A 144,179-nucleotide genomic window follows, 5' to 3' on the forward strand; every position below is an offset into this window, starting at 1 on the left:
TGGTAGAAGGTAAATTGTTGATTATTGTTTTATATGTTAATGACTTGATCCTAACTAGTGATGAGAAGCTAATCAGATCTTATAAAGAGGACCTTGCAAGAGAGTTCAAGATGAAGGACATGGGTCTCATGCATGACTTCCTTGGATTGGAAGTATGGCAGGGTGATGGGGAACTATTTGTCTCTCAGGGAAAGTATGCCAATGAGATACTTCATAGGTTCCACATGGATAGGTGAAAACCCAAGTAGACTCCTCTAGCGACCAATTGGAGGAAGGAGGATGCCTCTTCAAGTGAGGAAGTGGATGTGACTATTTACTAGTAGTTGGTGGGTTCACTCATGTATCTTGTGAACACATGACCAAACATGTGTTATGCAATCAACCAACTTAGCCAAGCTATGGTTAGGCCAACCAAACTAATTTGGAGGGAAACTAAGCATGTTCTATGGTACCTAAGAGGCACTACCCAGTTTGGATTTTTGTACAGACAGATAGAGGGAGTGAATTTGTGTGGCTTCATAGATGTAGATTGGGTTGGTAGTCCATCCTACTAGAATAACACATCAACTAGAATTTCCAATGTTGAGTCTGCAACAATTTCTTGGTACAACAGGAAGTAGATATACATGGCTACAAGTCAAGCAACATGTGAGGCGATATGTATAAGAAATATATTTGTTGGCTTATTTGGTTAGACGATGGGTTTTACTATTATTTACTATGATAATAAAAGTTGTATCAAACTCTCTGAAAATCCTGTTTTGCACAATCAATCCAAGAATATTGGTATCCAGTATCACCATCTATGGGATTATGTGCAAAGGCAGATTATGATGTTGCAGTACATTCCAATAGAGGAAAAAGATGCAGATATTTTGAAAAAGGCCTTGTCAAGAGGGAATTTCAAGTTCCACAATTGCAAGATATGGGTGGCTGATAATCCCTTTCTTGCTAAGAGGGAGCATTGAAAATGCAGCAAGAAAATCTAGTTTTGACTTTGCCTTGGTCAAACTAGACTAAAATTCAAATTTCTATTTTAACAGAAATATTGGAGGTAGTTAAATCAAGTGACATGGCTCTTGTCACTTAGTTAAACCAGTTAATTCAAGTTTGGGAAGCTTGAGCTCAGTTCAGTGTGTTTGATTGCTAATTTGTAGCAATATATTTCATTTAATTTGAGTTATTGTTAGTTTAACTAGTTCTAACTGTTAGAAGAACTAGTGGAGGTCAAGTTGTGAAGTGGAAATTCAACCACACTAAGTGATCCACCAGCTAACTGATCAATCAAACCAAAATAATTGTTGCATGCAAATAATTCGAGTTACCCAGTTGATCATGAATGATCTAAAATGATCAAGAAATGATTAAGATTGAACCAAAAGGGATTAATGGCAAAAAATTAAAATTCATTGGATTTGAGTGAAATAAGCATCATCACGTACAACTTGGAAAAAGGATTCCAACACAACTTGAATGGGAAAAATCCGACTTCATATGAAGAATTTATGCAAAGTTAAATTTTTCATGGAAAACTCCAAAAAGTAAAAGTCAACTAGTCAAAATCAATGGTAAACTCATGGTTCCGGGAAGTCAAGGGTCACGGTTATGACTGTGATGTGGCATCAGGAGAGAGTGACAAGTGGCAGTTTTTTATTGGAGTAAGTGAACCAATGAAATGTTGAAAAGTGGCAGTTTCTGGTTGGTGGCATATGGACCAATTGGACAGTGACACATGTCCCTATATTAGGGAAACACATGGGCTCCACCATATCCATCGACACTCCAAATATAATATCCAAACTCTGCTCCAACTCCTCCAATGAATTATTCTATGGTCAACACATTATGATATGGGTGACATATTTTATGCCATGGAATATGGTTAATTAAAAGCCATATTTTAATTATAATATGGGATTTAGATTTAATGGAGTTACATGGAGTGATTTTTAATGAAGGGATAAGGTTGTTATTATATGGTGGATTTTCCACGGGCCATGTGATTTATACATTTTATATTATGGAGGGAGTGGGCGGTGGGTATGGCTAGACCCCCGCCACCACATATTAACTTTTATATTTGTATATTGTATCACACCACCATGATGGGGAGGTCAGGATTTGACTCCCTCGACCTCTCATATTTTGTTATAAAAATTATGCCAATGGACCACAAGAGGTACAAGTGTTATACACAAAATGAACTCCTCATCAGTGATGAGCCCCAGAAAAGGGTAATTATATGGGCTCATTCAACCTCCTAATTCGACTTAATCCACCATTCTCATTAGTTTATTTCATGTTTTTTATTATATTTATGCTAATAGAGTGAATTGGGTTAGTCATTATGCCAAAAAGCCTAATGTGTGCTTTATGCATATTTTTGGTCAATTTTGAGACAAAATCAAAGGTTTAATGAGCACTTGGCAGCCAAATTCATGGAAGAAAAAGGGAGAGGATTTGTAGGAAGGTGTCCCCTTCATTTATGAGCCCTTACCTCAAATTCTCCATCAAAAACTCGGAGCACAAGGGGCAGCCAAGCAAGTCAAGTAGGACTGTTGTTAACTGCAAGTTTTGGCAGCCGAGTTCCTAAAGTTTAGGAGGGTTGTTGGGGTCCTCAATTTGTATAAATAAGAAGGCTTAGGGCCTCATTTCAGTTAGTCATTTTTTAGGCAGATGTTAGTCAGTTTTTAGTCAGATTGTAGTCAAATGTTAGTTTGATTTTAGTCAGAAGGTTAGCTTTGCATTTTAGCACATTTTCGAGCTTTTTCTTGTAGACAGTTTTTGGGATGTAACTATTATTTCTTGATCAATAAAGATGAATCCAGCTTTGCACCAGCTCTAATATTTCTTAGGAGGCTGTAGATCTTGGGTTTGGGCCCAACCCAAGTGCCTAGTACCTCCTTTGTGTACTTTTATGTGTCTTTGTTGCATTCCTAGAATAATTTATGTTACTTAGATTAACATATTGCTTTGTTATTTAGGTTGCTTTTGATGATTGAAATAGATTTTCATGTTTAGGTTGATTTGCTAGGTTGGTAATAGAAAATATATTCAAAAAATGCCATCAAGCGACCCTTGATCTCACCTCTCCCTCCTCAGGACCATGAGCTGAGACCAAGGTGTCCTTGCTGCCATAAAAACGATGTTCTTGCTTCTCCATGCTATTGATAGTGTTAGATTCTCAATTGTAAAAGTTGATACCAGTTGTGATTACATGCGTAGATCTGTTCTTGCTTAGTTTTCATAGTTATCTTAGATGATTTCCTACCAATAAAGTTCTGTTCATCATAATTTTTGGGTTTCTAGGTCAAATTAGGTCAAGACAGCTAGATCTTTGGTTTGCATAGTCTTTGTTTGATTAGTTTTGAGAAATAGTGTGTAGAGCATCTGTGATACCTCCTTGCCTACCCTTCCTCCATCAACACAACCTGCTCCATCCCCTAACTCAGATTCTTTCCCTTCATTCGCCACATTTTCTCACTTTGCCCTAATTCCCATACCTGTGTGCAACCTTGCTCTCTCGCCATCCTCGAACAAATCCAATCACCTTCATCACTCCTCAACCTCATTCACCAAGTCCTATACCCCTGCACATCATCATCCATCCCCCATTTCCACTTTCCCACCGTTTTTCCACCATCAGCCCTTCAAAATTCCCTTTTGGAACATCCTGTAGAAACATCCTGTAGAAGCTACAAAACATCTTGTAGAACCCATGCAGACTTCCTGTAGAAGCTCACGAAAGTAGTTTCTTGAGATCCAAACACTATGAAACTCTCTATAAGGGTGCTAGGGACCCCTTAGGCCCTCTTCTCACCTTCCCAACCTCTTGCAAGTGCCTATCCCATTTCCTTTCGCCAATCAACCTCTGCACAGTCAAAAACAGTTAAAACACATGCATAATAATTCTACAAGATTACTCAAAAGTACAAAAAGATGTTCCTTTTCAGATTTCACTTTAGAAGTAGCTTAGTCACATGCATTTTACCTTTCTAAAATTCAATGGCATCCATTTCCACTGCTTTCATCTCTTTTCTTGCACTAGTAGGGTTAGTCGGTAAAACTAGGGTTTGCTAGGGTTTGCATTTCCTTCCAGCTTTCAGCTTCTTTCTATAAGTAGACTAGCCTCTTTTGAGTTAGCTTTTGTCCATCATAGTTAAAATATTCTTCTAAGAGCTCATAGAAGTTGGCTTAAGCTCCTAGCGGACTTGTGCCAGCTGATCAAGTGACAGCCGCGGCAAGAGCTAGTACTTGTGCGTATAGCACCGTCGCTTCCAAGTTTGTTACATACTACCGGGTTGATAAAAGTAAAGAAGGGAGCCCTAGGAGTTGTAGCATTATTGCTGCAATAATGGAGCCCACCAATCAGCTCAGAGGAGAAGTCATTTTGACTGGAAGAAAAACACTAAGTTGTAGGCCCATTTTCTAGGGTAACGCATCCCAGAAACAGACAAAGGGAGTTATAATGCTACCCATGACTCAAAAAAAAGCATTACTCCATATTTTAATGCTTTGTTTTGCCTAAATGGAAGCGTTACTGGATATTTTTGGTATTCTAGAGGTCAAATCATGAGTTGACTATCCAAAACTTCGCTTTTCACTCAAATGTCAGCTTGAAAAGAAGGAAACATCCTCCTCAGTTCTAACTAAGGACATTGCTAATCCTAACAAGCTTCAAGGGAAGGGAAAGAGAAATAAATCAAAGTAACATCCAAAATTTTTCCTCATTGGAGCTCATGAATAAATTTGAAAGAAGAGAGCCTCTCCTGATCTATAAGTCAAAGGCTCGACCATTGTAACAAGGATCTGAATATTAAGACTAGTATTGTTATGTTGTCAAAGAGTTGAGAGAGAGAGAGGGAAAGAAGCCAACAAGATAAGGGAATACTTGATTCAGAAACCATGGTTGTAATCATTATTCTCTCATATGATAATATATATCTTCTCCTATTATGTCTACTTGATGATTTTGAGACCTCTTTTCTATATATGTTGATACCATTTCGAGATTGATAGTCCTCTTAGACGCATGTTAGTTTTACATATTCTTGTATGTTAATGTTTTTAATCATCAATGTCTATATTCTATGAAGGTTATTTCTCATCTTTTCTATGTGCATGTTCGGTTCTAGGAGTGGGAAAAACGGTTCTCCCTTTGTCACACTGAGATATCCAGTGGAACTACACTAGAGATTGAGAGGTAATTATTCTCTTTTACTTTGTCGACTCTATATTAACATGAATATGTGCATGTGTCTTTGAGTAGTTGCAGGCCATCTAATTTCATCTTCCTTGGGTCACAGAAGACTTGAGAGAGTTATTCTATCCACAACCACCTGTGCATTAATCCCTATAGCAGAATTGGTGACTCCATTTGGGAGTGCTCTTAGTCCCCAGCTTTGTTCTTCTTGTTCTTAGATATCTGTTTCTCTCCCAACCTTCTGCTCTTCTGGATTCCTATTTTGATCACCTTGTGTGCTTCCCAACCTCTTCTGCTACTCACATCTTTTGCTCAGACCTTGACTAGACCCTTTTTACACCATGATTCTATGTAATGTGCTTCCCTATGTAATCCAAAGCACTATATTGCTTCCCAGTCTCTGGCGTAGTGCATTAGTCCTACTGCTAACGCTTTTATTTTCCTTCTATGATGCGTTACTAAACCACTATATTGACATCCACCTTTTTCTATGGATTCTTGGGTTGATAGGTTGCTTGTGGTGTGGCCTTGGGATCTGCAACTGTGAATTTTGCTTGGTTGGTTTCTTGAATTGTCATTTTTATTTTTAGAGAACAACTTAATTGCATTTGATTTTCAAAAAAGGAAAAAGAAAAAATTACTTTATCTTTATGTTTTAGCTGGTTTTCTTCTATTTATATTTGGTTAGTTGTTAAAGCATTGTATATCTGCATTTTGTGCATGTGTTTTTTACTGCATTTGGATGTGTATTGTTGAAATGATGTATAATATCTCCTTGTAAGAAGCTCTCTCATCGAATGAAAAACTTAAAGCATTTTTCTTGCATGGTTTGAGTCAGAGTCTCATTGAACTCCATACGTCAACACCCCCTCCAGAGACACTAATACAAGTTCACATAAAATCAATCGCTTAATAAAAGTAATCAGCAACTCTCTTTTTGAGCTTACACATAGATTAGTTTAAGCTAGGGTCTTGGGCTAGGCAGTGGTGAGTAAACTGCCTAAGATCACAAAACTGAGACTAGTGTCATTAATGAGAGTAAAATACTGTTGCACTCATATCATCTAGGACTGCTCCCCTCACAAAGGAGTTAAGCGTGAGACAACATCAGAGTGTGAGAGAAGGTATCCCGGTTTCAATTACATTTCCAGTGGGAATTTTGTGTATTGGGTATCCCCTGAAGGATATTAGATCTAAGTCAGGGACTTAGGTGTCCTACCCATAGAGTGTACTATATAAGACCATGAGCCCCCCGGTGGTGTCTGTCATTTGAGGTTAATGGCCATACTTTTTAGGGATGAACACAAGGTGACTAGGGCAGGTTACCCTGGTACCTAAACAAACAAACCTGCTCTGTCTTTGGTTTTTTGGGAGGCTGCTCATCTTCACGAGAGTGTTTGGCCCCTTCTTACTGAAGTTCATGTGAAGCTCAGGAGTAGTCCTAACTATACATTTTGTCGACTCTCTCTTTTATCCAATGTGATATTGGTTTTCATCTCCACCTAGTGGTGGTTATCAGAAAGAGTTATGTTCCCTAGTTGCTTGCTAATTTCCTTTAGAGTATTTCTTGATTTTTAGGTGTTAGATTGTTGACATTAAGACTATAACAAATATCACTTAAAATATTTTTTGATAAAATATATCTGCACCGTGGCTACATTCGGCCCTTTTCATTTATCTAGATGACAATGAGATATTCCTCCACTAAACTTGGAGGACCTGTCGAGCCTTGGTGAGTCGAATTCTCCCTCTTCAGGAAATTAGTCTCGAGTTTCCAACACTGAATCACATATAATTTCCCAAGAAGCCATACTTCCTCAGGACTTTTTTCACAAAGGAGTTGTACCTCCTTACAATTGTCCCCTCACCAATCCTCTTAGTCTAGTGTTTGTTCAAGTAGCACTTGTACATTCAAGTATTCATCAGTTCCCACATCCAATATTCCTGTGGTGAAAAATGGGTCATGGTCCTTTGTGGACAATTTCACTCCACCATCACTTCCCCTGCCTATGGCCACTACTACATAGTTGATTGGTCACCCTACTATTTAGACTATGGCCAGTCCAAGCAACCTTGTTACACTAGTTATGAGTGGATTCCAGCACATCCTGGTCTCCACCCCTTTTGTGTCAACTCCTAGACCATTAGCTATCACTCCTAGTAGTGCTGTTAGCATGACTACCTTCAATAACCCTTTTGGTTGGAACCCATGGCTAAGTTCTAACCCCGAGGTTCAAATGCCTAGGGGAAATTTTCCCAACATGCATATGCCAGTCAGGGGAATTTTTGTTCCCCTTCCGCCTATAAGACAACCTGGTTCTTCGTTGATCAACTTACCTCCTCCAAGTGGACATTATTCTAGTGTCATCCATGTGCCAGCCTCCCTCAACCCATTCTTGCTACATCCATTTGGGCACCCCCTCCTTAACCACAATTGATTCATGGGGTCACTTTCTATCCAAGGGGAAATCGGTCTTTTTCCACCCAACCTAATGTCCAGTATGGACATCCACTTTATATGACTGTATCACCATAACCAAGATGTTATTATCTGATGAATTACATGTATCATGTTGGAAACAACTTGATGGGGAGACATCCTGGTCCTTCAAGTCATCGTGCACCACCTTGGTTAGATTCGGGGGCACCTACACCTTTGCCCTTTCTGGAAACACTTTATATCCCCGATCTATATAAGTTGACTAATGATCCCATCAATCACAACTTGTATTTTCCTTCAAATCCACACACGATATGTGTAGACATTCTGAAATTCAAAGGGAAACAAGGGGGTGATCAAGCCACACATGTCACCACCTACAATTTATGGTGTGTATCGAACTCCATGGTTGATGACAGTATCTAGATCAGACTCTTCCCCCACACCCTTACTAGTGATGCTTCCAAGTGGTACATTGTGATACAATGTGCATTAGTCAATACCTTTGGTGCCCTGGCAATGGAATTCTTAAAGCGCTTCTAGCTTCCTATTCGCTATGAAACCAGAAAAAAACTCCTCACTACTCTACGTCAAGACACATCTACCCACATCTCTAATCATATCCATGAATGGAGACACAAGCGAAGGATTTTCAAAGCCCCCATTTTGGATCACTTGTTAGCATATTGGTTCTGTAAGTCACTTCTTCCCACCATTTCCAAGGATGTTTCCATAGCTGGTGCAATCACAGAAGACCAATCCATTCGTCATGCCCAACATTTAGATTTTATCTACTCTCAGTTTGGACCACTCTACAATATACTACCCCATGCCCCTCAAACTTCCAATTCTCCCACTACTCAGCAACTCAGTTCACAAGCTGAAAGTCTCGTCGGTGCTACCTTTGGGGCTGTTGTAAAAAAACTCAGTGGACAAGCTACCAAGTTATCTGTCGATATTGCTCCTACTTCCCAATCGACTTCTCTTCCAACCACTACAATAAAATTTGTATAGTCTACACAAAAACATAGCAGTAAGAAAAAGAAGAATAAGAAAAATACCTCTCCTTCTGAGGAGAAGCCTACAACATAGAACAACCCCAACAGAAAGTTATTGCTAAATATGATACCAAGAAGGAAACAATTGTCAAGTTCCCTTGCAAAATCTATGCAGAGGACCACATGACTTACAAATATCCTCGCCTTCAAGAATGCATAGACCTTCTTGCACAAAAGGAAACTCGTCGGACCCCTGTGGTCCTCAACAATCCTTTCCCTACTCAGTAACAACAACACCTCATATCGAACCCACTGCAACCCCTGCACGGGGGAATGACGATTCACATCCTCCTTCCTCTGGTGAACAATCATCAACTTTTTACACCTTTGAAATGGTTGATCTACAAATGCGAGCCAATAATTATGGAACTCCAGTCACTAATGCTCTAGAAACTGCCTCGAGTTCAAATCCACCACTGCCTAATGATATTCATATCAAAAGGCTTGTTGCTGACCTTGTGATCCATCCCCTAAAAGGGAAACTTCATCACATGACACACAATACCTCTGCATGTTCTGCCCAAAACTACATTATTGTAGAAGATTTGGAGAAAGCACCATCTTCCATGTCTGCCCTCAAACTATTACAAACTTTTCCAGCATAAAGGAAAGATTTGCTTTTGGAAATTGGTGGAATTGACCCTTAGGATTCCACTCTAGCAATTTTTGACATGGAAAAAAGTAGGCCTTGCCTTTCCCACCATCTTGCATTTTAGGTGCAGGTTATATCAAAAGGCAGAGCTATCCATCGAATTGTCATCGACGAAGGTCCTTCGATTCGTGTAATGTCCACTTTATGTTGTCTCACCCTGGGTTCTCCCACTCTTACATTGTCGTCGAATTCCCTTAAATAATTTGATGGCCACACTTTCATCTCGAAAGGATACCTTTCCAGCTACCCCATCACTCTGAGTGGGAAAATGGTAAAAGTGGATATTGAAGTCGTAGATCTTCATCTCGACTATAATCTATTTTTTGGCTACATTTGGACTTACGCCATGACTGTCGTTATTTCTTTGGTCTTCTGACTCATCCTATTCCCTTTGGATAGGAAAATAGTCACGGTGGATCAGCTATCCTTCTGTACCTAAAATTACTCCTCGTTACCTAGCAACACCATGCCCTTAGTGGGTGGTATAACTGACTCCTACGTTAGTGTTAGTACCGGTATTCTGAAGGGTACCTACATTTTGGATCATTTTCCTCTTCTACCTCCTAAGGTTCCACAAACAATTTCAATGGTCTCTACCATTCCTAATGGCCCTACCAATCGCTGGATCCTCTCGGCCCCTTCATACATTGATTCCTATAGAGAACAAATGCTATTTTCACTAGCCGAATTGACTTATCAAGCCATTCAATCTATGTCTGATTCTTCCGCTACTTTGGATATGACCGATGCTACCACTTCCTCTCCCATAACTACTCCTTCTAACTATCTCCTCAATGAAGTCCTAGCTTCAGATGAAGCTATTCCATGGATCATGTCTTTATAAGAGTGTCCATGGGACAATCCTCATCACCGTGCAACACCTCTAAAAATCTTGCCTTTTGACCCACCTGAGATTGTTCCTTCAACTTATACGACTATCCAAACTATGGATTCAGAAGGTAACTTGGGAAATATTTCAAAGACTATGCTCATTGATATCTTGGTCAAAACAGGTATCATGGAAAACATTTAGATTGGAGCTAACTGCAGTCCTGAGGAAATTGTGAGCTTCACCTGCCTTTTTAAGGAATTTTGCGATGTTTTCACTTGGTCTTACAAGGAAATTCTCGGCATAGGTCCTTCTATTGTCAAGCATGAGATCAATATTTATGACAATGCTAAGCCTGGCTAGCAAAGACTTCGACCTGTAAACAATTGCAAAAACAACAAATATCAAGATTGAAGTTGAAAAATTATTAAGTGTTGGTTTTATCTACCCCATTCTGTTGACTTAATGGGTTTCTAATATAGTTCCTGTAGACAAAAAACAAGGTACCATCCATTTTTGTGTCAACTACCGTGATTTGAACATCGTATGTCCAAAAGAAACCTATCCAACTCCGTTCATTGACCAATAATCAATGATTGCACCGGTTGTGAATCCTTCTTCTTCATGGATGGCTTCTCGGGGTATAGCTATATTTCTATAAAACCTAATTATCATAAAAAAATCACCTTCATCTATCCTTGGGGCATATTTTTGTATCAGAAGTTCCCATTCGGTCTCAAGAATGCGGGTGCAACATTTCAGAGGGCTATAGACTATTCCTTTCACAATATCAGACATATTGTTCAAGCTTACTTGGATGATCTTCCAGCTCACTCCAGGAAACGAGCCCAACACCTAGCTCATCTTCAAGCAATCTTTCTTAGGTGTAAGTTCTATAACATCCATCTGAATCCACATAAGTGCATATTTTTTGTCGAATCTGGACGTATTCTTGGGTTCATTGTCTCTAAACATGGGATATGGGTTGATCTCGATAAGGTAAAGGTGATTACTCAATTTCCTGCACCACAATCCATCCTACAACTCCAAAGTTTGCAAGGGAAGGAAAAATTCTTACATCATTTCATTGTGAATTATCCTGAATTAACGAAAGGTTTTATGCACCTACTCAAGAAATGAGTACCTTACTTGTGGGATGATCAAGCTCAACGATCATTTGATGCCTTGAAATAGGCACTCATATTAGCCCCACTACTCAGTCCTCCTGACTATGCGTGTGACTTTATTTTATACTTGGAAGCCTCACCATCCTCCATTGGCATGGTTCTAGTTCAAACTCACAATGATCACAGTGAGCATGTGGTTTACTATCTCTTGAAAGGCCTTATCGGGCCTGAATTGCGGTATTCCCATGTGGAGAAACTGTCCTTGGAAATTGTTTTCTTTGTCAATTGCTTCCGACACTACATCCTGCTATGACAGAATACTGTCATTGCCCCTGAGAATCCTATGAGACACATTCTGTCTTATCAAGTCATTGGAGGAAAATATTTCAAGTGGATTATCATCCTCCAACAATTTGATTTGGTTTTCGCCACTGCCAAAGCTAAAAAATCTCTAGTCTACGCCGAATTATTGTTGGACCTTCCCAGGTTTGACCCAGATGAAGTAACCCATGATCTTATGCTTAATGAATTTATCTATCTGGTTGACTCTATTTATCCTTGGTACAGTGACATTCTTGTCTAACTCAAAACACAAATTTTTCACCTATATCTATTATCAGACGGTCGTCGTCACATCCACCACCAAGCTAAGAAATACTTAGTGCTAGAGGATACTCTATATGGCATTGATTCGGTTCTTCAACATTGTCTTACACATGCCAAGGTGGAACAAATTCTTAATGACTGCCATGCTAGGGCATGTGGTGGTCATCTTTCTAGCATGGATACTACCCATAAAATTTTGCGTGTAGGATACTACTTGCCAACCTTGTTCAAAGACTATATTACTACAGTCCAGCAATGTCATCCTTGTCAAATCTACACAAAGAAAATGCATGTGCCCCTTGCCCCTCTTCACATGGTTATTTCTGTCGGCCCATTTTCTAAATGGGGCATTGACTTCATCACTTGTAATCCCACTTCCTCTAATGAACACAACTACATTTTTGTCATTGTTAACTACTTCATGAAATGGGCTGAAGCCATTCCCACTTTTTGGGCTGATGGAGAAACTGCTGCTCTATTCATGTCTAATTATGTCATTTTTCATTTCAGTGTACCCCACATGATCGTTACATACCATGGTTCCCACTTTCAGAACCATATGATGTTTGAATTAACATATTTTCTCAGTTTTCGTAAAGAGAATTCTTCCTCCTACTACCCATAGGCCAATGGCTAGGTGGAATCCATCAATGGCATCCTCAAGACCATGATCTGTCAATTAGTGGGCAATCATAAAACCTGCTAGCATTGAATGTTATATCCTTCTCTTTGGGCATACCAAATGTCAGTAAAAACTACTATAGGCTTCACACTATTTCAACTTGCCTTTGGCCTAGAAGTAGTTCTTCCTATCAAGTGTCTAATTCCCTCCCTCAAACTAGTTGTTGAACTCCTTCCCAGCACTACTATCGAAGAAGAGCACTTGATGTCACTGAATCAGCTAGATGAGACTCATTGAGATGTTGCACTGGCTCTCAAATCACATATCTGACATGTCGAAACTCAATACGATGAACATGTGAAGCCTTGATCTTACCAAGAGGGTGACCTCATCTTAATTTATGATCAAAAGCATGATCTCTTTGGGGAAGGAACACTTAAACCGTGATGGGTTAGTCCATATGTCACTACTAAGTTTCTTTCTAAAGGAACCTATGAACTTCAAGACTAGAATGGAATCCCACTCACTGAGCCCCATAACGGGATCTATCTAAAAATGTATTTCATCTAGTGTTCTACTGGGCATCTTCTTTGTAATATTATGTATATAACTTTTTATTCTTTTGGTGTGTATAGATAATTTTGGCTTCTAAATGGTTATTTGTCTCATACACATCTCTATTGATCCCCTATTTTTTCCATATTACTTGTTAGCACTAAAATCCGCCTCAGGCTGAGGAAGGCAAAACTCAAGGCAACATCATACCATGCTCAGCCTCGTAGCTAGCCCTACGAGGACAGGAGAGGGCTCTCTCCGGATCTATCTCGGCAAAATGTTTTCAAAGGGGCTGAGATGGCCAATAAGGAATACTGATCTTAGGCTAGATATTAAGTGCAGAGGTTTAAAGGTGATTTTTTGGGATTTTTGTCGAATCAAAGGAAAAGGCAATTTTGGGTGCGGGGATAAGACACAGTTTCTGCAGAGGTCTGATTGGATCAAGGTAGGAAATTGTTTTGATGCTTTTAAAGTGATGGGGTGAATAGATCAGACAGGTGAGGAGCTAAGGAGAGCAAGAAAGTGCAAGGGTTCTCCTTAAACTGAAGAAAACTGGAAAATTAAACAAATTTAAAGGCAGAGCATAGCAAATTTATGGATTCTACCTTAACACTTCATTTGTTCAATTGCAGAAGACGAGAGATGGAAAAATGATACACATAACAAACTTACAAGTACTAAAAGAAGCACACCATCAAGACATAGAGCCACAAGAATTCCAAATAGTACTGCAAATCCCTAGTCTTCCCTTTGCCAAAATGCTGAAGTAAAATGTACAATAAAGTCTCAAAGCCTCTTCCCAAAGAATCCCACCATGAAAATGACTAAGAAAATACATAATATAGGCAATCTAACACATTCCCTTGCCTCTAGGGGTCGAGCTCATCATCCTAGGAGCTGTTTCAACCAATTCTAAACAAAGCACTATAATCTAGGCAGTCAAAACAACTTGCCTCTATAAGCTAGGAAACCAATTCATTCATTAAATGTTTTCTATTTTATGAATGAATCATCTAGAATAGGTAAATAAGTGTCAATTCAACATAAAATTACATTAATTACATCAAGGAGGGTGAAAAATCCCATCACAAGTCAAAACTGGGCGAATTCCTGAGCTGGAAGGTGCAAAATGTGCAAAAAATCCTGATGTGTAGCGCGCCTGAGCCCTACGTTTAGCGCGCCTTTCCACCTACTTTTGGGGCACTTCCTTGCATCCAAATTGAGCTCATGTTGGCTTGTTGGAAATCCCTGGTTGTCTACTTTCCAACCCAAGTGGAATTTTCCAATTTTATGTCCATTTGCCCCTCCAAAAGTGCATTCTCCCAAGGCTGCTACCCGTGTGTCCAAAAAGGGGCAGTGAGGTCATTTTTTGCATGTTTTTTGACCTTTTGGGGACCCAAACCTTGATGAAATGCCTTGGAAGTGGCTGAGCAGATGTATTTCATCATGAAAAATCCAAAAATGCAAACCTTTCATGATTTGGACCTCCCAATCTTCAGGGTAGCACGCGGCGCGCTACGCGTTGAGCCCAAAAACCTGTTTTTTACATAAAAAATTTAAAATTGACAAACTTTTCCCCAAATTTCTTGAAATTTGGGCTGGTGGTCCTCAATCAAGTACTATGCTCAGTCAAAGAGGCTTCAGCGAAAATTTGGAGTGGATCGGGCCTTTTCCGCCGTTTTAGTGCCTTGCTCAATCGCCTCTTAAGGATCTTAATTTTTGCTTTACAAACATGCATGTGGGCCCAGTAATGATTCTTCATGTGACGAAGCAAGTCTTTGTCTCTATTGGATTTCGCCAACAACCCCTCCAACTGTTGGTTGACCTTCTCAAGCACAAATTTCCACGCCACAGGTGTCAAGTCACCCAGTATTTTACGGGCCAACCTACGGTCTTCACGGATTCGTTGCAGCTCTATAAGTGTGTGCTCGTCCTCTAATTGTTTATTGCACTGCTCTAGATACTTGATATATGAAGCTGTCTCATCATGACTAGTAACAAAACCTGATGGCTCACCTGAAGGTCTCTCCTCATGCTTGGGCTTCTTGCCCTTATCCTGTACCTGCGGTGCTGCTGTCGAAAGCGAGGCCCCTTCCACACGAGGTGGAGATAACACTCGCTGTGCTGATGAAGTCAACGAGACCCCTTCCACCCCGGGTGGAGATAGTACTCATCGTGTAGATGTAAATAAGACCCTATGTCCTCACTGATATGTCACACATGCTGGAGTGTTGACATGCTCTATCTCAGGAATATCAAACTGATGTGAAGGCCCTCCCTCGTCATGAACAATCTCAGGAGGTGGCTGTGGCGCTGCGAAAAGGTCACGAGAAATAAAATCCTCCCAAGTAATGCCCGTGCCAACTGATGCATCACTATGATTTTGATCAATGCATAATGATAGATGCTTTTATGTTGATGTGCTGGGCTCTTCCTTTGTACTAAAGGCACCATCCTCTCTATGTTGCGACACATGAAAAATGGAATGTTCATCATACGTACCCTTGTAAAATGCATCAACAAACGGACATGGTACGCATAGAGACGTGAGAATCTGCCCTCGCAACTGAAATATCAAATGATGAGTTTCATCAATGGTGCATACTCATCCCTTAGGAATCTGAAAGGAAAAACTGCAGTCAAGTGTCTTACACATCCGGGCTTAATATATGGCTCATAGTGAAATCTGTCTAACTGCTGGCGTTTACTCCATTCCTCCCCTACATTTGGTATCCCAGTGGCCTGAGCAATAGTCTCGAGTGACAAGGTGAAATTCACTCCAGCAAGGTTTACATGACCATCCTACAAATGTAGAACAAATAAACGGACTAGTTCCCGATGATGCTAGATTTGTGAGATCCACTCAGAGTATTCAAAACATGATAGATACCGAAAACAGTCCATTGCAAGTGGGCAAGCTTGCAATTGAGCCAAAGAGGTAGGCTCCTCCCTGACATGCCAACCACCTTTACCACCTTTGTGATACCTCCTTGGCACACTTACCTCTGGTGTAGAATCATTATCATAATCCTGCTCATAAGCTGACTCAGTCTCTGACATGTTATATATGCTGATATACAACTGTGTGCAAAATTTGACTGTAGAATTTTTCTTTCTCTCAAAATGCTGTGATTTGATGCTTGAGAAGAGGCGTTTTAGTGATTTCTGGCCAAGTTCTGGGCATACACTTCAATGCGTAGCGCGCCTCACCCAACACGCCGCGCGCCCCTGATGCGTAGCGCCCGTGCAAAATTACACTGAAAATTTCGGCCTGATGCGTAGCGCGCCCAACCTGATGCGTAGCGCGCCTTGGAAACAGCCCGATTTGCCCTCAAATTCACAAAATCGCCTTAACACAATGCTCTTTGCTTTTGGAATGTAGAATGGGTTGCAAATGAGGAGAAATATCTTCATATAGACTCCTTGTTGATTTTTTCTTAACCCAAAACCCATTTTCTTATGTTTGGCTGTTGACACTTTTTCAAAATTAATAGGCTTTGACCTTTTTGGTTTCCCCTTTAAAATTGGTTGAAATAATGATTTTCTCTGGTAATTTTTTGCAAGGATAGCTCTGATATGCTCTGGCAAAGGAGACCAAGGTTGCACTTGAACGATTGAAGAACTGAAAATTTTGACAATTTTTTCAAAAATGAGATGGCGACTTATCTTCAAAACAGAGTTTTGAAGAGAAGTCCTAATTCAGCTGTACAATGATGAAAATTATTGAAGTGATGATCTATCAAAGACATCCCTCTGGCCTGCTGGTCTTCTAAGACTTTTTCAAGACAAAATTGACTCAACCCTAGACCTAAGACCTAAAAATTTAAAACATGATTGTAAATGATCTTTGAAGACTTATTTTAATAAACAGGCTTGAACCAGCAATGCCAAGCACGAGGGGAATGAATGACACAACCCACTCCATCAGAGTTATGGCATGCCTAATGAAATGCAACTGATCAAAACTGGTGGGACACCTAATCATGAAATGCAAAAGATCTTTGATCTCTGGTGGAGGGATAACTAGACCGACTCTAACATTACTATCAGTTTAATCCCCATTTTTGACCTCTTTTTGGCACTATGGAACCTACCTTTTGCTAAGTTTACTATCCTAATCTAGTCCCAATCCCCATTTGAGGTAAATCTTCTTTTGATTGCATTTGGCTATTTGTTGGTAGATTTAAGTGGATATAAGTAGCATATTCTTAAACTAACTCATTCTTGGAATCGAGTGTAGACTTCTCAGCCAAGTGTGCAGGACTATACCAGAAGAAGTGGTTGAGGGACCATGACTCTCTATTTCAGTACTCAAAGTCCACATGCGGATTGGTACTCAAACAACGTAGTGGGCATAGAATCACGCGCTGCTGGATGGGGAGATCGAGTCAACCATGAGAAGAGCGCATCTGATCTCAAAATCTTCGCTCTCCTTCCTGAAGATACAACAGACACTAAGTTGGGGTTTGGTTACGAGGTTGTTCATCAATTCGAGCCAGCAACTCAAACCAACTTGTTTTGAAGGAATAATATTGTTCAACTGTTATGGATTTTTATTTTTAAGTGTGAAGTCTAACTGTAATCAAATGTCTATAAAAGGTGGGGATGTAATATGTCAAGGGGCATGATGAACTATTGAAATATTTTGTTGTGCAACTGTGACTCAAGTTCTAATAGAAGTTTGTTATGACACTTTTGCTCTGAATTCCAGTGGAATGTGTTGAATGGAAAGTTGATGCTCATGTTTTAACTTTGATTACAACCATTTTGTTACTATAAGTTAAAAGCCCCCAGGTGTGGCTGGGCCCACCCATCTAGGTTAGCTCTGGATTTTTCATTAACAATGTCACTATGAAACTAGTGCAATTAATTTCCTTTTCCATTGTCAGTCAGGGTAATTGCATTACTTTGTTTGATTGATTAGTGTATGTAGATGTGTGAATGATTTCAAGGTTCTTATTATTGACATAGTGGCAATTAGATTTTGGTGTGAACTTTGTGTGCCTCCCAAACTAGAGTTGTACTGTTACCTTGACTTACTCTCATATTAGACATATTGCATGATCACTTGCTGAGTAGAGGGAACCAGTACCTGTAGACAATGCCGGCATAAGTATTTAAACTCTTTAACCCAATCTTAATTGATTAAAGACAGATTGGTTTATTCGCCAAACCTACCTTTGTTTCTCTGGGAAGACCGACTCAAATCAATTCCTTGTCTGAGCTGTAGCACAGAGTAGGCAACCCAAAATAGGCGGATGTTGCATTGACTGTTCAAGATGTTATGAATAGAATTAATGACCAAGGTAGGAAGTCATATTACTTGCACAAATGATTGATTGAAACTCGCTTCATGTCAGCTTATTCTTCAAACCTTCAGGTCCATGTGTTGTAGGTTGGAGAAAAGAATTGTGGGAACAATTTGCATGTGAATAGCTACTAAATACCAATTCTTTAGTTTACCTCCCCTTTTCATGTAATTTCCAATTTCATTAGCTAGCTGAAATGAGTGATCTGCTCTATTCTGTGCAATAATTAGTCTCCTTGGATGATTGATCTTTTCTTGGTTCATAAGGTTTCGGTTACCCACTATGTAGTTAAATCATTGCTTCAAAGTTGCATCAGCATATTGGTTGTGAGTAAGGATATCCATAAGTCAGGATTGGTGTAATTATATAGCTAGGATTAGCGTTAAGATTTCTTCCATTAATCAGATCCTGTAAGTAGCTGATTTGAAGTTGGGATAATAAGTAAGTAAGTGATAATGTGAGACAGAGTAAATCCTCCAAGTTAGTACTTAACCCCTGAGTCTTGCTAAGGGAACATTAAGTACAGAATGATTGTTGGTCAAAGAACTGCTAGGATAAACTAATCATTTGCTTACAAGTTGGATGGTTATAAATTTCTTCAGGAATGAATTATTATTTGCAATCAAGAGCTTAATCAGTTGGGTAGTCACTAGTATAGATTGTTTGATTATTTCAAGTAAAAACAACCATTATCATAGGATGCTTGTTGAGGAGTGATTGATTGGTTTTCACATAGGGAGTCTGGTACCAGCATTCAGAGATTTGATTGATGCTGTTTGGTGTGGATACAAGTCTGCTTTCTAGAGATACATAGTTTAGTACAGATTTGAATATTGAAATTTGTAAAGGTTTTAGATTGAATTTGATTGTTGGGTTTGCTCTTGACAAATTAGATGATTTGATTTACAAATAGTTATCATTCCATAAATTGTAAAAAAGGAAATCATCAAACTCTGACCTGACCCTGAACAAAGAGAGTGCAAGGAAATTCGTGCTTACGAACCCCGGGTTGACAATTAATATTAAGGGATTCAATTTGATCATTTAAATTTCTCAACATTTTGGTGTCATTTCCGGGGAAGTTTTCATTTCTTATTCAGGTAACCATTATTATTAGAGTTTCAAGATCTTGCAGGATTGTCAGAGGGCATAGAGAGTACAGTAAGACGTGAGTGAAGATCCACGCATCTACTTTTGTTGGGGTTTCTCCAAATTCTGATCGATCACTGTTTGTTCTTGATTTCTATTTTCCTTTATCTTTATGCATAGAAGTACAGGTAGACCTAGGGACAGTAAAGGTAGATTTATTTCAAACTCTAAATTTCCTACAACTTTTGGATCAATTAATATACCTGTTTTAACCACCGCTAATTGATATGCAGGTTTAAGACACGAGGGAGTAAGTGTTGATGCCAACGTGATTTCAGATCAGGAATTCTTTGATCGAGAAGGAAGGATCATACAACAGGTTGTCTTTGACAACCCTGTAGAAGAACCAGTGGAACAGTCAGACCCCTTGGACGAGCAGTCCACCAACATCTACCGTGTTCCAATACCCCCGGTCCACACCATAATTAGCAAGCCCCAATAGGTACCTGTTGCAAATATGGAACATGCAGATGGTGAGGACAGAAACCATGATGAACACCATGGAGAAGGGGAAGGCCCTAGATGGAATGTTAACCTATTTGGAGGAAACCAAGAAGAAGAAGAAGTCACTTTCGAATTCCCTATCTTGGATGTGACTCGTGACATCAACATGAAGAACATTTTGATGGCATCTCTACCACTATTCTATGGTAAATCATCTGAAGATCCCGATGCATTTCTCTTTGAATTCAATATTTTATGTCGTAGTTATAATTACTATGAGGATGCACATAAACTCAAATTGTTTCCCGCCACATTAAAAGACGCAACCCTTAGGTGGTTCATGAGTCTAGGGCAGCATACCATATACACATGGGATGATATGAGGTCAATTTTTCTTAAAAAATATCAAGATTTCTGCAAGAGTAGGGACATTAGTGATATCCTTAGGATGCAGCAAACTAAAGACGAAAACCTAGAAGAGTATCTTGAGAGATTCTTGTACAACTTTCATAAATCCCGTGGAAGCACCCTAGACCAAAAAATCATCAGAACTGTGTTCCTAAAAGGGCTAAGAGATGATTGCATAGAAACATTGAACTTTCTTAGTGGTGGGGACATTTACAAGAAATCCTTTGCTAAAATCATTGACCTTTGTCACACCTACTCTAGAAGCCAAGCTAAAGTAGGTAAAAAGCTTTGTGAACTTCAAGACAATTCTTGAGACTATGTGCAAAAGAAGACTGTAGCTAATGCTGTCACTAGAGTTGAGCTGGGGAACCTATTAGAGAATTTCAAAACTGACATCTTAAATACAATCAGTGACCAGCTTGACACCATGAAAGTCAATCAAAAGCATGAGGCTGAAAAGGCAGCCATGGTGATCTTTTGTCCCAAGTGTAGGCGTAAACATGCAGAGAGGGAATGTCCTCTGAATTCCATAGAAGTTTGTGGGATCTACACTCTAGAGCACCCAACCAAGAAGTGCCCATCACTTCTCGGTCTACAGGCCATTTACAAAGGCAATACCAAAACCCTTGACCAAGCTCAAACAACCAAAAGACCCACCTAGAAAGGTCAGAGTCAAAGTTCGTTCCCAGACTCGAATTTTCAAGGATATAGCCAAACCCAGCCTTGGACCTTTCTTGCATCCTACCCCCCTTGGGTTGCTCAACAACCACAAGGTACTGCTTGGAACCAGAATTGGAGAACGAGTCCTTATGTTACCAACTATCAACCCCAATTCTACATGCCTTATCCAAATATGCTGAGCACTTCATATAATCCATCCATGCAAACTTATCAGCAGGCATATAACCCTAACATGTATCAACAACCTACATAGCTGCCACCTCCTCTGCATCAATTATTACCAGTGCCTGCCAACACAACACCTCCTATACATCAATTATTACTTGCACCTACTAACACACCCCCCCCCCCACAGGCACCAGCTAATATAAACCCACCACGACCTACATTGTTGCCTGCACAACCCGTACCTAACCCAAATCACAATAGGACACCTCAACCTGTGCAAAACATAGACATCCAACCCTTTCCTACATACATGATCATGACCATTCCTATGAACGAAATCCAGTTGCAGTCAGGAAAAATAGTGAATAAAGGGAAATCAACTGTGGTTATTCAAGAAGAGGTGCCCTCCTCGTCATCTGAAAAACATTCACAAAATGAAAACCAGCAAACAACGGAAAAAGAGTTAACTGAACCACCATACCCGGAGAGACTAATAGTAAAGAAACAAGAGGTCTCACTTGAATATGACCTGGAAAATGAGCTTAGGAATGTTTGTATTAAAATACCACTTTTACAAGCAATCTGAGACATCCCTATATACACTAAAATTGTCAAGGATCTTTGCATCAAGAAACCAGGGAGAAAAGGGCATAAAAACCAGAATGTCAAAATTATGAGTCAAATGTCCACGATGATTTCAGACATGCCTACCAAATACAGTGACCCTGGAAACCCCATCGTCACTATCGAAATAAATGGAGTGCTTCTTCCAAATACTCTTGTAGATTTAGGGGCTGCAATAAATGCAATGACTTATGAAACAATGACATCACTACAGCTGCCTAGATTGAAAACCACCCCTATCCTTTTAGAGATGGTAGATAAATCCGTTGTCAAACCAATAGGATCCTTGGAAGATATAATAGTCACTATTTCCTCCTAGAAATATCCTATAGACTCTGTAGTCATTTCTCCAATAAACTCTAGACTTGGACACTCTATGGTCCTGGGAAGGCCATGGTTGGCAACTGCAGACGCCGCCATTGGATGTAGAAATGGGGAAATGACCATTTCAAATGGATCTCACAATCAAATGTTGTCCATCTTTCCACCTGCTCAAACAGCTGCCAAAGTACCAGTATGGCTCGAAAATCCTTATGGAGATGAAGACTGCATGTTTCCATTATTAACATTAGAACAATCTAGAGGTCTCCAGGAACACTCTGATGAGCATGTTTTGCAGCAGTTTCTAGCTGATAGTTCTTGCATCAATTATCCCATCTCGTTTAATGGTTATCAGCATGTGTTTAGTGATGAGTTTTAGGAAACCTACCATCCAGCTATCTTTGCCTCATTTGCAGCCATGGAAGGAAGCCAGGAGCTCACCATGGAACCTCTGGAAATATTTGAAGGGAAAATTCTACATATTGGCACAGGATTGACTGCAGAACAAAGCAGCAGTTGATGAGTATGTTTCGAGAACAAACTGGAGCATTCGCATGGGATTACTTGGATACGAGAGGTATACATCCAGGCACTTGCATCCATCATATTTACACAAACGAAGAAATGAGACTTGTTTGGTAGCCGCAAAGGCAAATGAACCCAGCATTGAAGGATATCGTTAAAGAAGAGCTTCAAAAACTTTTGGCTGCAGATTTCATTTACCCCATTTCTGATAGCAAGTGGGTATCACCTCTAGTAGTAGTCCCAAAGAAGAACGGAAAATGGCGGATCTTAGTTTATTACAGAGAATTAAATAAAGCCACCCTATGTGATTATTTTCCATTGCCTTTTATTAACCAAGTTCTCGACATGCTTGCAGGTAAGAAATATTTTTCTTTTCTAGATGGCTATAGCGGGTACAATCAAATACAAATAGCTGAAGAAGACTAGGAAAAGACCACCTTCACATGCCCATGGGGTACTTATGCATATAAATTCCTTCTCTTTGTGTTGAGCCTTGCAATAGATATGTATTTACTCTTGATTATTGTCTTTTTCCTCCTTTCTTATCCATTTTGTGCCATGATATAATAACATATTGATAGGATTTTGATAAGGAATGAATTAAACTCCTCTTGATACAATTTGACCAACCAAACTAACTCTCATTACTTTTTATGTAGAAAAATAGCATATGGAACAGCTGCTGTCCCAAAGTCAGAACAACAAAATCTAATAGAGGGAAATGAGATGCGTCATGTGCAATACGAGTCAAGAAGATCACCGCGAGATAGAAGAATTGTCTGAAGATAGCATTTATTTGTGAATCCCTCAGGATCTCCTGATCTTGAGGGATCACATTTATCTTTTTCCTTTTGACTATAAAAGGGAAGACTGAAGAGGGATCTCTCGTCTTTTACTTGGATTGTAATTTTAATTTACAGAAGTGTGATTCTGAAGAACAAGATCGTATTGTAATGACAAGTGACTTTGATGATTAATATACAACTTGCATTGTTGTTCATTCGGATATTCTGAAATAGCTAAGCAGTGTTCGCTAGTGGCTAGGGCCCGGTCTCTGGTGGATCTTACTGTTGTTCCTTGTTTTATGCATTTTCTATTTCCTGCAAGTTTATTCTGCTTTATAGTTTTGAAGTTGATTTATTTTTGCTAATTCAGATTTCTGGTATTCATTTCATTAATGTGCAATCCTAGTTGGTTTTATTTAATTCATATCATGGATTGAATTAGTTATCATTTAAAGAATCATTTCTGGTTAATTAAATAATAAAGGGTGTTTGATTAAATGCTTTCCTTCTATCCAGTAGTTTAATTCCAACTGAAGGAGCTCAGTTAATGCTACGGTGCTCTCGGTTGATTATCATTTGAATTTGGTTGATTAATATTGAATTACGGTTTGTTTGAGATTGATTCATGATGCTTAGATGAATCATTTCCTTTAAAGTTACAAGCTTGAGATTTATGATTGCATCCGTTTACTCTTGTATTGAATTTAATAACTTATTTTAAAGCATTACTCTCTGGATTTATAGCTTGCACATATTGTGTACACTCTTGGAATAAAAATACTCACTCAGGTTGATAATTAATGTGAGGCAATTAGGAGTTTTAAAAGACACCTTTTGTCACCCAACATTTTAGCGCCATTTTCGGGGAGAGTGTTACCATTTTACAAAGAGTGATGTTTGTCTGCTGAGAGAGAATTGATTATTAAAAACGGGAGGTAAGAACCTGCGTAACGAGTGAGTAAAATGCTTGCTCCTCTGCCCGCTTTCTAGCAGAATTGCGTAGGAATTTAAGGTAGAAATGAACGTTTGTATTTTTGTATGAATGACTAAGAAGAAAAGACCAGAAAAAGATATAATTCCTCCCCCCAAGACTGAAAAATCAAAGGGACCGGTGACCCTTGGACGATCAAAATTTATTGACAAAATCATAGGAAAAGTTGAGTCTCAATCATCAATAGGACCCCAAACTATTTCTACCAGACACCCTATTGTTTCCCTTCAGGCCACAGGATCACCATCTATAGCTAACGCTGAGATTCACAGTAAGACTGAAGGGTTTGAATATAGTTTTCAAGATATTAAAAATTCACAACCACGCCCTTCACAAGAATGGAATTCTTGCAACCTCCATGAAGGAGAAGGAGAAACATGTAATCCTGAAATTAAATCATCAGAACCTAGATCTCCTGAAGTAGTGATTGAACAGAGGACACCCAGTGTTCTGGATCGAGGTAGCGTTGTTAAAATCATTCCAGCCTCTTCTGGACCTCCTAGGAACAATTCTCGGGCTCCAGAGATCCCTGAAGAATATTGGCATATTTTTAACCAAATGGCCAATCCCAGACTTCTACGTTACAATACCCTATTGTGGACACAACTGTCAATGCCCCCATGAAATCTATCCCATTACAGAATATTCCTACCTTTCATGGGCTAACTTCAAAAGACCCTGATGCATTCCTTTTTGAATTCAATGTCCTATGTAGGGGTTATGATTACACCACCGACCCCCAGAAGCTGAAACTGTTCCCCTCTACTCTAAAGGGAGTAGCCTTGCATTGGTTTATGGGACTTGGTGGAGGTACCATCAATGATTGGGAATAGATGAAAACATCCTTCCTTAAAAAATACCAAGATTATTTCCGAACTAGAGAACTAAAAGATGAAATCTTTCAAATGGTAGCTAAGCCTAACAAGACTCTGGAAGAATATGTGGAGCAATTCCAATATAATCTGCAAAGATATCCTTATGCAAATCTTCCTAATAATGTTCTAAAAGCCACAATGATTAAAGGTATGAAAGACCGATGGTTAGAAACACTGAATATAATGGGTAAGGGTGATATTTCTCAAGAAGATTATGACAATATTATAGACTTGTGCATCAGGTGCTCCAGGGTAGTACAAGGTTGAAACCAGCCGGACGCGATGCGATCACCAGAGACAGAAAAGCCTTAGGAGGAAGCATTACAAGAGTCGAAATCAACAATCTATTGGAAGATTTCAAGACTGATATCCTAGGGACCCTAACAACACAATTGGATATCATGCAAGCTAAACAAAAGCAGGCCGAAGAAGAACAGAATCTGGCTATTTTTTGTCCCCGTTGCAGAAAGAAACATAGTCATAAAGAATGCCCACTAGATATGATACAAGCATGTGCCATATGCACTAAGGAGCATGCCATGGAAAGTTGCCCATCGCTCCCAGGATTAAAAGCAGTCTTCAAGGAAGCAGAAGAAGAAGTGGAACCAGTATATCTGCTGAACTAGTGTCATCAATGGCAAGCACGTTAGACAGGTATGCCTACTGATCCATCTTCATTCTTTCCTCCCTCGCAATATAATTCTCAGCAATATTCAGGGGTAGCATGGCAGAACCAACCACCTTTTTCTACTTGGCCACCTCAAACATTTTCTATGCCACCATGGCCCAACCAGTCAAATCCAAACAATAATTAGCCAAATCCCTCTTACCCTCCACCATTCTGGTAGAGCAATCCCTATGCATCTCAATGGTCCCCTTCCACCTCACAAAATTAGAACTAGCAATCAAACTGGCAAAGATCCACAAACCAGCCTATGGGGACAGTTCCTCTGTCTCAACCAACTTTACCAGCACCTTACACATTGCAGCAAAATCCTCAATATAATATACGACCGCAACTCCCAGCCCAACCCAACCCAAATCCCAACAACAAACCAATCCAGTCAGTACAAATCATTGAGGGTCTAGACCCTGAAGCTGAGTTGAGAGAGTGTAATGAACTCAAGTTAAGATCTAGATGCATAATCGCTCCAGACAAGGATAAAAATCTGCAACCTGAAGAACCACACCCAAATAAGCCTTTGACTATAGATGATCAACAAGGGGAAGATACAGTTAGGTAGAAAACTCCCGAATAGATCATAACTACTTCCCCACCATTCCCAGAAAGACTGATGATACCGCACCCAATTGAACACCCCGACTTTGATCTTCTGGGTGAACTCAAGAATATTTGTATAAAAATACCCCTCCTCCAGGCTATTCAAGACATTCCAATATATGCCAAAACTATTAAAGAATTGTGTATAAAGAAGTCTGTGAGGAAAACAAAAATAACCCCAACTGTCCATGTTGTCGGGACTTTGTCTAATTTATTACTAGGCAAAGAGACACCTGTAAAATATGAAGACCCAGGAAACCCCATTATCACAGTACAGATAAATGGCCGCTCTTTTCCCAATGCTTTAGTTGATTTAGGGGCAGCCATTAACATTCTCACAACAAAAACTTGCGAAATTCTTGGCATCACAGCCTTGGAACCAACAACTACCTTGCTGGAACTTGCTGACCACTCAGTCATTAGGCCAGAAGGAACATTACTAGATGTGATGGTTTTTGTAGATACTTGGGAATATCCGACAGATTTTTTTTATTATTAACCCTAGGAACCAGTTAGATGGACATCCATTAATTTTAGGAAGGCCTTGGCTAGCAACCGTTGATGCTTATATTAGCTACCGGATAGGCAGTATGATCATAACCAGAGGGAATGATGTGAAGAATTTAGCCTTATACCCTCTTGCTCAGCCAATTCTAACCATTGTAAAAACTAGGAAGCAACCTGTAACATATTTAACAGAAAATATTCGGTCACCATTGACTGTGGCAAATGCCCTTGAATTTAAAAACCAAATAGAAGGACAATGTCATAATACTGTTATCAATCATCCTGCCACAGTGTCTAGTTTGAAATGTCACATGATTAAAGCAGTCCTTGACAATGAAATTGAAGAAGATCCCCTGAGAGATATCAATGACCAATCAATACCAACAACCACTGTCTATAATAGAAAACCTATCGGAATCGATCCAAGGAAGATCCTGAACATTAGCAATAATCTGAGTGATTACCAACAACAAAAACTTATTCAAGTCCTTAGGAAATATAAAGGGGCTTTCACTTGGGATTACCCAAACATGAAAGGGATTGACCCTCAGTTATGCATGCACCACATTTACACTGAAAAATATGCAAGACCCATTCAACAACCTTAGCATAGATTAAATCCTCACCTAAAGGATATTGTTAAAGAAGAACTTCAAAAAATATTAGATGTGAATTTTATCTATCCTATATCTAACAGTAAATGGGTTTCTCCATTAGTTGTGGTCCCCAAAAAGAATGGGAAGTGGCGGATATGCGTTGACTATAGAGAACTCAACAAGGCAATGCAAAAAGACCATTTTCCCCTTCCATTCATCGATTAGGTCCTAGATACACTGGTAGGGAAGAAATTCTTCTCTTTCCTGGATGGCTTCAGTGGCTACAACCAAATTTAGATTTCCCCTGAAGACTAGGATAAAACTACTTTTACCTGCCTATGGGGAACATTTTCTTACAGGGTATTACCTTTTGGATTGTGCAACGCACCTGCTACATTCCAAAGAGCCATACTCAGTATTTTTGCAGACTTGATAAATGAAGGATTGGAAGTGTACATGGACGATTTCACACCCTATGGAGATGAATTTGAACAGGCATTATAGACATTGGAGAAAATCTTGGAGCGGTGTATCGCTACTAGGATATGCTTAAGCCACGAGAAGTGCCATATGATGATGACAGAGGGCCTGATCCTGGGTCATTTCATTTCAGCAACTAGAATTCAGGTAGATCCAGCAAAAATATAGGTAATCCTCTTATTAGCTACTCCCTACACTCAAACAGAGGTATGTAGTTTTCTGGGATTTGCAGGATATTATCGTAGATTTATAAAGAACTTCTCACAGATTGCTACACCATTATATGCCTTAATAGGAAATATTGATTTTATATGGACTGAAAAATGTGACATTGCCTTTACAGAGTTGAAACAACTACTATCAACAGCACTAGTATTACAAGGCCCAAATTGGGATATACCATTCCAGATTTCATCAAACGTGTCAGATTCAACCATTGGAGCAGTTCTTGGCCAAGAAGAAGACAAGAAACCCTACGCTATATATTACATTAGCAAAAACTTAACTCCTGATGAGTTGAATTACACAATAACAGAGAAAGAGTTTCTAGCTGTTATTTATGCTATTAACAAATTCAGACATTATATAACTAGATACCCTGTAGTTTTGTATACTAATCACTCTTCTATCAAATATTTATCTAATAAACCCATTACGAATGGAAGAGTGATACGTTGGTTACTAATTTTGCAATAATTTGACATAATTATAAAGGATCGGTCAGGGAGGGAAAACCTTGTGGCAGATTTTCTCTCCCGAGTGCCAAGAACAGACAATGCAATGGTGGTAGAAGAATAGTTCCCATATGAACACCTGTTTGTTGTGGCCATAAAAATACCATGGTAAATAGATGTGGCGAATTATTTAGCAGTGGGAAAACTGCCCAAACATCTAACACTCGAAGAAATGAAATTAATAGTGCAGCATAGCACTCGGTTCTCCTCAATCGAAGGATACCTTTTTCACACAGGGGCTGATATGCACATCTGCAGGTGTATCAGGGAAGATGAAATTTATGATATCTTAAAAGCTTGCCACGATGGACCTTGTGGTGGACATTTTGCAGATTGTAGAACTGGACATAAAATTTTTCAAATGGGCTACTATTGGCCCATGATTTTTAAGGATGCTAAGAAATTTGTCTAGGCATGTGATAGTTGCCAAAGGATGGGCCGCCCCGGCCAATCTGATGAGATGCCCCTACATCCACAGCTGGTGATAGAACCATTTGAGCGATGGGCGTTAGATTTTGTTGGGCCAATCAACCCACCATCCAATCAGAAATCATATATATTGGTTGCAACAAAATACATGACTAAATGGGTGGAGGCAGTAGCATTACTAAGAGCAATAGAGGAAAGAGTGATTAATTTCTTTCCAAAATTTGTGTGCAGTATGGCTTACCCAGAGAAGTAATTACTGATGGGGGGCCACAATTTGTAGGCCATAAGATCGCTGCTACACTGAAGAATCATCACATTATCCACAGAATTACCTCTCCTTATCACCCGCAAGCGAACGGGTAGGTGTGGAGTACCAATAAAGTAATTGAAGCTATTCTAACGAAGACAGTCTCATCGCACAGACGAGACTAGGTGACTCGATTGCTAGAGGCCTTGTGGGCATATCGCACGACTTGGAGTAACACAACTGGATACTCTCCATATCAGCTGGTATTTGGTAAGGAACCAATTTTCCCCATAGAATTTGAGATACAAATGCTAAGGATAGCCCAGGAAGTGGGACTAGATTTAATTGAAGCCCAGATTAATAGACTACAACAAATAAATGAATTAGATGAAATTCAGCTATTGGCTCTACAACATACTGCACTCATTCAACAAAAAAGAGCCAAGTGGCATGATTCCCTGATTAAGAAAAAGACATTTCATGAGGGCGACTGGGCACTTCTTTATGATTCCAGGTTTCAAGACTTCCCTGGTAAACTGCAAACTAGATGGTTAGGCCCCTATGAAATAAAGGAAGTACATGACAATGGCACTCTTACATTGGACACCATTGATGGGTCTGGTTTTTCGTTTAAAGCAAATGGGCATCAAGTGCGCCTCTACCAAAAACCACTTACAAGAGAATCCTTTTACCAGTAGATACGCGAGGACTCCACCATGAAAATTCTAGCTGCAGAAGGCAATCCTTCGGCAACTTCATTGTTGTAAAAAGTTATTTCTTTTTGTAAAAATTGCAAATATGATTGCTTATTTGATTTTCTACGTTCTTGTTTTTTACTGTTCCCACTTCGGAACAACAATTTTTGTTTTTGTTGTTCCCACTTTGGAACAACACTTTTTGTTTTCATTGTTCCCACTTCGGAACAACACTTTGTGTTTTTGTTGTTCCCACTTCAGAACAACACTTTTCGTTTTTTATGTTCCCACTTCGGAACATCACTTTTCGTTTTTGTTTTTCCCACTTCGGAACAACACTTTTCATTTTTGTTGTTCCCACTTCGGAACAACACTTTTCATTTTTGTTGTTCCCACTTCAGAACAACACTTTTCGTTTTTGTTGTTCCCACTTCGAACAACACTTTTTGTTTTTGTTGTTCCCACTTCGGAACAACAATTTTCGTTTTTGTTTTTCCCACTTTGGAACAACATTTTTTGTTTTTGTTGTTCCCACTTCGGAACAACACTTTTCATTTTTGTTGTTCCCACTTCGAAACAACACTTTTCGTTTTTTTTTGTTTCCACTTTGGAGCAACACTTTTCATTTTTGTTGTTCCCACTTTGGAACAACACTTTTCGTTTTTGTTGTTCCCACTTCGGAACAACACTTTTCATTTTTGTTGTTCCCACTTTGGAACAACACTTTTCGTTTTTTCTATTCCCACTTCGGAACAACACTTTCATTTTTTCTGTTCCCACTTCGGAACAACATTTTTCATTTTTGTTGTTCCCACTTTGGAACAACACTTTTTGTTTTTGCTTTTCCAACTTCGAAACAACACTTTTGATTTTTTCTATTCCAACTTTGAAACAACACTTTTCGTTTTTGCTATTCCAACTTTAGAACAACACTTTTCGTTTTTGTTGTTCCCACTTCGGAACAATACTTTTTGTTTCTGTTGTTACCACTTCGAAACAACACTTTTCGTTTTTGTTGTTCCCACTTTGGAACAACACTTTTCGTTTTTGTTGTTCTCACTTCGGAACAACACTTTTTGTTTCTGTTGTTCCCACTTTGGAACAATACTTTTTGTTATTCATGTTCCCACTTCGGAAAATCACTTTTTGTTTTTGTTATTCCCACTTCGGAACAACACTTTTTGTTTTTGTTGTTCCCACTTCGAAACAACACTTTTTCGTTTTTGTTGTTCCCACTTTGGAACAACACTTTTTGTGTTTTTGTTGTTCCCACTTTGGAACAACACTTTTTGCATTTTTTGTTGTTCCAACTTCGGAACAACACTTTTTGCATGTTTACTATTCCAAATTTGGAACAACACATTTTGTTGATTGTTTTTCAAATACCACCTTCTTTTAAGAGTGTTTTTCTATTCCTTCTTTGGAATAACATTTTTGCTTCTTGAAGTCATGTGTTTTCTAAACAACACCCTTTTCCTTGCATTATTGTGATGTTGAACAGCACTTGCAGGATTATTCCTAGCTCATCTCAGCCCCATTTTTCTGATTCCCTTTCATGGCATGAAGTACAATACTTTTATGAGGACAAGAATTATGGATTCTATTGAAGTAGGTGAATACCCTTAATGTTATGATCTTTAACAAGACAGCTTCTTGATGATAGATTTTTTTTTTTTTTAAAGGAGGGACACAATTATTTATATATTACTTTACTGTATTGATTTCTGATGTATATGATACTGATTGATCATCTTTACCATGTTGGTTCCACCCCTCCTGGTTATAATCCTCTCTGTCTATTATAAGTGAGATTATGGGCATATATTTTTTTCTATTGATATGTTCAACTTCTTCCACCATCCCTACTCTTAAGGAGTACTAAGCCTCCCTCTATTTATTATAAAAATGTGTAATAACAACAAATTTTGCCTACAGATAGAGGATAGGGGGTCTCATTAAGAGCCAACCTACCATGTTCATAAAGATGTAGCAATATGACATTCCCACTATGGCCACCACACCAAGGTTATGATCCAATGGATAGCTAAAATATCCTTGGAATAGAGGTCTCATCACGAGCCAGCCTGGTCACTTTTTCTACTTCCCAGTGAATGGCAGTGTGGTCATCTAGTTACCATGCCAGCACACTGATCTCTTTTGTAGAAACAACAATAGAATTCTCCAACTATAAATTGAGGATCCTGGCTCATATGGGTTAAAAAGCAACTCTGTCGAGGTTATGGACGCCTGCTGGCAACAAAAGCTCTGCTTATGGTATTGAAGTTCTATTTTCAACATCAATAATTATTATAATACCCTCTTCTTACTTTTCTTTTTATCAGAATAATTATTTCCCTAATTTCTCCCTACTTGAACCTTTATTCATGAGTTAATGTTTTTAATAAATCATATAATTTTCAGCCAGAATATCTTCAGCAAAGCATCTTTTTCTTGCATATTGTTGTCCTTTTTCCTTACCGCATAACCTATCATCAACCAAAGCATCTTGTCTCTTATCAATAACCATCATTACACACCTCGCTTTCATTATATCCATACCTTTTATAGTCCTTTCATTAATATACGTACTCTATCTCATATTAATGTTGTATCTTTCACCCTTGTACATTGTCGTCAGAACAACATTTCCCCATCCATTCAATCATAGGCGACCTCTCATCTTGAAGGAGGGAGGGGACCTCCATTACACTCATGCATGCGTTATAACTATTTTATTGGATTTCATAGGTTGATATGGTACTCTATGATCACACGGCATGTGGCAAAATAATAGTCCTCGAATTAATGAATTCTCATAGAAATATCGTTTAACATTGGAAAACTTAGCTGTTACAACTACTTGTTATTCTATCTCTTTGTTGCTGTCTGTTGTTGTGTTTTCTCCACTGCACTAATCCTTTGCAATAGTAGGAAGAACTCAAGCATTATGGGTGGTAAGACAGTGCGCCGAGAACCTTTAGTGCTGGAAGTCTCCGATAGAGCCAGGGAAATTCTAGTCCGCGCAGGGTGGATATCATATTTCACAAGATTTCAGCCCCCTAGTGAGGAAATCGCTATTGAATTTCTACAACATCTGCAGAATGGGAAATCCCTAGTGAGAGGTAGAAGAATCACAGTATTAGATGCTGTAATAGCTGAAGTATCTGGGCTGCCGGTGGAAGGAACTACATGGCCAAAAAAACATGTAATGTTGCAAGACACGGTGGACATTTTCAAAGATGCAAATGAGGAATTAACCAAGAAAGGCAAGGGCATACAACCATCTTCTCTGGCAGAACCATGGCATGAGTTGGCAAGTGTTGTCTAGAGGTACATTACCTGTGATGGATGATGAGACATGGTAAGACCACGACAACTCAAACTTTTAGTTGTTTTAAAACTAAATATCACTGTTAATTTGCCATCTTTCTTGAATTCATTGCTGCATGATACTGCCAATAGAATAAGATGGGCTAGGCACCCTGAAATCATAGTTAGCCACCATGGATTCATTAGACTAATTGTTACCCATAACCTTGTTCAGCAAAACTTAACCTGGGATGGTCTTGTAGCGCTCTTGGAGATTACTCAAACCCTATAATCCAAAATCCTGCAATCTTGGAGATAAGCCAATAGAGCCCTGTTCTGAAAAGGAAAAGGACTACCCGCTCAAACATTGAACCCCATAAGTGCAGGCAGTCTACAAGGTTAAATCTAGCCCAGAGAATGTATGTAAATCCATAAGATAGCGTCGAACAACCTGCGGAACCATCCAGACCAATTAGTATACAGGACTCTGAGTTGGAACCAGAGGAAGAACTTGAACAAGGGGAAGGATCTCATTCAGAATCAGAACCTGGGGAAGAGGCCAATTCAGAACAAGAACCCGAGGAAGAAGACAAATCGGACTCAGAGCAAGAAAAGGCATAGCACTTTGATGATGAACTGGAAAATGAAGAAGAACCTCCTCAAACATCAACCATGAGCCCCCAAAATGATATTTTGCAAGATTTTGAGACAGGGATGGCTTAGGTCCTGGAAAATCTAAATGCATACATGTAGCCTGGAGGATCACTTGATCCTAACCTAATGGAAGCTCAATCCCCAGAAGATTCTAGGCATACAGAAATTTTGCCTTCTTCAAAAGCTACAGACCAGGAAAAGGAAGCAGACATAGAAGTTATTCATGAATCAGACAACCAGTCTGGTGACATAGTTCTATTGGAACATAGCCATGATAAACAATAGGAATATTTAGATACAGAAGCTATTGACAAGCCTATTATTGTAAGAGATTCTCCTCGAAAGAGGCAAGTATTCGAAGAAAAACTAAAGAAGCTAAGACAAAAATACCAAAAGCTTCAAAAGATAGTTAAAAGGCTACGTCGGAAGATTAAAGAAATTTCAAATGGAAAAGCCCAGAACACTACTCCTGAGGTAGTCTCTATGGCTATGCAAACAAAAATATGTAAGGGTAGGTCAACAGAAACCCAAACCGAACTCATTCCTACTCAAACAATAGCCACCCAGGCAAATTTACATGTAGACTTAGTGGATGCAGCCGTTTAGATGAAGGGTTGGTCCTCCCACAAGAAGGAAGTACAGACCAAGGAAATATCCTCTCGTAGCACAGGCACTGAGACAGAAGAGCAAGCCAAGGATATCCTGTCAAGAAAAGACCCTATTCTTCTAAAGCTATAGGAAGAACTAATGCAAGCCTAGCTTGCTCTCAAACGATGTGAGCAAGAGACCATCCCCCTGAAAAAATATCAAGAGTTGCAGAAACAGTTTAGGGAATTAACCATAACTGAGAATGGGACTTTTGATAGATTTAGACAGGAAGAAGAAAAGTTGAAGAAGGTGAAGACCAATATGGACAGAGCCAGGAATCAGATAGACACCATTTTCTCGCTATATGTGGATGTCTTGACATGTAGGTCTCCTGCCAAAAATTATGCCTTGTTCTTATTAGAACGATACTTATTGTTAAAGATTAAAGCCATAAGAGCTGTCAAGCCAATCAAATTAAAGATAACTGAAGATTTTATAAGTTGCTACAAGGAACATGGGGAAAAATTCCAAAGGCTTCGTTGCGAATTGTTGGGCATGGGATCCCCCATATTAGGTTTTGGGGCTTAAAGCCCAAGTTTTGGTAAAAGATGGTGTAGAACTCCGCGAAGTATGGGCGCGGAGCACGAATTGTATAATCGAGTCATAGGGTTGTCTGCCCTAAGAATTGTAATTTAATGTAAAGTTGTGTTGGCCTACCCATGGTCCGCAGACCATGGGATTGTATAAATAGAGTGAGGCTCTAAGTGTAAAGATAGCTTGCTAGAGCATAGAGATATAAAATAAGAAAGGCATGGTTAGAGCATAGAGGGATAAGTTGAAGTGTATTGGGCCGTAGAAGTAGGAAGAGGCTCTTCAACTGAGTGTGCAAAGGCCTAGTAGAGTCCGCAGTTGAGTGCATGGACCCTTGCAGCTGAGTGCACAGGGCAGAGTCGGGTTTGTACTTGGAATTGAAAGCTAATAAACAGAATTTTATCTTGTGCATCTGTTCTGGGATCTTTATGTTGATGTTATACATTACTTTTACTCTGTTTATTTACTACGTGCACTTAATGAATACTCATAAATTCTCATATGTGAATTTAATCTAAGTGATCAGCTAACGGATACTAATTAAGGAAGACTTGGGTAAATAACACGGGTCGTGCTGCGGCTAGAACTACGCGAAGACAGTATCACAGGGCGCGGGGTGCCCACAGGTGCATGTAGTGCAGTGAGTGCGAAGGTTGGACAGTGTACCAATCACCACATATCATACATCCCCAGGGTGCAAAAACCTGGTTCTAGTACCCTCCCATACTACTTCGGCTGAGACCTCAGTCCGCTCTCCACGGAATGGTGCCAAAAGGGCCAATATTGCCAGGATTTGCTTGGCTAAATCACTTCCGAACCTAGGTCAGGCCCCACTAAGCCAACAAATGGTTCCATTGCTAGGACTGGGATCTGCATAAGGGATGTCTGATGTCGTGCCACTGGAACCCAACAAAGAAGGAAATTGAAGAGTGGTTGGACAAGAAGATTCACAAGTTCGCGACATAGGAAAACAGAACTCCGTAAGTATCTGATAAAAAGTGGCTGGATCACTACGTGTATACAGAAATCCACGAGATTTTCTTTGCATCCTTTATGTCTGTGCTGTATGAGTGGATCAAGAGGCTAGCAGACAGCCAAGGAAGGTGTAGGCTCGACCAACCGATAGTGTGGACTCTGGAATTAGTGTGCAGACTAGAAGCATCAGAAGATAAGATCGCACGAACTGTGGACCATTGGCTCGACCAGATAATAGGGGGATTTATCATTGAGTTTGCGGTAGACACAACTGTGAGCTACAATGAGGCAGAACAATGCTTCCTCAAGGGACCGCGAGGTAAGTATATTAAATCTTTGAACACCTGGATTAAGATGTTGTTATGTGAAAAGCGGGTTATGCGAATAAATTAATGTTTGGAACTACGCGGAGCAGAAAGATCTACAGAAGCAAAAGTAGCGAAGAATTAGAAAATAGTCCCTTAATTTCACCCTTACGGGAGAGCGAGGATGAGCTCGTGAAGGTTTCTCCAAGAAGTGCGATCAGTTTGATAAGGCAGTGGATTCCGCGGTTACCACCTCCACCCACACCGCCACCTGCTTCACCTCCCTCACCTCCATCTCCACCCACTCCACCTCCACCACCTCCATAGTTCAGTATGGCGAGTGCGATAAAACTACCAGTGTTCAGAGGAGTAGGGAATGAGGATCCGGACCAATTCTGGTTTGTGGTAAGAGCAGTATGGGAAGCACAGGGCATCACAGATGACAATATTAAGAAGGCTACATTAGTGAGCACATTGCAGGATCATGCATTGACATGGTATATCAAGCACTCTAATGACCACCCAAACGTAGGGATAGCAGAGATCCAGAATGCGCTGAATAGGGAATTTAGCAGGCCAAAGTCAAAAATGCAATCAATCGTCGGGTTTAAAGAGATCGGGATGCTCCCGGGCGAGACTCCCTGGGATCTGGATCAACGACTGAAGAGTATGATCTGCGAAGCCAATATGACGTTGAGAGATGCACAACATCACGCATGGTTTGTAGCGTCTCTGACACCACACTTGAGTATGGCACTATCACAGCAGAAAATTTCTACCCAAGCCGAAGCATTGGAGATGGCAATGAGATTACATGAGACCTCGATAAAGGACCCTGGGTTGGGAGTTCAACAAATCGACACACAACTACAGAATCTATGTTTGGAAATGCAAAGCTTGAAGTAGGATAGGGCACCATGGCCTGAGGCGCAAGAGGAAGTATGGTGCACAAAGTGAAAAGGCCAGGGCCACAATAAGGATCACTGCCAAGTATTCGCGAACTATTTGGCAGGAGGAGGGCCAATGTCATTGAGATCAGAGGCGCAAGCAAGGCTAAGTGCGACACCCACTTTATGGTGCGCGATCTATCAGATAAGAGGGAAACACACGATGGACAACTATCATTTGCTGCAGAAGTATACATAGACACCCCAACAATTGTTTTTTAATTTCTGCAGGTTGGTAGGCCATGATGGGTGCACTTGCCACAATTACGAGTTAATGATGGATCAAACCCTAGCCTATAATATGTAGACTAAAACGCGAGCCCTCGACCCAGATGCAGGGATGGCGTGCACTAGATTTTAGGGGCGAGGACGAGGACGAGGTGGAATGGGACCAGGAAGGGGCCACAAACAGTTAATTTGTTACAACTGCGGAGGACCAGGGCACTATGCCCGCAACTATACCAACCCGACTAGGATATCCTGTACGTATTATGCTCAGTTTGATCATGAAACAATAGATTGTCCTATGTTGATCACAAAGATGCACAAAAAAGGGGTATTTTAGCCTCCCATGACTCATAATATACAAATGATGAGGTTTGAGTTGCGTGAAGAAGACCCGAATGTCAACATGATGCTCAAAAGCAGTACGACCATGGGAGCAGATAAGGGGAAGTAGCCAGAGGAAAGTACATGGGTTCGCAAAGCTCCTACAAAGGAATCTGAGTTTGACTTAGAGCGCACAAAGGAGACATTCATGGAAGCTAAGAAGAGCTTCGTGGAGGTCTTCACTTTAGGTAGTAAGGATCAACCAGAGCCAGGAATGGATCCTTCAATGCTCACTACCTTTCTGGAGACATGCATGAAACTGTTGCACTAGAACAAGGCCATTAAAGGACTACAGGAACTAATCACTAGGTGCACAGGGTCAGGGGAACCGCGTATCGTCTGGAAATTAGGGAAGCATGCATTGCGCACTAGAAGGGAAATGAGGTTGACTACATAGATTGGGGAATATGAAATGGATCAGGTAATCCTAGATCTGGGTTCAAACACGAATGTATTGTCAAAGCAAACATGGGAACGTATGGGCAGGCCTGCGTTACAGTGGTCCCCTATTCAATTATGAATGGCGAACCAACAGAATATTTTTCCCATGGGAAGGTTGCAAGGGGTAACAGTTGATATTGAAGACATGAGCACAGAGACAAATTTCAAAGTAATAGAGATTGTCGATAATAGAGATTCCTATCCCACGTTGTTAGGAATAGACTGGGCCACTAATATGAATGGAGTCATTAATCTGAAGAAGCACAAAATGATCTTCGAGAAGAAGTCACTACGTGTAGTGGTCCCACTAGACCCAGCCGAAGGAGCGCACTACACTAAGCCAATGTGCGACGATGATATCAATGATGATCTCGATTGTATTTGCAAGATAACTATGTGAGACCAAGATTGGGTGAATCCTACTGCAGATGGGAGGATCTTGTGGGAGCGTGAAAGCTCCTGCACTCAGATTCAGACAAAGAAGTAGAGCGATGGAAGAATCAACTACACAAAGTGACGACACTAAATTGTAACATGATGGTTAGATCACTGCGTTGCATGACAACAGAGGCAAGAGATCTTCCGACATATGATGGGTTGACAATGGTGGATGAATTTCTGAGAAAATTTGAAAGCGCAGTACCGGAACAACAATGGTTCGATGCGTTGAAATGGGCACTGTGTGCAACAATGGCACGATGGTGGGGTACACATCAAGGAAACTTTGAGGACTGGCATAGATGTAGAATGATTATGTGCCTATGGTTTGGAAGACCCCAGATTAGAACGAGAGTCGGGTAGCAAGGACAGAGCAACTTGCGCGCCCACCTGTGTCGATGGGTACAGACATGTTCTGTGCAAGCCACTCAAGCACACCCCAAATTCAGGATCGAAAATCGGAACAGAACACAGCAAGAGAGGCGACACACACCACAAATGTTCCACGTGGAAGCATTCAATAAGGTATGCAGAGCCCTGAACAGGGTTCACCAGACGAGACAAATGGATTGGGACCTACGCGTGCTAGTGATTCGATGGGTCTATAGGGCCATGTGCAAAAACCTGAGCGTGGAGACGATTCTGAAGTTGAGGAGCGAAGTTGAGACCATAGTTTTGAAGGAAAGAAATCCTCACGCAATAGCTCCCATAGTCGGGATAGTACGCGAGGACCAGGACAAACGAATTATGTGGTGCTGCAAGGGTGAACATATGCAAATTCAGGAAGCCATTCGGCGAGGGAACCTTAAGCTTCGTGAAATCGAAGAAGATCAGGTACGACTAAGGAAGAAAAGCATGTTAATGGATGCAGAGATCAAAAAACTAGAAAACGAAATCGCACAAGCATGTCTCGTTGGTAAACTAAGAAGGACATGACAAGATACAAATAGCCATAATACTGCATTAGAAGATTGTCATAGATAATTTGTGGCTCTGCTACCATGGCTGCGACCACACCTTACCAAACAAAGTAACTAGGGAAGCGCACCACATAAGGAAGAACATGCGGCATTGATTGTTGCGAGAATAATTGAAAAGTGCCCGCGGACTAGGCTGGGAGGTGAGTTGAAGCCTCGCACAGGTGGTGCGACCACCTGAATATCCGTAGGGAGCACAATCTCAACATTCCAAGTAGTTGAAATAGAGCGCGGGACTATAAAAGAGTCTATGGGGGAGCTGCGCGATAAGGAGGTTGCGCGCAGGATCAGTGTGTCACAGGAGTCGCGCCCGTGCATAGGGGGCTGCGCTGCCACGCGGGTAGGCTGGGAGGTGACCGTTGGTGTCACTGTTCATGAAAAGATGTCCAATTTAAGGCAAAGAGGAGCAGGTGGCGGGAAATTAAGACATGAATTAAGAGCTAGATTTGGGATGATCTACTGCCAAGAAGGCATTAATGACTCAGAAGTGGGGGGAATGGTCAAATTCGAATTCAAAAGATGTTATAAAACCCCCGAGGCTAGCCACGAGACAACACCTGGTTGTTTGATATTTGAGCAGTTACAGAGCATTGAGCGCTGAGCACTCTTATCACCTTTGAGTCTGCGACCGAACAGATCCTATGAAAACACAATGACTGCTACCAGACCAGGAGTACGATTTTCCGAAGATACCATTGAGGCCACGGAGCCCCATATGGTCCATGATGAGACCAGAGATATGGTGCTGTGCCAGAAGTTCCAAAATCACCACAAACACCGTGGCCGAAGAAAGATAAGCCGAAAATGGGACCAGTCTGTGTATCCCCAAGAAACCCACAGTTTGGCAAATTGTCAATGAAAGAAAAAGGCAAAGCTGTCACTACCAAATCCGATGAAGAGGAGGAAGACTTAGAGGTGCTAATTGACCAAATAGAGGCACAGGATGATGAGGAGGAGGATGTCCCACCAATGCCTTCCGCAACAAAGTTACCTACATATGTCCTTCTGTGGAAGGGGAATGTTAAGGTGGCCAAAGACCTGAATGTGCTCCAGACTGTGCTCCTCCCTGACAACATTACTTTTGAAGGTTTGCCCCTTGGACAGGTGCCTACCATGAAATTCGAAGATTAGGACCTCGTAGACAGCAAGAAGTTCCCACACATGACGATGGAAAGCTTGATGACGCAGAAGGTGGAGGGGCTAGTGATCACGTTGGAGCCGCAAAAATGGTTGCGTGGTATGGAGAAAGCTGGGTTACTTCATCTATGATGGATACCCCACTTTCACCGCATGCCCATCACCATTTTCATCATCAGGCAGCTGTTGTGCCTGGTGCATGATGGGTATCTATGGCTGGAGGAGCTGATTCCCATCACGATGGAACTGATTCACAGAATTTCTCGGCTTCCCTGTAAGGGAAGGGACCCTACAGAAATAGTTGGTAGAAGCAGTGATTTGGCTCTCACGGAAGCCATGAAAACCAAGTATAAGCTGGAGAAGAAGAAGTGTGGCTGTGCAATTATGAGTATCAAAGACAGAGGCGTGTGCATAGCCACTCAGCTCGTAGCCGACAAAGTAATGTGGAAGTGTCATGCAGATGAAGTACCAGTGCCTGTGGTTGCACTAGCCGAACAGTGCACGGAGGGCATCTAGTTCCACTGGGCTGAGTTCCTGTGTGAGGAATTCTTGATAAACTGCAAATAGGCCCAAGAGCAGGGTAAGACCTTCCACTACGCATGGTTTCTCTTATCTATTGTGCTGGTAGCAGGTGAACTATCAGCAAATAGTCAATTCCTGCTGATCGACCAGGACCTTCCTAAGGCTGCGAAGTACGCTTCGCTCTGGGCCACAAATGACGCAAAGTGGATTCACGTGGTTAAGGTGTTTTGGGTGCTAATGGAGGTGAGCATCCGGATATGGATAAATAGAAGGCCATGATTGTCACCCATAGTGTATGCCACTCTGAAGAGATTTGTAGAGTTTAAAGCAGACATGCACAACATTCATGTTTGGGCACGGAAGGATCTAGCGAAGGAATGGACAAAGCTTCCATTTATTGCTACGAATGACGTCATATTCACAGCATTGGAAACATGGCCTCCAAAGTGGCACACCCCAGACTTGGCAGGAATGGAAAAGGCCACAACCCAGCAAAGGAAGAAGGACACCAAGCTGCGCATCACACAGCTAGCTGAAAAGAGGCGCTAGGAACAAGAAGTAGCTGCACAGTAGAAGATTCCCATTGTAGTAGTAGCAGCGCAGATGATAGAAACCACAACAACACCAACAGAAGAGCCCGAGGAGGGCTAGGAGTTTTCCATGGGGCAGCAGACCGGGGAAGTGGACAAGGAAAAAGAGTGTGCAGACCCTGGTTCAACATCGGCCCAACTCAAGTGGCTGTGCATGCTTGAGAAAATAGCTCCCAGGAAGAAGGTGAAGGCGAAAAAGACGTCCATTGACTTGATCATGCTCATAGAAGGTGATCTATTTGACATCGGCGAAACAGTTCGTGAGGTCACAAAGTACGCGCTCCAAAAAATGAGGATGGAGCAGAACACTGTGTTGGGGTCACTCAGTGCGCAACTACAAGGCTTACAGGTACAACCCCCCTAAATAGGTACAATGGCTCCATACATCGCAGCAGGAACCGTAGAGGCCGAACAGACGTTGCACGCCCATAGGGACAACCCTTTCGTGTTGCCCGAAGGTGCCCTAGCAGTAGCAAGTGAGGTTGACCAGGCTGCGATGAGCAGCATGAAAGGCGTCGGCTTAAACTTGGCAGCCCTGTTACATGAAACCCTATACCAGTTACAGGATGGGGTCATCGCAGAGCTCTGCACCAGGGAAGGTCGTGCGATCCAAGTCTTGAATGAGCAGAAAATCAACATGGATCAGCTCAGCCTCCAGTATGATGAGTTGGTTGCGCAGGCTCGCGAACTGGAGCAAGCGGTAGAGGATGCGTGTAGGAGCGTCCCAGAGTTGGTCGTGCTGGCAGAGCTACCAGTAGCAGAGCGGGTCCACTAATTGGTGGCCAGAGTCCGTGAGGCCAAGGAGGAAATGATGAAGGTTCAGTTGGAGCTGAACATGTAGATCGTCGAGCTACAGTTGAAGGGGCAACCCTACACGCCCCCAGAAGTCAGAGAGCAATGCGCCTGCACTATCTAAATGGGGTTGGAGCAAATTAGCCAAGCAGTACAGGACTGCATCGAGATGTTGGATCAAGCACTATACATGCTTACATATCTGCAAGAAGACCCAAACCTATAGTGCCTAGATATAGAGGTGCGCGAGTTGTAGCCAAAGTATGACAGTGTCCGAGGGACCATGCAGACGGTCATCCTTACTCAACGACTCGCCAAAATGTAGTAGGAAAGGGCACTGAAGGACCAGTTAGACGCCGCGTGACAAAAAGAAGCCTTGCTTAAAGTGCGCATCCAACCATGGATCGATGAAGCTTTCACAATTACAACTACCATTGAAGGAAAGCTAGCACAAATGCAGGGACTTTATGCGGTAAGACAGGAATGTGGCCTTGCTCATGAAGGTTCAAAGATACGCGTGTAGCAAGTACAGTAGACAGCGGAACAGTGTGTCGCGGACACCCACGCTGCGTGAGACCTGCTGGATGGACTCCGCGCAAAGATCGCCACACCAACGAAGTGACTCGGGATGAGTCACAATGATTATGTTGGGGGCCTCTTGGGCATGGGATCCCCGCAACAAGTTCTGGGGCTTAAAGCCCGATTTTTGGTCAAAAGTGGTGTAGAACTCCACAAAGTATGGGCACGGAGCGTGAATTGTATAATCGAGTCATAGGGTTGTCCACCCTAAGAATTGTAATTTAATGTAAAGTTGTGTCGGCCTAACCATGGTCCGCAGACCATGGGATTGTATAAATAGAGCAAGGCTCTAAGTGTAAAGATAGCTTGGTAGAGCATAGAGATATAGAATATCAAAGGCATGGTTAGAGCATAGAGGGAGAAGTTGAAGTGTATTGGGTCATAGAAGTAGGAAGAGGCACTGCAACAGAGTGCGCAGGGGCCTAGTAGAGTCCGCAGCTGAGTGCGCGAACCCCTGCAACTGAGTGCATAGGGCGGTGTCGGGTTTGTACTTGTAATTGAAAGATACTAAAGAGAAGTTTATTCTATGCATCTGTTCTGGAATCTTTATGTGTATGTTATACATTGCTTTTACTCTGTTTATTTACTGCGCACACTTAATGAATACTCATATGAATGCTCATATGTGAATTTAATCTAAGTAATAAGCTAACAAAGACTAATTAAGGAAGACTTAGGTAAATAACATGCGTCACGCTATGGCTAGTACTGTGCAAAGATAGTATCGAAAGGAGTGGGGTGACCACAGGTGCGTGTAGTGCAGTGAGTGCGAAGGTTGGATCACATACCAATCACCACATATTAGACATCCCCAGGGTGTAGAAACCTAGTTCTAGCACCCTCCCATACTACTTTGGGTGAGACCTCAATCCGCGCTCCGCAGACTGTTGCCGAAAGGGCCAATAGTACCAGGATTTGCTTCGCTAAATCACTTCTAAACCTGGGTCAGGCCCCATTAAGCCAACACGAATTTTATCTACATAATTTCATATTAGAAGAAGAAGTGAATAAGAACCCTAGCCCTTTTGTTGGAGATATTCAATTCCAGGATTTTATCTCTTTTGCAGTTAATCAACTTAAGTGGTTTAAGGCGTATAATTCATTCCAAAGACAGGAACACAAGTTGGATCTCTGGGTAAGGAGTGAACCTACTCACCCTTTGCAACTGTTTGCTAAACATAAAAGGCTAATGACACAAGAAGGCATGATTCAAATTTTAGGGCCCATACATAAGGAAATTGTACAGAAAGGAACAACATATTTCCTCTCCATCCAAGAAAGATCCCTGACTACATCCAAAATGAGATGGACGGTCTCAACTAACAGTGTTAAGGAAAGAGAACCATTTAATTATGGGAACTTCAAAGTTGTTGCAAGCCGGTTAATCACATATAGCAATCTTATCTTGAGGGAAGGGCCTTATTGGTTGGGATGTCGATTTAGGTGTCCCATTATTTGGTATCCTCCTGAAGGGTATCAGTTTGACTATGAGTTACTTGAAGGACATGAACAGACAAACTTTGCAAATTTGGCACAAAATCACAGTTTTAGGCCTAATAAAGAAACCTTTTCTCCAGCTTACTCCTTAACTACATTACATAGGAACTATTTATTTGTCATGAGGACATGAAAAAAGGTAAGCAGGGGAGTATGTTGAGCCTTGCAATAGGTATGTATTTACTCTTGATTATTGTCTTTTTCCTCCTTTCTTATCCATTTTGTGCCATGATATAATAACATATTGATAGGATTTTGATAAGGAATGAATAAAACTGCTCTTGATACAATTTGACCGACCAAACTAACTCTCATTAATTTTTATGTAGAAAAACAACAGATGGAACAACTGTTGTTCCAAAGTCAGAACAACAAAAGCTAATCGAGGGAAATGAGACGCGTCATGTGTGGTCGAACCAAGGAACGAGTCAAGAAGATCAGCGCGAGATAGAAGAATTGTCTGAAGATAGCATTTAGTTGTGAATCCCTCAGGATCTCCTGATCCTAAGGGATCACATTTATCTTTTTCCTTTTGACTATAAAAGGGAAGACTGAAGAGGGATCTCTCATCTTTTACTTGGATTGTAATTTTAATTTACAGAAGTGTGATTCTGAAGAACAAGATCGTATTGTAATGACAAGTGACTTTGATGATTAATATACAACTTGTGTTGCTATTCATTCAGATATTCTGAAATAGCTAAGCAGTGTTCGCTAGTGGCTAGGGCCCGGTCTCTGGTGGATCTTACTGTTGTTCCTTGTTTTATGCATTTTCCATTTCCTACAAGTTTATTCTACTTTACAGTTTTGAAGTTGATTTATTTTCGTTAATTCAGATTTCTAGTATTCATTTCATTAATGTGCAATCCTAGTTGGTTTTATTTAATTCATATCATGGATTGAATTAGTTATCAGTTAAAGAATCATTTTTGGTTAATTAAAGAATAGAGCGTGATTGATTAAATGCTTTCCTTCTATCCAGTAGTTTAAGTCCATCTGAAAGAGCTTAGTTAATGCTACGGTGCTCTCGGTTGATTATCATTTGAATTTGGTTTATTAAGATTGAATTACGATTTTGTTTGAGATTGAGTCATCATGCTTAGATGAATCATTTCCTTTAAAGTTACAAGCTTCAGATTTATGATTACATTCGTTTACCCTTGTATTGAATTTATTAACTTATTTTAAAGCATTACTCTCTGGATTTATAGCTTGCACATATTGTATACACTCTTGGAATAAAAAGACTTACCCAGGTTGATAATTAATGTGAGGCAATTAGGAGTTTTAAAAGACACCTTTTAGCACCCAACACTTTGGTCTTTGTAATGCTCCTGCCACCTTCCAGAGAGTTGTGATTGCTATCTTTTCTGACCTAATCCATGACTGTGTGGAAGTCTATATGGACGACTTCACAGTCTATGGGGATGACTTTCCACAAGCCTTGGAAAATCTAGAAAAGGTATTGATCCATTGTCAAGAAGCCGATCTAGCCCTTAGTAGTGATAAATGTAGGATGATGCAAACTAAGGGGATCGTTTTAGGCCACCATGTATCATTTGAAGGAATTCAGGTCGACCGGACAAAAATCGAGGTAATTTCGAGTATCCCTATTCCGAGCTCACAAAAATAGGTAAGAATTTTTCTAGGGCACGCAGGATATTATCGACGATTCATTGGAAACTTCACTAGAATAGTAGCATGATTATTTAAATTGTTAAGTAAAAATGTTGACTTTGTACAGAATGTTGATTGTCAACAGGCTTTTCAGGTACTGAAGGAAAGATTGTCCACAGCTCCGATGCTAAGAGGACCAAACTGGTCCTTACCTTTTCACATTTGTACAGACGCTTCGGACATCGCACTGGGAGCGGTTTTGGGACAAAGGGAGGATAAATTTCCCTATGCCATTTATTTTGTTAGCAAAAATCTCTCTCCCACTGAATTAAATTATATGGTCACTGAAAAAGAACTATTGGCAGTTGTACATGCTATAGGAAAGTTTAGACATTATATTACTGGTTACGAGACATTTGTTCATACGGATCATTCTGCTGTTAGATTTCTAATGAATAAACCAATTACTAATGGTAGGATAACTAGATGGTTGTTGCTTCTACAAGAATTCAATATAACTATAATTGATAGGCCTGGAAGGGATAATTTGGCAGCTGATTTCTTATCTCGTTTGAATCTTATGCAGGGAAGCATGCCAACGCCAGTGCCCGACGAATTCCCAGACGAAGCTTTATTTGCCATTTCTACCATTACCCCTTGGTTCGCTGATGTTGCCAATTATTTGGTATCAGGAAAGCTACCTCAGAACATGTTGGCTCGGGAAAGGCATAATATAGTACAACGCAGTGCTAATTACTCGTGGATTGAGGGAGATCTATTCTATACAGGGCCAGACTTGATTATGAGGCGATGTGTATGGGAAGACGAAATGCATGACATACTAAGTGCCAGTCATAATGAGCCTTGTGGCAGCCATTTTTCCGATAAGAGGATGGCATATAAAGTTCTCCACACTGGATACTATTGGCCTACACTCTTCAAGGACGCCAAGAAGTTTGTTTTAAGTTGTGACGCTTGCCAAAGAATGGGGAGACCAGTGGCCTCCGATGAAATTCCCCTTCACCCGCAAATTGCTATTGAACCCTTTGAGAAGTGGGCATTGGACTTCGTCAGGCCCATCTCCCCAATGTCAAATAAGAAAAAATATATTTTGGTATGCACTGATTACATCACCAAGTGGGTGGAGGCTAAAGCATTGTATGCTGCCACAGAAAAGGCGGTAGTGGAGTTTTTGTTCGAGGACATTTTTACAAGATTTGGGGTCCCTCGTGAAATTGTCACTGACCAGGGAACCCAATTCACATCAAAGCTGGTCAAGGCACTTATAGAGCAATATCAAGTGAAGCACCACAAATCAACTCCTTACCACCCCCAAGCTAATGGGCAAGTAGAGTCCATGAACAAGGTGTTGGAATCCATCCTTACAAAGACAATTCAACTACATCACAAAGATTGGGCAGAAAAGTTACCAGAGGCACTTTGGGCTTACCGAATCACTTGGAGGAATGTGACTGGGCATACTCCCTATGAGCTAGTCTATGGTAAACAAGTACTTCTTCCCATTGAATTTCAGGTAAAAACATTTAGAACAACTACTCAATTAGGCATGAATTTAAACGAGGCTCAAGAGCAAATATTGATGCAATTAAATGAGCTAGATGAAATCCGACAAGATTCCTACCACCGAACTGCATTAGTACAGAACCAAACAGCCTGATGGCATGATAAATTCATTAAGAAGAAAGTCTTCCGTATAGGTGACTAGACCTTATTATGCGATAGTAGGTTTAAGCACTTCAAAGGTAAATTTTCTACCAGATGGTTGGGACCATATGAGGTAATTGAAGTTTTTGATAATGGCTCAGTTCCCATCTGTACTATTGATAATGACAGGACTTCTTTTTTGGTAAATGTTCATCGGCTTAAAGTTTATCATAAGCCAATCTCATGTGATCAGTTTTGGCAGGAAATTCAAAAGGACCCAAGATTGGAGCTGATTCATGCAAAGGACCAGCCCCTTGCTAGTTTAGTTAATTAATTTTTTATCTATTTTACACACATACATACATACATACATACATACATACATACATACATACATACATACATACATATATATATAGATATATATATATATATATATATATATATATATATATATATATATAACAGTGGGCTGTCATTTGTGTTATCCATAAGTGTTCCTCCCCATAGCCCATGTAGAATAAAGGAGGAATTCACTAGGATAAAGTTTATCCCTTTAACCAGGCCTGGTGGATTACATATGGAAAAGGAACTTGTGGAGTCTTCTTTGGAAGCCTTCAAACTCTCTAAATATGAAGCTCCCAAGCAATGGCTAATCCAGGCTCGTAAATGAAATGGACCAGCAGTAGTCTAGGGATTCCTTGAGTACATAATTGTTCTTTTCCAGGCTCAAGGAAATGATTACGGAAAGGAAACCTGTGGAGTCTACTTTGGGCAATTCAGACTCTCTAAATAAGAATGCCTCAAGCACTAACTACTTTAGGCTCATTAAAATAATAAGGTAGTAGTAGTATAGGGATCCTCTGGATTGTGAATTATTCTTTTCCGGGTCCAAAGGAATAACTACGGAAAAGAACCCCCCCTGGAGCTCTCTTTCTGGCCATTTCTAGCTCCCAAAGAAAGAAATGCCCCAGGCAGTCACCATTCCAGGCCTGGTTAAAATCCATGGATTGGTAAAGCAGTCTCCTTTATAGAAATAATGAGCAACCTGGTCGATGATATGGAATCTGAAGATTCCGGGAGGATAGTAGTCAATCTGTCCCTTACTCGTTGTCTAGCTTCAGTTGTCTTCATAAGGATCTCAGAATCTGATTTTACATGACCCCGTTCAAATAACTGTGTTTTATGTCTGATCACCTCTATTTCATGCTGTGCTTGAAAGGTCCAGGTCCTATACTCTATCTAGAAATACAACTCATATTGTACAAGAGGGCCCGAAATTTTGCTTAAACTGGGGTTCTATAATCCCTCAGCTAATGCCAAAACATACACACGAAGCCATTCTGTATTACTCTGTCTATGTTAATATGTTTGGAAGAAACAGGGTCGTCTTCAATGCAGTGGAGGAATGATCGAAATCACCATATCGCTCAGAGTTAAGAACAGACTCCCGGAAACAGAACTCTATTTTCCAAGGGCTTAGCATGTTAATCTTTCAGAATCTGGGCGCCCAACACACAATCGCAGGAGGCGTTGCTTCAGCACGTGGATCGCACACTCGACATAATCATTCAAGTGGTTGAGGTATGCATTTGTATTTCACTTGAATTTTACTGATAGATAGTTAAGTGTTTATCATTGAAGCATGCCTCGGGATCTATCCTACGACCATCATGACCGGATATCCTACGCCTCACTTGTCCAGTCCCGATTCATGGCAATTATCACCCAGCGTGCTATATCTCTGCCATCACCTTCGATTTATCCTTGTTATGGCCACTCATTCCGAGATGCCTTGTGTCTTCATGACGGTAACGCACCGCCTCATAGCAAGGGTGCTCACATGTTCCATTCCCAAATCGCACCCTGCACTTAAGTACCCACCCTCCTAATCAGAGAAAGTGGAATGATCACCATCATGAAGCAAATCCACTAATCCAATCCATCATCACATCGAGCATCCAGCTACAATTAAAAAGGCGGTCGATTGTAGACTTAAGTGGATAATTAACCAGAGACAAGCAGTGCAAGTGATTGCAGATAATCCATAGGTGCCATGGGAGTGAATAGATATGAACCTACCTTCATTCAGTTCTCACACAGCCCAGAGTATGAAGGGTGTAAGGTGAGCATGGAAGAGAAAGTTTGGATGCCTTTTCTCCAAAAATTCCAAAGATATAATGATCAGGTGGCACTCGCATTCACTCGGAGCTTCAATGGTGAAAATGCCCAAGTTGGCAACCTCAGCTTTAGGATCATTGATGAGTTAGTGAGTAGGGCAATTGGACTACCAACTAATGGTGAGAAATTTTTCAAAGGTGGCCAATTAGAGGTACCAAATTGCACCATGTTCCTGAAACCAGCCTACAGGTCCATTAGTTGGACAAAGGGAGTGCTTCGTAGCTGTATTGAAGAGCAATGGTACCCACTCCTGATGATGCTGCAGTGCTTTGTGACCTGTGAGGGGAGGTTCGTTGTTGTTTTTCTCTATCATGTTCGGCTCATGGTCCATTTTACAGAAGGTAGACACCTCAATATCCCTTATTTCCTAAGGTTAAGCTTGCATAAAATGGCAAAGGGAATTCAGTCTCATAGCAAAAAGCCCGAAACTGCATTATATCACCATAGTTTGATCAAGATTTTATTGGTTGCTGAGCTGAAGAAACAGAAATGGTCATGGGAAGATTTCCTCATAGAGGCATTTCCTGGGCAAGAAACACAAACTAAAGGCAGACAACGTGTAGTAGGCCGATCTTTGAAAAATGAAGAAGAAATTCTCCCATCTGAGTCTGAGCATACCCATTCCCCTACCCCGGTGTCCGCACCTCCTCCTACAGCCGCAGGTAGCTCGAAGGATGGCACATGAAGAACGCTGGTGGAAAGTCCCATAAGCTCACTTCAGAAAAGGAAGTATGATTAGACAAAACCTACCTGACCTGATCTCAGTCTCATGACCAAAAGTGATGCCCTGGAGTCTCCAGCAAATCCACCCATCAAATCCAAAAGCACTGCTCCTAAAGCTAAACAACGGAAACCCTGATTTCCTTCCAAAATTGTCCCAATCCCTATAGCTAAAACTTCAGCTCAAGGTCATCGTCAGACTTGCAGTATGGCTTTTTCCCTGCAGAACACTATTGAAGGACCCAACATTGTCCATATCCATGTTTCGTCCTCCCACGAGACCAGTCTTCCACAGTCTCAAACAGCCATAGCAGAAGAGCCCACTGCCATGCCTAAACTCCAAATCCTGGTGGATATTACACAAGATAAAGAAGCCTTGTCCCCTACTGAACCAACAGCAAGCAAGAATGCTACAAAGAGCACCCGACATCTGTCATCTTCTAAGCAGCATAGAGGAAAATTGCCAAGGGGGAGTATCTCGTAGCAATCAACAACCTCGACTAAAAACCCTACATTGGATGCTGAGGAGAACTTAAAAATTAGACTTGTGAAGCTGCGGAAAACAATTACCAAGCTTAGGGAATATGCAAACAAATACAAGGTCTTGTTTCATTTTGTAAAGGATGTAAATCAGCAAGTCATGGATTCTAATATGAAGTTGTATGTTCAGAATGATGCTTTGGTACGAAAGAACAAGTGCCTTCTACATTGGAAGGCAGCCCGCAACAAGCCTATGAAACGATTGAGTACTAAGGGCCTAGCATTGCAATTTCAGAAGTGCTCACCACCTATTGGGTGAGGGATCGAAGTCTTAATCAAGACTGCTAGTCTTTGACAACAGTCTCTTTCAACTGGCAGTCTCCTTTTTTTTGGATGCATGAGGGCATGCATCAAGTTAAGCATGGGAGGATGTTGATCCCCTATTTTTTCCATATTACTATCAGTTCAATCCCCATTTTTGACCTCTTTTTGGCACTATGGAACCTACCTTTTGCTAAGTTTACTATCCTAATCTAGTCCCAATCCCCATTAGAGGTAAATATTCTTTTGATTTCATTTGGTTGTTTGTTGGTAGATTTAAGTGGATATAAGTAGCATATTCTTAAACTAACTCATTCTTGGAATTGAGTGTAGACTTATTAGCCAGGTTTGTAGGACTATACCAGAAGAAGCGGTTGAGGGACCATGACTCTCTATTTCAGTACTCAAAGTCCACATGCGGATTGGTACTCAAACAACGCAGTGGGCACGGAAACGTGATACTGGATGGCGATATCAAGTCAAACATGAGAAGAGCGCATCTGATCTCAAAATCTTCGTTCTCCTTCCTGAAGATACAACAGACACTAAGTTGGGGTTTGGTTTCAAGGTTGTTCATCAATTCGAGCCAACAGCTCAAACCAACTTGTTTTGAAGGAATAATATTGTTCAACTGTTATGAATTTCTATTTTTAAGTGTGAAGTCTAACTGTAATCAAATGCCTATAAAAGGCAGGGATGTAATATGTCAAGGGGCATGGTAAACTATTGAAATATTTTGTTGTGCAATTGTGACTCAAGTTATAATAGAAATTTGTTATGACACCTTTGCTCTAAATTCCAATGGAATGTGTTGAATGGAAAGTTGATGATCATGTTTTAACTTTGATTACAGCCGTTTCGTTACTGTAAGTTAAAATCCCCCAGGTGTGGCTGGGCCCACCCATCTGGGTTAACTCTGTATTTTTCATTAACAGTGTCACTATGAAACTGGTGCAGTTAATTTCCTTTTCCATTATCAATCAGTGTAATTGTGCTAATTTGTTTGATTGATTAGTGTCTGCAGGTGTGTGAATGATTTTGAGGTTCTTACTATTGACATAGTGGCAATTATATTTTGGTGTGAACTTTGTGTGCCTCTCAAACTAGAGCTGTACCATTACCTTGACTTACTCTCATATTAGACATATCGCATGATCGCTTGCTGAGTAGAGGGAACCAGTACCTGTAGACAACACCGACATAAGTCTTTAAACTCTTTAACCCAATATTAATTGATTAAAGACAGGCTTGGTTTATTCACCAAACCTACCTTTGTTTCTCTGGGAAGACCGACTCAAATCAATTCCTTGTCTGAGTTGTAGCATGGAGTAGGCAACCCAAAATAGGCGGATGTTGCATTGACTGTTCAAGATGTTACGAATAGAATTAATGACCAAGGTAGGAAGTTGTATTACTTGCACATATGATTGATTGAAACTCGCTTCATGTCAGCTTATTCTTCAAACCTTCGGGTCCATGTGTTGTAGGTTGGAACAAAGCATTGCAGGAACAATTTGTATGTGAATAGCTACTAAAGACCAATTCTTTAGTTTACCTCCCCTGCTCATGTAATTGCCAATTTCATTAGGCAGCTGAAACGAGTGCTCTGCTCTGTTCTGTGCAATAATTAGTCTCCTTGGATGATTGATCTTTTCTTGGTTCATAAGGTTCCAGTTACCCACTGTGTAGTTAAATCATTGCTTCAAAGTTGCATCAACATATTGGTTGTGAGTAAGGATATCCATAAGTCAAGATTGGTGTGATTCTAGAAAACACTTAAGTACAGTTCCTTGAATTTGTGTGATTATATAGCTAGGATCAGCGTTAAGATTTCTTCCATTAATCAAATCCTGTAAGTAGCTGATTTGAAGTTGGGACAATAAGTAAGTAAGTGATAAAGTGAGACAAAGTAAATCCTCCAAATTAGTACTTAACTCCTGAGTCTTGCTAAGGGAACATTAAGTACAGAATGATTGTTGGTCAAAGCATTGCTAGGATAAAGTACTCATTTTGTTACAAGTTGGATGGTTATAAATTGCTTCACGAATGAATTGTTATTTGCAATCAAGAGCTTAATCAGTTGGGTAGTCACTAGTACAGATTGTTTGATTATTTCAAGTAAAAGCAACCATTATCATAGGATGCTTTTTGAGGAGTGATTGATTGGTTTTCACATAGGGAGTCTGGCACCAGCATTCAGAGATTTGATTGATGTTGTTTGGTGTGGATACAAGTCTGCTTTCTAGAGATACATATTTTAGTACAGATTTGAATATTGAAATTTGTAAAGGTTCTAGATTGAATTTGATTGTTGGTTTTTTCTCTTGACAAATTAGATGATTTGATTTACAAATAGTTATCATTCCATAAATTGTAAAAAAGGAAATCATCAAACTCTAACCTTACCCTGAACAAAGAGAGCGCAAGGCAATTCGTTCTTACAAACCCCGAGTTGACAATTAATATTGAGGGATTCAATCTAATCATTTAAATCTCTCAACAGTCTCTCTTTGTACAAATGTCTTCGTCACCCTTACCATACTTCAGATATGCGTATGGTGCCAGTTGTCACACATGGCACATTGCATCAGCTGCTTGGGTTCTTTATACACCTGAGTCAAAACTACTTAGTTCTAGGGGATTTTTCTTGGTTATGCCACCAATAATATTGTTGAGTACATGTCCATTATCGAACTCCTTACTGAAGCTACATCTCACGACATCTCCAATCTGGTGGTCAAGTTAGACTCTCAACTTGTTGTTATGCACTTGACTAATCATTATCACATTCACAATCCAATCTTGTTACATTACTTTTTAAGGGTACGAATTTTAGAACATCAATTTGAGTTTATTACTTATGAACACATTCCTAGAGAATCTAATGCATTAGCTGATTCATTGGAAAATTATGTATTGGATTGGCATCTGTCACATTATTTATAGTTACATGCATGAGTGTAAAAATTTCATCATAAAAATTTACAAAAAACACAAAACACATACACCATCAAATCACCCAAAAATATTGTTTCCAATCTGTTTACATAAAAATTTCCCAAAACTTGGGCATTTTAATAAAAAAATGGCTATGTTAAGCCTTGCTATGACACCCACTTGCTATAATATACTCCTTCTAAGCCTATTGCTCATGGTAACAAATCACTGCACTAGCTAACCTCCTCAGAGGCACCAAAAACTACTCGGGCACACCCATTGTGTGCCGCTACATGTGGATAGATATCTCTCTCATGGGAAGAGGCAACACACCCATGCTCAAACCTTATAAGTTCCTAGAAACCTCGTGTAGACTCTGTGTGTCATCTCCTTGTTTGCTGGCTACCACGGCCTTTGTTGCTGCTCTAGCCCCAGGTAGTTGATCACCTTGCCTAGCCTGGTGAGGCATACCTGTAGGGTGAACCAAGGGCACATCTATGTCAAGCAAGAACTTCATGTCAATTTTTTTCTCCCATAAATAAATAATAAAAAAAAATTGCATAAAATTCAAAAGATAAAAAATACTTTTTTCTTTGATCCATCCTATTACCTAGTGGCCCCCACTGAGTGTCGGGTGGAAATATCAATTCCATATCCCCCGTATAGTTCATGCTGACATGCAAATAATTCTCAGTCATGGGGATCTGGCCTCTGAGCCACTTAAAGAAATTATCCTCAAATAAATTTCTAATTGGTACCCCTCCTGTGCGAGGCACTAGGGTTGCCCATCAATCCTGTTTAGGCTCCCTAGGACCAGCTATACCAAGACTCACATGAGGCATCATCATGTGCACTCTCTCTAGTATGAAGGATATGATCAAAGTTCCATACCCAAACTCTCTTTGGGCCTGGGGTCTTACATGCTCCTAGCTCTGCTTTCACCTGACAGAGGACCCCCTCATAATAGTTAAACACTTGTGGCTACAACAAATCCAATGACAATGGCACTTGGGGCTTTGTAGCGACATGTTGACTCTTCGACCCTGCCAAGTGCATGTTCATTCATAGAGTAGACCTCAACGGTCTTGATTCTATCCACACTATTGAAAGCCTATTGCTTACTGGCTTACTGCCTTCAGTGAAATGTGTTCGGATCAATTCCATAATGGTCCTCGGATCTACTCTCCCTCCTGTCAATTTTACTCGTGCACCTCCGCATGATAAATTGTTGAGAAAGTATATGTCTTATTGCTCGATTGAGAGCCCATGGTCCCCAATCCTAAACAATCCTTGTTATTCATCCCATCGTTGCGTATTACAACTCAATTTAGCATAATTTAGCATCGTCTCAAGACTGCCAAGCATGCCTGATCATTTATCATTTGTAGTTCCTCGTCATGGGATATTTCTCTCCAAAGACTCATCTTATAAGCATGATCCCTACATCACACAACCCTTATATTAATTTATATCTAACAGAAAACCTCGGGAAATCAATAAATTCAAACTCTTCTTGTGCTTGGCTAGTTAACACGACCCTCCTTCACTCACAGAGTGTGTTAACACCCTTCCCCTTCAAGGGAAAGGTGTTTAACGCACCCCATGACCTGAGTAACTGCGTTACCCGACCAAGCCACCTAGGGCTTGCTAAAAAATGCTAAATTGAGTAGAAAAAAACATGAATTAAGAATTTAAATGCAGGATAAGGATCAATCCTCTTACCTGCAACTGATGGAACATCGAATGGTCACTTGGACTTTTTAGAATCAATCGAGAAAGTTCTACTCCTTTTTATCTTTGTAGCACTCTCACAACCTGTAAACAGTGAAAAGGATGGCATATTACCCTTCTTATAGTTACTCTAGAGGTATGAATCAGTTTAGCTATTGTTTTTAGGCATAGTTGACCAAATTTGACTCTGGATGAGCACATGATTTTTTGGGACTTTTTCTCGCTCTTGAGCTGAAAAAACCTCTAGTTACCTTCTTCAGGCTCGTAAAATTCCTATGAAGAAGATATGAGCACATTTTTTTTGGGACATTTTCTCGCTCTTGAACTGAAAAAACCCCAAGTTACCTTCTTCGAGCTCGTAAAACACCTACGAATAAGATCTGAGCTAATCTTTTTATCTCTTTTCCTCACTCCCTAACTTGAAAAAAATAAAATATAAAAAATAAATAAATAAAATAAAATCCTGTGACTCGTTAAAATTTTATGAAGATATATTGATTTTTTCATCATCTAACTCATTAAAATTTCATGAAGCATATTGAGTTCACTTTATCTCCTCATACTCGTAACAAAATGAGGTAGACATCTATTGAGCATAGGTTTATCACTTTATACAGACTCAATAAAATAACTTACAAAAAAGGAACTGTGTTGGGTATACTATTAACCCTTTATCGCACTTGGTCATCAACCATGGCCATTAGGGGAATTTTGAGGTCTAAAATGGGCCTCCTAAGAAAAATGTACAACCAAAATAAACTTTATAGGAACCAATAGGATTTAAGATGATGATGTCAACCATGGGGGACAATTCACCATTTTTAGAGTAAAAAAGTAAAAAGTTTAAAAAATAATAAAATAATAAAACTACTTTTTCAACTCGTATTTTCAACTTATCTCCCTAAGTTTTTACTTAAATTTTGAGCGGCAATGCTTTTTGGATGCAAAATTTGATTCCTCATCCAAGGAGTAGCCATGTTTCATAATTTTGATGGACCCTGCTACACGAAAAATGAGAAATACATGAAAAACAACATGATTGCAATCACGTTTTTCATGTATTTCTCATTTTTCTTGTAGCAAGGTTCATCTAAAGCATGGGTACTCCTTGGATGAGGAATCAAATCCTGCATCCAACGAGTGTTGCTTCTCAAAATTTTAGTAAACCCATAGGGAGATAAGTTGAAAATACGAGTTAAGAAAATAGTTTTTTTCTTTTTTCCCTCTAAAATTTGATGATGTAATCTAACATTATTTTATTTTATTATTTCCACTATTATTTTATAATTCCTTAGGAGGCCCATTTTAGACCTCAAAATTCCACTAATGAAAGGTACCCATTGGAGTTGTCTTTACAATATTTTCATACTCTCTGAATATGAAAAGACCACCAAGTTTACCCTTCTAAATTCGTTAAACTTAATCAGATGGGGGAAAATTGGAAAGAACACTGGCTCAATAACTATATTCTGAAGGATCTTTTCGAAAAATTACTCTTGCTTCTCCCTTAAACATGGCGCCCGTCAACAATACTCTTTGTCAGCGTCTCACCGAACCCTACAATCCTATGAGTTTAGCCTTGATACCCTGATATTCTTGCATCCCTGTATCCTAACACTCTTTGTTGTTCCTGAGTCTAAGCTACCTGGTAACATTGATGTCGTGCCTTCTATTATTAAAGGGATTCATCTACTCTCTACTTCCTATATCGACCATACCATCATATGCTTGAAATTTCCTTCTGTCTATTTCCCCCATTGCTCTAAATTGATCTCCAAAACAATCATTCTTGTCTCATTTTGTGTCAACTGATGTAGGACACATTATTACCTACCTTTGAAAGATCTCTTCTTATCTACTTCAACATCCTATCTAGGAAGAATATCCAAAAACATATCAGTACCCTAGAACTTGCAGTCCTTAGTGGCAAGTTACCCTGCGTTCGATTGGGGGTTTTCACTATTGACTCCCAATTGAACGATTCTACGAGTGTTCATAAACAGCAAAATTTTCACACTCGTTAGATTATACTAGGCATATTGGTGACCATAATATTTATCAGTGTCCATCCTCATGTCTGTTAATATTTTTCATTATTGATTGGTAATCAGACGATTTCTCACATGTTCGACTTCAACTCCTTTATTCACAAGTGCGTAAATATGTCATTCAGAGAGGCGGCGACCAAGACCTTGGGCATAGGCTTACATCACTCAACCTTTTATCCTCTCCCAAGTTGCGTATATTTTTTCAGAGACAACTCTTCAGATTGATCATATTATGACATAACTTCCAAATTGTGCCTATCGGTGGACATGACAGTCATACCTCTTCTGAGAATCACTCTGATACAACTACTGAGCATGGGAATTCCCGACTCAGGACATGTTTATATATTTCTGACATATGTTGTTGTTTTCAGGTCTCCTACAGTTCTGAAGCTCCAATCCTCTCTCTCTCTCTCTTCAATTTATATAAATTATCTTGGCCATTGTCTCCATATTTAACCTCACAATTTAGGGGGCATATGTTATACACAAAATGACATGCTCGTCAGCTCAGAGGAGAAGAACACTTTGACTGGAAGAAAAACACAAAGTGGCAGGTCCATTTTCCAGGGTAACATACCCCAGAAACATACAATGGGAGTTATAATGCTGCCGATGACTCAGAAGAAAGTGTTAGTACCTAGGTTAACAATCTGGTTTGCCTAAAGTGAAGCATTACTAGATATTTGTGGCATTCTAGAGGTCAAAGCATGATTCGACTGATTGACACTCTACTTTTCACTCAAATGTCAGCTCGAAAAGCGGGAAACATCCGCCTCAATCCTAACTAAGGACATTGCTAATCCTAGCAAAGCCTAAAGGGAAGGGAAAGAGAAATAAAGCAAGGAAACATCCAAGCTTTTGTCTCATTGGAACTCATGAAGAAATGGCAAGTAGAGAACCTCTCCTCATTTATAAATCAGAGGCTCAACCATTGTAACAGGGATCCGAATATTCAAACTAGTATTGTTATAATGTCGAAGATTTGAGAGAGAGAGAGAGGGAAAGGAGCCAAGGAGCTAAGGGAAGACTTAATTCAGCAACCATGGTTGTAATCATTCTTCTCTCATTTGATAATATAGATCTGCTCTTGTTCTGTCTACTTGATGATGTTGAGACTTCTTTTCTATATATATTGATATGATTTCAATATTGATAGTCCTCCTAGACACATGTTATTTTTACATATTCTTGTATGTTAATGTTTCTAACCATCAAGGTCTATATGTTGTGAAGGTTACTTCTTGTCTTGTCTATGTGCAGGTTCAGTTCTAGGAGTAGGCAAAACGATTCTCCCTTTTTCACAATGAGATCTCCGGATGAACTACACTAGAGATTGATAGGTAAATCTTCTATTATACTTTGCCAATTCTAGATTAACATGAATATGTGCATGTATCTTTGAGTAGTTGTAGTTCATATAATTTTGTCTACCTTGGGTCCCGGGAGACTTGAGAGGGTTTTTCTGTCCACAACCACTCATGCATTAATCCTTACATTAAAAAGTTGTATTTTCATGAAACAAGAGGAGTTTTTATGCAGGCAGTGACAGACCAACGAGACAACAAAACTTTGGAGATACACTCTAGGAAAACCAGGAAACCTTTTTCAAATCCGAATGTTATGTTAGGATCTAGAGACAGAGCATAAAAAAACATAGACAGTTTGAATTGTAGTTAAAGAATTTTTAAATGTAATTTTTATGGATTTTGAAAACCTTGAATAAAAAGGCCTCCCCATTAAAGATTGTGCCCAAAGAAGTAGGGTTGAAGATAACCGCACTCTGTTATCAACATGCTGGTGTCATTTTCTCTTGTGTGGTTTTTTCTTAATGTTTATTTCTTGCAATTTCCTTTTAAGTTTCCTATGTCTTTTAAATTTATCTCTTTTTTAATGGTGATTTTAAATACATGCAAACACTTTTAAAAATTTAATGAACCAGTATCAATTTAGATTGGGATTTAGATCAATTGGTATCACAGCGATTATTAATAGCTTGGTTTTTAAGTGTGCGTATTCACTAGGTGAAGAAGAATTTGTCAAAGTAGACATGGATAAAGGCTTGAAATGAGGAAGGCTGCAGGAGTTGGAGGACGTTAACAACATTCTTTGACTGAAAAATGAAAAACTCAATAAAATCCTCAAAGTCGCAAATGACGAGAAGTGAACATTACGTCTCGAGCTGCAAAAGGCCAAGAAAGAGTAAATTGGAGAAAATTATGCTATACCTCTTGTAATCAGAAATGACGAAATGTGTGTACATTCAGAGAACATGTCATATGTGCCAGCCACACAAGAAGATGAACAAGAAACTTCGTCTAGCAGTAAGGCATGTGAGATGTTAGGTGGAAGAATGAACACAAAATATTCATGAAATGAATGTGTGAGAAACGATCATCCAAGGTATAATAAAGTTAGTTTTTCTAGCATTCCTTTTGATTTTAGGAAGATTGGTGATGTGAAAATTTTATGGCATAGAAAATCATGCACTTTTCTTGGGTTATCTAACCATTTCATTGCCAAGTGTTGGAAGAGAATAACTTTGTAGAGGAAGATCATGGCCATGAGGAAGGAGGAAAAATATGAAGAAAGTATTCCAAGTTTTTGTGACGAGAAGAAATATCTGAAACGATATTTCTCGTACTACAAGAAAGATGGCCATGATAGAGAAAACTGTTGGAAGCTACACCCTGAACAAAAGCCTAAGCAGTTCCAAGTTCAGAAAAGGAAGTGAAAGGGCAAGAAGGAAGTGGGTTGAACAACACAACAAAATTATGGATATCAGTTTGAACATGAGACTCACATTTTAGCAGTGAGAATGAGAAGTGAAAGCTTCCCATTCATGTCTATGGAAGTGAGAAAAGAAATTGATCTGAAGCAAGAAAGTGAGATGGTGGTAGCAGGTAGATATGACCATGGTATGCCTCGGGAGACAACAACACTGAAACATGAGGTGTTGTTGTGCAGACCTGGTAAGAAGGCTAAACATATTAGTTTGTTTACATTAGCATCTTTTTTTTATTATCACTATTGATGTGTTTTACATGGGTTATGGCGAAAGAAATAGAAATAGAAAGATGTGGAAACATGCAAACAGATAACAATGTGTTTTAAATTATGATGGTGGTTTTACAACTAAAGAAATAAAGAATATTAGAAGAAAAAAACTGACATGGAAACTATTTAAAAAGGAATTAAAAAAAAAGTATTTAACATAAATATACTTCGATGAAAAGCCCTAAGACTTTCATGAGCTAAGGGTGGGACAATCAACCATGGATGAATTTGTGAACAAATTCATGAGCTTGTTTAGGTATGTACCATATTTGAAAGAAGAAAAGGAAAAAATGCAAAGGTTTATTAACTATATACCTTTTTCCTATAGGGAGAGGATTGAATTTGACATTCCAAAAACCATGGATGAAATAGTAAGGAAGGAAAAATATGTTACAACCAGAACAGGCAGAAAAGGGACAATTCTAAAAATTGGATGGCCAAGAAAAATAAAAATTTCAATGCTAAGAAAAAGGGATTTAAGAAACCTACATTTTCCAACACCTTTAAAAGCATTGAAGGTGGAAACTATAGCAAGAATGTAAATTATAAAAAAAAATGAAGTTCGAAAAGTGGGTAGGGAGTAGGAACAGGAAACAAGAACTTTGGTGAATCAACTAGGCCACTAATCAAGTGTTGGGGTTGTAATGAAAACCATTTATGGAGGGACTGTCCACAAAATCCTTTGAACAAAAAATAAATAGTAAAAAATATGCATGGAACAAAAAATAAATAGCAAACAATATGCATGGAACATCTATAGTTAATGATGTTTCTTGCAATATTTCAAGGATTAGAGTGGCATTGGATGGAAGATAAGTTGATCATCAATTCACTATGGTGGAGATCCAAGCTAATTTTTTTGGAAAGAATGTGACTGTGTTAATTGACCCTAGTTCTACTTTAAGTTATATTTCCCATGCTACAATTGAAAAATGTGGAAGTAAAAGGAAAAGTAGAATAAATCATGGTTAGTATAATCAACCACAGAAGCTAAAAGAAAAGTTACTAAAATAATCAAATATTGTTCAAGAGATTTGAATGGAATGTACACTAAGTTGAATTTTAACATTATTTCTTTGGGATCTTATGATGTCCTTGTTGGCATGGACTAGTTAGAATCACACAGGGTACTTTTAAACTATTTAGAGAAGTATTTTACATGTATGAATGATGAAGGGGAGGCTTGTACGATAAAAGGATTTCCAAGGGCCATTTCGGTGAGGAAAATTTCTACCTTACAATTAAATATCTGTGCTCAAAAGGGATGCCAAATGTTTACTATTCAGGTTGAAGACCTTTCTAGTAGTAATCAAAAGTTATTCGTAGAGGATTATCCTCTTTTGGAGAAATATAAAGTTGTTTTTCCTGTATAAATACCATGAATTCCTCCAAGAAGGGATATAGATTTCATAATTGATCTTATTCCTAGAGCGGTTCCAGTATCAAAGGCCCCATACAGAATGAGTATTCCTAAATTGATGGAATTAAAAATTCAACTACAAGAACTGCTAGATTAGAAGTATACAGGACCTAGTGTATTGCCTTGGGGTGCACTAGTCTTATTTGTTTAGAAAAAGGTGGAACCCTTAGGATTTGTATAGACTGCGAGAAGCTCAACTAAATGACCATAAAAAACAAATATCATTTTCCCTAGATTTATGACTTGTTTGACCAAGTCAAGGTACCTTCAATTTTCTCTAAAATTGACCTAAGATCTAGATACCATCAAATTAGAATCAAAGATGAGGATATTCACAAAACAATATTTGGGACACGATATGGGCATTATGAGTTCGTTGTACTTCCATTCAAACTCACTGATGCACCAACCACTTTAATGTGTCCCATGAATAGTTTACTTTTCCCATTTTTCGACAAATTTTTCATTGTATTCATAAATAACATTTTAGTCTACTCAAAAACTAAAGAAGAACATAATCAACGTTTGCAAATGTTTCTTCAAACTCTTAGAGAAAATGAGTTGTATGCTAACTTTAGAATATGTTCATTTTATCACAAACAAACTCACTATTTAGGCCATGTATTATCTAAGGAAGGGATTGTTATGGATCCGGAAAAGATAAAGTCTATCATATAGTAGCCAATGTTTATGTAGCTAATATCAGGTATTTTATGGGAATTACAAGTTATTCCAGAAGTTTCATAGAGGGATTTTCCAAACTAGCATACCCAATCACCTCTTTATAAAATAAGGGAACTATGTTTGAATGGAACAATAAATGTCGAGATAAATTTGAGAAATTGAATCAATTATTAAATACTGCTCCAATTTTAAAATTAGTTGATCCCAAAAAATACTTTGTAGTCTATATTCATGTTTGTAAAGAAGGTTTGGGGGGAGTGTTAATGAAAGAAGGCCATGTAATAAGGTTTGAATCCAAAAAACTAAAAGATTATGGGAATAACTATGCCACACATGACCTAGAGCTAGTATCTATCATTCATTTTATAAAAATACACATCAGACATAAAAGGCTATATAACATAAACTTCCTGAGAGGAAGCAATATTGAGACATCAATTTAAGTACTAAATTTAAAAAGACAGAAAACCTTGGCATCTTGTCCTCAAACACAAAGTTAGGAACAAACAGAGAAGTAACCAGGGTTTCAAGAACACCCGACCTAGAAAAAGGAAGTTGAACAATTTGTATCTAGGAAAAGAGTTCCATACTATAGATTTCAAAGGAAAAGCTTTCAAAATTTCCATGATGGTTTGTATGATACCTACAAGTATCCAAAGAACAAAGCTCTTTGTTAGAGTTGATGGATAAATCTTAAGGCAAAAGTTGTATAATACAAAGGAAACAATAATGAAATTTATAAGAACCATATTCACTTGGAGAATTAAAAATTGCAGGATGCTACATTTTAACCCTGCAAATTAACCATGAACATATGATCAAAAAATGGTTATAAATGAGAAAAAATTTGATTATCATTAATTACAAATAAATATATGAGATAAAGAAACTTAGGTATAAGAGAGGAATGTGAACACTCATATAGGGTTAAAACCCTAAATAAGAGACCATACAAGTTTATATAAAATATATACACAAAACAAAGGAATTCTATGACCATTCTCAAGTACATATAAGGGAGGCCAAGATAATAAATTTGTACTAAAAGAATTAAAAATTAAATATATACCATGAAAGGTTATGGTTATTAGTTAGAAACCCTAAACATGGTATTACCAGAAAAATGAAGAGTGAAATTTGAAAAGAAGTCTTTAGAAATTTAAGGAAATTTACTTGAGCAAAGGAGAAATCATTTTCCAAGAGATTGAGAACAAATTCTATTGGGAAACGAAAGCCAAAGCCAGTTTGGGAACGATGAAGGACTTGAAAACCATCCATCGAAAACTGTTATGGTTAAACTCTTGGAAACTTAAACTTACAAAGGAAATAATAGTAGATTTTCCAAATAGTAACATTTGTATTTACCCATAAAATAATGAGTGCATAACCAGTGTCACTCTGTTAGTGGTATTGAATTCATTAAATCTTCATATAATAAATTAAACCCAAAATATAGAATCGGAAAATGAACCAAAACCAATACATGAACTCTTTGTTAAACCTGGAAAGCAAAGGGAAAAAAGAATGAGTTAGTATTGGAAACACAGACCTGACACCCTAAAAATATTAGAAATATGTTGTAAAACCCTCCATAGGAATAGAAATTACCTTTGAAAAAAACTCCAAAAACAAGCGGAAACATTTGGTGAAACATTTTTTCCTTGAAAAACTCGGAAGACTTGCAGAAATTAGGAGTCTTGAAACTATCACATATAATGTAAAGGTGGAAAATTTAGGGTATGATTAGTTGCAGAGCGAGTGGAGCTCCTTGAGCTAGAAAAGGAATGAGAAAACAAATGAGATAAGGGATAGTCAATGCAACAATTAAACCCTAAACCTCCTCAACTGTTGATCAGCCAGAACTAAATCATAGTCGTTAAAGATTAGGGTTATACTTATATCGAGGTTAATCCATGTAAAGGCATGAGAGAGCTACCATTGATTCATAACAATAAAGATCCATGTTATCAAATGAAACCATGATTGTTAGAAAAAATGTGCCACAATGCCAAGAAGTTCCATGCCAATGTATACTTGTTGATATAATCAAGCAGTGTAATGTCGAACCAACTAACAACTATAACACAAGGTAATATATATATATATATGTATAAATGAAGAGTTTAACCAAGGCATTATAAGTGTTTTATGGTCACAATAAGTGGTCTCATGAGCTTAGGTTCGACCCACACATACGAATTAAAGGTATATGAAGTTAATATAGCCAAACCTGTGAGGAATATATATATCACAAATGAAGATTTTAACCAAGGCACAATAAGTGTGTTATCGTCACAATACATATTGATAGAACAATAAGTGGTCTCGTGAGATTAGGTTCAACCCACACATACAAAGTAAAGGTATATGAAGTTAATATAGTGAAACCATTTTATTGCACAAAGTAATTATATGGTTAGAGAGATAGTAGTAAGTCATGTGGCACAAGGATATAGATAAATCATAAAAAACATAGTGACTTAACATGGCAAATATTACATTTAGGATGTATTTACACGTACATTAGGAGAAAGTAAGAGAACTCGGTAGTGAGTCAAATAGCATGTGTAATGTGGTGATTTACTAGTATTTTTTTAGTTGGAAAATGTATTTAGAAAGATTTAGATTTAAATAGAAAAAAAAAATGTCTAGTATTAAAGGAAAATACATTTATGTATAGATGATGAGAATTGAAGATACAATTCTTTTGCAAATTGATCACTGTAAAAGAATACAAAGTAATGATTAATGACAAATTCATAACGTGTAAGCAAGTGGGTATGATAAGAGTAGTTATACTTACTTTATTTAGTATAAAAAAATAGGTGTGGTTAATAAGGTTCATTATAGAAAAGGAGGATATTTTTGGAAATATTGTGTCCATTTATGACAACTAGTTTAATTGATGTCAAAGGGGAGGTCAACGGAAAGGACTTGTTGGGTATAATATTAGTTTGGTTCCTTGAAAGATCACATCAATAATGACAAAGTTACATGAAATATATTGAGTTTTTTTTTTTTTAATTTATGCTGTTCAAATGAAGCTATGGATGGTATTGTTGTGTAGTTCTTTCTAATACCTTTCTAATGGTATATCAAACTTTGTCGAATTCCTCCCATATGAGAATATATGTCAGTTTGAAGTTGACAATGGTAAAAGGGGAAAAACCACCAAATTTATTATTAATAAAATCAAATTTGTTAAATGTCGAGCATCTTCAAATAAGATCCATGAATTTGTGGTGCAATCTACGATAGATGGCACATGAACTTATGTAATATTTAACGGGGTTAAATTTCATGCATCTCAAGGAATATTTGACCATTAGGAATTTCATGAATGATAAAATGAGTAATAACTTGTCTAAATGTTAATGATAGTGATGCATCCTCCACACCACTTGACCTCTACCATGTTGGTCCACTCATCTCTTGACATGTGGTAGGTATAGAAGGATGACATGTGGCCCCCCTCAATAATGACTACAGGTGACATGGAAGCACACATGGAAAGACATGAATGGTTGAATGGTAATTGATTACATGTGGAAGCGGGAGCTTAGGTGTATGGTGATGTCATGGCAAGATCCATGTGGCATACTAACTCAGAAATTTTTGTTGGCTAATTGAACAGAATATGAGTGACAGAGTAGCCCAATGAGAGTGCACCATGTGTCAAGCATGAGGTCATCATTAGTTTAACCATGGACCCTAGGACCGGGTCACATGGTGAGGTCACATGAATTTTCTACACAGGTTTGCATCGGCCCATGTTCCAAATTTATCTTAGGCCCAATCAACCTCAAGCCCACCCACACACACACAAAGATGTGTGTGTGAGTGTGTGTGTGTGTCTATGAAGCTAGCGTGATTATACGTGTGCTCATTCATTGGCATATCCATCTAGTTTATAGACCTAAAGATATTGGCTCGTAAGCTCTATGGTGCACAGTTGAAAAGCTTTGTTGTCGAGTAAGCACTATGGTATCTAGTCATGGTTTGAAGCCCGAAGGCGTTAGCTCATAATATCTATCATGGTTATGTATTGGCTCAAAGGTATTGGCTCGTAAACTCTGTTATGGTTGTGTATTGGCCTAAAGGCATTGGCTCGTAATCTCTATTATGATTGTGTATTGACTCAAAGGGATTGGCTTGTAAGCCCTATTATGGTTGTGTATTAACCTAAAGGCACTAGCTCGTAAGCTAACAATGTAAACTATCAAACGAGAACTGTAAACTCAAAACGAGTGACTCTAGACAAAAAACCCCCAAAAAAATGAAAAACAACCTGAAAATGATAAATGTTGATGTTGGAATAATGTTTTTTCCTTCGGGTTAAATTTTCAACATTTTTTAAAAATGACAATAAAATCCCATAAAAACCAATTTGTTTTGTCCAAAAAACACCTTGAAAATAAAGAAGTGTTGATGTTGAAATGTCGTCATTTTTTTAGAGGTAAATTTTCAACATTTTTTAGCAAAGGTGTTAAGGATAAAATATCATGACTCCGAAAAAACTTAAAATTCCAATGATTTTCAGGCATAACATTAAAGATAAAATATCACGTCTTTGAAAAGCCTTAAAATTTCAACAATTTTCAGCCATGGTGTTAAAGATAAAATACTTATAATTGTTTTTAACCATAGCATTAAAGATAAAATATCATGACTCAGAAAAACCTTAAAATTTTGACAAATTTTCAACCATAGAATTAAAATCAAAGATCATAACTCCAGAAAACCTTAAGTTTTCAACATATATCAACCATGGCAATATGGAAATTTTTTATGACTAAAAATACTTTAAAAATGAACACTTGAATGAAAGAGTCATTATACCAAGAATAGATTTTTTTTCAAGTACTAAAACTATAATGACTTTAAAATCTTAGCCTAAGACAATTTGACAAATTACAACAAAAATTTAAAAATCAACCATCAAATTTACACGCAGTGTGGGCAAACTTGACCCATTATAATGAAAACTTAAAGCCAACCATGAAATTGACACTTTTTGGGGTGGACTTGATCCATTATAACAAAAATTTAAAATCAACTATCAAATTGACACATAAACATTGAAAAAAACAAAAACAAAAAAAGTTTAAAAAATAATAACAAGTAAATAAAAATATATATTAAAACATAAAAAAATTAAAAACTTGAAAAAAAAACAACAAAAATAAAAAACATTAAGAAAAAAAAACACAAAAAAATAAAAAAATAATATCAAGTAAATAAAAATATAAATTAAAACATAAAAAATTAAAACACATGGTAATATATATATATATATATATACCAAAAAAAAAAAAAAATCAAACATAAAAATGTAAAAAGAAATTTTTTTCTAAAAGATAAAAATATTTTAAAAAATTAAAGAAAAAAAAATAAATAAATAAAGATATAAGAAAAGATTTCATAAAAAACATAGTTTAAGGAAAACTTTTAAAAAATTAACCCAAGAAAAAAAAATTAAAAAACAAACAAACAAATAAAATAGAAAAAAAAACATAAAAAATATAAAATTAAAATAAAAAGCATTACAAAAGCACAAATTCAAAAAATAAAAATCATTGCCCCACCGAGCCCCACACCGCAGATTGCTAGCCCCAGGGCCGCAAGGTTAGGTGGGGCTGGAGCTTCCCACCCCTGCCCACCCCCTGCGACCCAACGACCAGAATCAGATTGCAACACTAGGGTCACTGGGCCGTGGGGTTGGGACGCTGCTACCCCCTCCTAGCCCCGTGACTCTGGGGCTATACTATGATTCCCAGAATCAGATTGGAGTCCCAGGGCCATTGGGCTGCGAGGTTAGGCAAGGGGCAGGGGGTGGAGCTGCGTGCAACTCCGGCCCCCTCGCCCCCCCACCCAGCCATGTGACCGATCTAGCCCTGGGCGAAGTTGGGCACGGAGAGTGGTGGGAGCTGCGTGCAACTCCCTCACCTCCCCCTCCAACCTAACCTCGCGACCCAGCTGGCCCTGGGCGAGGCAAGGCTATCACTAAACAGGGGGTAGGGGAAGCCGCGTACAAGTCCCACCCCTCTGCAACCCCTCCCCCCCGCACACCCAACCCAACCCAGCTAGCCCTGGGTGGGGTTGGGTGGGGAGATGCATGCAACTCCGCCACCCCCCACACCTAGGCCTCGCGACTTAGCTAGGGTTGGGCGGGGTTGGGTGGAGAGGGAGTTGCGTGCAACTCACGCAGCCCCCCCATCCAGTGACACAACCTAGTTAGCCCTGGGTAGGGTGAGGTCATCAGCCAAGCCCTACCTAGGGCTTGTGGGGCTATGACTTGGGCAAGGCTTGGCTGACAGTCATGCCCCACCCAGGCTGTGGCCCCTTGGGCCCTAGGCCGGGCTTGGCTAAGGTTGTGCCTCGTCGACGGCCTGTGGGGCTGCCGTTTTTTTTTAATTTAATTTTAATGATTTGTTATTGATTTCAATTTGTTTTGATTTTATTTTTTTTTAATGTTCTTGGTTTTTTTTATTATTTTCATGTTTTTTTTTTTTAAATTATTTTTCATGTTTTTTTTTCAACTTTTTTTAATTGTATTTTTTTTTATGTTTTTAATTTTTATTTTTAAGGATTTTTATTTTTTTAATTGTATGTTTTTTTTTTTACATTTTTTTGTTATTTTTACTAAAATTTTTATCTTAATCGTTTTTTTGGAAAAAAAACTTCAGATGGCATCATCTTTGGATATAAAATTCATAAAATTTGTTATTTTTCCAACTTCTTTTAATTCAATTTTTTCATTAAAAAATCATATTTAACATGTCATTTTTAGCAAAAAGTCCTCAAACACATAATTTTTTAATTATATCTATATGCAACATATATATTTTTTATCCATAGTTTAAAATTATATTATTTAAGTGACAATTATTTTATGTGTATTGAAGTATTAATTAACGATATATAAGTATGTGAAAAATCTTAACATCAAAATATTAATGTTATTAATTTTTTTTATTTTGCAAAAAAAAATTTAAAAGTTTCATTATGAAAAATTATTGCGAAGAAAAACAAAAAACACATGTTTGAAAAACCCTTAAAAAACAAACTTTTAGGAAAAATACAAGAAGATGAATAATACAACTTGAAAAATGGTTAAATAATCAACAATTAAAAAAAGATTGTGCATACACAAGACATAGAAAATTTAAAGTGTCAAAAGCATGCCTTAGAAAAATGTTGATGCATTTTAAATTCCCAATGAACATCACCAAAATTAAAAAAATATATATCCACATTTAATATATTAGAAAATTTAAAGTGTCAAAAATAAGCCCTCTAAAAAAGTGTTGATGTTGCATCAACACTTTTCAAAATTAGCATGAAAATCACTAACATTTAAAAACAATGTTCATACTTGAGACATAAAAAAATTGAAAAGTATCAAAAATATGCTCCAAAAAAAAGGTGTATTTTGAATCAACACTTTTCAAAATAGGATGATTTTTTCTATCTCAAAAAAATGGGTACTCAGTACAATTCCCGTTTGATAGTTTACATTGTTAGCTCTAATATGGTTGTGTATTGGCCTGAAGGCATTGGTTTGTCAGCTCTATTATGGCTGTGTATTGACTTAAAGGCATTGGCTCGTAAGCTCTGTTATCGTTGTGTATGAACCCAAAGGAATCAGCTCGTAAGCTCAATCATGGTTGTGTATTAGCCCAAAGTCATTGGCTCATAATCTTTGTCATGGTTGTATACTAGCTTGAAGGAATCTGCTCATAAGCTCTATTATGCTTGTGTATTGACCCGAAGGCATTGTCTCATAAGATTTATTATGGTTTTGTATTAAATCAAAGGCATTGGCTTGTAAGCTTCGTTATGGTTTATGATTAAAGCTCAAAGGTGTTGGCTCTCGACTTCGTGGCATATGTGACTAGCACTACATTTTTTCCTAAAGGTGTCGGTCATCAGAGACTACAACTAAATTGTTGCTTGAACGCATCGACTTTTGATCGTGGGAAGCTTGAAGGCATCGATCATGGGTTAATGGTATTGTATTGAGGTCCAAGCATGTCAAAAATTGGTACATGGTCGTGCCTGTGGATGAATTTTATTGTGTTGAAGCCTAAAGGTGTTGGCTCATAGCTATGTGGTATATGTTCATGGGATAAATACTGTGTATGGTAAAGCTTGAAGGCTTATCCTTTAACTGTTCAAACTCAATAATTGATTATTGAATTTGTTGTTGATGGGTGACATGAACGTCTAACACGATAGTTGAATTGGTTTTGACAATGTTTGGTTCAAGAGAGGTCAAGTTCAAATTCAATGGAGTTTGATGGAATTTATTTTTTCTCACCAAATTACATTTTTTCAAACACTTAGATAGGCTAAAAAGGGATATTTTCATAACACACATTAAAAAAAACGCACTTTGTAGGCAGCAAACCAGAAAAGTGAAATTTGTAGTACAATTTATTTTTCATAATGTTTTTTGTGGGTTAATTTGAGGGCAATTTAATCTTTTAAAAGGGGGAATGGATTGTATTCTCTGGTGATCTATGTAGGGGACATGGAAATCCAAGAGGACATGTTTCAAAGGACAATAATTTGTTTCAAAAAAAATTGAGCCATATTAGCAGGTTGAAAGTTGATGCAAGATATGAAGGATAAGTTAATGTTACAAGAATATGTTGATGCTATGATAAGATTTCGAAATTATGATTTGTGAAGAGCTTGTGGATCCTGTTTGAAAGATTATGAAAAGTGGTCCACTATAGATTGAAGAAGGAGGTGGGTTCCTCCATCAAGGTTGGTTCCTCAATTAGGTTGGAGCTTACTATAAGTTGATTCTTACATGTTTTCAAGTTTGGTGCCTTAATCAGGTTGTAACTTACAATAAGTCCGTGCTTGCACACATTTTTGGGGGTTGGTGCCTCCAATAGGTTGGCACCTAGAAATATATGTAATAAAAACTGAAAAAGATATAAAGAAATTGTGGTTTTCTCCAGCAAGGTTTTCCACATATATTTGATGTTCTCTCATGATGATGTAATGATGTTCTTTAATGATGCATGATTATGGTTACAATTTTGATTGATTGCAAAATTCTTTAATTTGATGAAAATTTTCCATTACACTAATTCACCTCTCCCCCCCGGGCCCCCCCCCGTGCTATTTCTTACTACAATCTTTAGTCTAACACCTTCAATCAAACCTTGTAGGAAACCCCAGTTTTTTTATAGTGTTGGTAGAATTTTCTAGAAAATATTTACTAACTTTTCCATATGAGACATAGGGATATATGTGGCTTTTAGGAGGGAAAGTCACATATAGTACTTAGGTTTCCTTAAGAAACCCATGTGCATGTCCTCTAGAGGCATGTCGACCTCACTATAGTGTAAAAAATTGTGATTTGGGGGAGGGAAAATGATCCATATTGCATCATAACATTATTGTTCATCTATCATGATGCTCTGAGAGTGGAAAAAATGGACAAATCAACTTGTGGGGTCATTTTAATAGTGAGTCCCAGTTTGGAGAATTGGGGTCTGTAACATTCCATAGTGATTTTGAGTCATTAAATATCATTTTTTAGGGTCAAAAAAGGGCTTTCTTATGCCACACCCTTTGATATTGTTCTACACTCAAAGAACTTTCCAATTATGCAAGAATCACATCAAACAAACTTTGTATGAAAAAATTATGCCTCCCACAATTTGACCAACTATGTTGGTCACCATGGTATGAGAGGATGCCATGTCAGATCCCATTACTCATGCATATGGGGTTAACCATGTGTAGACACTCAAGATGACTCCAAAAGGTCTAAAATCATAACCCTACTTGAGGGTTGAGCGAGTCAAATTGTATGGCCCGTAGTATCCTATTGAGTTATGTTAAACACCAAGCAACCAGGAGTAGGGGTTCCAATCTATGCTATTGTATTTTGTTTCATTGTTGAGTAGAGAAACTGAGAGTAGGAAGTTAAATAAAGAAAAAGAGGGGTTTAAGTTCTATAGTAGCCTTATAGGCCATAGGTCTTAGGTAACTCCATAAAGAGTATTTCTTCCTTTTTACTTGCATATTTCCATACCAAGAAAAGAGAGTAGAGTAACCTCACCTTTTAGCTAAATTTTCTCCTCTAAAAATTTCCCAATACAAAACTTATTTGTATTGTAGATGGTGCGCATTTCATTTTTGTCTCTATTTCTTGCATCTCAATTATTTCATTCATTTAAAAAGAAAATCAACTTTAAATTAGAAATCTAAAGGAAAAATTAACCTACGTTATATAAATTTGATTAATTTCATCATACATATTATAACAAACTATTCCAATAAAATATTTAGAGTAGTAGTTTATACATGAGAAAGAAAGATTTTTTGAGTCCTATTTTAATACACCATCTAGATCTCCATGAATTGATTTTAAACCTTACATTTGTCCTTCTATTTATTTAACTAAAAAAATACACTTAACTATTATATAAAGAATCATTTTCATAAGAGATACATATCCTTAGTGAAGTTATGAACGTAGGCCTTTTATGGTTATTAATTGTTTGGTTTGTATACTACGATAGGTAAAAATAAAATAGAATTATATTAATATCTTTACAAATTAATTAACTATTATATAAAGAATCATTTTCATAAGAGATACATATCCTTAGTGAAGTTATGAACGTAGGCCTTTTATGGTTATTAATGGTTTGGTTTGTATACTACGATAGGTAAAAATAAAATAGAATTATATTAATATCTTTACAAATTAATCTATAATTTTTTTTCAATTTAAAATAGGAAAAACAAACTTGGAATTGTATTAATATTATTTTATAATCAATTTTTTTAGCAAACAAATATCTAAGAATGACTTGTGCATCAATCAATTTTTATATGTATATAAGGAAATTAATCCTAAGTGTACACATGAAGTAGAAAACCATTCCAATATTTGATTTCAGCCCTACTTTCAAGGAATGTAAATTAGATTAAGGATTTTTTCAACTGTATTAGAGAGGAATGGAAAACAATTTGTAAATCTACCACCTAGAGAACGTGGAATTTTCTTATATCATGGATAAAATCCATAATTAATATAATTGTTTTATGAATCTAATATGCTCAAAGAAAGGAGTAAGAATGTATTTACACTTGTGAAGGAATCGGTGAGTGGTTGTTAGTTATATGTGCATGAGAGATAACAAATATATATCTTATTTTATGCACTATAATTTTTAGTACAATTTTAACATAATTTGATAATTAAAATTAATGGGTGAATTCATTGAAATAAATATAAATGTATATTCATGTTTTCCATTCAAGTTAAGAGTGATTTCATAAGTTCTCGGTAAAGTCTTGTGAAATTATAACTTGTGCTAACTCATTTTTTTTTAGCAACAATAATAACGGTGTGTACAATTTTAACATAATTTGATAATTAAAATTAATGGGTGAATTCATTGAAATAAATATAAATTTATATTCATGTTTTCCATTCAAGTTAAGAGTGATTTCATAAGTTCTTGGTAAAGTCTTGTGAAATTATAACCTGTGCTAACTCATTTTTTTTTATAGCAACAATAATAATGGTGTGTAGTTTGATTTAAATTTATTTCAGAAATAGATGCAAATTATGTTCATTGTATTATAGTTAATTCAAATTGGATTGGAGTTAAGTTTTAATATTTAATTTAATATATTTTAACTACGAAATGATGTAATTTATAATATTTTTATTTAAATATAAAAAATACTCAATATATAAATTTCTATTAATAATTACACTTATCCAATTTGAAGCCAAGTTTGATTGAGCATTTATACTCCTGACAAAACACTATCCCTGATATTACAACACTTAACACAAAACCACCCATATAGATAAATTCAAACAATCTCATAATTTCACATTCATGGTGCTAAGATTATCAATAAATATTATCAAATTTTGTAGATCATACCTTTAGGTATAAATGTAATTTTTTGTTTGTATATTTTATTGATTTGAAAAAAAATGAAAATTATTTTATTTTTCAACATTTAAAATACTCAAAATATAAATTTCTATTAATAATTACACTTATGCAATTTGAAACCAAGTTTGATTGAGCTTTTATACTCCTGACAAAACACTCTCCCTGATATTACAACACTTCACACAAAACCACCCATATAGATAAATTCAAACAATCTCATAAATTCACATTCATGGTAATAAGATTATCAATAAATATTATCAAATCTTGTAAATCATACCCTTAGGTATAAATGTAATTTTTCGTTTGTATATTTTATTGATTTGAAAAAAAAATGAAAATTATTTTATTTTTCAACATTTATTTATCTAATACTATAGATTATTATTATTTATTAGAAATTTAATTATTCATTTTTATAATATTTTTAAATATAACATATATATTTAAAACTGTATATGCATATAAACGCATAATATTTTTATTCAAATTATTTAATTAAAAAATAAATAAATCAATAACATTATCAATAAGAAAAATTTAATAAATAAACCATCAAACCATACCATAAACAAGCAATACATTTTTTTCATTAATAAAAATACCATAAACCGAGAAAAACACTCTTCTTCTCGATCAAAGGTTAAGAATTAATTCAATATCTAAACAACATAAATCACATTCTACCATGATTCTACCATAAACCTCAAGGCTATGTGAACCATACATTGTGATAAGTTAAGCTACCATCCAAAAGTTATTACGCTCATTGTATAAGTAAATGAATTGGGATAAAAACCAAGTTATTAGGTCTATTATTATACATGCCATAAGGACGTGTTTATTTTTTTTTATTAAATATTTTTTGTTTCTACTTTAAAAAAAATTGCAAATGGTTTGTTTAACATTAATATTATGATTTGAATTTTATTTTTTTATTAATATTTAAAATTATTTATTTATAATAGGATTAGTTTACGTAATATTTTGTAGTTATTGTTATTGCAATTTTCACACAATATATTGTCATATGGATAATTACTTCATATTTTTCTACCATAATTTTTGGATGCAATTGCAATATTTATGTCATGTGTTTCATTATTAAGCTTTATTGAAAACTACCAAAAATTAAAATCCTTGAAACTGGTTCATATTCACATAAATAACATATTTACCATCAATTACTACCCACCATAATTTAAGCAAGTATTTCCATAAAAAAAATGGATAGGAACTAGATGTAAATAAATACTAGCCACCATTATTTAAGTTTTCTTCAACACTTTAATAAGTAGGAGCAAAAATGTAAATGTGCAGTGTGCAACCTTTTTAGTAGTTACTACCCACCAAAATTTATACAAGATTAATTTTTCATTTCATATATTAATTTGCAATATTTGTGAAAGCATAGTTTCCACTCAAATGATGGGGACTGCATTGTTCTCATCCATATTTTATGCAAAGGCTTGCTTAAATTATGTTGGGAAGTAACTGATGGTAAATGTGTTATTTACTTCCTTCAAAGCCTAAGAATAAAAAACCACTACATCTAAAAATAATGCATGAACATTGCAACTATATCTATAATTTATGGCATAAAATATATGAAGTAGTTATCTACAAGGCATTATCTTGTGTAAAGACTGCAATAAGATCTTCAAGTTATGGTCTTCAAATGTTTGAAAACTAATTTTTTTTGAAGTTAACCATTATAGGTTGCATTGGTCAATGTTAAACTAATAAAGGTTAACAACCAAAGGGATTATGAGAGTCTAAAATGAAATCTTATAAACCATTAATTAATTAGATTATAGTTTAATTATTTTATATAAAAAATTACCTTTTTAATAAATATTATTGTTTAACAAGTTCCAAAATAATAAATATTGTTAGTTAATGGATTTAAAGTTTTATTACTCGAATTGAATAATTTTATTCATAAACAAATAGAATAGGATAAAATCATTAATAATTAAGTGAAAAATTATTCAAACAATAAATTCATTTTGACATAACTAAAATGGATCTCTTATTAAAGAATTTAAAAAACGATTTAGGTTTCTTAACATATAATGATAACATTGGTCGCATCTACCGCAATTTTACTACAACCCTTTCCACTACCATTAACAAGTTCTCTACCAAGGTGTCATATAAAAGGAATAATAGAACTTCCAACCCTTAGTATGATAATGATTGTAAAATTGCCTAGAAAGAGGATAGAGATGCTCCTAATGAAACTATAAAGCTTGAAAAAATAAGTATGTACACAACTCTTATCAACCTAAAGAAAATGTACTGATGAATAAGAGGCAAGAACGTCTTCTTCACCTTTTTAAAGTTGAGCCTCGAAAGTTTTGGAGGAATATATTTGTTCGTAAAATAAAAGAAAATAATTTGATCCTTTAAATAACTCGATATCTATCTGAAGAATCTTTCTTATTCCTCGAACACCATGGGAAACATCTTAAGCACTCCTATAGAGGAGGATATATTTTCTTTGGAAGACGTGGAGTTATGGATTAAGAAACTTGCTAATGGGAAAGATAAATATATTGAAGGCTACTAAGTTGAAATCTTCAAAATGGGAAGGTCCATCCTCATCCGTCATATACAAAAACTCCTCAATTTGGCATTGAAACACGGTTTTCCTAAGCCTTGGATGCAAAGCCTTATTGTGGTTATCTTTAAAAGTGGAGATAAAAATGTCCCCTCTAACTATAGGACCATTATGATTAGCCACATTTTAGCCATACTGTATGGGCTCATTTTGGAAAAGAGGATAATTATTTGACATGAAAGCCATGGTAAAATAGCTAAAGGGAAATTTGGTTTTAGGATACATCACTCAACTATGAAGACCATTTTATTACTCTTAGGATCATTGTTGAAGAATGTTGCAATAATAAAACTGATCTCTTTTGTTGTTTTTTCTACTTTAGAAAAGCTTTCAACATAGTTCCTCTGGACAAACTATGGAAAATACTTGAAGAGATAATGGTTATTCTTGAGTTGAGGATTGTTGTGACTAGGCTATACGAGAATGGTATTGCCAAGCTTAAGACCATTGAGGGTTAGTTTGAAGAAATTAAATGCAATATCAGAGTTAAGCAAGGGTGTCCCCTATCCCCTACTCTTTTTGGCATTTACATTGATAAGCTAGAAGAGTGTTTAGAAGTTGCAGGATGTGATAGCTCCAAGCTTGTTGGTATGGTCATTTCTCTTCTCCTTTATGCCAACAATATCGTTCTCTTAGCCAGAAGCCATGAGGATATCAACAAGAAGCCTAGAATCCTCCATGATTACTACTCCAAGGTTCCATATGACTGTTAATACTGATAAGACTAAAGTCATAATAATTAAATCCAAAAATATCAACTATGATAATTTCATTTATGATAACAATTACTTGGAGAAGGTTTCTTCATACAAATATTTAGGTATTGACATTCATCATCAGCTCAGAATAATAACATTGAGAAAATGATTATATGAGGTTGGAAAACTTATTATGAGCTTGAAAACAATTATAAGTTGATAGATATTTGGGTATTGGAGTAAAAAAAAGTTCCTCTTTGAGACTCTCATCACCCCTATTATTTATATGGATGTGAGATTTTACGTTGTAGTATATCTAGAGAATCATGGAGGAAGATCGAGTTGATCCAAAAGAAATTTATGACCTACAACCTCAAGATTAAAGGAAACTCCCTACCCTATCCTCTTAATTGATGCTAACATTTCCCCCATTGAAAGCCTAGTTATGTTTAGGTATTTGATGTGTAAGAAGAAGATTTACAACATGAAGCCAAGAGGTTCCCCAAAATTACTTCTAACTCTAGTCAAACTCCCACCTCTCGCTCAAACGAGACTGGTATAAGGATGTTCAGTCTTGTCTCGACCATTGGGGGATAAATGAGAATATCATCTATGAGAATAAGAATAATATTAAAACCATTGTTATCTCCAAATTTAAGGATAATTTATGGGATGATAAGGAGTTAGAGGGAAAAATAAAGCTAAGGTATTATAAGGAGGTGATAAACCACAATCTTGCTAACCAAAATTAATTTTCTATCTTGACCAGTGTTGAGAAGAAAATAAACATTGCAAAGATAAGAACTAATTCTCACGAGCTTCAAAGTGAAACCGGGCTTCAGTCAATTCCAAAAACACCTTGGGATGAAAGAGTTTGTCACCTTTGTGATACTAAGAAGGTTGAATATGAAAAACATTTTCTCTTGGATTGCCTGAATCTTACTCACATCCATTCAAATTTCCAAAACCTTTGCCACACTACTAACCTTCTTGGCTTGTCAAGTCTGCAAAACTATAGTGATCCAGGAACGCTTCTTTCCCTTATTTTTGATCATAGAAATAAAATATTAAAGAGTCTCAATTAATCTCTTACTTTCAAAGGGTCCAATAGACCATATTAGTCTCTGGACATTAATCATCATCATATTACCTAAGTATTTATTGTTTATTACAAAATTTGGTTTAAGCCCATGAAATGAATTTCAACTACTAAATTAAATTATAGTAAAAAAACTATATAATTTTACTTAATTTCATAAGAAATTAGTTAAAAATTATTAATAATAAATTATTATTGTTATCAATTCAAAAAACAAATAACAAAAATAATACCCATTTTTAATATTTTTAATAACAAAAATAATTCTAATTTTAATACTTTTTAAGGAATATATTCAACCTATCTTTCACAGATATATTTGACAAGAACAACTACCCTTTAAAATATATCTATCTATATTTTACATAGAAACTATAAAACATTCTAAACAACCTTCTCAACAAAAACATTATAACTACAACAAAGCATTATTATTGTCACTCGGTAGGATTTATTCTCCACTACCACAATTAACAAAAATACCTCAATGATGGCAGTGTTCGAGACTCTCGGTCCTTTTCAAAGATCCTTCTTCTTTTTTCTGCCGCTACAGGTATGCTTCCAAATCAGACTAAATCCTCTATCTCATGCTCTCGTACTACGGTACAGGAATCCCAGCTAGCCCTTCAGGTTTTTCCCTATATTGTTCTCCCTCTGGATAGAGGACTCAAATACTTGGGGTTCAGACTCAAGCCTACTTGTCAAAGAATTGCTGATTGGGCGTGGTTGGTCGCCAAATTGGAAAAAAGACTCTCAGGCTGGAGCTTCAAATTCCTATCCAGGGCTGGCAGATTGGTACTCATTAAGTCTGTCCTAGAGGCCACCTTGGTCTTCTGGATGGCACTTGCGTGGATACCGAGGAACATTCTGGGCCGTTTGAAGTAGCTGTGCAATCGATACCTATGGAATGGGAACCAGGACAAAAGAATATTTGCATGGATTAGCTGGAAGAAAATCACCTTGCCCAAAAAATGGGGTGGCTGGGGTCTCAAAGACCTACCCGACTTCGCTATGGCTCTTGCTGCTAAGATGGGATGGACACTATTAACCAGCCAAAATCTATGGGCACAAGTATCCTATCACAAATACATTTGGCCTCTGAACATTCTGGATTGGGCTAGACTACCATCTTGGACATCGAAGGGATGCTCATCAATATGGAAGGCCCTGATACACTCCCTTCCCCTCATCCGGGATAATCTAGTATGGAGAATAAATGATGGAACACTGGGCAGGATTGGACTAGATCCTTGGATTAATAGTGGGGGCAGACACATCCTCAACCGAGATCTCATTTCATTCCTTCATGATCGAGACATTTGGAATTTTGCTCATATTGCTGATCAGCTGCGCACAGACATTTTCACTCAAGCTTGGAAATCGGCTCAGCAACTTGACCTTCCTCCGCAGTGGCATCAGGAATGGAGTGAATATGTTCTTGCATTGACCGAATCCCATATCCGCATCAAACAAGGATCTGACGAACTTATTTGGTGTAAGGCGGACAATGGTATCTACGCGCCTAAGTTTGGGTACAGCGCACTTATTACTCACAGAAAACCGGAGCCATCGCCATCGTGGTGGCGTGACATTTGGAAGCTGAATGCTCCTCCACGCACCAGATTATTTTTCTGGTGTGTCCTCAAAGATACCATCCCCACGGCCGAACACCTTACTCGCAGATCCATCTATGGACCTTCCTGGTGTACATTCTGCAAAGCGGCATCAGAGACTTCGGCCCACATATTCCTCCATTGCCCGACAGTTCACACTTTATGGAACAACATCTACACACAACTTGGCATTTCGGGGAACTGGAATGGTGATGACATTTCGGGTGCATGGACTGCCTGGAATCACTGCCACCCGGGTTCCAAGCTCCTAAACCTCCCCCTCGTGGCAACCTGGCACATCTGGTTAGCACGGAACCGAGTAATTTTTGAGGATCAGGTTGTGTGCTGGCCCCGTACAGAAGCAACCATCGTTGCCGTGTACCAAGAATTACCTGACCCTCCCCCCACTCGAACCAGGACGATACAGGCTCATCCCACAATTGATAAATCGACCCCGTGGGCCTTCTTCGATGGGGCTGCGAATCAAACTGGATGTGGAGGTGGATTTGTTCTACATATCAATGAACACCATAGATACCTTGTAAAAATGGGATTTGGCAGAGGATCAAATAATTTCGCAGAGCTCTTGGCCATTCGAAATCTATTACATTTCTCATTGACACATCAGTGTACAAATATTAACATACTTGGGGACTCAATGACGGTTGTTAATTGGATCAATAATGCCACTATTTGTCATACACACACTCTCAGCAATATATTATATGATGCACTTACACTCAAGGCATCATTTAATCATTTCTCTTGTCTACACATTTACAGAGAACATAACAGTGAGGCTGACAAATTATCCAAAGAGGCCACGATACTTCCCAGAGGCGAATGGCTAATTGTGGAGTAGCAGGGGACGGAAGAGCACAGGTTTTATCATAGGCCATACATAGACCAGAGAGATCAGCGGGACAACAGTCCCGGTAGCCGACAGTAATATTGCAATTTTGTCTTTGATGAAAAACTGTATATAGATATGGATATCATACTGTATGCAAATAGATCCCACGTGATCTCGAACAGGCTATACAGACAGACTCAGTTTTGTTTCTATTTCATTTTGTATAAACTCTGATACATCACCCTGCGTGGTGGATTTTGTATGAACACTACAGCATATGCCAACGACATCTACTATATGTAATTTTCTAAATATAATGAAAATCACTGATTTTTCCAGTGGAAAAAAAACAAAAATACCTCAATTTACCAATCAATAAAAAATAAATTAATTGGATTCTAAACATTAACACTAACTTGATTTTCATATTTTAACTTTAATTTAGCTATATTTAAACTAAGTGATAGGTACTAGCTACTATGTAACACTTATATTTTATACAAAATTCACCTCATATTTTTAAGAGAAGACAAATTAAAAAAATCCATAAAAATGGGTTCTCTGAATTAATAAGACTATTTAATGATATTCTAAGTATCAAGATTAGTCTAAAATTACTAAAATATATGTATTTTTTGTGTTTTTGGTATTTAAATTATTTTATTTTTTAATATATATAATTTAAATATTTATTAATTATTTTAATAATAATTTAAGTAATATTTTTTAAATAAAATTGAAAAAGAGTAAACAGTATCTAAATTTATATTTTAAATAAAAATTATGTTAGAGATTGTGAAATAAAATCAGTGCAGTCTAATTTATAGATAAAATAACATTTTTCACTGGAATCTAGTGATATAATTTCAATCAAGATTGTGATCTTTTGTTGTTTAAGATACATTTTTGAATACATAAATAGATTCAGCACCCTGAAAAAATCCCGAGGCAGTCCAATTTTACATAATAAACAACTTCAACTCAAGTTTTTAAAAATCTTTGTCCAATTTTAATTAAAATTAAGCAAAAAAAATTCATTTCATCTATAAATTAGACTATATCAAATAAAATCTAACACTTTATGGTTTTTAAAATTTATTTATTTTAGCTATTTAAATAATAAAATAATATAAAAGTATATATAAGCATATACAATATTATAATTTAAAATATGACATACGGAAAAACCCCTGGTTCTATCGTCAAAATAAATCTAAAACCTTACAAGGTTATATATATTGTTATTACCAACCAACCCTCTCTATTAACATTTTGGAAAAAGAAACCCTTAAAAGTACGTTGAGAATCTTGAAGGTCTAAATTATCCAAATATTCCCAACGCTTTGTACAATTTTTGTTCCACAAAATCACATGGTTGCATGTGAAATTATCTGCAATGTTTGAAAATAATATATAAATATTGAGAGTCTTGTGTGTGGTACATTATATATGATTGTGACATAACATGAATATCTTCATGTGACATTATCTGTAATTTTTGAAAATAAAATATATATATTGAGTATCTGGTGTGTGGTACATTATATATATGATTGAGACATAACATCAAGATATTCCCAAGGGTCCCTATGGCTCTTTAAAATATATTTTATTCCATAGAGATAAAGGTGAATGATATGAATTTGAATTAAGAAGGTTGCCTATATATATATAGGCTTGCTAAATTTCTTTTATACCTATCATAAAAATATTCAAACCTTTATATATAAATAACTCAACAAGGACTGACACAAGCATTAGATGGTTGGAATATTGAATATATTTAGAGACTTTGCCGAATTTAAAAATATATATATATATAGAGGAAGCAAGCACTTAGTTATGACTTACATATGCATCAATTATTGGAATGTGAACTTCAAGGATTCAAGCTCTAAGGTATGAATGGCATGAGCATGAATCATTGGAATATCAACCTCAAAGGATCCAAAGTAATATGATATGAATGATTAGAATATTTAATTAATTGAAAGAAACTTTGCAACTTCTATAGAAATATGGTAGCCATTCACTTAGTTATGAATGACATAAGCATCAATTATTTGAATATGAATTTCAAGGATTTAGGCACTGGAATGACATAAGCATCCATTATTGGAATATGAATTCAAGGATCTAGGCACTGAATTCCCAATGACATAAGCATGAATCATTGGAATATGAACTTCAAGGATCCAAAGTAAATATTTTTTATAAATGATTAGAATATTGATTTTGTGGAAGAAATTGTGCAACTTTTATAGAAATATGGAACACATTGTTGAAATGTTAACTCATAAACGAGAGTCCCCATGGAGATATGGTCAAACATGAGAAACCCAATGGCAGTACTTTCAATGACACAAGTATTAAGATCTTGTCATAGAAATTGCTCCACCATGTACGTGAGAAGGTGTTCTTATCGAGATACATACATTGCACTTAACAACTTCACAAGTTATGTGACTAGGTCTTTAATATTGTTATATTTTTGGTTGGTTGAATGTTAGTATGATTTATTTTTAGATGTTTTGATAAAGATTATTAATTTTTATCAATAAAAATATGTAGGAATATGATTTATAAATGTGAAAATTTTATAATAATAATTTTAATATTATAAAAAAAATATATATTTTATTAAAATAATATAATATTAATGTTTATGTTTATTAGGTCTTGGATAGATAGTGATCGGGTTCTCTATTAAGACACTTCTTGATGTGAAGTCACTAGTTCAATTTCTCACCTTGGTCGGGGTGATATATTGTACATGATGAAAATGTAGTCCCACTAAGTTTACAAAAAAAGTTATAATATTAATATTCATAAATTAAATATTGAAATTGATAAAATTTGGTTTTTCTTTAACGTAAAGTTAAATGGTAAGTAAGACTCAGTATTCGATCTTCATAATTTAGTAAGGAGAAAGACCCAAACCAAACCCTCTTAATGGGAGATCCTAAACACATAAAAACAAAGCCACACAAATCTAACCCAAGGAAAAATGAAGAAAACAAAAAGGACCAAGACATGGGTAATAAGGAGGAAGCTTCTTAGGACCTAAAGAAGGACAACATTTAATAGGATATGGACCTAGAAAAAATGGGGATTGATCTATTAGCCCTCATAATAGTGCAAGGACAATAACACCATACAAGTATTTTTGGACTCAACTCCAATAACTCTAAAGAGAGTTATTAAAAGGAAAAATGAAGCTGAGAACTAATAGCCAAAGTCACAACTCAATGGAAGGTATAGGCATCCAAACCACTCCACTCAAATCATTAAAAAAATCCCAATCATAGAGGAGATAAAAAGAGCAAGAAAAGAACCTAAACAAAAAATTGAACAAGTCAAAGTTCTTCTAGTTGGTTTATGCCAAGCCAAAGAACTCTCAAAGAAGCATTTCTTCTCCTAGAGAAAAAATATAAAATGAGTCTTTTCATGGAACATAGGGGACTCAATTCCCTAAGAAAAAATCATATATTTAAAAGAGAAGAAAGGAAAGAAAAAAAAGGATAGGTAAGAATAACCTATAATTACCCCCTCAAATCTAGGGGTAACTAGAGAATTTTTTTTTTGATGATCCACATTGTAGATAGTAGTCATGATGATGAAATTTAGGATTCTCCATAGACAACTACACACACATGCCTCTTGCATCATGCTTAACTTACTTATTTGATGATTATAGTGGCCCACACACATGAGGTGCATTTGTTCATCACTTCATATTAAGTGTTTATTCCCAATGTATTTTCCATGAAAGTAGACATCATGGGTTAAATTAGACAATGAATCATGATGCTTGGAGATTATTTTCCTTGTTTCACCTTTCCAATGGTCATCATTAATTACCTAGTAAAGTGTTGCCAGTCTTGGGTAGAAAGGTACTATAGGGGAATTATGACTAGTGTAATGTGCACATATCCTATATGTGCATAGCATCTTCCATATATCCCATCTCCATTGACCATTATTTTGGGTTTGATGTTACATGTATCCCAAAAGGGATTAGTCTCTATAATCCTATGAGAAGAAGGGGTTGGATGCCCAAGGTTGATGAATATTTATAAAAATGAGAAAAATCAAGGCATGGATTTCAAAATATAAAAGAAAATGAGGGGATACCAATGATAAATAAAAATCCAAATCAAAGCTTAGGCTCTACCCCCTCACTATGAGGCCACTACCCCAAGTCTTGTGCCATGAAATGAATAATTGAAAAAGGACCAAGTTAGATTATCCCAATTCCTATGCAATTAAATGCATATACAAGAAAATGAATGCTTGTGAAATAAAGTAAAAACAATATAAGAAAAGGAAAGAAAGGAGTAGTAAGACACAATGTTGAGGAAAGGGTAACTAAATGCAAAAGCATTCCCTCTACAAAGGTACTCATGGGGATGAATATCTAATGGATGTTGCATGTTAATAACACCATTCCTATGAAGTAAACACTAGATCACATCATTTACTTTTACACTTACTCCTTGAAAAGTTTCTTCTTTAGTACTACTTCAACTAATAGGAGCTAATGTTGATCTTTTCATACCTAAACTTGGAAAATTTCATAAATTCATAAGCTAGTGTGAATTTTGAATATGATAACTAATGTGATCTACCTAATGGATTTTACATTGGACATGACTCACTTTCTACATTGCATTGACTCTTGTACATGCATCATATGGTCACATTTGGATATTTAGAGCCCCTCCTTGGATGACATATTTGCATAGTCATGATGAGCCTTTGGGCCTTTGGGGGATGTTGATGGGGCTTCTCCCACATGGATTAAGGATATTTCATACTCTTTAGAGGAAGTTAGAACTTACAATGAATCAACACCTTTTTTAAGATGTCCTACCACTCACTGGACATGAGGTGTTACACATTAATGATGATACATCACACCTTGACGATAGATATTCCACATTTCATGATGATTAGACACATTTGATGATGACACTACCCCTTTTGGGAGATTTTATGACCTTTCATGATGAAACGTTGCAACCCTTAGAGGAAACATTTTAATTTGGAGCCCTTACATACTGCTTGGAGAAATTCATCCTTATGCTACACATGTAGCCTTTAGTATAAATTTATCACGGATAACCTAACCTTTGAGTATGTTTCTTCATTTATGAGGCATCATTGTGGGTCTTTAAACCTATCCACACTTGTATCATGGATATTATATTGTTTTTTCCTTGTCTGTAAGGCTTGTAAGAGGAAAGGGAATTATGTTTTTAGGGCTTCTTTTAAATGAGGAGGGTGCCTAAATGCTCACATGAATAACGAAAGCACACATGATCACTTTTAAGTCATTTATATTTGTGGAGAAACATCACTACTTGTCTAGTTTTATTCCTTTCTTCTTAACTATGAATGAATAGCTAATGCACTTCACTAAGGAGATGAACTTATGGATGACTCTGTAATTTCTATGGATTTTCATGGCTAGGGTTTATGGATGATTTTTTTTTGAGTAAGTATTCTCTCTAAATATAGTTGGTTTTTTCCATGAATGATTGTTAAATCTAATTGTACTTCTCTAGTGGTGGTGGTGCATTCTCTTCATATTTCTCTTGGATAAGTCCCTTCTTTTAAACACTATTTATAGTAGGCAATTTTCACTTGAATTCTCTTCACTCGTGTAAGGTAATAGGAAGATCTTCTAGGATATGAAATAGACAACCCTAGTCATCACCCTATATTTACATACATCTTCTCAAAGGAGGCTTTAGGTTATCCCACATGACCCCAAAAAATAGAGGTACTAGTCTTCTCCCAATAGTCAATATTAAAACTCAAACTTTGACATATATTTTTATTTTTTAGGTTTATATTAGGGTTTACAAGATCTTTACATACATTTTTGGCCATAAAGAAGATACATGTTTCGAGTAATTGTGCATATACTTGACCTAAAAATGATTGTATGATCATTTTCTGTCTTTCTAAATTATTTACAACCCTTTTAGGTATAGATTGCTTGTTATTTAGGGTTATATGCATTTTAGTTTTTTTTATTTAGGTAGTTTGATAAAACCCTAGTGTAGCTTATTATTTATATTTAGTTATACTTGATGCCTATATAGCTTAAGGGATATTTTATTGTTGTTTTCATAACTTGTTCTATGGCTATCATTTACCATATTTTCTAATTTTTTTTACAATAGCCAATATATTTTTCTTCCCTTTTAGTGTTTTGGGATCCTCTTATACTAAGGATTAACTTATTGAGCCTTCTAAATTTCCTTAAGTTATCATTCGTTCAAATCTAGAAATTGCATTGAATAACCACCTTATACTTACCTTGATTATTATCTTCTATTTTTGGTTAATTAAATAACTATAGAATTATCCTTAGAATTTATTTTATCTTACCTTTGGAACCATAGAGGCTATTGGGGAAGCCTCCCTTGTGTAGGATCCATCCTTCACTAAAATGAGTGAAATTTCCTAACTGATAGTGGTAACACTTACATGTTCTACTTGTCTTAGCACCTTGAGAAAGGATTTGCACAAAGGTGATAAATTTGGTGATAATTGTACTATGCAAGAAACCAAATGCAATAGAAACATAATTATTGTGATCATGGCTTAAAATAAGTTGAAGAATTTGATGTGAGGTCCTAGTGGTGAAAGTTGATAGATTCATAGGAGGACTAGCCATCCTTTGGAACCTAGATCAAGTCATCCTTGAGGATAGGATTAAAACCTTCAAAGTTATCTAAAATAGTTATAGAGGGACTATATAACAACCCTTTTCAAACCCTATAATTCATAATTGTAATTAACTTATAATCCTGGAGATTGGTAGCATGGATGTCTTAACAAATTTACTCGATCATATATGCATTTTATTTTAATATATTGCTAATATCTACAAACAAGAATAATGAACATGGATATTGGATATCGATGCTCAAGAGGAAGTTATAAGGGGGAATTGTAAAGTTTCCTATCTATCATGTATTTAATGTTAGATTTTCATTATTTCTAGATTTCATATTTTGTAGTTAAACTACCCAACTATCAACAATTATGAGAAGAATGAGATTGGTATAGGACTACTTTAGATGTATGGGAAACATACCCATTTGGATAGGGACACCAAATTCTCATTGGATTTTTTGTGGTTTGGAAGACAATGAATGAATAGAGAAGAGTGCATGATGTTGGAGGTAAGAGAGAAAACAACACTATGGTAATTTATTTTTGTGTGGTCATGAGCAAAGAGAGATAACTGGTGAAAGATAAATTGAACCACATGTGGGTACTAAGAATGCGACACTAAATAGAGGGTAATATAAGGCATTCTGAGTCATGTCAATGTTCCTAGAGTTGTGAATTTACCTAAATGGGTAAGGAAGTAAGTTTGGAAGCCTTCATCCCAAGCTAAAGGTCCAAGAAAAATTCTGATAAATTTGTTTGAAATAAGCACAAAGGGCGCTAAGAAAGGGGAAGTATCGAGGAACTATGTATTAGAGGAGTCCCTTTATGTTGTGAAATCGCATTGTGGAAACACTTTGAATGGTAACAAGTTCAAGATTAGTAGTTGAAAGGTAGCATATCAAATTCTATGTATGTGAATGAGAGTGGCCTTCATGTTTTCAACCCCACTTTAAACCATGTTAATCCCTAAGTGAGACTTCCTATTAAGGATTTAGATCTACTTCAAGGGTAGTTAGTTGCATGAAAATATGTAGTGTAGTGTTGACGGTGCTGGACCTGCCAACATGTCAGGGGATCTCCCCAGTAAGAAGTCCCAATTAGACCTCAGACCGTTTGGTGTAGGCGTCCCAGCAGTGGGTTGTACGATATTGCCTTGACCATGGTTTCGCACAGTGGCAAGTAAGATGTCCCTGTTGGTAGCAAGGGTGTGACAGCTGTGGCAAGTCCAGGAAGGTGCATGAATGGTTCTAACACATGGAAAGTGGGGTGAGTGCACCCGTTGGAAACCTGTGATAGCAGGCGGCTTGCAAGGGAACACATGAGCAAAGATGCATCACAAACTAGAGAGAAAGTTATCCAAAAATCCAAAGTGATGGTCAAACCAATCAGAATATTTCAGTAAGATTCATACATACTTATACATAATAGTCCATGCATGCATAAGAAAACATATACATATATCATTTAGAGTAACCAAGTTAGCTGAGATATAATAAAAACATATGCATGAAACATGTTGGCTCTATTATATTAAGAAGTGAAAGTTCCAGTCATACAATACATCCATGACCAACCACTAGTTTTGACAACGGAACATTATAGTCATTGCCGCCTACTCCTCAAAAGAGATATACTAGCTCTGTGTAATGGAGAAGCCAAGGCTTGTTACAATACTATCCAAGCTCTCTCTAACATAGTCCTATTGGAAGCTTGGCTAACCAAAAGCTCGTACAATGACTTATGAGTGACTATTTATAGTAAAGGGTGGGGCAACCCTTGACATCCTGCTTTGTGACCATTCATCTACCCTCATGACTCTTCAACTACTCTATGAGTGTTACATTCAACTATCGACACTTGAACTTCCACTTGACAAGATGTTACATACAATCTGCACATGTATCCATGTGAGACAAAATGGCTTGAGCAAACCATGCAAGACATCACTGAAACTCGGACCGTTGTGGTGAGACCAACTCTTTGACATCCTTGTGATGGTCGATGGTGGTGAACTGATGCCGAGCTTGGTCATCCGTCATGGTGTCCATGTGCTCAATGGTGACATCCTATTGAAAGCAAACTCTTGCCTTCGTTGCATCCGGGTACATTGATATGGCCCCTCTGTCCAACTCGTTTGATAGCATGCACATCATCATCTTGAGTGTGGTTGGGCCAGCAACATACTGATGCATAGTGTCTGTGTTGATCTCCAAGTGTGTGCTGATGACCATGCACATCAACTTGTCAAAGTACATGTTCTGCACCAGTTGGACTTTCTTCTTGTCTTTGCCTCGATGAGTGTGCCAAATGGGTGGGATCGCATGTGTGCATACAGTGACATCCATGCCACTGAATTTCCTTGCATGTGATCAACAGCACTGCACACCTTGTCTGCTTCGTTCTAGCTGTTGGGATGGATCTATAACTTGTATGGGCACAGTTTCATCCGTTTATGCATGTTGCGCCCCCTGCCATACTTGGTCCTGCTGTGACTTATTCTCTTGTCTATGCAACTCATGTTATTCCTTGATTTGTTGCTTCATCACATGCAAACCCTTCTATGTTTCTCTCTCTGCCTTCGCATGATGTTCGTGTTGCATCGTCACCTCATAGCCTTAGTCTTCAAAGTTGCCTTCATCACAAGTGGATCTGCTTGAGCTTGCAACTTTGTTCCGCCTCTGTGTTGTCAAAAACCTTCCTCTTGCATTCATTGTGTGCAAGTGTGCTTCCTTCTACTACGGTTGATGGTGCTTCTTTCTATGATGATTTTGTCATATTATCTTAATTTCCTTATCTATGAACAACTTGATGTCTTCATAGGTAGGCAAGCTCATAGACATTTGCTTGCCTACAACCCTTGTTGTGCTCTCAACGGTGTCCTTTGACTATGATCTCCTAAAGGCCATTGTACTTGTGCTGTTGAGAGACAAAAGAACACATGTGATGCCTAGAGACATAGCAACACTCATGGCAAGCAATCTATCAGTCAAAAACCAAAACAAACTTGAGGACTGACTTGCAACATACCTGTGTGATTGATCGTGAATGTTGCGTAATTTCCGCCGAGAGGTCGAGAGACTAACTGCTAAAACTGCACAAGGCACAGTTCGGGCAGTCGGGAGGCTGATTGAATTCTGGAACTGCGCAGTACATAGTCCAGCTTGGCCTATTGATGACTGAAACTGCGCAATGCGCAATTTCAGTCTGCAATGACATGCAACCAGCAAATGACATTGCATAGTTTCTAGGGCCAGCAGGACACTGCCTCCAAGAATTGCACAATGCAAGCCTAGAGGTCAGTGCTAGGCTTGAATTGTGCAATTTCTGGAGGTCAGGCAGAGCCTTTGTTTCCACAAATGCGTAGTGCTAGCCGGTCAAGGCACAGTCCGGGCCAAGGCAGCCTAGGCCGACCGACGAGCAACTGAAAACATGAGAAGTCTAAATGCATGATGAGATGAGTGCAAACAAGAGTGAATGATCATACATGCAAACAACAAGTGAAGGATTCAGAAAACAGGAAAGCATGCATGTGTGTGAAGTGAGTCGCCACAACGACGACCGTACGTGCAAAATCAGTGTCATGCATGCGACAACAGTGAGATGCTAACAAAAAATGAAACGTTGCTTACACAAGCTAACATACATCAAAATGACAACAAGAGCTCAGAAAATCAAGCAGAAAACACTCACACAAAGCGAAACATAAAAAGCGACAGAAACGCAGCGCGAGACATGAAAAGTGGGCTTACCTCAAAACAACTAAGAAGAATGTGGCGACGACTCCTAGATGCAATGTGGGATGTTAGAGCTACAATTTCAATGTGAGGAATGAGATTTGTAGCATTCGGTTGATGATTTTTGTTAAAATCTGGGTTACGACGCGCATGCCACAAATCTAGGAAAAGCGACACTTGGTGGGAGGTTTCTGAAATGATTCTTGCATGTAACCTCCAACTGCTAAAAATAGATCCATGAATCAAGGGATGCCTGTGCATGTTTCCTTGGGAGAAGCAGTCCATGCATGCAAATCAGTTTTGCTCAGTCCCAGAGGGAACCAATCAACTTGAAGGCACATGTATCGGTCTACGAGCCTGGGATGAAAATATGTGCAGTTTCTGGGTTGAGAAGAGATGGTTGTCCTAGAGGGATTGCACAATTTCTGGGAGGAACAGGTGATTGTATCCTAAGATTACACAATTTCTGGTTTGAGCAGCTGTCCTAAGTCATACAATGCAATTTTCTCAAGGAAGCGTGTTTGACTGTATCTCACAATTTCTGAGCCCAAGAGGCTACCTTGCTGGATTTGCACAATTTTTGCTAGCTACTGGGCTGGCTGTCCCAGAGGGATTGTGCAATTTCTAGGATCATCATGTGACTGCTACCTAGAATTATGCAATTTTTGGGCTGAGCAACTATCCTGGAATGAATTACGCAATTTTTGGGAGGAAGACTGTTAGGAGGAATTGCACAATTCTAGAGCCCAGTTGGGTGTCCAACTATGTATGCATAATTTCTGGAGGGAAGGTTGGTTCCCCTCCAGAATTTTGCAATTCCTAGAGGGAGCTACTCAACCAGCAACTGACACTAAGTTCGGAAAGTGGCTTGTGAAGGGGGTGGAACAATATTTCATGCACAAGATAACAGGACTCTATAAAATAGTTGAAGCTGATGTGCTTGACAGTGCAAGACATGCTACTGAATATGATCGGTAGGGAGGCTCCAAAATGAACCTAAGGCAAAATTTTGAAGGGTAGTTGTAGCCTCTACAAAACTTGGCGACACACTAGTAGAACTCCAGCTCTCTGAATGGACCTTGTTCGTGAAAAGCAAGTATAACACCTTCGGAAGTATTGTTCAGTTCTCTGGTCATCTTGGTTTCCAAACTTGCTTGATTGTGAGATGTAGCATCTGCCAAGCTCTTTGTCGATCGACACACATTCCAAGCCAAGTCAACACAGTTGTTTCGATTGGGGTTGGGGGATATATTGGTGCACAAGTAGTATAGTAGTTAGAGTCTTAATTTCATCTCTAGTGGTGCTCCGCTGCCAGCAGGCCTAGACAATACCCTGGCGGAGTCACTCAGGAATAGAAGAATCACACCACTTCCAGCGAGCCTAGTCAGTACCCCGAAGGAGTTACTTGCATCACCTCACTATGCAGGAAGCCTTTCTCTTATTTCGCCTTATTCATTTTTCATTTTTGAAATTTTTTCACTTTTCATTTTTTCATTTTTCATTTTTTCTTCTTTTATTTTCATAACTGTGAATAACACTTATTCATTTCAAAGGCGGAAGAGGGATCCTGACTCATTGAGAGTAGAAGAGGTTGTTCCTTCAAAGATGTAGTTTATTATATACCTCTGACGTTCCTGTTAAGGTTTTCCCCCTCACCTTACTCTACTTTGACTGAGCTGCCAAGGGTTAACCCAAAAACAACCGAATAGAGTAGGTGACGCTAGTTAGCATGCAAGCATTGTGCTTTCACCAAGGTTCACTTCAAATAGTATGTATTTTACATCGATGTATCATGGGCTAAAAGTAACAAGTTCTTCATACAAATGCAGGATGACAAGTAACCAAGTAGTGATAGTTGCACAAGGCCTCTTGTACTTTACCCAACTTGTTTCAAGAGTCATGCATGGTTTCATGCGAAACTAACCTACGAACCAAAACAAGCAAACAAACAAAAACAAAGTGAAAGCAGAAGTAAATGCGAAAGAAAAGTGAGTAAGAAAACAAACAAGCAGACAAAAAAACATGCAAAGAAAGAAAGCAAACAAGCATGCAAGCAAACAAACTGAAAGCAAACACTACTCCTACTCCTAAGCTAACGGTGCATGGGCCTGATCACATGAAGTGATACTTCCAATGTAGCCATCAATGCATTGGTTGACCCATGTTGGTGAAGGCTTGGTCTGCGAGCAACCCGGTTGTGCGAACCAACAAACAAGAAATATATAACAATGAAGACAAACACACTTCAAGCTTAAATGTGTCCACAAGACATAAGTGAGTGCAAGTACATGAAATGCAGTCTGTGGACTTATCCCAGTGTTGTGCAACACTGCGTGTTTTTGTGAAGCATATGCATACTCTTAACTATAACATGCAAGAAAATGAAAGAAACAAAGACAACTTGCATTGTGCACGTGTGTTTGCAATGTAATATTCCTCCAATGCATGAGCGATGGGATTATGAAATTCGAGTGGAGGAAGTATGATATATGTGTGAGATTGATCTTCAATGCATACAAATGAGTGATGAGGAGCCTCGGGTGATTGAAAAATTTCTTGATCGGAAGTGAAACCAACCTCAAGATAGTGAGGGCCTGACATAACCATTAGCTCAGCCTGAAGTGCCTCGACACTATGGGGTGTTTTGACTTCATCATCAGATATATTATCATAAATAGGTGGCTTCAAAAAATAAATTGCGATAGAATCATCATCATGATCGAATACGGGAGTAAATGGATCACGACAGCTCCAATCAGAAAAATCAACGATTTCATCGGCATCCTCATGATATGATAAATCAAACAGAGGGGTAGATGAGAAGTGGAAAAATTCATCCTCTGTGTTTCCAGAAAAGGAAGATGAAAAGTCAAGTGGATTTTCAATGAATAATTTATCCTCTCCGCTGTTGGATAATGGACTGACATCTAGTGTGTCCGGCGAGTGATAAAAAATGGGTGCATTTGTAGATGAAGGTACACATGTGAAATCATGGATGGGATGTTCCCCAAATATGTCAGGAAATAATAGAGGGGACTCGGATAGAAGGGAGTCATCCTTCACCGAGTGTTTATACTCAAGCTCCCAATCATACTCTTCATGAATGACAGCTCATGTTGGTTGTGAAACACCAACTCCATCAATGGCTTGATCCTCATTCACAACAAGTGTAGAGTTTGGAATGGAAGAACACAAGACAATATCATCTGGAGGATCATCCGAGTATGAAGATGGAGGTTGTGGTACAAAATGCACATGACAACTCAATGGACTCACAGCTAAATTTTCACGAACATTAAGTGAAGTGATGCTGGGAAGATGTGACAATTGAACTAACGTGTGTGCCTAATCTCCCGCATCACTTTGTAGTGGTGGAGTTGTTTGATGAGGGGATGATGGACAATCACTTGTGACAGTGATCATATCCATCTGTGATTGCGCAGCTCCATCACTGAAGTATGCTGAGCAAGGCTTGGGCTCATATTTCTTCTTGGGATTGACAGATTTGATAAGGCAATACTCAAATCTGTCAATGAGATATTGAAACTTCATCTGGCTCTTCAGAGATTGAAACTGCAAAACATGGAAGCGTTGCCAAAAATCATCAGGCGATTCATGCGGGGCCTTCTGTTGTTGTAACAGTTTGTGGTCAAGATGTTCTGGATCAAAATGATGAAAAATATCTTCAATGAGATCACAGAAGTGCTCAAGTGAGTTCACGTTGTTAGCCGGTAGGTTACAAAACCACCGTAGTGGGGATTCGCAAAGCGTGTATGCAAGCAACAGACTAGCATGTTCGTTAGAACATCCATCTTCCTCATCAAGCATGGCACGGAAGTCATGTAAGAACACAAGCCAGGCCAATTCTCCTTCACCATCATACATGTATCTAGACAGGAGATCAAAAAACTCCCTCGTGATGTGGATAGGTTTGGCATGTGAAAAACATCGTGGAGGTTTGAGTTTGCAAGACTCTATGATAGATGTGCAAAGGTTCAAAACAAGATGAGAGGACACAACTTGTCATCTGGCCCTCCTTCTAGCGCTAGAAATGTTGACGGTGCTAGACCAATCAACATGTCAGGGGATCTCCCCGATAAGAAGTCCTAATTAGACCTCAGACCGTTTGGTGTAGGAGTCCCAACAGTGGGTCGTACGGTATCGCCTTGACTACAATTTTACACAGTGGAAAGTAATATTTCCCTATTGGTAGCAAGCGTGTGACAACTATGGCAAGTCAAGGAAGGTGCATGAACAGTTCTAACACATGGAAAGTGGGGTAAGTGCGCCCCTTGGAAACCTGTGACAACACGTGGCTTGGAAGGGAACACACGAGTGAAGATGCATCACAAACAAGAGAGAAAGTTAGCTAATAATCCAAAGTGATGATTAAACCAATCAACACATTTCAGTAAGATATACTTATACATAATAGTCCATACATGCATGCATAAGCAAACATATACATATATCATTTAGAGTAACCAAGTTAGCTGAGATTCAATAACAACATATGCATGAAATGTGTTGGCTCTATTATATTAAGAAGTGTAAGTTCCAGTCATACAATAAATCCATAACCAACCACTAGTTCCGACAGTGGAACATTACAGTCACTGCCGCCTGCTCCTCCAAAGAGATATACTAGCTCTGCGCAGTGGAGAAGTCGAGACTCATTACAATATTGTCCAAGCTCTCTCTAAGATAGTCCTATCAGAAGCTTCACTGACCAAAATCCCACACAATGAGTTATGAGGGACTATTTATAGCAAAGGGTGGGGTGACCCTTGACATCCCCCTTTGTGACCATTCATCTACCCTCATGACTCTTCAACTACTCTATGATTGTTACATTCAACTATCGACACTTGAACTTCCACTTGACAAGACGTTACATACAATCTGCACATGTACCCATGTGAGACAAAATGGCTTGAGAAAGCCATGCAAGACATTACTGACACTTATACCGTTGTGGTGAGACCAACTCTTTGACATACTTGTGATGGTCGATGGTGGCGAACTGATGCCAATCTTGGTCGTCCATGATGGTGTCCATGCGCTCAATGGTGACATCCTGCTGAAAGAAAACTCTTCCCTCCATTTCATCTGGGTACAATGATATGGCCCCTCTATCCTACTCATTTGATAGCATGCACATCATCGTCTTAAGTGTGGTTAAACCAACAACATACTGATGCATAGTGTTTGTGCTGATCTCCAAGAGTGTGCTGGTGACCATGTGCATCAACTTGTCGAAGTACATGTTCATCTCCAGTTGGACTTTCTTCTTTTATTTTCCTCAGTGAGTGTGCCAAATGGGTGGGATCACATGCGTGCGCACAATGACATGCATGCCGCTGAATTCCCTTGCATGTGATCAAAAACACTACTCACCTTGTCTACTTCGTGACAACTACTAGGATGGATATATAACTTGTATGGGCATAGTTTCATCAGTCTGTGCATGTTGCGCCCCTTGTTGTACTTGTTCCTGCTATGACTCATTCTCTTGTCTGTGCAACTCCTATTCTTCCTTGAGTTCTTGCATCAACACATGAAAATCCTTCTCTATTTCTCTCTCTACCTTTGCGCGATCTTCGTGTCGTGCCATCACCTCATAGCCTCAGTCTCCAAAGTTGCTTTCATCACAAGTGGGTTTGCTTGAGCTTGCAACTTTGTTCTACCATTGTATTGTCAACAACCTTCCTCTTACATTCGTTGTGTGTAGGTGTGCTGCCTTCTGTTGTTGCCAATGGTGCTACTTGCTGAGATGTTGTTGCCATATTATCTTGATTTCCTTGTCTACAAACAACTTGATGTCTTCATAGGTAGGCAAGCTCATAGACACTAGCTTAGCTGCAACCCCCGTTGTGCTCTCAACGATGTCCTTTGACTCTGCTCTCTTGAAGGGCATTGTACTTATGCTACTGAGAGACAAATGAACACCTGTGATGCCTGGAGACATAGAAACACTCATGGCAAGCAATCTATCAGTCAAAAACCAAAACAAACTTGAGGACTAACTTGCAACATACTTATGTGATTGATCGTGAAGGTTGTGCAATTTTCGCTGGGAGGTTGGGAGACTAACTGCCAAAACTGTACAAGGCACAATCTAGGAAATCAGGAGGCTGACTGATTGCTAAAAACTGTGCAATGCATAGTCCAGCCTAGCCTACTGAGGACTGAAACTGCACAATGTGCAATTTCAGTCAGTAGTGACATGCAACCAACAAACTGCATTGCGCAGTTTCTGGGGCTAGCAGGACATTGCCTCTAAGAATTGTGCAATGCAAGCCTGGAGGTCAGTACTGGGCCATAATTGCACAATGTATGGAGGGAAGGTAGAGCCTTCGCTTTCGGAAATGTGTAGTGCTAGTCGGGCAAGGCATGGGCCAGGCCAAGGAAGCCCAGGTTGGCCGACGGGCGACCAAAAACATGAGAAGTCTAAATGCATGATGAGATGAGTGAAAACAAGAGTCAATGATCATACATGAAAATAGCAAGTGCAAGATTTAGAAAATAGGAAAGCATGCATGTGTGTGAAATGAGTCACCGCAATAGTGACCGTACATGCAAAAGCAGTGTCATGCATGCGACAACAGTGAGATGCAAACGAAAACTGAAACAGTGTTTCTACAAGCTAACATACATCAAAATGATAGCAAGCACTCACTGAAATAAAGCAGACAACACTCACACAAAGAGAAACACAAAAAACGACAAAAACACAGCATGAGACATGAGAAGCGAGCTTACCCAAAAATAGTTGAGCTGAATGTGCCGATGACTCCTAGACGCAATGTGGGATGTCAGATCTGCAATGTCAATGTGAAGAATGAGCTCTACAATGTCTGGTTGATGAGTTTTGGTAAAATTGAGGTTGTGATGCGCATGCCACAAATCTAGGAAAAGCGACACTTTGTGGGAGGTTTCTGAAATGATCCTTGCATGTAACCTCCAGTTGCTAAAAATAGATCCCTGAATCAAGGGATGCCTTTGCATGCTACCTTGGGAAAAGAAGTCCATGCATGCAAATCAGTCTTTTTCAGTCCCGGAGGGAACCAGTCAACTTGAAGGCACACGCATCGGTCTGTGAGCCTAGGATGAAAATCTGTGCAGTTTCTAGGTTGAGAAGACATGGTTGTCCCAGAGGGGTTGCAAAATTTATGGGAGGAACAGGTGAATGTCTCCATGTATTGCGCAATTTCTAGGCTAAGCAACTGTCCTGGGTCAGACCTCGCAATTTTCTCAAGGAAGCTTGTCTGACTGTATCTCGCAATTTCTAAGCCCAGGAGGATGCATGGCTGGATTTGTACAATTTGTGCTAGCTACTAGGCTGGTTGTCCTAGATGGATTGTGAAATTTCTAAAAGCAACAGGTGACATCTCCCAAGAATTGCGCAATTTTTGGGCTGAGAAGCTATTCTGGGATGAATTGCGCAATTTTTTGGAGGAAGACTGTCAGGAAGAATTGTGCAATTCTTGAGCCCAGTTGGGTGTCCAGCTGGGTTTGCACAATTTCTAGAGGGAAGGCTAGTTCCCCTCAAGAATTGCGCAATTCCTAGAGGGGGCTGCTCAACCAACAACTAACACTAAGTCCAGAAAGCGGCTTGTGAAGGGGGTGGAACAAGCTTGCATGCATAGGCTAACAAGACTCTATGAAACAACTGAGGCTGATGTGCTTGATAGTCCAAGACATCTTGCTGAAGATGGTCGGTACGGAGGCTCCAAAACAAAGCTAAGACAAAATTTTGGAGGGTAGTTGTAGTTGCTACAACATGTAGCTAAGCCTACGTTTGGGTGGAGAGTGGCTCTCCATTCTTCAATTTCTAATAGGAACATGTAAACTTTGAAACAGGAACTATAAACTCAAAACGAGAACTCTGGCCAAAAAACCCCGAAAAAACATCAAAAACAGTGCTAAAAATGAAAAGTGTGTATACTAGAACGATGGTTTTTTTTTTAGGGTCAATTTTGAACATGTTTTAAAAATGGCAATGAAAATGAAATTTTCATGCAAAAAACACCTTGAAAACGAAAAAGTGATGATACTGGAATGATGATTTTTTTTAGGGTCAATTTTCAACATTTTTAAAAAATGCTAGTAAAACTGAATTTTTATGTGCCAAAAAAAGTTGTTTATGAGGAAAAAAAACACACTAATGTTTTTGGTAGAATAACATTTTTCTTTCCTAAGTATAAATTCAACATGTTTTCAACCATAACATGCTAGATACAAAAGAAATTGGAAAATTTTCAACCATAAAATTAAAAAACCATGACATTATGAACAAATTACATGACTAAATGAATTCAAATGTCATTATTTGTATATTGAATGAAACATACATTATATCTCTAATTTAATGTTGCATTGTAGATATTCTAAACAATAAAAATTATCATAATTAAGACATAATCCAACAACATAAAAATGACTCATAACTTCTCATTTAAGACCATATGGAAATCAAAAATTTTATTACAAGATACGATGCAAACATCAGTTATATAAACTGTCTTAAACAATTATTCAGAATCACTCATATTTTCTTGCACACCATCAGAATTCACATCTTTAGATGAGTGACTGGATGCTGATGAAGACGTTCCATATTCTTTTCTTTCATCAACTAGTGCCCCATCTGAGTCCACATGCATGCCCACCATTTTAGGTTTCAAAATTCTTCTAGATCTGCGACTGGTTTCAGCAGACTCCCATCTCAACATTGTTCCTTCTAGTAACAACCTTTTCAGAATCTCTATCATCTTGAAGCGAAGAGTTCCTCTCTTTGTTAAATTGAAATCATAAATAAGTATGTCAACATCCTCCAATTTTAATATGTCTGTGCGGCAGCGATTTATATTTGTACCCTTTCTTTTTCTCTTTCTGCCATTTTTTTTGTCAACTACCATCTCTGGCTTATACAGACCATTGAATGGGTGTGTATTTGTGGAATACCAATGTACTTCAACACTTGTAACATCCTCATTTTCTGCAAAGACCTTTATAACTTTAGCAACCCATAATGGATAGCCATTGGGATCTCCATCTGCTAGCACTGTGATCATGAAACCCTCCTTAATATCTTGTATTGAACCCCTGCGGTTATGAGTGTACCCAACAAGAAGGAAACCAACCTTTACCTGCTGAAAAATTCTCAATTCAACAAGCATGTTTAGATATCCAAAAACAACCTGATTTTTGTTTTCACGGCAAGTGTTGTCCAATTGTAGATACAAAACTTTAGGAAGATTACTAGACCAATGAGAAAGCACATCATGAATTATGGTTATGGTAAGATTTGCATCATTATGAATATTTGGACCTGTGAAGTACACCCTTGGCAATATTTTCCCATTGAAGACCATACAACCGATCAAGTGATACTGAATAAAATTTTCCTCCTGTAACTTTTTGGGTGTGAAAACAAAATGTGGTAACAGTGTTTTCTTCTAGTCCATACCATCAATTATCAAACCAAAATATTTATTCGGATTATCATAACACTTCTTTCGATGCTTGTACAACTTTTTCCTTTCACTTGTTTGTTGTTTGCGATGCTCTTGAAGTTCTTTGACAATTGAATCTACACAACATAAAAGAAAGCCATTAAGAAATATGTTTTCATAGTTGATGACTATACAATTTTAAAAGTTAAAGTTATGAATGCTTACCTCTTTCTGACCCTTCACATTTGTCCCTTTTTTATTTAAGAGAAGCACATGTACTGCAAATCCCCATCCTTGTCTTCTTAGGAATACGGAAATTGTCGCATTCTTTCTTCCATACCTTCACAAAATATTGATATGTAATAAACCGGCCATGTCCCTCAGCACCTTCTGCATATTCTTTGTATAGGTTGTAGAATTGTCGTCTTGAAAAATTATCTGGAATATGTATTGTCTCTCAATTCGGCACACACTCTCCATGCTTTGAAAAGAAATATTTCATCCATGACATTGCAGTATTTGATAATGGCCCAAACTATCTTTTATGACATACTTCTGAATAAAATGTGGGATCCTTTTCCAAATTTTCTTGAATTCTCGAGAGACGAAAATTCCCAATCGAATGAAACATTTTGAAAGCCTTTCTACAGATAAATAAAGACCCAATATGATAATCATAACCTGACAATGTAGATTGCATGCACCCAAATAAATATGAATTTTGCATGCTTTTATTCATTGACAAATATCTCTTCTTGCTCTCTAATGCAAATTTGAAATCCATATGTTTCAAGCAATCTTTTTGACAACATTCACTTGACATGAGAGTGGTGATAGAACTTCTTCTCGTTAGATATTCTACTCTACCCCTTGTATAACTAGAACATCTTGCATTGATATGAAAAAGTCTACTCCTACTCCTTGATACAATATTTCTTGGCAACATCTCCATCATTGGATCATCATTTGTATAAGGATTTTCATCATCATTAAGAGGAATGTTATCCACACTACAATCAGTTGTGCTCTTCAAATACTGACTTGGAGAATATTCTTCATCTACCCCTTCTTTAGTGCTACTATCATAGTCCTTAGAATTCGTATTGAATGGAAAATTTGACTCGATGTTTATTGGATATTCTTCATCATGTGCGTTTTCAGTGTTGCTCTCATAGTCCATAGAATTAGGACTACGTCGAAAATGTGGCTATTCACTTACTGAAAATGATACATCCCGGCCTTTGTCGCTACTACCTTTATAGTGATTAGAATTAGGACTAAGTGCATCATCCTGTCCTTCATCATTGTTGTTCTCATAGTCCTTAGAATTAGGACTAAGAGAGCACCGTGACACTCCATTCTTTTGAAATTCATCATCACGCTCTTCATCACTGCTGCTTTCATAGCCCTTAGAATTAGGACTAAGTGGACACCGTGAAACTCCATTGTTTTGAAATTTGTCATCATGCTCTTTAGCACTGTTGGTCTCATAGTCCATTGAATTAAGACTAAGAGGACACCGTGACACTCCATTCTTTTGAAATTTTTCATCATGCTCTTCCTCACTGCTACTCTCATAGTCCTTAGAATTAGGACTAAGGACACCATGAAACTCCATTCTTTTGAAATTCATCATCACGCTCTTCATCATGCTACTTTCACAATCCTTAGAATTAGGACTAAGTGGACACCGTGACACTCCATTCTTTTGAACTTCATCATCATGCTCTTCATCACTGCTGCTCTCATAGTTCTTAGAATTAGGACTAAGTGGACACTATGAAACTCCATTCTTTTGAAATTCGTCATCACGCTCTTCATCACTTCTACTCTCATAGTCCTTAGAATTAGGACTAAGTGGACACCATGACACTCCATTCTTTTGAAATTCGTCATCATGCTCTTCAACATTGCTTCTCTCATAGTCCTTAGAATTAGGACTAAGTGGACACTGTGACACTCCATTATTTTGAACATCATCATCATGCTCTTCATCGCTGGTGCTCTCATAGTCCTTAGAATTAGGACTAAGTGGACACCGCGACACTCAATTCCTTTGAAATTCATCATCATGATCTTCATTACTGCTGCTCTCATAGTCCATAGGATTAGGACTAAGTGGACACCGTGACACTCCATTATTTTGAAATTCGTCATCATGCTCTTCATCACTACTACTCTCATAGTCCTTATAATTAGGACTAAGTGGAATCCGTGACACTCCATTCTCTTGAAATTCATCATCATTCTCTTTAGCATTGCTGCTCTCATAGTCCTTAGAATTAGGACTAAGTGGACACCGTGACACTCCATTATTTTGAACATCATCATCATGATCTTCATCACTAATGCTCTCATAGTCATTAGAATTAGGACTAAGTGGACACCGTGACACTCCATTCTTTTGAAATTCATCATCATTATCTTCATCACTACTGCTCTCATAGTCCATAGGATTAGGACTAAGTGGACACCATGACACTCCATTCTTTTGAAATTCGTCATCATGCTCTTCATCACTACTACTCTCATAGTCCTTAGAATTAGGACTAAGTGGAATCCATGACTCTTTATTTATTTGAAATTCCCCATCCCCTCTTTCATCAATGCTGCTCTCATAGTCCTTAGGATTAGGACTAAGTGGAAGAATTGATTTTCTATTCATAGTGGAAGAATTCCCGTTATATTCATCAATATGAATAGAATTGTTACGCGATGAAGATGTTGATGTTGTACAAAGAAAAACTTCACTGTCAAGAGAATCCATCCCTTTCAAATAGAAGAGGTTGAATGATACAAATGTAGAGTCTCCTAAAGATATTATATAGCTGAGAGAATGAAATCTTCCCTCCAAAAAGTTTCGCCAAAATATTTTCCTCCAAAAATTTTGTTAGATTTATTTCCATTCATTATTTTATTCTACAATTTATTGAAAAATGTAAACTAATTTTTTTTATGAAATAAATCTTTAAAGTTAAAATTGTAAACTACAACTTTTACCTAAATTATTTTAATAGTTAAAGTATATAATATTTACTAAACAATTGAATGTTTTTTTAATTTTTATAATATATTCTAAAACAAATTAATCCCACATTCACCCCACTGTAAAATGATTCCATAATATTTGCTTTATCATAGTTTCCTATATTGCCATAAAAAAAATTAACATGTTAATTTTTTTTTAAACAAATTAATCCCACATTAACCGTACAGTAAAACATCTCCGTAATTTCACCTATATAATAAATTCCATTATCACTATTACTCACATCACATCAAGGTTTTCTGAGGTTCGTTGAAAGACTTGGAGCGAATTTGTGGAGCAGCTACATTGCTATCAACAACATATTCAACAGAGAATTCTCACAATTGAAAGGTTAGTTAATTTTTTTCTTGTAAATTTTAATATTAAATAAGTTTAATGAAGTTTTTGTTTTTTAAATTATAACTTTTTATGGACCAGATTTACCCACTACGTCCGCTGTGAGCATGGTGGGCCTGGTAAAGCTCACGACGGCCAAACGGGCCCGATAATGCTCATGGCAGCCAAACAGGCCTGTAGGTTAGGGGTGATGAGTATGGCTAGCCCGCCCACCCGCAAGGTGGCAGGGTGATTCTCATAATTGCCCTGCCACCCCGCAGGTAGGCGGGCTGTTGGGGTAGCGCGGGGGGGAGGGGAGGGTGTTGCGATAGCCCCCCACGCACCACCCTGGTGGCCCGCTCACCCGCGGGGTGGCAGAGAAATTTCGAGAATCACCCTGCCACCCCGCGGGCGAGCGAGCCACCGGGGTGGCGCGAGGGGGCTTGCTGCAGCTCCCCGTGCACCACACCGGCGGCTCGTCACCCCGTGGGTGGGCGGGCTGCCGGGGTGGCGCGGAAGGGGTTGGGCAGAGGGTAATGGTTGGGTCGCTATGGTGGGCTAGGGGGCCAGATCCAATGACTGACTCAATTGGCCGACCGATTTTCAGGGTGCAGCGGTAGGACAATGTATTTATTTATTTTTAATTTTTTTTTCCGAAATTGTTATGATTTATAAAATTAATTATCATTTATCGTTTTCGTTGTTAATTTAAGTTAATATGTTTTCGTCATTTATTGATTTATGTGTTTCATTTTTTTCAGGAAAATGACATCAAAGAAGATTTCTATGAATCTTTCTAGACCAAAGACTCTTAAAGGTGGATCTTCAAAAAACATTGGTGAATGAACTCCACCTGAGCTGATGGCTACAAATCTTTCAAGTGCCTCAAATGATAAGAAGATGATTTCATACTAGAAGAAATCAAAAGAAGTGAAACTTCCTGTTATCACAAAATCAACCCCTGATAGGCTGATGATAAGGAAGACTTTGAGTAACTCTTTCAAACCCACTTTTGGCTGAGGCTTAGCCTCCTCAACCTGAGAGGGCTCTCTCAAGTGATTAATGATATTGATAATGGATTAGATGGCTAACTCTATTGAACAAATGAAGAAATGTAAGTGGTTGAAAAACAATTAGAAAATACCCAGAGGGCTTATGGAGTCAAATATGCTTCAATATTGACAATAATGTTAGCTTTACATAGAACTCATGGGATAGGAATTCAACATATGGAGAATATATCAGAAATGCATGGGACCACACAGTTTATAAATGTGTAAAGGAAGTTAGAGCACTATCAGTGATTTCTAAGTAATCACACATTCATACCACTATAGATAAAGAGAGAAGAACAACACACGACATTCTAAACATTGTATCCCTTCTGATTCCTGAGAAGCAAAACCAAGTACTGTATTACTAGAAACAAAGTATTACACCAAAGCACAATAAGAGAGTTTCTCTGAAAAATCTTCCAACCCTTGATACATTGGCTTATCTCCCATATATAGAGTTCATTACCTAACTAATATTCCTCCTCCAGCATGAGGGGAATTCGAATTCCACCTGTTATGACACCTATTGACACCTAAAACTAATTATTAAATGAAACTGACTGTTAACTGGCAGTCCTAGAGACCTAAAACAATTAGGAGTGTAACTCCTCATTATGATTAAAAAAACCTTATCTAGGAATTAAAAACTCCTTATGACACCTATAACTCCATGAATTCAAATTTGATAGTGCTCATAACCTTCCAGCTGGCCCTTGATGACTCATCCTTTTACTTCTCCTAGAAACTAGGAGACTATTCCTTGCTTTGTTCTGGCTGAAAAATAGGTCTTGGGAAAGAGCTCATATCTTCTTATAAAAAATTTATATGGAAAAAATAAAGGAGGTTTTTGTGAACCAATCCATGCTGAACAAAAACCTCTCTTGGATTTTTGAAATAGCTTTCCTACCGCCCATAATTTGTCTTTGAAAAATAGGTGTAAAACAGAGAAATATGCTTGTGAAAAACTACACCTACAACAATTTTATAGTGCAAGTTTGGTCCTTCATTTCTCCCAGATCATAATGGATTTGAAGAAAGTGGAAGAGGTTTTTTTACTCCAGTATCTTAGGAATGAGAACCTCTTTCACTTTTCAAAGATGAGTTTTCCATTTCTTGGTAATCCTCATGGAAGTCGACTGCTCTTTTCATAACATAAAACTTTGGAGTTCATAAATGTCTTTCCTTTCCTTGTTTTGCCTTTGCTAGACACTTACACTTCATGAATGCTCCCTTTCAGTCCCTCCTCTTCAAAGAAGATTTCCCTTTGTCTTACAAAAATGGTCCATCAAATCACAATATGCAGCTACAGCAGTTTCGTAGCGCACTACGAAACTGCTGTGCATTAGGCATTACTTACAGCAGTTTCATAGCGCGCTACGAAACTGCTGTGTAATTTCAATACACAGTTTTAAGACCAAAATTTAACCTTTTTGAGTCTTTCTTTTTCTTGAAATGGCTTTCTCCACATGTCATGAAGCTTGTTCAAAACTGAATATAATAAACACCATTCTTCAAGGAAAACTTTCAAAATGGAATCTATATCAAAATTTAGGATTACCCTACTTGCTTTGCTTGAGCCTTCAAAGAAATCTGATGTATGTTGATCCTGAGTTTGCCAAGTGCTTCTTATGCATGAAAGGAGCATGAGAATAACCAAGACCAATTCTTCCTTACCTTAACCTTTTCCTTTGAAATTTGTTTAGTGATAACACTTCCATCAAGAATCTGGTATGTGAAAAAAAGAGAAAGCCAAAATGTGAATATATATCTATATATTGATATACTGAATGATAATAGAATATATGACGTGATGAGAAGAGTCATAGACATCTGTTTGGTACCGGACAGTGAAGTTGTTTACACACTTACAAAACCGACCAAGTCACATGAAAGGATTAAATACCACTTATCATATTCATTGTATGGCACGAGAGAGGTATCTACAAAGTTGTGTAAACAAATCATAAATGAGATGAAACAAAATATCATAAGTATTGTTAATTATATTTGTGTTTTGCGTTCTTATAACTCTCTCACTATATTCTTTTAACTTTGTTTTTATTGACATATGATATTTTATTTGGTAGAATTTTGTTGAAAGTTGTTCAGTTAGGTTGGGAGGCATCCTTTTCATAGAGCATGATATTATGAAAGTTGTCAGTAGTTTCTACTGAATGTCAGAAGAATATATGGCAAACAAGCAAAATGTAGTAATTGATGATGCTACAAAACTACATCCAAGGGATCAGTAAAAAGGCCTCCAGTGGATAAATCTAGCAAGGGTAGACAAGTTACTTTTGAAAATGATGAAGTTGAAACTGACAGTGAAGAATATGTTGTCATTACTGAAGATGACATTGGAACTAAGAAGAGCCATAAAAGACCAAAGGTAACAATGCCCAAGAATAAATTTGTTACAATTAATGATGAGAATGTTATGAAGAAGAAACGTAAAGTTGAATATTTTTAAGTAGTCATTACCAACAGCCAAGAACCTAGTGAAACTTCAAAAAAACGTAGAGAAATCATTACACTAGGAGCTGATTTAGAGAATGGAATTATCAAAACAAGACAAAATGCCATTCAACAGAATTTGACAAAGAGAAACTTAATTGAGGGTGGTCATACATTTCAGCTTAATGTCAGAAAAATCTATAAGGCAAGTGAAGGACAATGTCAATATCAAGTCAGAAAGCCACATCATCTGCATGTTCACAACTTGAAGACATTGATGAGGTACAATCCATATGCTGATGCAGTTAGTTATGTGCTTCTTGTTGATCCAGTTCAAGTTCCCAACAAAGAAGCGTTTGATAAGTCAAAATGTTTTGAATACAATTATTATGTGCTTGGGGGGAACCATTCTGTAGAAACTCAAAGACAATTGATGGAGGATTATCCTAATAACCCACATTTTGAAACAATGAAATGTATCATTTATGCTGGTTTATCAAATACAGAAGCAAAGTTAGTGGCATGGGATCATAATTCAGATAATGAATATAGGATGTCTATGACTTTCATCCAAAGGGTTAGATTTATTCATAGTGAATTTGAAGAAAAATGTGGTGGGGATAGGATAAATGTTACTGTAGATTTCCGAAAGGAATGTTGTATGGAAATAGGCTATCCAATTGAAGAGAAAATCAATTCAAAAGGTAGCAAAGGCGACAAATTTAGTGATTTATTTAGAGGTGTTGATAACATTTTCCAGTTGGCATTTAAAACTAGAGAGATATGGGAGTTGATTAATGATATTTTTAGCATGTGGGAAAACATTGGCATTAAAAACCAGAAGGTCCAAAAGTCTAATCCATTGATATGTAGCAACAGTAAATTAGGTCCTGAAATGAAGCAACTTCCAGAAGATATGTCTATCACATCTTGGAGAGCATCGCAAGGAGTGAAGGATGAAAAAATTGTCAAAGAAATATTATCTCGTGTGAGGTCAGGGGAATTATCATTGGAGGAAATGTCTGAGGAATTTCAAAAGTAAGTTTGTTGAATTCTTTTTATTTATTTCTAGATTATAATTTTATTTTAAATATAACATATTGTTCTTAGTAGTATTTGTTATACATATCATTATATTAATTTTTTTTACTTCATCTATGCAGTCACAAAGTTTACATGAAAATTCAATAACAAATGGTTAAATTGTTGAATGAAGATAGTTGGGATGATGTTGTACACAACTATCTAAATTCAAGTTCTACCTCAATGTTAAAAGTTTTTTATCTTGCATTTAAAAAGGTATGTTGATTTATACATTCATTTTTATTCATCTGTGTACTATTTTTAATTTATAACTTACACATATATTTGTTTATTTTATAAAAGATGAAGAAGGATGATAATGGAGCACCAGATAGTTTCAGAACCTTTATTGAAAAAATAAAGATCGAAAGACTGAAGAAGCAACGTATTAAGAATGTTGAACTTGATCAAACTCTTACTCATTTCATTTGGAATGGGCTAGACACTATTCAATATCAAGTAATACAAGGCGACTGTGAAGACATTGCTAAACTCAGACCTAAAAGAGATTATTCCCTAGTTATTGCAGATATTCCCCATGGTTTCAATATTCCAAACGTTGACTATGATAGTGACCCTTATACTTATCAAGCTCTTAATAAAGTGGTTGCCGGATTTCTAGAAGTCACATCATCACCATTATGGAGATTTGTGACATTTTATTCAGACACACAATTGGCAATGTTATTGTCAAACTTCAAGGGAAAAACAAATTCAAGAATGCATCTTACATGGTAAGATGTTTAAAATGTATATTTGATTAATGTTGAAAAATTCATTTATGTACAAGTTAATTGAAATTTTACTATTTCATGTTACAGGCAAAAGTCAAATCTTCTTAACCGTGAAGATCAACTATTTATAAATAATTGTGAGTTCATCCATATTGATAGTTGGGTAAAAGATGATAGCTATATGTCTATGATTTTTAATCGGGTAGATGGAAAGAGTCATAGCCAAATACTGACTTATGATGCTGTTGTGAGAAAACTAACATATGAAGACAAAGAAGCAAAAGGAGAGATAGTTAACATTTATAAAAAACCACAGTTATTGATTAACTATCTTATAGACATATGTTCAAATGAAGGAGATTGGGTTCTGGATTTATTTTCTGGCTCAGGTAAGTTTTATTATATGGAATTGAATTTCAATATGTTATTTCTTAATTAATATGTCATTGTACTAATTTACTTCATTATTTCTTTTGTGCTTGATAATTAGGTACAACACTAGCATGTTGCCTTCAAAAAGGAAGAAATTGCATTGTAATTGAAAAAGATCCAATACAGTGCAATTTCATTCAGCAAAGAATTAATGCTCTTCAATTTCTTCCAGATGCAATGCAAGAAATTGGGTTGAAGAAAGGGGACTTTAGTGAATCACGTGTGGCAAAAAAAGGCAAAGGAACCCCAACCACCATTACACGGAATGATTGGAAAGGCATACATTGGGAGATTCACAAACATCAAAGATCCATTAGAAGAGGAAAATGAGAAAAATAAAGCAAAAAATATTGTGGAAGAAGACAACGATGAAACTCTAGAGGACGAAGAGTTTGGATTATGTGACATTGTTGATTAAATTTAAGTTATGCTTTGAAATCAAGCTCATTTTTTGTAACTATTAATTAGTTATACTTGCAATGTTTTGACTTTGACATTTTATGAGAAGAATATACACTCAATTAAGGTTGTTATGCGTTCAATATTTGTATCATGTGATTTTCACATTAATTTTTAAGTTAATCATTATTTTTTGAAAAAAAGTGATTATTATTTTTTTTGACATGAAATTCATAAAAAAACTATTATTTAACCATTTTTAGTTAAAAATTTCCTATAAAAATTGTGATTTTGACATGTCATTTCTAGCAAAAAATTATCAAAACTTGTAGTTTTATAGTTATATTTATGTTAAAAATGGTTATTTTTATGTCAATTGTTAAAAAATATTGTTTTTTAGAGACAATTATTTCATGTGGATTGAAAAATTAATTAATAATGTATAAATATGTAGAATATCGAAAATTCAAAATATCGACCTTCTTCTTTAAATATGCAAAACAATAAAAACCTCACTACAAAAAAAAAAAAAAAAAAAATTTAAATAAAAACAAGAAAATATGAAGAAGAAAACCACTTCAAAAATTATTAAATTTACAAAATAATTATTTACATTTCATACATTAGAAAATTAAAAGTAAAAAAAAATGCCTTTTAAAAAAAGGTATGGTATAGAATTACCACTCTTTAAAATCAGCATCAAAATCACTACCATTCTAAAACGCACTGTACATAAAAAAAATTATAGTGCCAAAAACTATGCTCTAAAAAAAACATGTGTGTTCTGCATCACCCCTTTTTAAAATCGGGTCACTTTTTTGCTATCTATACAAAACGGATAACAATATCAGTTCCCGTTTCAAAGTTTACATTGTGTAGGGCCTAAGTGACATAGATAAATGTAATTATATCTATGTAATCAAAGGTATTTATTTTTCAAATGTTCATGAATGTGAGTATACTAGGTTACAAAGTATGTTTACATTGATGAGATAAAAAATGTGTAAGTGTGCTTTGATACAAGCTATATTTTGTTTCATGAATGAACTCTATAAACAAAGGTATTCTTAAATTATGTTGCCTATGGTAGTTATGAGATGTATGGTTATGTGAAGTATAGTTTATAAAGTTGGATTAAGCTTTAATACTCTTCATGTATCTGTTGATGTGCATAGCCTTTGTTAGGCTAGCTTTGGGCTTGATGTTAGACCAAATATCAAACTGGGGGCGTGGGGTGGGGGTGAATTAGTGTAATGGAAAACTTATCATTTCAAAATGTTTCATCAATAAATAATAAGATAGTAGTGTATCATAACAATAAATGGAACCGTGCATCAAGAAACCATCATCACATCAACAAAATAGGACACAATGTTTTACATGGAAACCCTTGCAGGAGAAAACCACAAATTCATGTTGCCTTCTTTTTCAATTTATTTACATAGATTTGTAGGAATTGCTCTATTGGAGGCACCAACCCCCAAAGTTTTCAAGCACCCACTTGCAATAAGCTACAACCTAATTAAGGCACCAACCTAAAATAATATGCAAGAAACCATTTGTTATAGGTTACAACTTAATTGAGGCACCAACCTCAAAAATGTGCAAGCTTCGACTTATTGTAGGCATCAACCTGATTTAGGCACCAACCTCAATGGAGGCACCCACTTCCTTCTTCAATATGATGTGGATCACTTTTCACAATAATTCAAATTAGATCCATAAGCTGAAACCTTTTCCAAATCAATTGTCCTTCTCCTCATCCATAAAAAACCTATCCACATGCTTATATAACCAATAACCATGACCTCCCTGTACTCAACATTTATCAAGTTGCAAAATATTCCAACCAAAACCCGTTTTCAAAAATCAATTTGCAATAATTTTGACCCATAAAAATAAAACTTAATTGTTCAAAATAATGTCTCCTTTCGGCATGTGTTCTACAAAATCCCTAGATTATAGCAATATTGCTACAAAATGGCCATCATTGTTTGATTAAATTTTTGGTAGTTCGACACGTCATTAGTGTAAAAAAAATATAAAAAATAACCCATGTCATCAATTTTTGAACCTTTGACCTCACAGGGGTTATGTTGTTGTCAAACCAACTTTTCTACCAAGTTCCTTGTTTGGACTTAGGATACTGTGACTATTTAACCTCAAAACTAAGGCCCTTTCTCCATGTTAGGATTACTCGAAAACACTAACCAAATTTCTTTACCACAAGAGAGATTCCATGTCAGAAGCTACAAAGCCAAAACATTTTGTTGTCATTACTAATCAAAGAGCTTTAGAGCTTCCATGTCAGAGCACAAAAAAAAAAACTTTTATTGGCATGATAGAGCTTCCATGACATAGCACACAGATCCAAAATAATTTGGTACCATGACCAATCAGAGAGATTCCATGACAAAGCACATAGGGCCGAAACAATTTGTTTACATGACCAATCTGAGAGCTCCCAAACAAGTTTCATTGCCACAACAAAACATCCACATCAAAGCACACAGAGCCAAAAAATTTATGACCATTTAGAGATCTTCTACACAAATTTTGTTGTGATCACAAAGCTTCCATATTAGAGCACATATATCCAAAACATTTGTTTCCATGACAGAGCACACAAATTTAGAACAATTTGTTGGCACAACCAATCAGAGAACTTCTAAACAAATTTCATTGCCAAGAAAGAGTGTCCATGTCAAAGCACATACAACCAAAATATTTATGACCAACCAAAGAGCTTCCACACAAGTTTTGTTTCCATGACAGAGCCTCCACATCAAAGCACACAGTGCCAAAACATTTACGATCAAGAGAGCTTCCACACAATTGTTTTGTTGCCATGAGAGACCTTCAATGTCAAAGCACACAGAACCAAAATAATTTATTTCCATGACCAGTCAAAGAGCTTCCATGACATAGCACATAGAGCCATAACATTTGTTTCCACAATAGATGAGAATAATTCTCATACAAATGAACTAAAGATGAACCATAAGGTTTTGACCTTGTAATCTTCTGAACTACATTTCTTTAGACTGGCCATGAAGGTTGTGCCCTTACTATGTTACCTATATCTTTTGAATGCATGAAGGCTTGTTTAAATTGGAGCTCTTGGTAAATTATATATACATTTCATATGGGGACCTAGGATATGCTAAGCCAACCTATGGGGCCGAAATTTGTGCCAACAAACTCAATGAATGTATGACCTTCCATGTGATCTTCAACGAAATGAAAATTTGATAGGGCTTATCCCTTTTTTGTACCCATGCAACCATGCAATAAGAATCGGGGGATAAAGGTCATTATTCAACTTCTTACTAATGTCTCTATGACATCATGCCTTCCACGTGGCTCATTTTAAGTGGGCCACATGTCATCAATATTTATGATCTGGAATGCCTCCTCCCATATCTACCCACTTTAACCGTCTTGCCCAGGGTAAACATGAGCTGATGGATACTATAACATGATTCAACCTCTTAGATCACCTTAAGGAAATGGCATAGACAAAACAAGACCTTACTGACCTTCCTTAGGAGCTACAGGACCCATAGGAGCTAAACCACCCCCCTAGGTGCCTAAACCCTTAGTCAAATTTCCTTTTCACTAACATAACTCATAGTCACATGCACAATCCTACATCCATGCAACTGTAGGCCTCTAGGTGATCCCATAAGCCCGCAAGGGAGATATTGGAGACTCTTTCAGCCAGTTATGTGCCTGCTACCGCGAGATTTGAGCCACTTTTTCAAGCCTAGTCCCCAAACCACTACCTAGAACTTGATGAGACTTTCCAAGACAATAAATGACACCAAGATAAAGCCTCTAGAACAAAACTTGATCAAGGCCTTGACCTAAACAAGCCTAACCATGAAAGGAATTCCATCAAACACATTATGAACATGAAATATACAAGCCATGAATGCATGTTTAAACATAATATTTGAAACTTATCTGAGAAACATAAAGAAGGTCTAATTCCCTCTCACAATAGTTTTCATAACATCTATTAGGTCATGCATTCATTAACCAGACACTTACAATTAAAAACATGATAAGATCCATAACTTGAATCTGTCATACAACCATACTTATAACTAGCATATAACCAAATAAATAATAGTAATAGAATAACCATTAAATCCACATAATATAAAGTATAATTACTCATGATTTACAAGAGGAAATAGATCTTATCATTCAAATGTAAAACTGAAACAAGCCAGGGAATTCGACGTACCACTTGGCCATAGATTGAGCTAAACCAAAACTTTCTTTCAACCAATCACCCTTGTGCCATATTCCAAGAATGAACATGGGATATCATGGTATAAACCAATCCATAAACAACCAAGGGAATCTAGAGGTTAACCCACCTCCACCCTCATGCTATTGGTATCTCACCTAAACTAGTCCTGAGATCACAAAACCAAACCGAGCATGGATACCTCAGAAATCCTTTACCATCCCTTGAGGAATTTTCCTATCTCCACCCACCTGTCAATGGTTTCCCATAGAAAACCATCTCCACCCCCAATCCTTGGGATTTTCTTGAGACCACCTCACTCATATCCAAAAACCATCTAGAGCTTCAAATCTCAACTAGGAATAAATCCCATCACACCATGGCTATTCGGAAATGGCAAGGCAAGGTTGAAAACCATTATCAAACCTGGCAAAACCCACAGAAATGACAACAAGAGAACCAAATACACACGTGCATATACCATGCATTCCCAAACAAGCTAGGAAATCATACATGCAACATGTTACCTGCAAGTATTCCTATTGAAGCCACTTGATCCAATTTTTCCTTGCTTGATCCTTTATTTCCTTGTCCTTCCTTTGTTTCCCTTTGTTTTCCTTGACCTTCCTTTTCTTTCATTTTCTTTCCTTGTCCTGTTGGTTCTCTTATCATTTCTGAAAGAAATTCCAAAACTCAACTAACAAAAGGTTGTGAACTAACCCTCAAAAGCCTTTTTATCATTAAGGCCTCTAATTTCTTCAATTTTCCTCAATTTTCCCTCATTTCCCCCTCACATGAAACCTATGACCTTTCACCTTCCTCTTCTCCTAATTTCCTTTATTTTCATAAATAAAATTCCATTAATTCCTCTTTTCCTTTTCAAAGCCTTTTTCATTGCCTTTTCCAATTTCCCTTTAGCCATAATAAACAACAAGTGATGCCCACTAGGATGATTTTCCCAATGTTTAGCTTGGAATATGTGTCCCATGACCTTGGTCTTATTTTTCCTTTATTAACTTTACTACATGAACTTTTAACCCAAGGCTATTACAAACCCCTCCCCCTTAACGGAAGACCATCCTTATTTTTCTATGACACCTACAACTAGCATGACTGCTGAAACCAAAACATGCTACCCATGGAGCTTTATAACCCAGCTTGTTGCAGTATTTATAATGACCATTGCTGAAAACATGATAATCATACCTCTAAGTTTGTAAAATACCATGGGTTTATAAAGTAAATTTGGTAGCCTTGGGAGTTGAAACACGCTTGTTTCAATACTGGGGCTCATCACGAGATATCTTGTACAAAACAAATGTATTTGGGAATTTAAATCTCTGAAATTTCTTGTATCCAAAACTATCAATGAAGATTAGATCTAGATGAAAGAAGTTTGATACGTTTGTATATCATGTCACCTCCACATCCATGCTTATTTCTTTACAATTGGATCATTAAATGGGATGTGAGGACCATATTTCAGGCCTTTTAAGTGTTTCGTTGTGGATAGTATCATGAAGTGAAAAGTTTGGTGTGGAAATTTTGATAATTTGGGTTTTCAATTTGAGTTACCTTTTTTTATGAAGTCGAGATCTATTTCTCATCCTCTATTACTCCTTTGATGTGGAAGTATAAATGAAACCTTAAATTGGGTTTTTAGATAATCTAGAAAATATTGTCTCTCTCCTTGATCAAAATAATGGATACTAGATCAAGCTTTTACATAATGGCTTATAACCAAAACCTTGAGGTTGGAACTTTAGTATTGAAATATGTGAATAAATATAAATTTGGATGATTTTCAAAAGTCTAGATGTCCCACCTGGCTGTACTTTTCCACAAAATTACTGTTTTTAGAAACTCGTAAAAATTTTCTCAAGATGGATAGTTACTTAACCTTGCCTTGTAGGTGATATCTGAAAAAATGCTATGCTTGGGTTCTTCTCTTCACTGTATTACTTATCCTTAAGGTCTATAGTCATTATTTTCTTCCCTTTTTTATTAAGTTCAAGGGATTTAGGTTGTTTATCATTTCCTCTTCTCAACATTATTCCTTTAACAATTCAAATTCAAAAGAAACTTATATAGAAAACTTACCCCAATTTAAATAATTTCAGCTAACAGTACAAAAAAATCAAGAGAAGATTTTTATCAAATAAAAGTGGAACCATAAAATTACTTCTTAGAATCAATGTTAACTTAAATTTGGTGGTTAAATATTTTGAAGCAATAGAAATCATATTTAGTTACTTTGCCTAACGTGGATTAATGTCAAAATTCAAAATTATGTTATGCAACTAGCTCACAAAATAGAATAAGGGATAGATCAACAACTTCAAAATTAGCCTCTTTGAGGGGGAAACCCCCTTTACATTACACACATGAATAATTCTTGGATGATACAAATGACAATACCTCCTTTCTATAGATATGATTCTAAGGGATCGCAATATAATCAGAGCCTACATAACAATAGTATTGTAGGGTCACAACAATAACAATAGTGGGCTTCTATGGGGCACAATAATAACAATATGGGGACTACATGGGCACAACAATACAATAAGGGGGTTTCACTAATAACAATAAGGGCTACACTAGTAGTATAGGGACCTAACATGCTCCTCTCCTTCAAAAAAATGTTGTCCTCAAAACTTGAGTATTTCTAGATGCTTCTATATAAAATTCTCATCCTCCCACGTGGAATCTTCAACAGGTAAGTTCTTCCACTTGTCGAGATACTCTAATATTGATCAATTTTGTAGTTGTCGGGTTCTTGTTTCCATGACTACTTCAGGTTCCAATATGATTTTTCCTTCCTTGTCAACTTTCGGAAATCTATGACACTACCATAATAGGATAAAATTAAATCCACACTTAGGCATCTATGTAGGTATATGGAGCTTGATAGGTATTTTACACACATATATAATATGGAGTAAAAAAAATATAATCCTTTTGTTTTGACTAGGATTCTGATGTAATGTATAATTAAAAATGTATCTAGTATCAAAGAATCAATAAAATCATGAGGAATGGGGAGGTATCTTAACCAAAGCAACCTTAGGTCACCTGATACTTTTCTTTAAACTTTCTGAGGACCTGATGGTCCATTAATCAGACCAACCTTAAGCTTTTGAGGAAAATCGTATTCCTCCCAAAGGTTGATGTCCTAGTTAACTATTGCCATTTGACATAAGTATGTCCATTATATGGCATCCATCAATTGAACTTGGATCTATCAAGGTTAGAAGTCATATGGAGTGGAGTCTGAATATTTGTTAAAGAAATTAGTGGGAATTCAGGATGTTCTAGATATCTATACATCTAGAAAAATGTATGAAAGGATTTTTCCAAAAATCCAAATGGAAGAATGCATACACTATAGAAGCTAGAGAAACCAGAAAGGAGGATCCAAAATTTATTAAGATCCGTAGACCAACACCAAAATCCATCAAGTGATGGAGACTATCCCCAAAGTTTGTTATGAGTGGAAGATCAATTATCTGAAAAAACCAATTAGAGGCATTTACTAAAAAACCCAGATCCAAATTCCAATGTAGTAGATTGCGTTAACTAGTGATTATGTGGCATGATGGCATGTCATAATGATGTGGAACTAGGTACGACTTTGGCTTACATGGCATGCTAATGTATTCACTATAGTCAATCAGTCAAATCTATGAACTTCTAGATTCCCCATCACCATGCCACATTGTCACCAATCATATCCAAATCCAAGGAAATTGTAAAAGACCCTTCTTTTCAAAAAGCTAGATTTCCAAATATTTGTCAAAAAATGAAAACACTCCATGGTAAAGTGCATAGATGAATCTTGATAGGAATATGGCACTCAGAGGTATCTAGACTAAAATAGGTGTAATCTTTTTTGTTTTGACCTAGGTCCAAATGTAATATATGATTAAAATTTACCTGGTATCCAGTAATCTTGAAGAACATGAAGAATTCCTTTAATAATATCACCGGATGTGGATTGAATAAAAAGGAGAAAATAATCATAATCGAGAAGGTTTTCATGAAAATCATGAATAGATCCAAATTCAGATATAGCATAAAAGCTAGGACAATACAATATATCTAATATGTGGACATATGGGATATTTACATTATGCATAACAAGCCTTTGTTACAAATTTAAATGTTTTTTGCATGAAACCCCATAAAGAAATGGTTTTATTATTAAATAATTTATTCACTTTATTCATTAAATCGTGTTGTAAAATGTATCCAAGGTATATGGTATCTTGATATTAGTTATGATGAGTTCCTATAAACTTGTTTAGATCCACATGGTATCCCTTTGGCCCTATGTCAACACCATACGATGCATGTTAGTTGACATGTGGCAACTTCCCTGCTCACATGTCACCTCCTCATAAGGCCACATCTTCAGTTAGAAATGTCATCTTATTTGATACATTCATATCACAAAATTTATGTAAAATCCTTTTATAAAATTGATAGATATTCAATCTTCCAAATTTCCTCTTTTTTAGATCTAGGATTTCCAAAACTTTTGAATCCATCTAGATGCATGATTTTATTTTTCTTCCAACTCACTCTTCTCATTTCTTATAGATTTTGATACAATTAATTAGTGAAATCTATGAAATTTTGAATTCCCTGTCAGCATTCCACATCAACACACCATGACATCATGCCATGACACCAAATCCATTCCAAAATGCCACATCACTAGTGACATGTCAATAGCCATTTATGTTTCCATGTCACACTCTAGTTGGGTTCATCCTATGTGGATTTTCCACATCATTAGTGACATAAAATTAGTCACGTCCATACAATATCGCCAAAAAGCTTGAGAACTATCCCCACGACAAAGTTCAATTTGTTACAAGACAATCTGTATCCTTCTTCACCATGAACCAATCATGCAAGTTTATGTGATCCACCAAGTTCTTATGCCTTCTCCTCTCCACATGCTTGGCTATATATATGGGGTGTATGGAGAGAAAAGGGTCATGTCCCTCCAATTCCTATGTGGTTGACACACGACACTCATGCAAGTTGAATAACCAAAATTCTTTGGCCAACACACATCTCCTCCATGCAATATACATAACCATTTGCTCAACTGTTGGTTGGGGTGTGCCTTTAACTAACCACACCCACTTGTCGCACATGCTAAGTCATGTTCTGGGGTGCTCACCAAACTCATTGACCAATTCATGATTTGAGGCATGATTATAAATAGTTGTGCTCATACTAAACTCATCTAAGTGCTCTCTGCATAGTAAACTTTTTGCACCAATTTCTCTATGCCTTCTCTGCACACTTTGACCATTCTCCTCTCCACAATGCCAAAAGACTAAAGTTTCTTAATCCTTCTTCCTTCACACTTGGGGCCTTTTCTATGCACTGCCTTCTTTATTTGTTTCCACATTTCATAAGAAGAGGGGGTAGTATGATGCCATCCTCCACTCAGGCTGCCCACTCTGACTTCAATGCTTGTTAGCGTAGGTCAGTACTTCATTAGGAAAATAGTTATGACAATTAAGGGTGGTTTGTATGGGCCTACTCATGAAACACCATAGGGAAACCAACCAATATGCAACAGGAATTCAATGTCCATGCAACAACCCACCAAAGGCTTTCCCTCTTAGAACTTTGGATTTGTATGTCAATCCATTCAGGCTAGTCATCAATTTATTTTCACAAATTACTAATTTGCATAAATAGGTTTATATACATGGGTTTTTATGGAAAAATAATTTTTACACATTCTCCTATTCTAGAGTATCTTTCCATCACACAAAATACTCTCTCTTTTGATTATTGTTGATAACCATAAATCTATAAGCCACAATATCCTCTAGCTTCAATTCTGGGTGATCAACAATGAAGGATGTTATGTGTGATGTTATTCTGATAGTCTTCAAAGTAGTACTGTGTGATGTTATTATGATATTCTTCAAAATAGTACTATGTGATGTTATATATTTTCTAAAGGCATATCTCCATCGAATATTCGATGGAAGAGGCAGGTCATCAAATATTCAATGACTTTTGATTGGAATACTCATCAGATACTTGACACCCAAATCGACAAATGGAAGCATCGGTACCTTAACACTCCCATCGGACAAAATCCCCGCTTGTTGCATATCCGATGCTTCACCGTTGGCTTGAAAGTGTTGAAGTGACAACACTTCTATCACACAATTTACTTATGTCGTTGACTACTAAATGCCTCAACATTAGTTTGTTTTGTTGGAAAAAATGAGCTATGTTTCAAATATCCATCGCATATTTAGTGCTTCACCATTGGCTTGAAAGCATTGGAGTGACAACACTTTTGTCTCACAATTTACTTATGTCATCGATTACCTAACGCCTCAACGTCGGTTTGTTCCATCAGACAAAATTTCCTATATGTTGAATATCGAACTATATATTGGTGTGTGATTCACCAAATATTCTACGTTCTATGCATCGAATATCCGACGATTTATAGCATCGCAAAAATGACTTATAAATGTCAATTTTTAATGACCATTTCAACATTTTTATGTGTGAGATAATCAATATCTATACCATTTCATATCCGACAGCCACTAAATTGTCTACTATTTGAGATAATTCTAGAAATGATTTGATAAGCACCAATGTGTCAGATAGTCAACACCAATAAGTCACATATACGACGAATAGACATCAGATTTTGGCCCCATTTGTACTAGTGAATGGTAGATATCGGCAACACATGCATGATGTTTAATGATGTTAAAGGTTGAGATATTTCATTGGATCTAATGGTGATTAACAACATGGAGTATGGACGGAAATAAAACATGTCTGACACTTAATAGACCATTAAGATGATGACATGTGGTAGAGGTTGATAGGACAAAGGAGGTGATGTCATGAGATGATGTCAGCATGGTGAAATGGCATCACCAAGAACTACCACAGGTGTGTAGATTTGGTTCCACTTAAGATAGGTCAATAGTTCAAATATGGGTGACACGTGTCACCCCTCATGAGTTTCCACATGACATGTTGATATCATTGTGTGAATGGCCATGGACCCCTAGGGAATGGGTCACATGTTGTGGTCATATGGGGTAAAATACCAAGAGCCAAAGGTTGACTATATTGGATATGGTTAAGCTCTGGGTCTTATGGATAACCCTCTAGGCCCCGAGTCCATATAGTTGAATATATATACAGATGACCAAGCTCTGTAAGAGGTACATCCATACACAATGAGCTTGTGAAGAGTATAATTAGTTTGGTGACGAACAAACTCTATGGATATTTTGTTCTGAGTGTGATTGATTAATGGTTCATTGATAATGATTTGAGTTTTAGATCATAGGAGCATTGTTTTTCTCCACTATTTGGCCAAGCAAGAGGGGCATAATTTTTTCTATTGCTTTTCGATCTCGAAGGGGCATTGTTGTTTTCTGTTGTTTGGCCAAGCCAAGAGGAGCATCATTTTTCTATTGTAGTCTAATCCCAAAGGGGCATTGTTGTTCTCTATTGTTTTGTTGAACTGAAATGGGAATCTTCTTTTCTATTGTAGTCTGAGCCCAAAGGGGCGTTGTTGTTCTCTATTGTTTGGCTGAGCCTAGAGGGACATTGTTCTCTATTGTTGTATGGTTTGGCCCAGGCCTAAGGGGCACCATTGTTCTCTAATATTGGCATGAGATTGAGGGGCATCACTCCCTATTTAATTTTTTGGCATATTCCAAGGGACATCATTATTCTCTAGTATTGACCTGAGCCTGAGGGACATTGTTCTCTATTGTGTTGCTTAGAATGATCCAGAGGGGCATTATTATTCTATGGTGTTGTCCAAAGCTTGAGGAGAATTATTATCCATTGCATTGCTTAGAATGAACCTAAGGGGCATTGTCATTATCTAGTTTTGGCCCAAACATGAAGGGTGTGGTTCTCTATTTCATTACTTGGCATGAGCGTAAGGGGCATCATTATTCTTTTGTGTTGGCACTAGCCTGAGGGTTGCCATTCACTATTTCACTATTTGGCCCAAGCCCAAGGGGCATCATCAAAGTGTTGTTTGGCCCAAGGTCAAAAGGTTATGTTCTAATCACTACATATTAAATGAATACAAGCTGAGAAATGTAGGCAAGAACACAATGATTGGTCACGGGGAAGTGATATACCAATGAGTTTGGATGTGGATTGATTAGGGGATGAAAGCTAATGCTTTCCCACTAGAATGTTAATAATTACAACAAAACAAGGTCAAGACGATGTCATGTTAAGTAACATAATGCAATTCAATTAGTTATGGGTATGTATTGTGTTGGTCGAGACCCAAGTTTGAATCCCAATGACTACCAAGTTGAAGTTTTTTGTTGTTGTTTATTTTGTTGAACAATTAAGTAGTCAACGGTGTAATTTTTGCATAACCCTTTCCGAAAAGTGTCATTTTGTATAATTTTACCTAAAAGAGGCATTTTGTACAAAAAATAATTTAATATTTGGTTTTAAATGGTTTTTGAGGGTTTATGGACTCATTTCTAGTTCAAAATTGATTATGGAAGAAGCATGGTGAAAAACTTTAGTGAAGAACAATTCTAAATGCATGAAAATCCTTAATGGAACTTTCTTGATCCTCAATATTAGTGGTATGTGTTTTGGAAGCTTATGAATAGGTTTTAGTTGATGTTGAGTATATGGCAAGAAGTGGTTATGAGATGGATTTTATGTAACCTAATTGATGAGTAGATTCGAACAAATTTTAGATAAGGTATGATGGGTTGTTGATAGAAGTATGAAAACACCAGGTTATTCAATTTTAATATTTATATTGTTTGAAGAGTAGGTGGATCCAATTTGAAATATTTTGAAAAGAGGTCCAAAAGAATTTGAATAAGGAGGTGGGAGCCTCCACAAAGGTTGGTGCCTCAACCAGGTTGGAGCCTATAGGATTTCATATCACTAAGGTTGGTTACTCAATTAGGTCAAATCCTAAAGCAAATTGAAGCTTTATCATCTTTAATTTTTGTGCCTCAATAAGGTTGTAACCTACGTCAAGTTATTGCTTGCACATTTTTTATGTTGGTGCCTCAATTAGGTTGTATCCTAACACAATAGTGGCTTGCATATCTTGGGGGTGGGTTCCCGCAACAAGTCTGAGCCTACAAATCTATTTAATGAATTGAAGAAGAAGAAGAAGAAATAATTTTTGGTTTTCTCCAATATCGATTTCCACGTAAAATATTATGTCTTCTTCTGTTTACGTGATGTATTCTTGATATGTTGTTGATATTATAATGGCTTCCTGATGCATTATTATATTTATTGATGAGATGTAAATATTTATGATACATTGCCACATAATTGTTAATTGATGAAAAGTTGTGAAATGGTAAAATTGTTGCCACATTGATTCAGCCCCCCTCTCAGTGTGATTTTTTGTACAACAAGTGGTGTCATAGTAGGTTGTCTTTAGGAACATTTAACTACTGGAAGTTTGAGATCAAGGGATGATGGCCACGATCAGAGCATTAAGGAATCCTCCATTGTTTGATGGATTCAACTATGTTTTTGGAAGATAAGGATGGGTACCTATCTCATATCCTTGGGAGTTGATATTTGGGAAATTGTGAAGAGGGATTATAAAGTTCCAAAATCTATTCTAATAGTTGCAACTGATAAGGAACTCTATATATCTAATGCAAAATCCAAGCATGGTATTATAAGTGGAATTTCAAATCCATAATTTGTCAAAGTGATGCAGTGTTAGTGAACTCATGAGGTATGGAATAAGCTCAAAACTTATTATGAAAGGTATACTGAAGTAAAATAATTCAGACTACAAGCTCTTAGGGGTTGATTCAAAAGTTTAAATATGGAATAATATGAGGATATTGCTTCATATTTTATTTGAGTAGAAAATGTTTTCAACTCCATTACATGACTCGGTGGAGAATTTAATGATGATGTTGTTGTTTGAAATGTATTGAGATATATTCCATCAAGATTCAATCCCAAAGTATCTACCCTTGAAGAACTAAGAAATGTGGATAAAATGACTATGGATATGCTTCATGGAATAGTCTCAACATATGAGCTATGAATAAAGGAGGAAAAGTTTAGATTCAAGGAAGTAGCATTCTAAGTATCCATAGAATAGAAAAAGCATGAAGATCAAGTAGACTTTAACTTCAATGAAGAAGAAGCCAAGTTTGTCCAAAAGTTAAAAATTGGAACCGACAATTTCAAAGGTAAGCTCCATTTCTAGTGCTTTTAATGTGGAATGATAGATCATTATGGTTTTAAATGTCCCTATGATAAAATGAATTATAGTGATGATAAATAAAAATTCAAGTCTAAGAATCAAAACAAGAAGTTAGTCAATAAGAAGAATAATTTCTACTGAAAAGAGAAAACTAATAATGAAAGCAATGAAAGTGTGATTGATAATGAAAGGGGTGAAATATTATTCATTGTTGGAATAGAAAAACCTAAAGAAAAAATAGATTATGAAGGATAAATTAGAAGTGAATTGAAGGAAATAAATATCCCGAGAAAGAAGGAAGGTCAACCAATGCAGTAGCTTCAAGAAAAAAATATAAATGAAGACACCATTATTTCTCTCAAAGTCAAACAAGAAGAAACTAAAAGGATAAAGGAGTTTTTTCAAAATAACTAAATGAGAAGTAACAAATTTGGGAAAGACTGGTGGAAGAGGTTGTCCTCTTAAAATAAGAATTATAGTAGCTCAAATTAAAGCCTCAAAAAGGGAGTGAATCTCTAGATCACATTCTCAACATGAAAAGGTCTCCCCTTATTAAAACGGGTCTTGGATATCAAGGAATCTATGAGGCACCCAAGAAAAAAGGTTTCCCGAGCACATGAAATGAATATCATCCAAAGAAGATTGATTCAAACATTCATTGCATCTAGTAGAAATTCCCTTGAAGTTCCTAAGAAAATGATGAACCAACCCAAGCATGTTTATGACTCTCAGGATGATGTTATGAAGCAGGAAAGTACAATTAGTTTACAAAGAGAAAGCAGCCAAAATGAAGGAAAAAAATCTTGAATGACAAAGAATCTCATAAAGTATCTACAAGAAACAATGAATTAGGTGTTGGAAATCAACAAATGAATGAGGCTCCTCCAAGGAGCAACATCAGAAGATCAAGGCCACCCTACACCTCCAAGTATCAAAATAAGTTCTTTGGTTATTTTTTATCATGTAAAAATATTTGGCCACAAAGCACAGGATTGCAGAACCTATGATATGGTTAGGAATAAAGGATATGATTAGACACCTAGGTGGAGGCATGTTGACCAGATTAGAAGAATACCTCATCCATTTCTACAAATTTTGAAGCCCAATGTTGAATGTTATATATGTCACACTAAAGGCCATACAACATGATATTACAAAATCAACTTGAGATGATAGAGGGGAGAGGGACTCCCTTTAAATCCAAGGATTAACTCTATCCCTCTACAGGACAAAGGGAGTCCCCTGAGAGGGACCCCCCTAATAGAATGAGAACTTTGATACGAGGACAACATATGGACAATGATAGGATGAGATTCTTGATGACAAGTAATGACATATATATATATTAGTAGATAATATAAATCATGTACAAGTAGAGAATTCATGTAGGTTCACCATCAAAGACAAGACGAGGGATCAATTGAGCAATCCACAGAAACCATAGTCTCAAGGGGAGACTCCAACAGGTCCAAAGAAAGGTTTGACATTGATAGGATGATCTCAGGAGGAGATACTATCAGGGCCACAGGAAAATTCAAGAACTGTTTATGAGCACTGAAAGATGAAAGCATTGATCTTAGGCACAATTGATGAGTAGTAGTAGACAAGTAAAGGAAGACTGGCCTCTGGAAGAGAATCTACCAGATCCATTGGAAGGAAACATGATTTCAGGGACATATTTTATCATGTCCATAGGAAAGTTTAGGCATAATTAATAAGAATAACGACCTCAGGGGAATTTTTTAGGGCCACAAGAAGGAATCATGATTTTAGGGAGAAATTCTATCAGGTCCATAGGAAATTTTAGGCATATTTGATGAAATAGTAGTAGACAAGAAGCATGGTATTAGGGGGATACTTTGTCAAGTCCAAAGGAAAGTAGCATAGTTTTAGGGGGAGATTTTAACAAGCATGAGAACATGTAGGAAAAAATAAAGAAGCATTGGAAACATGGTCATAGGGGGAGACTTTATCGCATACATGAACAATTTATCAATTTTTAATAGGATATTAGATAATTAAAATTCGGATAGATATGGAAAACAAATGAACATAATCTTAGGAAGACTCTACAGGATAAATTTCAGACATAATTATAGAAGCATTGGTATATTACCATGACCCTTTGTCATTGATGTCAAAGGGGGAGAGAATGAAGACATTGAATTTGAGAAAAATGAGTAGGAATAATGTAGGAGAGAATGTAGGCATTGACAAAAGGAAAGAAAGAAGAAAAGAGGCATCTTCAGAGTCAGACAATGGGAGTCCTTAACACTATGACAAGAGGAGTTTTATACATGTTAGGGCTTGGCTTGTTAACATCAATGACCATCAATGTCTAGTGGTCTTTCCATCAGTGACAAAGGGGGGATTCTTCCACATAGTGTTTTCATTAATGACAATACGTGTCATTGATTTCAAATGGGATGTCCAAGGCAACAACAATGTAGTTCATGACTCAAAGAAAGCAGTATGACAACTAGATATATTGCATGTTCTCATAAGGTGATGTAAGAAAATGTATGAAGTTGATTGAGTTTTTGAAAAGGTTATGATGTCCTAATGTTATTATAAATAACATGGTTGGGTAGTCCTAGTTAAGACATTTCCAATAGTATATTCCATTCTAAAAAATCCCTTTCGGATGAAAATTTATGACAATTTCAAAAAGTGACATTAGTTATGGCCATGTTAAAGTTCAAGCAATGTTTATCAGATCTAATGGTGATCAATAGCATGGATGATGGATGAAAAGAAAAGATGCACAACACTTAACAAACCTTCAAGATGATGAAACATGGTAGAGATTGATAGGACATAGGAAATGGTGTTAGCATGGTGATGTGGTGCCACTAGGAACTTCCATGTGGCAAAAATATTTTGTGCATTCTGATTGGTCAATAGTTCCAATATGGATAATATGTGGTACCATGGGTTTCCATGTGGCATAATGATGTCACTCTGATGTCGTCATGAAAACATCCATGGACCCTTGGGGATCGAGTCATATGGCGTGGTCATATGGGGTAAAATACCAAGTGCTAAAGGTTAGCTATATTGGATATGGTTAAATTTTAGGTCTTATGGTTGGCCCTATAGCCTACTTTGGGTTTACATAGTTGAATATATCTATATCTATATCTATATATATATATATATATATATATTTATATTTATATTTATATATATTTATATATATCTATATATATCTCTGTGTGTGTGTGTGTGTGTTTGATTGAGATCGATAAGAGTTACATCCATACATAATGAACTCATGAAGAGTTTAAATAGTTCACTGATGAATAAGCTCTATCAATAGTTATTTTTTAGTGTGATTGATTGATGGTTCATTTATAATTATTTGAGTTAAAGATAGGAGGAGAATTATTGTTATATGTTGTTTGGCCAAGACAGGAGGGGTATCATTTTTCTATTGCAGTCTAATCCCAGATGGGCATTATTATTCTTTGTTGTTTGGCTAAGCTAGGAGGGGCATCATTTTTTTTTTGTATCATAAGCTGGGAGCTTCATTGTTTTTATTTATTGTTTGGACGAGCTAGGAGGGGCATCATTTTTACTATTGCAGTCTGAGCCTAGAGGGGCATTGTTTTTCTCTAATGTTTGGCTAAACCCAGGGAGGGATTGTTCTCTGTTTCTACATAGTTTGGCCTAAGCCCGAGGAGCATCATTGTTCTTTGGTATTGGGCCAAGCCCGAGGGGCATCATTCTTTGTGGCATTATTTAGCATGAGTCAAGGGGCATCATTATTCTTTAGTATTGATTAGAGGTTAGGGGACGTCATTATCTATTGTATTTCTTAGCACATGTTAGAGGAGCATCATTCTTTGTTGCATTACTTGGGATGAGCCAAAGGGGTGTCATTGTTCTCTAGTGTTGGCCTGAGCCTGAGGGGTGTCATTATCTATTACTTTGCTTGGAATGAGTTCGAGGGGAATCGTTATTCTCTAGTGTTGGCCCAATCCCACGTGGTATTGTTCACTATTGAGCTACTTGGCCCAAGTCCGAGGGGAATCATCAAAGTGTTGTTTGGATGAAATTTGGAAGGCTACATTCTAATCACTGCTAGTTGGATGAATATAAGTTGAGACACGTAGGCAGGAAGATAATGATTGGTCATGGGGTAGTGATATAACATTGAATTTTGTTGTCGATCAACCACGAGTCAAAACCCAATGCTCTCCCTTCGAAAGGCTAATAATTACAAAAAAACAAAGTTAGAACAATGGCATGTCATGTAACATAGTGAAGGTCAATTTGTTGTGGGTATATATTGTGTTGGCTGTTAGAGCCTAGATCCACCTCAGGCTAAAGGGAGGCAATCCTAGGATAACTACAAACCATGCTTAACCTGGTAGCTAGCCCTGCCAGGTCAGGAGAGGGCTCTCTCCTTGTCAATATTGATAGAGATGAATTAACAAATTTAGATTTTAGGGTAGGTATAGTAGCTCTAGGGTTTCTGGTTGATTTTGATGAGTTGGTTGCTGGATCAAATGGAGCAGGCAAGTTGGGTTCGGGAAATCAAATTAGGGATACATACATGTTCTATGGGGCGAGGTACACAAAGGATTTATGTACTAGAAATTGGTTAAGATGATAGATTAAGACAACTGAGGAGTTGAGGAGGGCATGAAGAAACCATGAATCCTCTTCAAACTGTTGAAAACATAGAAAACCAAATGCATTCCCTAGACAAAGCACTGTAATTTAGTTTATTTTTCCTTTTCACCTTGATTCATTTAGTTTTAGAAGAGAAAGAGAGATTTTGGATACTTATACAACATAAGAAAAACTCATTACAAAGAAGAAACAATACATAAACTCACTGTCACAAGAATGCCACAAAAATAGCTGTAAAACCTGGTTTTATTCCTTGCCCATCTACAGATACAAATGTACAATGAGTGCTACCACTTCCACAAAATTCCAACCTTTACAAATGACTAAGAAAGTACATAATATAGGCACCAAACCACCTATTCTAGCCATCAGGGGTCGAATCCATGAAGAGAGGAGTGGTTTCAACTAATTCTAAACAAGGAGCAGGAATATAGGCAGTGGAACAACTTGCCTCTAAAACCATGGAAACTGATTCATTCCTCCCCAACCACCTCAAAATGATGAATTTACCTCTAAGAGTCATTTTGAAATTATATTTACATCCCATAGCATCAATTACATTCATAGATTTACCTAAAAAGAGCCCAAAATTCAAATTACAAAAAATCTAGGCGAAATTTTGATTTTGGAGCCAAACTGGCAATTTCCATCCAATGCGCAGTGCCCCTGATCCAATGCGCAATGCTTTTTCCAAGCCAGTTTTGGGGACCTTCCCGATGTCCAAATTGGGTGCAGGATAGCTCGTTGGAAATCTTGTCGAGTCTACCTTTTGGAACAAGTTGAATATTTGGATTTGGATGTCATTTGCACTCTCAAAAATGGAATCTCCCAAGACTGCTTCCTATGTGTCAAAAAAGTGGTAGAGAGGTCATTTTTTTTATGGTTTTTGGCCTTTAGGTGACCAAGATCTGCTCCAAAATTGATGAAACTTTCTGGGTTTGCTTGTTTTTTCATGCTGAATCCAAAAATGAAAACCATTCTCTCAAAGGATGCTCCAGTCAAAAGCGTAGCGCCAGTGGCACTGCGCACCTATTGGGTTTTCCTGTGTTTCAAATTTCAAAATTGCAAAATTTTCTCAAAATTGTCCCAAATTTGGCACAAGGCACCGTCAAGAACTGCTTTGATGAGCTAATGAAGCATCAGCTAGGATTTCCAATTTGTTTTTCTCCTTTTAGCTTCTCAAAGCCTTGCCTCTTCGCTACCTAGTCACTTGACCTTTTTCATTGTTTGTGAACACTTGTGGTGAATGATGAGATAGGATGGATGGATGAAAGATGGGTATGAAGAGATTTTAGGATGAGTAGGTGAGGGTGAATGGGAGTGAGAATGGGATTTAGGGAGTAAGTAGGGTTTAGGGGAGTGAGTAGGGTTTTGTATGGAGGGTAGGGTTTAGGAGTTTATGTGGGAACGAAATGTATATAGGATAGGGTTTTATATGGAGGGTAGGGTTTAAATATGTAGTGTATGAGGTTTTAGGAACCAATAGTAGAGATGGATGAATAAAACTTGATGAATAGTGAGCAAATGAACCTTGACAGTAAGTGAACAGTGCACACTAGGGTTTTGATTTTTATGAGCAAAGGCCAACAAAATTTCATGCAAAAACACTTCTTCAGCAAGGAGGATCAATTCACTTACTTGTAATAGGCTAACTTGAAGATTTGAGGCAATTTGAGGTGATTTGGAAGTGTTTTGGGGGGGTTCAATAGGTGCACAACGCCCTCCAACAAGTGCACAATGCCAATCCAATGTGCAACACCCTTGTTATTTTGCACTGGCAGAGACCATCCAATGCGCAACGCCAATCCAATTTGCAGCGCCACTATTCCTATGTGAAACGCCTTTTTTAGACCGATTTGGGAGGCCTTCCTAGTGTCCAAATTGGTCATTTGATAGCTCGTTGGAAATCGTATTGAGTCTACTTTCTAAAACATCTTGAATATTTCAATTTGGAGTTCATTTTCCCTATCAAAAATCAAATCTCCCAAGACTGGTCAAAAATGTGCAAAATGAGGCTGCCTAAATGTAGAGTGCTGTTGCAGTCAAATTTTGAAGGACTTTCTCAACTCTAAATTGAGCTCATGATAGATCATTGGAAATATTTTTGTTTCTAGTTATCATTTGGCTCATCAAGAAAATCATTTGGCCAACCATGCTAGGAGAAATATTGATTTTATCAAGGTCACTCCAGAGGTGCAGCAATCCTCCTGAGGCAACGGTATTTTTGACATTTCTCTAAAACCATGACACCTGTGTAAAAAGTGAAGGATATTTTTCTTCCTTGGCCTATTGTGAACAAAAACCTCTCTCATGTTTTCCAAATTCATTTTTTCTTGCTCAAAAACATCATTTGAGTAAAACCTATCTCGATGTGTGGAACAGGGGATTTGTAACAATGAAGGGAAATGAAGGGGATAAGGGGCTTCTAAATTCTTGAGAAAATTTTGGGAAGTAGGGAGGGATGTTAGGAAGCAGAAGAAAGTGGAATTTCAAATATTGAGTGAGGGGAAGGGGTCCAAAAGGTCAAAACACAGGCCTAGCCTAGAAAATTGTCAAATTGTAGCACAAAGCTAGGGTTTGTGGGAAAATGATGAATTTGAAGGATATCAGTGATGGGAATTGTTTAAGAAGGTATATTAGGGATAGGGGAAGGTGTATGAACATCAAGGCACAAGTTTTGCTGATCATTTGGCCATCCAAGAAAAATTACCTTCAAAACCCTGGGAGAGGGAAATGGGCCTTACCCAAGTACAACTAAAGCACGAACAAGGTGTAAAATGACCTATTGGAACCTAAAATGATGATGGAAAATTTTTGAATGATGGTACACTCAGCCGAATGGTGACATGGATTGACACTTGGAAAACTTTGGAAAACAAATCCTAGACCTAAGACCTGGTGATCAAATTTTACTTGAAGACTCACTGAAATGACAAAATTTGACTTTGACACCCTAAGACCACTTTGTAAGAGCATGTTTGATCACTGGTGGAAGGCTTCAAAGACTGACACTAACATTGGCTCCAATGGGGATGGTAGCTCCTTGGAGGTGCCAAGAACACCGTAGACCTAGTAGCCTTATCCATTGGGCATGGAGTCAAAAACTCTAACTGAAATGCTTGACCAAATATTGATAACTCAAATACACAAACTGACTCTTACTCAACTAAAAATTGACTCAATACTAAAACATAACTGACAGACTGGAAACTATACTCAAAATGGAGCTTATTCAATAAAACCTACTCTAACTGTTCCAGTCATCACCTGATCAAGTGAAGTGAAACAACCAATGCAACCAAGTAAGCATTCTGGCTGTTGTTTGCATTCTCCACAAGTGCTTGCTTATGAACAACAAGAGAAAACTACTGAAAGGCAACTCCCATGAAAACTTGTAAACATATCCAAATTTTCCCAAATTGAATAATATGGATTCTTTATCCGCCTCCAAAAATACTGCATAAGGATCTTGAAATTCATGTGCTCTAGGACTTAGCTTATCCAATGCATTACTTTGCTTCTCCTCATACCATGAATGCAAACTTTCATCTAAGCTTTGTGAAGAGACTCATGCTGATAATGACAAAGAAACTAGCTACCAGATCATGTTTGTATCAATACTTGTTTCAAGCTCACAGGTAGCTAACTGAGAAAAGCTTTGATTACAGACATCATCCAACACATTAGCTATTGGATCATGAAAAACTTGAAAAAACTGTTGCAACCCATTTTCTATTGATTCCAATGAGATTGCATGGTTTTCTACAGGCTGCTCATTTGAAGATATATTATGCGAATGACCCTTCAAAAACTGAAATGATTCAAAACAAAATGGTACAAAATCATCTTGCATCATTTGATCATATGTTCCAGCTTCCAGGTTTTCATCTACAACTTGACATTCAATGGCATTCGGGGGTGGAAAATCTGGATATGACAAGTCTTGAACAAGGATTTCATTGCCCTCTAGATGGTCAAGATCGAAACTTATCGATGGTTGATTTCCGATAGAATGAAAGTTGTCTCTAATGATCTGAAACGAAGCAAAACAAAAAGGCAAAGATCCTTCACTTACTTCAAAATTTGTTGCACTTTCCTCCTCACTTCCATGGTTGATATGTAATGGCTGATCACTGTATTCGAGCTGAATGTGAACTTCCTCCTTCCACAAACCAGCTGCTGATTTGTCTGCAAGACTAGCTTCTGTTTGGAGAACATAATTATCATCATACTGATCAAACTGAGGAAAATCATCAGTATAAAACACATCATCAAGCATACATGTCATATCAGCAGATCTCTCTTCTCCAAGATGATCTATAAAACAATCATTATCAGATCAATGACAACTGGGATAAGAAAGGAAATAGTTTCGATGAGCCACTTGTTCTTCTTCAATTAGTGAGCCATGGTCTTGAACATCATACTCACTTCTTGTGGTGATATTTTACATCATCTCTTCCACTGGACTTACCAAAATGTTGAGCTTTACCTCTAAAGATGACGATTCCTCTGGATCTATGTTCTTCATCTCTTCTTCCTTCAACTTTGCCCTTCTAATTAGCAAATTAGCCTCTACATCTACTACACTATGTTGCATCTCTTCAAGTGTTGCAAGGTTCCTTTCCCTCAATTGAAACTCCATTTCTGGATCAAAGGCTTCCGGGTAGTGCAAGAGAGCGGATCCAGGAGGAGGTATTATATTCACAGGCATCAAATAATAAACTTGGTTAAATCTGGCAAAAAACTGTTGTACTGTCTCCCTTGGCAGTCTTTTCAGCTGGTTATACTCTTCTAGAATCAAGAAAGGGTTTCGTCTGACCACCCACCTGTTGAGGAACACTTTGACGAACTGCTAGAAATCGAAGATGCTTGCATTAGGTAGGGTTTTGAACCAACTCTTGAATTTGCCTTGTAAAGAAAGAGAAAAAAGCCTAACACTGACATCCTCTTCATCAACTTCAACAAGGTCAAGAAAAGACTCAAAATTCAGTACATGTCTCTCAGTAGAGATGTTGCCACATTCACCATCAAATCTTGGTAGATATAGGTCATGATTGTTAGGGAAAGCATGGGATATAAGAGGTAAAATCAGAGGCTTGTATCGATTTAAAATTTTACAAGGTGTAGGAGTATGTATAGAAGCTGTAGAATTAGTATTGGTCTCTTGAGGCCCATCAATTTGAAGACGGTCATCATAAAATTCAGAAGAAGGGTCTTGATCAAGATCAAAGGCATGTGAACATTTGGTATTTACAGTCTTCAAAGGGAAAGAATAAAATGCAGGTCTAGGATCTTCTCTCAAATACAATATACTTTACAAAGCCTTCTTGACATTCTTGGGAAAAGAGAAGAAATAATTTATAACAAAGAACATAATGTCTTGGATGAAATTCCAACTTGAATACCTGATCCTTCCATATTGTCCTTTCATGATTTTGCTGGTCAGGTTCATCCTCTAGTGGAGTCTTTGGATCTGATCTCGAAACTGATTTGGAGTTGCCAAGTGAATGATTTCAGCCTTCCTATGTCTAATCACTATCCACCATCAACAATCAGATCTGAACATGATACATTTGACTGAGGAACATAAAACTACGTTCCCCAGTATGGTCGCCACTATGTTAGAGCCTGGATCCACCTCATGCTGAAGGGTGGCAATCCTAGGATAACTACAAACCACGCTTAACCTAGTAGCTAGCCCTACCATGTCGGGAGAGAGCTCTCTCCTTGTCAATCTTGACAGAGATGACTTAACAAATTTAGATTTTAGGCTAGGTATAGTAGCTATAGGGTTTCTGGTTGATTTTTATGAGTTGGTTGCTGGATCAAATGGAGCAGGTAGGTTCGGTCCGGGAAATCAAATCAGGGATACAGACATATTCTGTGGGGCAAGGTAGACAAAGGATTTATGTACTAGAAATTGGTTAAGATGGTATATTAAGACAGCTGAGGAGTTGAGGAGGGCATGAAGAAACCATGAATCCTCTTCAAACTGTTGAAAACATAGAAAGCCAAATGCATTCCCTAAACAAAGCACTGTAATTTAGTTTATTTTTCCTTTTCACCTTGATTCATTTAGTTTTAGAAGAGAAAGAGAGATTTTGGATACTTATAGAATATAATAAAAACTCATTACAAAGAAGAAACAATACATAAACTCACTGTCACAAGAATGCCACAAAAATAGCTGTAAAACCTGGTTTTATTCCTTGCCCAGCTACTGATACAAATGTACAATGAGTGCTACCACTTCCACAAAATTCCAACGTTTACAAATGACTAAGAAAGTACATAATATAGGAACCAAACCACCAACTCTAGCCATCAGGGGTCGAATCCATGAAGAGAGGAGTGGTTTCAACTAATTCTAAACAAGGAGCAGGGATATAGGCAGTGGAACAACTTGCCTCTAAAACCATGGAAACTGATTCATTCCTCCCCAACCACCTCAAAATGATGAATTTACCTCTAAGAGTCATTTTGAAATTATATTTACATCCCACAACATCAATTACATTCATAGATTTACCTAAAAAGAGCCCAAAATTCAAATTACAAAAAATATAGGCGAAATTTTGATTTTGGAGCCAAACTAGCAATTTCCATCCAATGTACAGCGCCCCTGATCCAATGCGCAACACTTTTTCCAAGCTAGTTTTGGGGACCTTCCCGATGTCCAAATTGGGTACAGGATAGCTTGTTGGAAATCTTGTTGAGTATACTTTCTGGAACAACTTGAATTTCTAGATTTGGATGTCATTTGCCCCCTCAAAAATGGAATCTCCCAAGACTGCTTCCTGTGTGTCAAAAAAGTGGCAGAGAGGTCATTTTTTTATGGTTTTTTGCCCTTTAAGTGACCAAGATCTCCTCCAAAATTGTTGAAACTTTCTAGGTTTTCTTGTTTTTTCATGCTGAATCCAAAAATGAAAACCATTCTCTCAAAGGATGCTCCAGTCAAAAGCGCAGCACCAGTGGCATTGCGCACCTATTGGGTTTTCCTGTGTTTCAAATTTCAAAATTGCAAATTTGCAAAATTTTCTCAAAATTGTTCCAAATTTGGCACAACGAACCCTCAATAACTGTTGTGATGAGCTGATGAAGCATCAGCTAGGATTTCCAATTTGTTTTTCTCCTTTTGGCTTCTCAAAGCCTTGCCTCTTCGCTACCTAGTCACTTGACCTTTTTCATTGTTTGTGAACACTTGTGGTGAATGATGAGCTAGGGTGGATGGATGAAAGATGAGTATGAAGAGATTTTAGGATGAGTAGGTGAGGGTGAATGGGAGTGAGAATGGGATTTAGGGAGTAAGTAGGGTTTAGGGGAGTGAGTAGGGTTTTGTATGGAGGGTAGGGTTTAGGAGTTTATGTGTGGGAACGAGATGTATATAGGAGAGGGTTTTATATGAAGGGTAGGATTTTAATATGTAGTGTATGAGGTTTTAGGAACCATAGCAGAGATGGATGAATAAAACTTTATGAACATTGAGCAAATGAACCTTGACTGTAAGTGAATAGTGCACACTAGGGTTTTGATTTTTCTCAGCAAAGGCCAACAAAATTTCGTGCAAAAACACTTCTTCAGCAAGAAGGACAAATTCACTTACTTGTAACACACTAACTTGAATATGTGAGGCAATTTGAAGTGATTTTGCAGTGTTTTGGGGGGGTTCAATAGGTTCGCAGCGCCATTGTTATTTTGCACTGGTAGAGACCATCCAATGCACGTCGCCACTATTCCTATGCATAGTGCCTTTTGCAAACCTCTTTTGGAGGCCTTCCCAGTGTCCAAATTAGGTGTGTGATAGCTCTTTGGAAAGGTTAATGATTATAACTTCAAAAACATCTTGAATTTTTCAATTTGGAGTTCATTTTCCCTGTCACAAATCAAATCTTCCAATACTGGTCAAAATGTGCAAAATGAGGCTGCCTAAATGTAGAGTGTTGTTGCAGTCAACTTTTGAAGGACTTTCTCAACTCCAAATTGAGCTCATGATAGCTCAGTGGAAATATTTTTGTGTCTAGTTATCATTTGGCTCATCAAGCAAGTCATTTGGCCAACCAGGCTAGGAGGAATATTGATTTTACCAAGGTCACTCCAGAGGTGCAGCAATCCTCCTGAGGCAATGGTATTTTTGACATTTCTCTAAAACCACGAAATTTTTGTAAAAAGTGAAGGATTTTTTTCTTCCTTGGCCTATTTTGAACAAAAACCTCTCTCACATTTTCCAAATTCATTTTGTCTTGCTCAAAAACATCATTTGAGTAAAACCTATCCCGATGTGTGGAATAGGGGATTTGTAGCAATGAAGGGAAATGAAGGGGATAAGGGGCTTCTAAATTCGTGAGAAAATTTTGGGAAGTAGGGGAAAGTGGAATTTCAAATATTAACTGAGGGGAAGGGGTCCAAAAGGGCAAAACACATGCCTAGCCTAAAAAATTGTCAAATTGTAGCAAGAAGCTATGGTTTGTGGGAAAATGATGAATTTGAACGATATCAATGATGGGAATTGTTTAAGAAGGTATATTTGGGATAGGGGAAGGTGTATGAATATTAGGACACAATTTTTGTTGATCATTTGGCCACCCAAGAAAAATTACCTTCAAAACCCTAGGAGAGGGAAATGGGCCTTACCCAAGTACAACTGAAGCACAAACAAGGTGTAAAATGACCTATTGGAACTTGAAATTGATGAAAACGTTTTGAATTATGGTACACTCAGCCGAATGGTGACATGGATCGACACTTGGAAAAAAAATCCTAGACCTAAGACTTGGTGATCAAATTTTACTTGAAGACTCGCTGAAATGACAAAATTTGACTTTGACACCCTAAGACCACTTTGTAAGAGCATGTTTGATCTCTGGTGGAAGGCTTCAAAGACTGACACTAACATTGGTTGTTAGTGCCTAGATTTACCTCAGGTTTAAAAGGTAGGATCCAGGGCCAACATCAAACCATGCTTAGCCTGGTAGCTAGCCCTACCAGGTTAGGAGAGGGCTCTCTCTGGGCCAATCTCAGTAAATAATGATCGATGAGGGCTTGAGATGACTGATAGAAATACTGATCTTAGGCTAGGTATAAGTGCAAGAGAGTTTGATTTAATAAAATGATGTTTTGTTGGCTCAGATGGAAAGATAGATTTTGGGTGCGGGGATTGAGGCTCAGTCCTGCAGAGATCTCAATGGGGCAAGGTAGGCAATTGTTTTTGGCACTTAAAATTGAATGTGATGGAGGGATTAGATAGGTGAGGAGTTGAAGAGGGCAAGAGCAACCATGGATCCTCTCCAAACAACTGAAAACATCAAGAAACTAAAGCAAACCTCAAGTAGAGCACTGCAATTTCAATGGATTCTACTTACACTCTTGTTTGTTTAGTTAAGAAGAAACAAGATAGAGAATGGCATACATAAAACATAAGCAAATTCACAATTACAAAAGAAAGCACTGTACCAAGACAAATTGCCACATGGATCCCAAAGAGTGCTGCAAACCCTGGTCTCAATTCCTTAGCCAAAATGCTGATATGAGTGTACAATGAAGCTCAAGGCTTTCTCAAAAGTCCAAAATTCTACCAAAATTCAACCCCTAAACTATGAAATTCATAAAATAGATACATTTTCTCATCCTTGTACTAAGGGAATTGAGCTCAACCATTTTCTTCAAAATAGAATTAGTTACATAAAACTTGGGCTGAATTTCTGAAAATAGGTGTTGAAGATGAACTCGTATCTCCTAAACCACAGTACCTGCTAAAAAAAAGAAAGTGGTTTTTGTAGATAAGATCATTTTGGAGAATAACCTCTCTCAAATTTGGGAAATTCATTTCCAGTTGCTCGCAATCTGTTCCACAAAATCATCTCTAAAACAGAAAATCATTAAAAATTTAAATCTGTGAAAATGAGCTGTAAAGATCTAGTCACATATCCCAATCCATGACACCTGTGAATAAACTGAAAGAGGTTTTTTTTATATGGCTTGTGCTTAACAAAAACCTCCTTGTGTTTTACAAAATTACTTTCCATCTGTTGTAAAATGGCCCCGCACTAAAATGACTAAAACAGTAAAAAATATGAAAAATTTGCTTTGTTTTAATGTAGGCTCCAAATATCACTGTATATCTCCCACATAGTAGCACCTGTGCATAAATTGAAGGATTTTTTTTTTATTTGGTATGTGATGACAAAAACCTCTTTCACTTTTGAAAAATTCCTTACCATTATTTCAGAAACTGATTTTGTACTAAACTTGTCATTATATGCAGCAACTGACCTCAAAACATGCATAACCAAGAATCACTCATTCATTTCTTCTAATCCAGGAACTAGTTACGAGAGTGTGATATACCGTTGGAAATATTTTTCCGAGCTTCTTCTGATGGACACATTTGTGACATGTTTTGCGCTGAACACCATGTGCAAAACATCTAACAAAACCAGACATAGTAAGAGCTCATGTTGATCCCTGGTGACAGGCTGCGAAGACTGGAACTAACACTGGCCAAGACCAAGGTTCGAATTCTAATGACTACTAAGTAAAATTTTTATTTTTCTAATAATTAAGCAACCGATGGTGTACATTTTGTAGCACCATTTCTATAAAGTGGAATTTTGTATAATGTTCCCTAAAAGGGGCATTTTGTCTAATAGTTAATTTAATGTTTGATTTTAAATGGTTTTTTAGGTTTTTGGACTTATTTATAGTCCAAATTTGATTCTAAAAGAAGAATGGTGATCAAGGGTCAATGAAGAATAGTTTTGAAGGCATGAAAAGCCTTAATGGTATTTTCTTGATGCTCAAAATCAATGGTATGTGTTTTGGAATCTTATGAACAGGTTGTAGTTGATGTTGAGAATGTGGCAAGAAGTGGTTCTGAGATAGATTTTATGTAACCAGATTGATTTCCAAGGTTGAACAGAGTTTGGATAGGGTATTATGGTTTGTTGATATAAGTATGATGACACCAGGTTATTCAATTTGAAGATTTATATTGTTTGAAGAGTAGGTGGATCCAGTTTGAAATATTTTGAAGAGATGTCCACAAAAAGTTATTGAAGGAAGTGGGAGCCTCCACAGAGGTTGGTGCCTCAATGAGGTTGGAGCCTACAACAAGTTGAAGCTTGCATATCACTAAGGTTGGAACCTCAATCAATTCAAATCCTAGAGCAGGTCGAAGCTTGCTCATCTCTAAGTTTTGTGCCTCAATTAGGTTTTACTTTACAGTGAGTTTTTTCTTGCACATTTTTTAAGATGGTGCCTCAATCAAGTTATAGACTACTACAAGTAGTAGCTTACATATCTTGGGGGTGGGTTCCTCCAACAAGTCAGAGCCTACAAACTATGTAATTAATTGAAGAAGAAAAGAATTTTTGGTTTTGTCCCATATGGTTTTCCACGTCAAAGATTGTGTCTTCTTGTGTTGATGTAATGACTTCTTCATGTGTTTTTGATATGATAATGGCTTCTTGATGCATTATTCTATTTAGTGATATGTTGCAGATAATTATGATACATTTCCACATAATTGTTTATTGATGAAAATTTGTGAGATGGTAAGATTGTTATCACACTGATTCACCCCTCCCCTCTCAACGTGATCATTGGTCCAACATTTAGAATGACAGATATATATAGGCCTAGAACTAGGAGTACACTATCAATTAATTAGGGTGGAGGAGTGTGAGTAAAAATGGCATCTACTAGATAGCCTAACATATAAAGTGAAGGAGTTTTTTCTCATGCTTTTCTCTTAAAGAAAGGATTGAAGTGATTGTAGAGGTTATCCAATAGGATATTATACCAATTGAAAAGAAAGCCATGTAATTATCTCCACATAATTGGAACCCTATCCAACTGGAAGTGAGAAGGGTTCTTCTTGACATATAATCGACTCATCAAGGTGACAACATAATAAGATCATGCCTTGCAAGAGGAAGTATAAAATGGGATCTCTCTACATGGAATCTATTCACATCATACCACTAGTCTTGAATTAATTGAGGCATTTCTAAATCAAATTGCACACATTCATCATCATGGAACTTCTTGACAAAATAACTATTATAATTGTGTTCAAGTTGAGGAGGTTAGTACATTACGTGTATGTCCTTGGGCCTAAAGGATCCAATGATGTTCCTTTGATTGTTGTATATCATCCACACTGGAAGGTGCACATGGTCGAGTGCCCAATGAAACCTATCACCAACACCATGCTTTCCTTTTTGTTGAACAAGCTCCCCCTTTGCATATGCTAGGTCTACAAATAGTTCTTCATGATACTATATATTCCTTTTGTTGTTTCCCTTGCCTCCTTTCCATATGCAAGAGGCAACACCAACTGACCAATGAGTCCAAGCAACCAACTATGACCAAATGAAAATATGAGGCTCCATAAGCATGTTACATATCATACAAGACATAATAATGAGAGACATGACTATGATAATGAAATCCAAAAGCCCATTCATGACTGCAATACATTCAAGATGACTCTCTTCACTGCATATTTGACTCTAGGACCGCTTCAACCAACAACCAACTATAAAAGCAATAATAATACAAGGTTATATAATTCACTCAAAGGTTCTTACATGAGAAATACGTACTCAACTTGCCAAGTGATAAGATAATCAAT

This window comes from Pinus tabuliformis, chromosome 8 (genome assembly GCF_031772625.1).
Source record: "Pinus tabuliformis cultivar Carrire ecotype Pingquan chromosome 8, CPIR1, whole genome shotgun sequence".
Lineage (NCBI taxonomy): Eukaryota > Viridiplantae > Streptophyta > Pinopsida > Pinales > Pinaceae > Pinus > Pinus tabuliformis.